Raw genomic sequence first — 144,179 nt, forward strand, 5'->3', positions numbered from 1 at the left:
GGAGATGAGCAGAGATGATCAGCTTTCTTTACAAGACCCCAATTTTCACCAGCAGACCCTGGTTTTAGCTGACAGAGGGGGCACTAGGCATAACTGCAGAAAGTCTCTGACCCACAGCACTGCCAGTAAGGTGCACCAGTCCATGAGAAAAGCAACCTGCCAGCCAGGGTACTCTCTTGGCATCAAGGAAGGCATCCTTTGCAGAAGGGGGTAGCAACATTTCCTGGCATCGTATAGTCCTGGTGCTTCACTCATGACTTCAAGACAGGGCCTCGAACTCTTACTCAGTCCTGGGTATTCCTGGTCCTGAGCTTTCCCCACTCTTTGCAAAGTGCTTCACTCATGACTTCAAGACAGGGCCTCGAACTCTTACTATGGTATTAATAGGACATCAGCTTGCAACAACCTAAAGCACTTTTCTGTAATACCCACTGCATGAATATCTTCCCACACTAACCTTCATTATTCAAAGAAAATAAAGACTCTAAGTAAGACAAAGCCCAATATCGAGACATTCCTAATGAAAATATTTTTCAGAACAAAAAGATGTGAGACTCATCAGCTCCAATACTGCAACAAGTTTGACACTAACACATAATCTGCATTTTCCTTGCAAAAATGCTGCATGTTACACCTTTAACACCAATTCACCACAACTGTGTGAGCTTTTTTTAAGAGGAAACCCATTTGTTACCACCAATGTCATCTGGTTATAGGATACAGCACTGGCATGGTTTATTCCCACAAAGACTGCTACACATCGCATTACACTGGACCATTCTCTCTTGAACTTATGTGGCTCTCCCAGATGTCTGTCCATGCAGGGGTACAATAACCCAATCACAGCTGTGGAGACAGGAAAGAAAAAAGGCCCTGAAGTTAAAGCATTGGCAACATTTAACTAGAATAAAGGCTATCCAGACTTTGACAACTATAGTCACTCTAAAACACATATTTTAAGGACAAACAGCACAAAAACATACATTGTAAAAGAAGAGGAATTTCAAAGAGTTTCATTATTTAAAAAAGCTACATAGAGTTCAGCAGCATCTCCAGCCACTGCAGCAGAAGCAGCAGTACAGAGGCAATTTGTACCAGGGGCAGAGGATGACAGAGCTCTCCCCCACACCAACATCTGCACTGTAGTTCAGAAAGAGCACTAACAGCTTACAGGTTTGGCACTTCCAAAAATCCCACACATCAAACATGTTTAAAATAACTACAAAACCAACACACCACAGTACTGGTGTAGTTTATAACATCAATATTTTGTGTTTTCTTCTGTTCTTGTTACAAGCAGGGTTTGTTTGGATAACATTTTTCTCTTCTTCAATGCTACTCTCAAGCTCACCCAGAAGAGAGAAAGCCAAGAGCCTACAGTAGCTGTTGAATACAGAAAGCAAACAGGAATTCCAGCCCCAGGGAACTGAGATGATCTTTCAATATTTCTTCACAAATGTGTTCTCTACTGCAACTGCAGCTAAAAAGACTTTTACCAACCATACTAAGGAACAATAATGGTGCCTTAACATTAAGACTGTAGTGGTGTGAGCACAGCAGAGCCTGAGCCATCAGCACAGACTGCAGTGCCTTCAGTCCAGCACACTGCTGGGGGTAACACTGCAAATGCTCTTTCCTCTGCCACAGAGGAAACTGATCTCAGGGATTTGGGAAAATAAATCATCAGTAAAGCTGGAGCGGAAAAAAACCTTCCTGAGCAATTTTCTTGCCAAAGGCCTTGGGCCAAACTCATGACTAATAAGGGTGATGGATGAAAGGACTTCTCTGAATGCAGCCTCGATCACCCCTGATTATAAATATGCAAAATACCTTTATTCTGTTCATAATAATAAACCATACTGCAGAGAAATGTTACGTCAATTCCACGAAGGCTGTGCAAGTACAAATGGTAAGAAAATGGGTGAATTATCAGCATTTACCACAGAGGTTCCCTGTATGCATGCCAGCAGAGAAGATAAGGAAAGAAAATGGAGAAGACTAATAATGAAAAAAAAACCCTGAACACTTCAACAGAGTGTCTCCTGCTGGGAAAAGCCAGTTAAGGCTGTAGCATCTTTAAATCAGGTGGCTTGAATATCAAGTACTAAAATCAAACAGCACACTTTACAAACCATATCCAGTCTTTCCATCAAAACTACCAACCCATCAGGCCCAGAAAGGCCTACAAGTTTCTTGTGAGATGATGGCAAGAGGCAGCCTTCCCAAGTTCCCACTGGCAGCTGCAGAGTTCTCAGGTGACCCAGGAAAGCACAAAAACTAATTCCTGGACACATGTATATTTATGTATACAAAAAGATCAGAAGGATACTAATAGCTCAATAAGGACAGCGATGCTGAAAGGGAATTTTTTATCTTCCCCACCTCTCATACAGTTTTTTGCAACTACCTATCTCAGCACACCAGGCACAGACACAGGACTGAACTTACCTGATGCTGTGCCACAGCAAGGTGGTACCCACCAAGCTGAGGAGAAGATGCTTGTGATCACATCAGGGGGGAAGAGAGTAACGTTCCTCTGGATCTGAAGCAAGTTTAATACTAATGCAAGAAATACACCAATAAAAAACAGCACTACACCACGAATTACCAAATTCATGCCACGACTGGTTACAGATGAAATGTATGGGCCACACTTTTTTGGTAAGGTTGGCATTGCATCATTTTCTGCCATGACTTCTTAAGTTATCAGAGGCATCCAAGAGGCTGACTGAGGATTCACTTGCAATCAATATTTTGACTCTCTTCAATTAGGAGACACCCAAACCCTGAAAAGTAATAAAAAAGAATGAAAATTCAGATATAAGAAACATTACATGTATTTCCCTCAACTTCTTTGGACATTGGGTTAAAAAAATGCCTATTCTATTTTTTCTGAATTTTCTGAAGAGGCAATTAGTCCTTTGATAGCAGAATCAACCACAGCTGCAAAAATGCCAACAAAGGGAATAGGTTTCACAACTATTTTTTTCTACTAGGAGACAGAGGAGGAAACATGTGGGATGGGACAAGTAGGAATGTGAAAATACATTCCAGGAGGTGAAGAAATGACACAGATATCAGATGGAAGAAAGGCTTGTTTTGCAGCAAGAATAAATTGGTTTACTCCCTTCCTTTAAGCAACAACTGGAGGTTATATAATTCAGCAGCAAGTAAACACAGCCCTCAATTTCAAGTCAGCCACAGGGGTTCAGAGATCTCTTTTCCTGAAGAGACACTAAAAAAAAACATTTCTCAATTGGAAAGTGAAATCTGTGAAGTAACTTTCAGGCTGGAGTCAGAATTTCAGCAATCCTGCAGCACACATGTTTTGTAATCTTCAGAAAGAGCAGACAGCTCAGCAAACCAGAGCAGTAACTTCAGCACAGAGAAATATTTACAAAGTAACACACACATCTGGTGAAAAGTGCTCTACATCACTACAAACCCCAACTGTAATCAGGGACAGAAGCACCTGAGGGCAGAGGAAAAGCAGCTCCACCTGCCTTTGCCCTAGGAAGCCTCAGACATGAGTAACTGCCGGCACTACAGGAATGGCAGAGCTCCCACCCCAATCCCTTCCTCAAAAAAAACAGAACCTGTCCATCATGGGTCTTGTTATACACGGATTCAGTGCCACATTCATGTACAACAACGATTCTGATCGACAGCTTAGCCACCTGGAACTTCAGAAAAAAAGCCCTGACATTGTTTTTAAATCTGAAACTGCCAGCTGGTAGCAGCTTCTGTTAACTCTTATTTATGGCACATGGGGAGCCAAACCAGAACATCCATCCCCTTTCCTCTCAGCTCCAGCCAACCCCGAGGAAGCTCTCTGCAGACACAGCAGCAGAGCAGAGGACTGAGCATTCATTCACTTCTGCTGACTGAAAGCCAAAAGGGAAGTTAAATACATCCAGGCTAGTTAAGATACTCCAGTCAACTGCACAGATGTGATGCCACACCATGGCATACTCCATCACATGAGGAAAGTTCCAACAAACAGAAAAAAAAAGAGGACAAAAAAGGAAAAATGTTGCCTTCTTACAAAACTTCCCACTGGCAGTTTGGGGAGGCAACAGTGCCTTCCTAAGAACACAGGCTCTCTTGTACAAAGCCAATTTCCAATGTTCCTTGTAATCATGAACACACCTCGGGGGGGAAGAGAACCACCAAGGTGTCAGGCTTCTTAGTCTGCTTCCTGAGTCAGACTGCCAGCCTTGATGTCTGTATCAAGGCTGGCACTGGCACTGCAACACTTCCTTCAAGCAAAAAGGAGGTGCTCCAGATTTTCTTTCCTGCTCTGGATGGCACAGGACTGGAGTTTGGATCACACTTTTAGCCTCCAGCAAAGAAACCATGGAGTCACAAAAACATCACTATTTCTACTGAGAGTCTCCCTGTGTCCCCTGAGGCTTTGCACACCAGGTGATCACTGGAATTCTCAGAATTTACAGGAGTTTTTCCAACACATGGCATGGGGGGCTGTAGCTCCCCATTACAAACTCTCAGGAATACTGTGCCTAACATGAGTTTTCAAACTGTTATGTCCCTTCTCAGATCTGGCTTGCCTAGGGAAATAAGCTAAGCTCTTAACTCTCCACTTACTTCACCATCCCAACAGCTTTTGGCACTTCCTGAAGCCTGCATATCCATTTTTTTAAATGCATGACCCAAGCTGATATATAAGGAAGCTCACACTTCTAGTTCTTTAATGAGCAGCACACAGGATAACAGTTTCTTTTTTCAGCCATAAAGTGGTTTGCTCATGTGCTGTGATCCTTTACTACGTTCAAATCTCTCCTGTTACTGAAGTCTTTGTTCCCTGGCACCAGCTCCAGACCTTGCACGCTGCATTTCAGCCCGTAGGTGTCATTTATTTCTGACACCCAACTTCAACACACTTTTCCTGCAGGATCTCTCAGGCCTCTTTGGCCTTGCAAATGTTGCCAGCTTTGGGTCATCAGCAAGCATCTTACTGCATCCTATTTTGTGCACCAAGGTTATCAACTAAAATAGAATCATAGGATGTTCTGGATTGGAAGATACCTTAGAGATCACCTAGTTCCACCACCCAAATACTGAGAGTCCTTGTCCAAGTCCCTGTCTTTGATGAAATCTAGAACTAATTTCCCTGCATCGATTATTTCCCCATTTTACACACTCTTGTTATCTCCCTCTAACAAGACTCTGCTTCTTGTAACTCTTCGTCCACAGGAATCTTCAGCCTAATTAAGAATCATCAACTATCCCACATGGCAATACTAATGTAAACACTGATCGGCTCTTATTGGTTTTCCTCCTAGAAATCCTGATGATCAAGTAAAAGTCCAATTTTATTCCGGTATAAATCACTTTCAAATCATAAAACCTGCATTTGTATAATTTCCACTTTTTTAATATGCCCTTCAGCAAATACATATTTAACTTTGAAGGCTTACCTAAATGCAACAGGAAGGAAATCACTTACTGCTTCTACACAACCACTGCAGGTGCAAGTTATTCAAGACACCAGAACAGATTTTTATTAGCAGGTAAACAGCCTGACCCCAGCAAGGGCACCTGGGTAGGAACATACTGACAGATGTTTATGCAAGTAATTCAAAGGCTGAAACTAGCATGACGCAGTCGCTTGCACCTGGTGGTTTCTCACCCTACACAACTCCTAGTTGTTTCATCAGTTTCCAGATTTTCCACTGACCTTCTGGCATGCCACAGAGCAACTGGGGAACAGAGCAAAGTGATCAGTGCCCAGGAAACATTCTTCACTGCCCCAGACAGCCGAGGCTCGCAACGCCCTGGCACAGCACAGATATAAACTATCACCAGCTTTCATGGAAATTAAATTACTATCTCTAAAGACTCCAATTCCTTCTGACTAGGAGGCCACTGTTCCCGCAGACAGCAGAGACTCTGTATCCTTTTAAGCCTTATGTTTTACTGCAGGTTTCCTCTCAGATAGCAACAGACCACAACATATTGAACCAACGAGACTTCTGAGCCTTCATTTCCTGGGAATGCACATTCACAGCTGTAACACGGCACTGAAAGCTGCAGGCTTGGCACTGCCAGAGTCTCAGCTGCACCTCCTCGCTCGCTGGCACACGCGGACGCCAGCCCAAGCTTTTCAACACACCGCGCACCGTACGCGACTCGCAAGGCAGCCGCACGGTCTCTGGCGTTGCGCAAAAAGTTAACAAGTAAATTATCACCCTAGACATTTTTAAAACACTTAGTCACTTAACTGTCTCCTAAGGAGAAGATCCCTCCTGCTCACCCTGTGCTCTCCCTGCGCACCGAGAGCGATTCACAACTTCTGACACCACACACACACAGCGGGCACGGCGCGGCGAGGCCGACAACGAGAACATTTATTTGGGCAACACCGCGCAGGAGATGGCAAGAAACCATCCGTCTGCAGCGAGGCAACGCCAAAAGCAAACAAAACCATCGCCTCTCAGCCAGCGGGCGGCGGTTCTGCCCCGGACCCCGGGCCGGGCGAGCCCAGCCCGCCTGGGCACCTCCAGCCCGGCCCGGCCCGGCCGGCGGAGGGGCCACGGGCCCGGGCACCCCGCCGGGCACAGGCTGTCCCGGCTGCCGGGGAACAGCCCCGCCGGCCTCTCCCTCCGTCGCCCCCGGCCCTAACTCAAGCACCGCCCCGGCCCGCGGGCAGTACGGGGCCGAGGGGCGCCGCTCCCTGCCCGGCTCGGCTCGGCCCGTCCCCCCGGCCCGCGGCTCCACAGCCCCGGCCCGGCCCAGCCCCTCCGCAGCGCCGGGACTCACTCGGCCTCCGCCATCTTCCGCAGTCCCCGCCCCGCGCAGCCTCCGCAGCGCCCGCCGGGCCTCGGCCGTGCCGGGCACGGGCAGCGCGGGGGGGCGCGGGGATGCTCCGCTGGAGCCCCCGCTCCGCCTCGGAGAGCGCCGGGCACCGCGGCCCTGCAGCACTGCCACGAAGTTTGTGAGAGGAGCACTTCACTTTGAGTGCTGTGTATGCAGGAGTAATGGGTACAAACTGAAAGGGAATTTAGGTTAGATATTAGGAAGAAATTCTTTACTGTGAGGGTGGTGAGACACTGGAACAGTTGCCCAGGAGGGTTGTGGATGCCCCAAGCCTGGCAGTGCTGAAGGCCAGGTTGGATAAGGCCTTGGTCAGCCCAGTCTAGTGCGAGGTGTCCCTGCCAATGGCAGGGGGTGTTGGGACTGGATGATCCTTGAGGTTCCTTCCAACCCTTAACAGTGTGTGATCCAATAATTGAAAGAAAAGCTGGATGTGTTGGGCTTTTTGCCCCATGAGCACGGTGCCAGCTGGGCTGGGGGCAGTACCACAGCCTGTTCCACCTTCAGGCACACACACGGTGGGAACGAAGTCCTTGTCTCCAGCTGAAGCTGCCCGGCTCGGGCCTCCTGAATGCCTGGTCCCACAAGGACTTTCCCATGCACTTGACTTTATTGATGGAGGACAAAATTGCACAGCTCCGTATTCCAGAAGCCACGTTTTCACCTCCAGTTTAGGCCTTTTGGGGAGAATGTACCACATAAAGCAGAAAACAATTTGGTTTAGGGATGGTAAAGGCATCACAACAAAAACCACCATTTATGTATGCAAGATGGAATATGTGAGAATAATGCTGTTACATTCATTTGTAAATAATATATTCATATTACTGTATTAATGAACTCTTCCCTTTCTCATACTGATATTGAATACTGTTATTAAAAAGATTTGCACATAGCATTCCCCCAAGCTTGGTGTTTCACTAAAAGACTTTGACAGAGCTTTCCATATTATGAGGTCTGCAGAAATTCAGTGCCTATCCCCTTGCAGTTTTCAGAATAATGGCTGGGTAGGATGGAATTTGTAGCTGTTCACTGTAGTGGCATCTTTAGAGATAACTGTGGTTTCTTTGTGCTGGTATGTTGTGATCAGCAGTGTCGCCAAACGTGCAAACTCGGAGGGGAGGATGTGGGTCTATAACAGAAATATTAAGAGTGGAAAAGGGAGACATTTGCAGCAGCAGAAACCCGTTGTGGTTTAGATGAGCAATAAATGAATTTTCAAATCGTTCAACTTTGGCTTTTGTCACACAGAAACAAAGTCTTTTTATTCTCAGTAATTCTGCTGAGCTGCCTGCCGTATCTATGGTTTAGGGGGTTATTTTGCTGTACTTGAACACCAAACTGTGGATCTAGAAAGACAAAAAGGTTTTTTTAATCAAATAAAATATCTTTCCTTAACGTCAAATAAATGCCTTTGCCCAGCCATATGCCTGAAGCAGAACAAAGTGCCTTATTTATTTGTGCCTTAAAGACCAGGACCACCAGAAAGCCTGAAATCAGAAACTTTGGAAACATGAAGTGTGTGCTGTAGGGAGGAATGTATGGCATAAGCAGATGGAGACTGCCAGTGGTTGCTGGATCTTTCCTTCTCCAGACACTTGTAGATATAGCCAGATAATGACTTGTATATCAATAAATTTGGATTAGTTACAGTCAGGTCTGCTGCTGCGTTTGGTACTATAAAATCACAAGATCTTAATTCCTACCAAAAAAAAAAAGTGACCATATGACAATTATTAACCATATTAATAGAGGTGTATTAAACTAATGTGTGAGAAAATAAATAACCAGTGTTTGTTTAAATCACTGCAACTCCAAGGACTTGATGGCATTGTCATCTCACAGCAGAAGTCTCAGTCCCTACACCCATCTGATTATCTCAGAGGGCACAATATCCTATTGCATGAAAACGGGAGAAGTGTGAGGGAAAAGCATACAAAAATGTATCTCAATGGGAAATTGCCAAAATAAATGCATAGTCAAATAGTTTTACAGAGAAAGGAGGCAGAGATACGACCTGCAGAGAAGTGGCACTGGCTCTGAATTGACTGGAATTTCTATGAAACTTCATGGGAGAATCATCTCTTGGAAGGCAGCACAGAGTTGTTTGATTGCACTGTCTGCAGATCAAGATAATACAGAATGTTCTGAATTTAGTTTTGAGACATTGGTGCTGCTCTGGATACAATAAATCTGACAGTGAAAAACTCAGGGGAGTTCGTACAAAGCAGAGGAGCCTAAAGCAGCCACACACCTATGAAAAAGTGGAACTGTTCTCCTGTCCCTAACAGTGGCTTTTTAAAAGCTGCACTTTGTAAAGGCATTCAGAGAGGCTGAGACACTGGTTGAGTGAGCCAAGGCCAGTTGGCTTGGCTGGAGGTGTGTCCACAGCAGGACTATAAAGGAGTAGTAAGAAGACAGTGGATTCATGGATGGGTGGGTGAGAAAGTAAGAAAATAAGAGAGTAGGTAGAAAAAACGTAGCCCGAGTCTTTGTGTGTGATCCATGATAAAATATCAAGTGTTTCTGAACCTGTATCACATGTAACTTAGGAAAAGCCTGTGTGTATGGCAAGAGAAAGCCTTCTGTAGAAGTCTGGAGCTGATTCCTGGTAGGGCTTCCAGAATTTGTATAAATAAAAGACAACATCAGGTCAAAGTTTTTGTTCTTTCCCAAGGCCTTTGCTGTGTCCAACAGTGGGGTAACCACAGTGCACTCTTTGTAAGAAAACCATCAGTGTGGGAGCCTTGTTCCCAGGGATTAGGCCAGGTTTGCATTCTGTCAGGTGCATGAATGAATGTCCATAGAGCTCTTCCAGCACAGTCTGCAGACCCTAAATACCTGTGACAGCCCTTCTGCAGAAGGCTGCTTGTGAGCTGTGCTGAAGCATGGCCAATGACCAGCAGCAGTTTTGCAACAAAGAATGCCTGTCCCTCCCTCATTCCACTTTGCAGACAACTATATCAAGTACTGTGTTATCTGGGGCCTTGAGCTAGGATTGTAAAACAAAAATTAAAAATAAAAAAAAATGCTGTAAGTTCTAAATACTCTTCAGGAATATAAATCAATTCCAAAGCCTTTTTGGAAGTTCTCCATATATACAGAAGCCTTCTGGAGGACCTTCATAAATAAAGAATAATAGAACTGGGCATGTTTTCCAGAAATGCCTTTTATCTCAATGGCTGAGGATGCTGTTTTGTTCTTTATTATCTGCAGCAGGAGGTGCAGTAGCCACCTGGGTTAGCACACCGCTGGGTCACTGAGAGCAGCAGGGCTGACAAGTCCTGCAGCACAGGAGCTTGTTAGGCACAAAGAGCAGCGTGCTGTGAACTACTCCGGGGTCTTGGCAACAGCGCAGTGAGCAGTGGACAAGTTCTATAAAATTGATTTTCCAATAGTGTTGGCATTTTAGAGAGGAAAGGGAAAAGAGACAGCAGCAGTGTGAGGCCATCGGATCACATGCGTTCTCACGTATGAAAAGGGATTGTGCTTATCTCAGGATATGCAGTTTTAGGGCAACTATCAAAGGCATTTTTTTAAAATTTATTTAGCCACTTGCAAAAGACGCTGGGTTGTCAGCTCCAGGGGCTAAAGTCCTTTATTTGTGTGCTGAAAGGTGCTGCATGGACGAATGCAGCCTGGGTTTCCCTGTGTCACTCTGCCAGCGTGGCTCAGCCCTGATCTGGTTTCCACACTCATTTAGTACTTGCTGAAATAGTCACCTAGGGAGTAAACACTGCCAGCCACGGCCGTGGTTTCTGAGATATGGAGTCCAGCCCAGTCAGAAATTTGCTAAGATAACCTCATTGCAACACATGCCAAAGAACCACAAACAGCTGGAGCATTGAAGGACTGACATTTAAACAAGATACTGAAAATACAAGGTAATCATCATCATGTTAGAATGCATCCAAATGTGGAATTTAGAAATTAAAGACTTCCTACTATATTTTTATATAAGCACCAGGCAGCATCTAGGTTCAAGGGACAGACTAAATAGCTGGGACACTGATCTTCAGTGGGGTGTATTTTTTTCAGTGGTAATTTTTTTTGGTGGTGGCTTCTGGTGAGAGGCAAGGACAGTGTGGAGCCTGAAGGTACACAGGGAATGTGCATGATGCATTCTAGTCCTGTGAGTGCATGCATCTGTCATAAGTGTGTCACTTGCTAAGAGTCAAAATAAGGTCAGTGCAGTTGAGTAAGTATATATAAAAAAGGGCAGGGAGGAAATTCATGTCAAATCAAGCTAAAAATAGATGGCTGAGTGGATGAGGAAATTGGCATAAGAAATGCAAACAGAAAAATTGCAGTCTAGAACAAAAACAGCCTTGCACAAGAAGTTTTTTTTTTTTTTTTCTGGGCTTGATTGAAAATATTTTAAATATATGTGTCATTAAAGTTAGAATGAAGATTCTAAGTTTGGAGTTTCACAGTTTCTCTCCTCATGAATCTTTCTCAGATTCTCTCTCTCCCTCCCTCCCTCCTTTTCCCTCTCCTCCTTCATTCCCTTTGTGGCATCTCAGATCCACAAGGAAGGAGAAGATTCTAGGAACTGCACTTGTGATTGCACTTGAACTACAACCACAGTGACAACTGCTTTTGTCAATGCTGTTGACTGAATTGATTTCAATTGGCACTGTATTTGTAGAGATACAGACTTTATACTTAGACCTACAAAAAATATCAACATTTTAAATTATTGTGAGATAGGGCAGTAACCCACCCTGATTTGCCCTTCAGTGTACGAAGGCAGAGAGTGAATCTCTCGGGCACACATCTTGGGGTGCTGCTGTGCAGGCTCAGGAGTTGGACTTGATGATCCTTGTGGGGTCCTTCCAACTCAGGCTATGCTATGAATCCATGAACAATCTCTACTCCTGCAGAGTTTACAGTCCAGAGAGAGCAGCAGATTCCTCTGCAGGTGGTAGAAAGAAATAGCACACACAGAGTGTGATAATTTTGCTCATTTAATGCGTCTATTTTAAGTTTAAAAACTGTGTTCTGGAGAGGCCTGTTTCTTTCCTTCACCTGTTGCAGATGGAAAAGGTGCCAAACTTCATAGACATCTAACTTTTAGGCCTCAGAATGAGGAGATAATGATGTTATCCTGTGTAATTTGCTCAATAGCCCAGGTTATCTGGGTCAGTGTTGAGGAATGTTTGTGTTGCAGGAGTCTCAGGCACTTCTGTCAGACAGCAATCACTGCTGGCATTGACAGTGCTGGGAAGGACACATTACAGAGCAGTTTGAAAAATGTCTATTTCTTTTAGCCAACAGAAATCTGCAAATTTACAGTGACAATTCAAATATCACAAGTTCTCGTTTCCAACAAATATTTCCATTTTGCAGCATTCAGCTTCCTCATAAATTTGACCTTTCCCTCAGAAAGTACAAGATGCAAATGCAAAAGTAAAGGAACCAAGAGCTCACTTGGAAACACAATTTTCCATTAAAAGCAGTTTTAATGGAATATATTCCATCAGCTGGAGTTGCTTTTGACAGTCAGTAAGTGATACAGGTGCCTAAACACAGGATTCATGGTCTGTCTTAGAAATACTTTAAGGCATCCAGGACACCTGCATGGAGCTGGGGATGTGACACCCACCTGCAAGACCCTTACCTTGCTGAGGCTGGGCTGGGGATGGGGAGGGACACTCCAGGGCATCTGGAACAGCATTGCACACCCTGTGGCTGCACAATGAGCCTCAGAATCTCTCCAATTTCAGACAATAAAGCATCCCATCTGATGCCATTACTAGTGGGCTGTCAGAGCCTGATAAAGGAGGGAGGGCAGCAGCACAGTGCCCTTGAATATCACCCTAAATTCATGGCACTCTTTTGGCCCCTCCTGGTTATTTTGCACCAGAGCAGACAGAAATTCCTGCACTGGGGCTCCGTGCTGTGACCTCCAGTGCAGCACACTGGGAGCTGGCTCAGCCAGTGCCTCCATCCAGGCCCAAAGCAGGAGGGAGGGCAGGGCAGGCACACTCAGCAGGAGCTGTCCTGGGAACACATGGAGCACATGGCAGCCACAGCCAGCTCGGCAAGAAAAAAATGAAGTCTGGTGTTGGGCAACTGGATTGTGCAAGGAACACCGGGATGAACGGAGCAGGAGCTAGTAATCAGCCCTGTGAGTCTCCCTGGAGCTATGAAAAGACAAGGAGGATTAATAATTGTCTGAGTCAGCATTATTATATATATATTTTTTTAAGTCTCAAGGTCACAGAGGCAACACTGGAGAGCCATGTGCTAGAGAAGGAAGACAAGAACATGACTGGTCCAGACTGGCTGCAGCTCTGAGCAGCCTGGTCCAGTGGAAGATGTTCCTGCCCATGGCAGGGGGGTTGGAATGGGATGATATTTAAGGTCCTTTCCAACCCAAACCATTTTATGATTCTATGGGAATATAATATAAATGGAATTGGAATTACAGAGTTCTCAGGCCTTTTTCTATTTAATAATTATATTACCACTTTTGCTATAATCGCTGTGAAAAGATAAAGAATTGCCTCTTTACTCTATAATGATCCACTAGCTGGTGTCAGCAAAGAATTGTTAGGCTGCCCTGGATTTCTGAGCAACTGCTTAAACTTGACCTTTTCTGATGAAAGCAGGGGCTTACTGTGTTGTGTAAGATTTGATGTTACTACCAGAACATGGGGTATGAACCTTCTGAACTTGTATTTTAATGTGATGGCAAATGGAACTGTTAACAGCATCAGTTATATTCTCTTCTATATATTTCTAAGGTTTAATGAGGAAGGCTTAGGAAGGTTTAATGAGAAAGATATTTTTTAAATTTTTAACTCTTTTAGTAGAATTATCCCAGACAAGTTGAACTAAAGTACACAGGACTTCAGAGGTAATGAAATATACATTCCAAATTGTGTTGCTGATGTGGAACACTGAACTATGACCAGCTTAAACTGGATCCTGGATTTTGTCTTAGCCCTTTATTCCTACACTACACATTTTGAATGTGAATTTCTGCTGGCATTGTAAATTTACCCCAATGAAGCATTTGGCCTTCATGTTGCAGAGACAAAATCTCAGTATTGTGTTTGTGTTTGGATTGTTCTTAGTGGGTTTTTTGGTAAGTTGTTTTCTTCTTTTTGCTCGAGTGATTCATTTATGAAACAAAATGATGAGATTCAGGTTTCTGATGGTCTTTCCATTACCCAGGAATTGAAGTACTCTGAGCAGGCCAGGACTCGCATAAAGATAAACACACATACTCAAAGCGAACACAAACTCTTTAAATACAGCTTGTGCCCTGTGCTATTTACCCTGCTGATCTTCTGCTGTGGATTTATGGCTGTTGTCACAGTACTTTCTTTTCTGGCCTTTCTCGGAAGAAAGCTTTTTCAAGAACTAAATTAATTAAATTCACAGAGTGGTAAACTAAAAATATTGTCCATACAGATGTGGACATATATACATGCATATACCTACAATTAGAAACCAGTTCTTCTGGAGATTTGATCTAAACCTGGCAGATTAGAATATCTGTTAATTTTAGTTTATTTTGAGTTTAGATTTGCAGGGCAGATGCTGGACTCCAGATAACATAATTACTTTGGGAAAGCACCAGCTTCTCATATGACATCCTTAAAGTCTTATAAAGATCCATCCAAATGAACTCAAAGCCATGTGTCAGTTGCCAAATGTATTATTTTTAAAAGGGGAAATTCATGCACCAATCTTTTTGAGAGTAAGCTGATTATACAATTTCTGGACTCTTAGATCATTTTCCAGCATTTGTGATGCAGCAGAATAAAGATCATGTTTTATTCCAGTTACAAGATTTTAGCTATATATTATTAGAGGCTTTAAAAGTAGTTTTACTTGCTTGTAACCAGAACATGGACCAAAATTAGTAATGTTTTGCCATTTCTACTGCTTCAGAAAAAGTGATCTTAACTTCAGAACCAGCAGTGATGTCACATCTTAAATCTTCAAATGAAACTTGGTCTCTTGTGGCTGTGCTGGAAAACAGATACATTTTCTGTTTGCTCTGTAGGCAGAATTTCAGTCATCTTGGCTTTCTCTTTTTCTGCATAATAAATAAGGAGTGTCATTCAAGGGGTTTTTTTCTTATTCATAAATAGGAAATCTCATCCTCATTTGATGTGCAGCCGCTTCAGATGCTTTACTAACATTTTATTGTCTGCCTCACTAACAAATACCCTGTCTACCCAGAAACACTGTGCCTTCCCTTAGATTGTTCTATTCATTTGATTCAGGTGGACAATAAAACATGCTGAATGACAGAGTGTCACTGATGACTAGAGAGCTTTAAAGGAAAACCATTCTGCCTCCTGCCTTTTCATCAGTTTTCATGTATCTGAATGTACCCTGCAGACTCACACTGTATTTTAATGGCCTTGAGGATACATTTCTGTAAATTTTTAGTGATTAAAAAATTAGCAAAAATAGGTACCCAGATGTTGAAGATTAATAAATAATCTGCTCTGGGCATAGATGAAAGGGATGACTGAGAAATTCCAGTCTGTGACTTGTATCAGGGGTATGAGTTGGTGGAATACCTGGATTGGTAACAAAAGACATTTTTTCCTCTCAAGCTGGAGTTTGCTAAGTTGGAGAGCCTGGTACAAAGCCAGCACCTCTCGTGTTCCCTTTTGGCTCAGGTCTCATGTGCTGCACAGGAATAAGGTGTTATTTACATTTCTTTTTCTTTTTTCACTCTTCCTAGTCAAGCCAAGGTGTAAGTGACTGTAATTCCTCTCTCCATTAACTAGATGTGACACTTCAGCAACTTTTGCCTGACATACATCTGGTTTTCTGGAGCCCCTTATCCTGGGGGATCTACTGGACCTTCAGATGCCCTTCAGGTAACCTGCTATTGAGAAATCTTGGTTACATGTATTTTTGGTAAATTATTCTGCAGTACTTGGAAAACATATATATATATATATATACATTTCTTTTTCTTTTTTCACTCTTCCTAGTCAAGCCAAGGTGTAAGTGACTGTAATTCCTCTCTCCATTAACTAGATGTGACACTTCAGCAACTTTTGCCTGACATACATCTGGTTTTCTGGAGCCCCTTATCCTGGGGGATCTACTGGACCTTCAGATGCCCTTCAGGTATTAGATACCCACTGTGTGATTTTCAAGGTAACCAGGAGATATTTCTTTCTTTCTGAAATGCAGGTAGGGATTTTCCCCTGTTTATCACACATTCAGGCACTATGAGATGGATATGGTATAAAATAGAGATGCATTGGGAAGCAGCAATGATGGCAGCACAGGCGAGGTAATTAAATGAACCGTCTTGGACAGAGCTGATACTGGATGCTCAGAATGTTACAGCTCTCCACCTCTTAAAATCACATACACTCTTCACAAGACCTCTTGGTTCAGTTATTTATTTCTTTAGAATTCATTTCTGTTGCTGCACGTGCAGCTAAATGTTAACTATGACGTCATGCAGTGCTGCTCTGTCTCTGGGTGAAAGTGTGAGTGCAAAGATGTACAGAACTTCCTTCTGTGACATTCCCATCTGCAGATACACATGAGCTGATAGAAATAACCTTTTGTAATACCCACAATTTTCTGTGGTTCTAATTTTTATTGTGCCTGCTGCCTGAAAGATGATAAGACTTATTCATAAATTCACACTCCAGTGGTTTGATAAATATATAACAGTCTGAAAAGGAGTTTCTTGGTGCAGTGCATGTTATTTATCAGGTCTCAGTTTTCCTTGGGTTTGGCCCTAAGGTTTGTTGTTGGTTTTCTGTGTTTCTTTTTTTCTTTTTTTTGACATTTTTGGCTGACTTCTCTGATCCTTTTCCTACTAAGGAAAAATAGCACTTGGGACAACTAAAACTAAAGTCATCGTGACAAAAAAATATGTTTATATACCTTTATTATATTATCTCTTCCTCTCTATCTGATAAATGAGGAGGCGAGAATATTGTAAAGTGATATTCTATAGCAGGCACAACCCTTATCAGTTACTTTCCTTTGACCTTCTGCCTTAGAAAATTAATTCACTTGAGCTGTTCGTGCACTAGAACATTAGGAAAAAAATAATGTTAGCACTGGTGAATATAATCTCTGCAGGAAAGCTGGGCAATTATTCAATGGTCTAATCTTATCTCTTGTTTCATTTTTATATGGCAAGTCTACATTTAAAGTATTAGATATACTGTGCTTCTTCTCAGTGCCATCAAACCCCAGTAAATAAACGCTGCTAAGTGCCACCATGAGTGAAGGAGCTTATAATGAGAAGTGTGAGCAGCCCTGTGCACCATTCATCATTCTGTTCAGGCCCATATTGGGGCTCTTTTTATCAGCACTCTTCGGAGCGGTGTCATCACCTCTGGTATAAATCTTCTGTCAGTGTCTGTCGTCCCCGTGCCCTATTAAACTCATGCTCTCACATAATCACCAAATGTCCTTTGGATGTCTTTCATTAACCTCTGACCTGAACCCCGCTGCCTTCCTGTTGGTAGGTAAATCTATAACATGACATTTGCTTATGACTCAACCTTTATCCATGCTTAATAGTTGTGCCTTTCAATTTTTTTTTTTTCTGGAGCAAAAAGATAGTTACAATCTTAAGGCACAGCTTGGATTTTAAAGGTTGGAACACAATATTCACCTAAGTGTCTCCTAATAGATTTTCTAATGTTTTTCCACAACTGCATATTGAATCTTATCAGTTGTAAACTGATGCAGGATGTTAGCCTCTCAAGTAATAATTTCATTTCTGATAGAAGTTTTCTTTCCCTCAGATATGTTCTTCTTGCTGTGTTTACCAAATCAGAGATTTAAGATTGATTAGTTCAAATTCAGTTGTGCGGCTGTGCCACAGCTTAGCCTAAAATTTCTGATCCTAGCTACTACACAGAAATAATGATAATAAAAATAAGGCAAGATTGTGTTCCCATGAGGACCAAGTGGCTGGAAAGTAGTTCCTGCAGAGCTCTCTCTCCGTGTTGCCGATGTCTTACTGCAAGGCCTTGGTCAAGCTACTTGCTTTTTCTATGACTCATTTACCTCACTTGTAAAATGGGCCATGGTGAAACTGTGCCTGCAGAATAAAACATGAAAAATGGCTTCTATTTACCTCTTGTGTGCTCGGGAACCAGGCTGATGCTCTTATTAACCCTGCTCAGCTAAGTGTGTGTACAGAGTTGAGAGCATACTGAATTATATTTCTCCCCCTTCAGCCCTCCCTCCCCCCTGTGAATGAGCCTCCAGTTACTCTTAACTATAATTAGTACCAATTAACTAAAATTCTTAGCAATTGTAGTGCTGCAAACCCATTGATGAAGGGGATTCCTGGCAGTGAACAGGAAAGGAAGCAACTGGGGTTAGTGCAGGCACTGGAATGAGGGGTTGTGGAAAAGGCAGGAGTGGCTGCTGTCCCCTGGAGAGGTTTGGAGGAATGGGCTCAGCTTCTGATGGGAAATGGGAGACAGGCAATGGGTGTGGCACCAGAGGAGCTCAGGGAACACAAAATTCGGGTATTAAGGGTGAGTGAGACTGTGGGGGGAGAGAGCATGGGGGTAGGTGTGATGGGGTCTGTCTGCAAGGTGCTGTGGTGCTGGTTCAGTCTTCGGAGTGACCACAGAAAAGAGCATGGGGCTTCCTGCAGGCAAATCAGGGTAAAAATATGAGTAAATATACATGGATGGTTTTTTGTAATTCTCTGCTGAAGTGCTGTAAATCATCCTGAAGCAATGGTAAAGTAAGAAGAGATTAGATGGCTTTATATTCTCCTGAATTTTACATGTACTTTTAATAAGAATATTTTAAAAGAATTGTGTTCGTATAAAAATTTCAACTAATTTATGTAATGGTGACAGTGCTTCCTGCTCCATATAATGCACACACACTCATTAAATCTGTCTTGATTTTGCTACGCAGGAAGCTAAAGCAAAATGCCAGCAGTTTGTTCCTGAAATTTTCTTTCACTGTATTCAGGAATGGCAAGTAGGTTATGCTTCTCTTTCCTGTTCTGGTATGAGGCTGTCTCCTCACAGCTGGAAGGCCCGTCTCCTCTCAGCTTGTGATCAAGCACCATCAAAATGGAGACAATTTCAGGGAATTGGGAATGAACACATAAGCCATTTGTCTCTTTTTACCTCACAGTGTTTTGATCTAGCATTTCTCCCTGGTTTTATCAGTGTTGCCCTCATTTCTCCTTTTTCTCTCTCATTTTCTTCTGTGCTTGGGTTTGTGTTTTTTGATATCAAAGGCAAAAAACCCCAGTGTTGATATTTTTCACTTGATAAAATACCTGGAACGGGTTACGGGGGTAGCAAAGGAAGCTGTAACAAAGGCCAGCTGTCAGCAGATACCCATCCCTGGTGTTGGCTGACAGCTGTAAATCCTCTGCCTCTCTGGAGGGTTGTTGGCAAATTAAACCACGAGCTGGTGAGATGGCAGCTCCAAAACAGAGGCACACAGATTTCCTGGCAAGAGGCTGTTGCTAGTTCAATCTGCTCTCACTGGCAAAGGGAAAAAACAGGGCGACACATTGTGTGATACCATCCCTGGGCCATCAGAACCTATTAATGCCCTTGGGACACTGACCCAAAGCCCTGCAGTGAAGAGAGGTAGGGACAGGGAGCAGAGAGCTACAGAACTTGTGGTGGAAATGTCATTTTCCTCAAATGTGCCTAGTGCCAGTCTTCCTTGGGACCAGCATCCCTGGTGGTGCCCATGATGTGACCTGGTACCTGGGCACAGGTTCACTGGACAGGGATCTGTTGTGTCAGGTTTCACTGGAACTGTTATAATTCCAAATAATGGCAACACTAGTGATACAAACAATAAGGTACAACAGTGCTTTGGAGCTCCAGCTCTGGATCAGAATTATATTATGCTAGGCACAGCAAAGCCCTTTCCATCACCACTGGAGAGTGGGATGAATAAAAGCACAAAAGCATGGGAATAGAATTAGAAAATAAAGGACTGTCCCTCTCTACCTTTTTATTTGGATTTACAAATACATTTGGAAATGGTTGTCAGGGTCGAATTTGGCAAAATGCAGTTGAGAACCTCTGGAAAAAAATTTATTTTGAGGAGAAATGTATAAAGTAAGTCTCTTAGATGGCTCAGTCCCACAAACCTGAGTGTGCTTTTGATCTGGCCATGGCAAAGCAGAAGATTTTCAACGGGTGACAACAACTAAGAGGATTTTGGATGACAGCAGCAAAGAAACACAAAGGGGTGGTTAATTGTGTGACCCACAGGGAGCACTGGAAGACATTAATGGGTATAAAGGGGGCATATTTCCATAAGTGACCATTAGTCTTCTGCAAATGTTCCTTGAAATATAAAGGGATGATTTTCTCTCTCCAATTAATCATCCTAGAAATCCTCCTTCGTGTAATCTTGAAAACACGGGAGAGGACTTAGTATCAGTAAATGTTGCCAGATGTACAAAATGGCAGAGTAATGTGTTGTATAAAATGATTTTGGGTGGCAGAAACTGGATAGGAAGCCAAGAATACTGCACCAACATTTGAGCTTTTCTGTGAGAGGCGTTGCCAGCCTCGGAAGGGAGCACTGGATAATTTATAGGTTAACATTTTCTTTTTATGTGAATAGCATTTTTTCTCATTTATAGTTAATTAGGTTAAGCATGCATGGGGAGTGAGGGAGGAAAGACTTTCAGAGAGAATCTAAAAGATTAGTAATTTGAATGAAGTAAGAGAGTCTGCTAAAGGATGTAGCTCTGGAATTAAATATGTTGCTATAACAAGTGTAAGTATCAGATAGGAATTTTAAAGGTTCTTACATTAATTATAGCAGCAGCATAAAAAGAGGTAGAGCATATTTACAGATTTGGCACATGGATTCTTTTCCCAAGTAGCTGGTGTTTCATTTTACTAGAGGAGGAGAAACTATTTGTCCCACCATTTCACAGGTTTATACCTTTTGCACACATTTCTTGTCTCAGGGGTTTTGGTTCACATACAGGATCAGTTAAGGTGAATTACAAAGTAAAATGAACATTTCCTTAACCACTGAGTTTCTTCAAATCTTTTTTCCTGTATAAAATCCTCTTGACACTTTCTGGTTGCATGAATATTTTTTTGGCAGATTCTGTGTGTCCATCTCTACTCAGGGACTGGAACAATTTTATATAGGTCCCTCTAAAAATTTTGCACCATATCTAGTCTGGGACAGACTTTTATGCAGACACTCAGATGGCTCAGGGTATTGAAATCACCTGGGCTGCAGTGCAGTTCTCCTTTGCAGTGTTGCATCACAGGCTCTGTCCCATCCTGATGTCCCATCTCCCTGGAACAACTAGCTGGTTTCAACCCCCAGCCTGGCTTTTCCACTCTCTGCCTCTGTTGAGTGATGCAGAGCATAGATGCTGTGGCCAGAGACAGGATTTTGTGATGACCATTTTCACCTGGAACGCCTCCCACTGTGTAATTTTTGAAAATGCTCAAAACAGCTTTTAACTAATTTTCAGTACTCTTAAATGTTGGGTGGAGTATTTAAATGTAAGCATATAAGTTCAAATTTAAGCACTTTCATCCAAAGGATCTGATGTACAAATTCTCCCAGCTGAAGAGTGTGCAGTACTTCTGATGGCCAGGCAGGACTTTGAGTTAGATACTAAATATAGATTTAATAGTTAATCCCTTGACACCCAAATAATTCAAAAGGTGAATGATTTATGATTTCAAGAAATGAGTGATTATTTATACTGGAAAACACTACCATTTTTATTGCACATGAGCAGTTCCACATGGAGAGTTATTCAAAGTAGTTTAAGATTTGTGCTGTGCCCATAAATGCCAGTTTCTTTTTTCTAGACAAGGATCTTTAAAATATCCTAAAGGAATTGAATGCAGAGCCCAGTGAAAGTCAGGGAGAGATAAGCACTGAATTCCCTAATTTTAAAAGATCCCAGTGTTTATTGACTTATCCTCAGCTGAAACAATAACATTTTAGGGTAAGTTTTGGCTTCTTCTAACATGACAAGTGAGGTGGAATGAGTTTAAATGCCCTGCCCTGGGTGACCCAGGGAAACAGAAGCAGACCCAGTACAAGAGAGGCACCTGACTCAGAGCCCATTCACCTCCTGAACCACAGCCCTTCTCTCAAAGCCAAGGGAATTCTTTCACACGTGCAAGGAGAAATGTCAGACAAAACAAGAGCTCAGCCAAGCTCACAGTGGGTTTGGATAAATAGGTTTTGGCCAGGCAGCCCATGCTGAGGAGCAGAACCCAGATCTTTGAGTTTGCTTCCTGGCTAACTGCACCTGTGCCTCTGGGGGCCCCTGGCAAGTCCTTCATCCTGAAAATCTGGGCAGAAATTACTTATGGGGTGGAGAATTAGCTATCACTGTGCAAGAGCTCTGCCCTCAGTGGGAGACCCTGAGACGTGTGCTGTCTCCAGCCTCCTGCAGGGTAGGATTGAATTGCACGAGGGCTCATCTGTTGCTGCTGAGGTCATGGGGAGGTATTTCATTGCACCCTTTAGCCCCTGCACTTGCCCAGGCAGCCCCATGAGCTGAAGCTGACTGACACTGGTGCAGTTTAGGCCTTTTGAGCACCAACCAATTCCAATCCCCATTTGAGGGCAGGTCAAAGAAAGAGTTGCAGTGTTCACTGCTGCCTGTGGAGCAGCACCAGGTCTGAAGGGCAGCATGAGCTCTGCCATGCCTGATTGCTGCACCACTAAAGCACGTCCACAGCTCTCCATGAAGAGATTCCAGCACAGAATGTTAACAGGACTTGTCCCTCTGCCCACTTGTTGGTTCCCATATATGACAGGAATGGTCACAGCAGAAGGATCCAGGTGAGGAACTACAGGGTTCTTTATTTCCTGACATCCCTTCTGCTTAGAGAGGCCAGTTTACAGGGGGACAGCTTTGGGATTAGAGAGGTGGACTCTGCTGCAGCTGCTTTACTTGTCCCAACAGTATCAAATGTCTCTTCTGTTCATCTCAGAGAAGAAGGAACAGAGGTAGGCATCTTTTATCAGTGGTAAAAATGGCAATATCCAAGGAAAGGGATCAAGGAGGGATAAGGACTGGTGTGGCACCTCTTCAAGACCTGGATCACACCACTGGCAGGTGAAGTGCTTCTTCAACCAGTTGGTTTTCCCATCTTTGCGAATGGCTCCTTCCCTTGCACCTGAGCTTTGTCTCTTCTCCACTTCCATACTTGATCATCAGGGCAGTGGGAGGTGCTGGGTGTACTGACAGTGCCTGCAGAGCTGCATAGTTCTGAATGGCTTTCACTGTTTCCTTGTGGAATCTGTCCTGGAGCCTGTGCCAGTGGATGTTCCAAGGCCTGGCTCATAGTAACATTCCTTTGAGAAATAATGGTTTCACTGGGAGAAGTTGCCAGTACATTAAAAATGTAAGAAGGACAGCATTTTTCACACAAACGCTTGCTGTCAATATAGATAATGAGGTACGTGCTGCTGGTTTCCTTCTTGGGGTGGGAGACAAAGGAGAACTGGACTTGGTGCTGAATGGATGCTTGTGAGAAGCTGGTACTATTCAGTGATTTACGAGCAGCTTGCAGACATCAGGAGTAAAGGTTCGTTACATCTCTAATTTTTTTCTTCCTTTGGGCAGGTGGCCTAACAGCCCAACAGCTGATCCTACGTTTTAAATTTAATTTTAATTGAATGCACTGTTAGAGATGCCTTAAATTGACTCTTTTTGTTTGAATTTCCTAAGGGAGTTTGCCCCAAGACCTCTATCCTAGTGATAACTTATTCTGGCCAATGGAGCCAGTGTGTATTTATTGTACAGCTCTCCGTCCCCTCTCCGGCTCCTGCTCCCATGAACACTGCTGTTGCTGATGACTAGAAAATTGCTCAAGTGTGAACTGTTTCACTGTCTGTCACTTTGCTCATTAGGCTAGTGAGAAAATGTATCTATGGCTCTGTCACACACAGCCCTCATTAGGTTAGCAGCACATTGAGATCATTGCCTTTTTTAAAGATGGCTGCAGGAAAATGGCTGGGTAGTTTGATGCTCCTCAGTAATAAGTGGAAGTAGCAAAACCAGGGCTCGCTGCATTCCTTTCTGAGATAATTGCATTGTTTGCAGAACCTGATCAATGGAATGAAGGGATACTGCTGGGCAAGGCAGCGTAATCCCACTTCTTACTCCGAGTGGAAAGGGCTGAAGGTGCTCAAGATAATGCAGTGTGCAAAAGAGGTTAAGGATGAGGACACTCTGTTTTTTGCATCACCTTCTCCTTGTGCCTGTTAAACTGGGGGAGCCCCACTGAGGGTGGTGTGCTATTGTTTGTGTCGGCATGAGCAGAGCTCAGGTCTATCAGCTACAGCTCTATCTGGCAATGAGGGTACCAGGGGTTTCTAGTTCCTGCCTCCAGCAATTAGCCAAAGTAGCACTAGTCAATATAGAACCATTTTAGCCATTCCTGGAAGGCTGCATTTAGACACTCTCACTAGCAAACGTCTGTGCTGTGCTTCTGCTAGAAAAAGTGTGCTAAATGACCACATGCCTTCTCTCTAATTAGGGCTGTCTTTCTAGTTTACTTTTCCTAAGCAAAGAGTGCCACTGACTTCCACACTGGCATTTCCCCTGAAGTGGATCCATTAACTGTTCTGTGCTCTGGAAAGATGGGTCGCTGTTTACTCCAACCACCAGAGCTGTAGGACTTGCAGCAGGAGCACAGTGTAGGATGGGACCATTGTATGGATGGGAGCTGCTGCTTGCTTTGCTGCAAAGGATGATTCTGAGAGCTGCAGCACAGCCTTTTCTGCCATGGCTTTGGTGTGGACAAAGTCTAGCTCAGCCTCTCACTAGATGCTGTTAGCATTGGTAGGTTATGGTTTGCATGTCACTACAATTGCTCAGAAAAGTAATTTTACATGAGGAATTTCTTCTATGCTTTCATTGTAAAGTATTTCTACTGATGGTTTCCTTCTGGTGATCCCCAAGACCCAAAAAGCAGTTTACACACAAACTTTTGCATCAAGTGAATATTTGTAGAAGTCTGTGGGGCAGTGTCTGGTTGCCCCACTGGACCTGCAGCGCTGATGATCCATCTCTATTCCAGCACAGGAATGTTCATTAGAGGATCTGTGGTGTTCTGTAGCTGATTAGGTTCATAGCAGATATGTATCCCCTAGGGATCAGATGATGAAAAAAACTTAAGGCCTTTTTGCTTATTTAAAGTTGATATCCAACTCCAAGTTAAATTGGATATCAAGTATTTGACTCACTCTGCATATATTCTTTTCAATTCCATATACATAGGATTCTTCTCATTATCTGCATTTACAAATTCAAAGGCAATTAGCCCTGAAATAGCTAGAAATGTAGAGAAAGAAATGTTTGAATTTTTATTTCCCATAAAGTTCACATTTTCTTTTTCATTTAAGTGGAACTTTAATTTCTTTTGAAGCATATAAGACAAGTGTAAAAAAAAAATAAAAAAAAGAAAGGCCCTCATGGGACAGGAGGCTGGAAAGGACCATTATAATGAAATAGAATACTTGCTTCCTGGGCTGGTGATTCAAATACTCTTTGAGAGGCTGAGTCTATATCCACATGTTGGGAGTTCTGGTGCTGGGATGGCTGGGCTCTGGTGTTTTTGTTCTCCTGGCAGCTGAAGCTGGCCTGGGATAAATGCTGGGTGTTTCTAGAGGTTTGTACCAGCCTACAAGGTCACCACAAAGCACAGCCAAACCTGCAGCACCACACCATCTGCTGTGTCCAGCCCGTCCCTGCCGTGGGCTGGCGTTCAGCTGGCTCCACAGGCCCCAGCAGGAGCTCAAGTTGTTATCCAAGCCAAGCTTTGGAGCTACCTGTGCAGGAATACCTGTGTCCAGTCAGAGGCTGAGTGGGTGTTAAGGAACATGGGAGCAGAAGACAGGGCTCAAACTCTCATTTGAGACATAATCCTGCTGTAGCCTATGGGAAATAGCCACTCCAGTTCCAAAGGAATTGCTGTCCCCACAGTAAGGATGAGCAGACAGAGAAAGCTTGGCTCTCATGAACACAGCCCCTGAGCTGTGGAGCCAATAGTACACGACAGGAGCCAATTTCTTGGATTTTGCCTCTGTGTCAGAATGGAAGCAGTCTGGTGAACAGCAAAGCCTGAGCTGTGGCTGCAGTGTTCTGGGGACCTGTTCCCAGCTCTGTGCCAGCACTGCATTCCCTGCAGAGCAGGCCCTCCATCCCTGGGCTTGTTTCTCATTCACCTGGCCACTGGGAATGACAGGTTCATGCCCTGTGTTGATTTTGCAATTGTCTTCAGTTTTACATTAGTATTTAAGTTTCCTTCTCATACATAACTTGTCTCAGACACACCAGCTTTTTATGGATGTAATTAATTTACAGCAATAGTACTTAGTTCATCCAGCTGGCTGGTTGTGCCTTATTAGTGCTCAAGAACAAGACTGGGTTTTTTCTTCATTCTGACAGGGATTCTTGGAGCGTCAATGAGCAATTAGTTTAAAAAAGCTGTCCTGTGGACACAGAATTAGTATTAAAAAGGCTCAAGACTGAACTTGAATATCTTTGAGATGTCTGCAATTTTGTTATTCTTTTTATTTATCAAAGGATACATTATTAACTAAGAATCTTCTCCAAATACATATCACCCATTTAAAAAATTACAGCTTTTTTAAGGTTTACAAGTTAATTGTCATAATTTAAAGTAAAAATACAATATAGTATTCCAAAAGATGAATGAGTGTCTTTCTGAACAGGTGGTGCTTCAAGTGTTTGGGGTTTTTTGAACAATGACATTTTTATAAAGAAACTTCCTAAAGCAGAATTATTGCAGGAGTTGACTCTCAAAGGACAGTTGGTGACATCAGTTTCTTCTTTTTATTTGAGCTGTTGGACCCAAGACTAGACTGTAGACTTTTTAACTTCTATAAACTCTGCAATATCTGCTGCAGTAGGAAAATAAATAACCAACAGCAGTACATGAAGACATTACAGGTAACATGGCCTGAACTAGTACCTCACTAATGTGTACATAACCTGCTTTATAAAACCATATCTTATCCAGGCTAAGGACTTAATTATTATTGATTAGTTCTGCCCACTCTTCCAATATCAGTCATTATTGAAATAATCTCCGTATCCCTCATTAAACATGCATCTGTTTCCATGGGAATGCATTTTTAAATAAGAAGTGCTATTTGAATATTATTGGTTTCACTGGTTGTTCAGGCACTTGGTGCTGTGGTTGCCCAATCTGTCATAGTTAATCAACTCTCATCTCTTAACACTGGCTGCAGTTATCAATGAGTTGAGGATTAATATTCTGGGCGAAGCAGATGATAAATCATTTGTATATAATTAGTGTACAGCAAGGTTACAGCTGACATGAATTTTTATCTTAATTATGAGAGAAATTTGTTCCATTAATTTAATTTAGTTTGCATGAGTGGCTAGACACCTAACAAAGTTAATCTTACACCTGTCATTACAGCAGTAAGGAGAGGCTCATTTTCAAGCTGTAGACACAGAAACTCTGGTATATAAGGATAATGTTGCTCATTCTGATGTGAAAATAGGTGATCGTAGACAGAAGATACAGAACCTACTCTCTTTAAAGGCTTCCCAAAGGATTTATGTGTGAATATTACAAGGACTCAAATCTGGTTGCTTCTGCACCAAGCAGACTAATTTTCCTTCATTCTCCGTCTGTACTTCTTCACAAGAGAAACATGCAGTGCCTACAAACAAAGGCAAAGATTTTCCCTTTATTTTCATTTTAATTACTTGAACTATGTACATATAGTTAACATGTGACAATACCATAACCCTTGTGTGACATAATATCTGCATTAATAGCTGTGGGTGAGGAAATTGTGCTGCCTGCAATCCAGCCTTCATATTTATGTGAAAAAGAATTATTCATAACTTCATCTACTACACAAATGGCAATTATGCAGGCATTTCTGAGGTTTCAGCAGACTGAATAAACCTAAATTCTGTGTTAATTATCCAAGCAATTATCAAGTCTGATAAATCATACATGATTGATAGATAAGGTGGGGCTGTTTGGGTAAGAGGATATGGTGTTAGTTATTTTGCTGATAATTAACCAAGCACTGAAATGAAAGAAGACTATTTGTGGCATCTCTTATAAAAATGTTTATCTTTATAGATTTGTTGATTATAGTTATTTTATTCCTGTAGGATGACATGGAAAAAGAAAAGCCAATACCTGAGTCTTTTTACAGCTAATGAGATGAGACTGAATACGGTGGAGAGAGAAATATAAGTGAAAATTGCATTCTGCACTAGCTCAAGTCCAAATACATATTTGTAATACAAGCCACAGTCTCCTTCACATTTGCAGCATTAAAATAACCCTCAAACAGAAACATTAATTGCACAGTAACTCAGATTAATGTTTTGTAATATTAGTTCACAATTATTACTCTCAGCTAAGGTCAAGAAGTATATAGTTGGATATTCACAAAGAAATGACTGATTTAAAAACAAAGAGCTCTAATGGAATTCAATAGTGCTTTTCAGTCATTCCAGTTGGCATCTCTATTACCTGAAATGATTCACAGTCCATTATGGGAGCTTCCATGCTAATAGAATGTCTATCTTCTGTAATACAGACACATCAGGGCACTAACTGAGAATCTGTCACAATGAATTTCATCTAGATTTCACTTCATCTCTTCATGGACTGTAAAATTTGCTCTTGTACAATGCCTAAATTTACTGTGGGTAATTGAGAGAGATCTATAGATGCAGCACACAGTAAAAAGCAGTTTTCCAAAGATCTATTGTAAATTGTGCAGATTTGGTTCAGTTGGGAAAAGATTATGAAATGCTGGACACCACTGGCTGCTAATTAAATGTTTTTGGTGAGCTCTGAAAATATTTTTAATGGATCACGATGAATAGAAAAGTGAAAACAGCATCCTGGGTAAAATATCTCTCTTGCAGCTAGAAAGGCAATGAAAAAGCTTTTGAAATCTAAGAAACCCAAAAAATGAGATAGGCAAATGAGTAAAAGCAAGCTCCATTACCCCTTGTAAGACTTATGGATCATATCAAGTAGACCTATGATATTTTTTATCTCTCTTGTGTTTACATAGTGCAAAGTGGGATATTATCCACTTAATCTGACTTCTAGTTCTTTAGAAAATCCTTCTTACATAGGCAGGCAACTCCATTTTATTTTTGCACTGAGAATATCCATCCTATCTGAAAATGTTGATGTTAAGTTCTATGCATGGATTCTGGATAAAAAATTAAAATAACGTTTAGTGTGCGGTTCATTTTTTTCCCCAGATGAATACTTGCTCCTCTGCTCATGAAATAGATATTCTGAGCATTTTCAACCATTTCTGTCTATTTTTTAAAAATTTTACTTGTTTCCATTAATAGCTAAACAAAGTATTGGTATCCTTACTGATCACAGACTTTAATATTTGTTAGCCAGTTGCAATTGTGAAATATTCTATAGCTTTTTTCCTAAGCCACAAACAGAATAATAGCATCACGCTTCACTGCAAGTGAAGTGATCTCAGCCTTTACATTAGGAGAAAATCAGAATGGTATGACTGCAGTTCATTACTGAAATAGGTAACTGATGAACTGAAAAGACAAAGGGCATTGTTAAATGAAATGTCATTATTAGAGCTGCTCATGTTTAACAAATGTACTGTAAGTTAATTCAGCGGTGTTTTCTCCAAAGTTCTCTGTAGGACGTTCACCATTCATGCTTATGTCTTCACATGTTCAAAGTATTTTTATTTTCTTTGTGGAAATAAACATTAACTAAATCTTAAGTAAACACCAGTTAAACTGTTGCAAAAAATGCTACATCAATTTTTGTCCAAGGCTTACTTCCAGAACTATGGCTCACCCAGTGAGCTCTGAAAGACAAGCATTTTTGAATGTTTATGTATATTATGTTTAAATAAATGCCTTGTTTTCCTTGAAAGAAAACAGAAGGTAAATGCAGAATTTCACAGGAAAAAGATTTAGTCTTTAGGCTTCCATTCAGCAATTTGTGACTATGCAACAAAGTACTTTGGCACGTGTTTAATGTCAGGACCTGAAGCATCTGGTTTAATATGTTGCTGAACTGGGGCCTTAAAGCACAAGCAGAATCTTGGACCTTGTATTTTAAGAGCTGTGTAAAAGTGGTGTTCTGATATCAAATAAAAAACATATCATACTTTCAGGATCTGTGGGAAACTGTTTGCATTGCCCCAGAGGTGATAAAAATAATTTATGGACTCAGTATTTTTCACAACAAGGAAATGACCTCAGCTTTGGCAATCTGAGGTAGTTAGTGAAGCTTTTCTGCTACATTTATAGATTTACTTGAGCTACATATTCTTTGACCTGTATTTGAGATTTATTGGCAGATACAGAAGTCACAGTGAATAACCTAAAAAGAAATTGATGCTCTGTGCATTTTGTGCATGGATTGACTGACAGATTATGAAGGGCTGCTTCTTCACAAGTGATTGAGGCCTGTGCCCTTGCTTGTTATAAATATGTCTGCTGGGGTGTCATGTGAATTTTTTAACTAGAAGTTTTAATACAACAGGAAGATTAAAAGCATATTGAGACTATTGGATGTGTGAATATGAGCTTGAAAAGAGAATATATGCTATGGGTGCCACAATAAGGCATCAAACCATCAAACTCCTGGGAGCAGCCTTCTCCTCTCTGAGCTGTCCCACTGGCCTGGCACCTCTCCTAAGAACAGGACTGCAGAGTCCAAGTCTTGTGTGGCAGAGCATTAGTGATCCAAAAGGGCAGGACAAGAAAGGTTCCTCTGGTTCCTCTCCTCCCGCTATCCCAGTAGTGACACCCAGGTCAGCCCTGAGAACAGCCAAGGCTTCACCCAGAGCTTGCTTTGTCTTGAAGGGGTTTTGAAATGAAGTTCTGGGCCTTTGAGGTACATATTCAAGGCACTCCTCAGTGCTTTGCGTGATCCTACAGGACTGAGTGGTTACCTTTGTATGGGAGGGAGGGAGGGAGAGTCCTCCTGGGTTTCCTCAGGAGGATTGAGCACTGAGCAGTAAATAAGGGAAGTAGAGGCTCTATTTGATGGTCTACCATCTGACTGGAAATCACAGACCATACAAGCACCTTTTTTTCATGACACTGCCATGGAACTAAGCTATTAATGACATTATGTAGATATCCCTAATATCTTTTCATCCCTCTTTCACTTTACGCAAGGAACTTAGAAGCTGCACTCAAATATCTGCACTGACAGTTCCATCATTTGCCTGATGGAAATTGGAAAACAAACAACAAAGAGTCCTTTCTCCCATCCTGCCACCAGAAATGAGACTAATAGATAAATAAAATATAAGGCAAGACTGTAAACAAAGTTTACTCTCCATCTCTGTTCTTGTGGCCTTAATAATCTTTTCACACAGTTTTTTGGCAGCAAAAAATAATTGGCAATATAAAAGTTTTAAAGCAACCCATGGTACTGTATCTTCATTGTCTCAGAGGAAGCACAAGACATAATAAAGAGTAAAAATTTACTCACTTGAAGCTGAGCTTCATCCTCATATGTTCAGCTATGCATAGATTTTAAATGTATGAAAGAGGGATGTAAGAAAGAAGTTATAACAGATTCTCTCTGTTCTACTGTCACCAAAGGCATCACAAACAAAATAAACATGACTTGGACTACAAACAACTATGGATGAATTAATATTTTCTGCCTCCTGAATGTGCTACAGGAGATCTCTGCATTGGAAATGAACATTGCACTGTGTGAATATGCCAAAAGCTCTCTGAGCTATCTGCAGCAACACCAGGCAAAACATACTTTCTCGATTTATTTCCACTCATTTGTTTAACTTCACTGCCATCTGCTGTTAAGGAAGAGAACCTGGCCCGCAGGCCTGGGAAATGGCTGTGATGTGCCCAGGTAGGGCTTGCCAAAGCACTTCCAACACTTACATAATTTTCCTGTGTTGTAAAGGACAGGAAGGAAATTGTTGTTCATAAGGTTTGTGTCCTGTGCATCCTTACTTCATCCAAGTGAGTGTTTTATCCCTGTCACACCTTGTGAATACTCCAGCAGCACCAAGCTAAGTCATGCCACCATTCTTTGGGCAGTTTCCTTCTGCATCTCCCTCCCACTTTTGCTCATGTTCTTTTTGACATCACTGTTGCCCTATGTACCTTCAAACAGATCCTGGAAAATCTCATCTTTTCCACCCAGCATAAGAGTACATGGAATAAGGGCTTGAAAAAGAATCAGTAATTATGCCAACTCTCATTTTGTGCAATGGAAGCACCATCAGTTTATCAGGCAGAGAGCACTGGAACAGATGGATCATCAGCTCCTGTCATTCCGCAGGTCATGAAGTTCCTTCCAGTCTAGTTACTTCATCCTGGCATTTTCACTGCATTTAACAAATATCACTCACTGTGGATAATGAAAAAAAAAAAACACTATGAACTGAAAAAATAGTTTGCTTATGGAAAAAGATGTCAAAAGTGGAATATATTCTGCTACTGATGGGTGCAGTTAGAGACAGGAAGTCTGTAAAAGCATGACATTTTCTATTGCTTCCTATGTATGTGTTTCCAGCTTTGACTCAATGACTCAATTCTTTGGCCTGATTCAATACAAAACAACAAAACTTTCCTTTGACCACAGCAGGCTTTGGCTGAGACTGCTAGCAAAATTACAGTGGAAGATAAAGTGATATTTGAAAATTAACATAAGTGTTGTGTTCAGATAGTTAACCTAATGGCCTTCAAAGGTAAATGATATTACAGTTATACACATTTAATACAAACAGTATATTTTTACTCTGCAATGTCAAGAATAGGCAGTTTGCTACTCTGGTATTAAATCTTTCCTCATGGCAATGCTTTCAATGTCCTTGCTTTTCTGATTTTTTTTGTAATTACTAAAAGGCCTGATGATCAGTACAGATGTAGAAGAAGCAAGATAGTCTATGTCCTCTTAAGTCCAAACAATACAATTGCATTTCAATCCTGATCTCAGAATATCTGTCACTATCAAAGCTAAGTTATGAACTGAAAAAATATAGCTCAATTTTCAGATACTGTGTTAAGTGCAGACCAGGCAGTTAGAAAATTTTATTCTGCCTTATAAATGGGATGAATTTGATACGGAGTTCAGTGAAGAAGCATCAGAATGGAACACCAACGTGCCAGTTCCTTAGTAGAACAACTTCCCTCAGGGGAACAAGATGCATGTGAAAAAGTCTTGTCCAGCATTTGGTAACTTGTTAGCACAGGGGTGTGTTCTGGTGGGCAGAATGCAGTGACAGTCAAACTCGTGTCCAGATCTCCTGAAAAACCTCAGTATGAGACATGGGACAAATGACTCTGCAAATGAAAGGGTTATATAAAATACTTTGCAGAAAAGTTGGGCTAGAGTTTACCATGGTCTAAGGCCAGAGATGTTGCTCTTTTTTTTTTTTTCTTTATTCTTTATTTGTCCATAAAATATTTTAAATACTTGTTCTGAATCTAACATTTTCCCATGCATTTTTTTATTTCCTCAGTTTCTTCTATGAAACAAATAGATGCTCTGCTGAGAATATCCACTCTTCTGCACAACCACCCAGCACATGTGGAGGCAGAATTCATGAGCTAAATCTCTTCAGAACTGGCTCAACATTTGAAATTCTGTGTTGGCAAGTTCGTGTAAAATGACTGGCACTTGGTAGTTCTGACTTACTGCATGGCACAAGAGCCACTGCTGTCCTTCTCACTTTGGAGCTCCCAGTTCACTTTGTCTTCCTGAAAGCAGGCTTGGCTGTTCTGTCACAGACCAGCTTTCGCTGAGCCACTGTGAGACATGCTGCTTCCCTTCATCACACTTCCAGAAATAAAGGCAGGAGAATCCTGATGTGATGTTCTGATAGAGCATATGCACTCAGTTCATCCTACTTTCTAAATCAAAAAATTGCAGGATTTTTTTTTGGCTATACAAAGGGAAAAGTATAGTCAATGGATTGACTAGATGACAGCCAGTTAGGGAAGCAAAGACTGACAAAAAAGAAAATGCACTGTCAGATTTTCCTTTAAATCTGCAGTAAAAAGGGAACTGGGAGATAGTTTCAGCAGAAGAGATGAAGACAGAGAAATGGCTTTAAGCTCAGTATAACAGTAGGTAAGGTAAAAGGTTAATTATTCCTTTGGTGGAAGTGATAGTTCCTGAATTAATGGGAACAACTTCATCTCCTCCCAAGAAGCAGTTCCTGGATTCAGTAATTTCTGCTCCCCATGGCTCCAGTTATGGCACTGCTCTGTGCTCACTGCTCAGCTTCCCACCCACCCCAGGCTTCCCAAAGCGGAAGGAAGTAATTTCTGCTGAGTCCATCTGTAGGAAATGAAGAGTTTGGCATGGCTTTTTAGTTTACAAAAGTCTGAGTAAGAGAAGCAACACATCTCTACAACTGCAGGACATCACAGCCTGGAGTATGGTAAGTTGTCAGAGCAAAGCCAAGAGATGAGAAGCTGGAAGAGGTTATAGTCCCACAGAAAGAAATTTAGGAATCAGGATGTAGCTGCATGTCTATTTCTTATAGTGAGTAAAACTAACATGAATCCCAAGAAAGCAGGCAGCAGCAGTGGGCAGCAGAGCTTGCAGGAGTTTGTAACACTTGTCTTGTTAAAGCTGTGTCTTTTACAACCATTCCAAACAAACTGTGCTGGGCAGCACATGGTGCTGTATCCAGGTGTGCCCCAGGTGTGTGTATACCTGTAGGAACTTTCCTCCTAATTTCAAAAGTCATGGAAATTACAAGGCATCTTTTCCACCTTGTTTCTAGAAGGCATAGTTCCTGATAAGAGGACATGCCTTGGAGATAAGCAGTGTAACTCCAAATGTATTACTTCCAGCCTTTCAAAATCATGAGGATATGAACAACTGGAGACAGTGGAGGAATTGCTAGGAGAATTCTACAACAAAAGACTTCATTAGCCTTGAACTGTAAAAAAATCCAACACAGTCACTGGAGTCAGCCATGCTGCTGTTTTTGAGGTGACTGATAAGAAAAATGCTGACAATCTTAGAGGTAAATCTTTCTCCTGAGTGGCCCTGCATAAAGGATGTGAAGGTGCATAATAAGGCATTGACAATTCTTATTTTTATTATGAGCCTTGCAATATTTGATGCTTGTTTATAGCCCAGCTCCCAGAATCAAGAGATTAGGTGAAAGTCTCTGTTTTAATTAAGAAACAAAGATTTTCTTCAATTTTTCCACCCACAGTTGTGAGATGCTGGGAGGAAGCACAACATATAATTTTTCTTTCATGGTAGTCATGAGATGCTCTGTGCTGACTTATTCAGACATGCTATCCAGTTTTATGCTAGGTGACATTCTGAGGAATATCTTTACACTTTGGAGATGTAACACTGTATTATCTTACTAAATAAAATATTAAATCAATATTATGGGGACCAGATTCATATGATAAATTAAAAAATAATTTGGTAATTACATTACCATTTTTTTCATTAATTACATTCTGAATTACAATTAAGAACTTCAATGGCTTCAACATTTTTTTCCTTTACCTTGGTTTTGGCAAGGTTCCCTGATGTTTAGGGGCTTTGCACTGCTTTTGAAGTCTGAGAGAATCAGTCTGCACAAACTCCAGCCGTAGAAAATCAGTTCTTTGCAGAATAAAATTCCAGAAAGTGTTTCCTAAAGTTATTATAAACACTAACTGCTTTTATTAACTCCTGATGAAGCTCACATTAGCTTGCCCTTGAATTTTAATGAAATAGGCGCCATCAGCATTGAGTTGAAGAATCCATCCAGAAAAATCATGTATTTTATTTGTTAGCATATTTAGCTTCTATTTGTGCTGAAATGAGCTATGATTTGCAAATAATAGTTAAGTTAAGATCCATCCTTTTTGCTTACTTCTGAATAGCTAGAACAGCAAAAGGTAATTAATTTTTCTTAATAATTGCTTCTGTGGAAAAAGAAAATCTTTGAAAAGACAGCTCAGCCAAGTTTCTTGAACACTGTAAGAAAACACTTGGATCACACTCTCAAAAGCCTTGAACTGTCCAGTGCAATAAAACTTGGGACTGCATTTCATGGTGCCCATAAAACCTGCTCCAAAGCCTCCTAAAAAAATGTCTCAGAACAATTCAGAAAAAGTTTGATTCAAATTACAAGAACTGGGTGATTTAAGAGACAGAAGTAAGGTCACTGTCACCCCTGATTTATTTTCAGGACGCTCACTCTTGTACTCCTTATGTATAACCGAATAATGAACTAAAACCCACTAAATAAACCACATCCAGGCGGCTTTCCAGAGCACCGTACTGCGGATGCGTTTCCTGCTGGCAGCAGAGCACAGCGGTGTGCCTGCTGTCACCAGAGGGTGCTCTCCCACCATTTGTCAAAGTGTCTGCCCGAGTGAAAGCAAGATCTGATTCTTAAAAAGACGAGTGGTTCTACTGGCAGTTTTGGGTTACGCCAGAATCCCCTTCTTAGAAGCAGTCTGAAGATGGAGGGAGTGGTAGTGAATGGCAGCAAAGTTTGCTTTTCATTTAGGGTTAAGTTGCAGTCAGGGTAAAATTCCTAAACAACATTGCTTGGTGGGACTGTTTCATTTCAAAATGCACACATGTATAAATTACTGATGTTAAACTGGATGTCTATCCAGATGGTACACAGCCGTTTATTTTCCTGCAGGCTATTTTCCTTTTTTCTTAGCTCTGTCCAAGGTTACACTTCCAAAGCTCACCTCAAATCTCTACAGTTCTGTCTCTTTTATCTCTACATTGCTGATATTTTATCTTGCTTCTCTTACCACTTGTCTGTCTTTTCAATTCTCTTTCAAAAAATCAACATGGAAGAAGAAAAGCTAAAAAACCCCCTCCATGTTAGATATCATTCTCTTGGGAGTGAAGTGTACCTGTGAGAAGTCTGTTACTGTTTCAGACTCTCTCACTCCATTGGGAAATTAACTGTTCATTCTTACAACTATTTTAAGTGAAGGATGTGTCATAGTATTATCGCGTGTAGAAGGTAAAGTCTAAATCCATATATTTTGCCTAAGAATGTCACAGTGAAAATACACACCTCTCTGCCCCTTTGTAAGGATTTGTAAATTGGTAATCCAACAACCTGAAGTCTCTTATTCTTTGAATTTCAAATGAATCTTACTAGTGATTCTGTTTGGAGAAGTTTTACCTTTCATAAATATAGCATAAGTTCCTGGGCATTTTGTTTTCCAACAATTCCATATCAGATTTGCTCAGTCGCAATATAAAAATGAAGGAAAACATTTCTTCACAGAGCTGTGATCTGAAATTTAATATCCTGGCCCAAACCAAGGAGTCTGTGATGCACTTACAGTGCATAGGTTCTCATTTTGTTTGTTCGTTCTCAGGTCAAGGCTCAGTGAATCAGATTTAATTAGTTGTTCCATGGATGATATGTGAATTAGAAAGACCCACTTCATTCTCCTGGATATTAATTTATTTTGAGCACAACAGCTACAGATGACCTGAGACTTTCAGGAAAGATGTGCAAAGGTACTGTCCCAAACAAACCTCTCTGTGGGTGACTACTCTGTGTCAAGGGGTGCTGTGCCTGTCCTTGCCTGGACTTTGCAGTGTGCACCCACACAGAAACTGAGAAACTCCTCGGCAGCCTGGTTTTCAAAGAGAGCACAGTAGCTCTGAAAATCCAGCCTCTCAAAAATTGAAATACCCAAAATTATTGGCTACTTGCATATTGTGACTACATAACTTTGAGTCATGAGATCAAAATCATGACACTGCAGAAAGAGAAGTCTGGCAAAAACTTTATATTCATCACATTCTTCATCATAATATTCTCATTTTTCTCCAGGCAGACTTCTAGATCTGGCACAGATGAAATTGTAGAGAGGACCACCAATTCTATCAAGTTCTGTCATATAGACCATGAGGGAGGTGTGATTTTATTTCTTACTAGAATCTCAATATTTCCACTATCAGATTATCTTCTCCTCTACATATTCCACAGGCCACAAAGCCTTTCCTCTTCCAAGTAAGTGAGCTAAAAATGTTTGTGTTCATATTGCCCATCTTACAAAACAATATTAAAAATGACACCAACATAATTTTCAAGAAAAATATGTCTTCTTGTCTGCCTGTGTTATAAACTATTAAGTGCTGAAAACAGGAATTGTTCAGAGGAGGGACTAAAGAGGACCTTGGCTGGACTGGACCTTCTAAATGTCACCTATGGGTACAACATGAGCATGTTTAAAACAGCACTATTTCCTGTTATGTGTGAGTGCTGAAAGGGCACAATACCTTGCAAAGAATATCAGTTGGTCTGATGGGATGCAATGGCCTGCTGCAGCCCCTAACACAGTGGCCACTGTAACAGGTCTGTGACTTTTTCATTTCACAGTGCACAGTCTCACTTTCACTGACGATAATTGGGAATTTGCAATTGCCCATTGAATGGTTCTCTATGCCTACTACATCCCAGGAGAAGGATGAAGGGGAGCTGAGTAACTGTGAGGAGATGGGATACAACCAGGACAAATTAAAAGAGTAAATGCATGCAGAGGAAGATACTTGTGCTGTAGCCAACAGTTCTGCTGATTCCAGAAGCCTGGATGAAAACCCTTATCACAGGAATCATATTATTAAGGATCAGGATAGAAGTGATGTCTGTGCTGGGGCAACCAAATGGGTTGAAAAAAGAGCCCACTCAAGATATGAGCCACAGAAAACAATGCAAAATCTGATACTGAGTTTGGAGGGCTTGAGCTTAGTTCCCTACAAGAGACTTCAGCTTCTCCTGTAAGTAGGAATCCAACTGGGAAGATGCAGTCATGGCAGTACTGAGGTCGCCTGATGCAACCACTGAGATCCTTTCCATTTACTCTGAGATCTGTCTGTGACACTTTGTTTTATGGTATCCTTAAAAAAAGTTGCACCCTAACAAGAAGATGCTGTACAAAGGACCATTGCACAGGAAGTTATATATACTTTATTTTATCTATCATGCAAAATGGAAATAAATCTCTTTTAGGCCTTCTCAGAATAGAGAACATTGGAAAGTTACTTACGTTACTTTGTTTATCTAACTGTGTCTGCTCTACAAACAGTGGAGCCCTTGCTGTTGCTGTTAGGACTCCATCTCATGCTTTTATTTTTATTACAAGGAGAAACAAATACGTGCTAAAAGATACAGTGAGATCTACTGCTACATTTTCAGTGGTGACTGAGTTTAATGTTGTCACAAGTCCAGGCTGAGCAGCAAAATGAATCGCATGGCTATATAAAAAAATGAGGAAGCTTTTTAGCCCAGCTTTGTGGGATCAAGATTAATGAAATAGGAAAATCAAGACAGGATTGCTGAAAGCAGCTGCACCAAGAACCAGAACTCACTTACCTCCACAGACCAAAATAAAGTAGGAAAAACTAAGCCTACATTGAAACTGCTCAAGATTTGGAAGCACAAAATCAAAAAAATCTGAAGAAAAGGAGGTTTTTCTTTTTTTCAATAGTACCCCCCTTGGGACTCCTTTTAAAACTAATTGGTATTTAGAAGATTGATTATAATTGAAACTGCTCGAGATTTGCAAGCACAAAATCAAAAAATCTGAAGAAAAGGAGGTTATTCTTTTTTTCAATAGTACCCCTCTTGGGACTCCTTTTAAAACTAATTGGTATTTAGAAGATTGATTATCCAAATGTCATAGGGGACGGCAGCTCTGTCTGGGTAACTGAGTGAATCTGCATCGCAATTACATGTTGGGAAGCAATGCTTTTGCAAAGTATTTTATTGAGGTTCAAGTGATCCAAGATGACTTGTAATGACCATAGATTTTTGTATTTTCATGCCTTACTCTTTTCTTTCCTAGATGCATACCAGATGAAGCCTATAAAGGAGGAAAATTCCAGCTTATAAAGGCAAAAAACATTTCCAGCTCTTGTGGTCTCGTACACATACATACAGCAAATTCAAAGAACCTATTACATTTCTGTAACTACATCACTTCAAGCCAGCTTTGTGATTTTGGAGGCCAGCTGCATGAGTTTTAAAGTTCATAGGAGTTAATTAGCCCTGTCTCCCTCCTTTGCCTTACTGTGCTTTAAAAAGCCAGAGAAACAGTTCCATTTCCCAGGGTTAGTTCCCTCCCTTGTCCGATAGTCATTTACTACTTATGTCCCTAGTTCATACTATCTTTGGCTTTTTATTTATCATTTTTGTGATTTCTGAACTTGCTGCTGTGTCTGAAGGTCATCTACATCCCTTCCTAACACTCTCCTGTTCAGCTCTTTTCTTTGTCCCTGCTCTTTGAGGGCTTCAGTCTTCCTCTCCAGTCAAATTAGAGCCATACAGTTCTCTGTGAGGAGAAGGCAGACAAAACACAGAAAGCCCATATTGCTGTGGTGACCACAGTAACCTCTGGGGCTGTGGAACAGTGTTCCGCAGCTCTAATTAAGATGTGGCCTGTGGTTACACCAGTACATGGCCTGAGCTGGTCTGGCCTAGTATTTCTGCTGCTATGATTATTATTATTATTATTATGATCACTTTGTCAGGGCAGCAGTCAGAATGGACTGGCTCATGTATGCTCTGCTGCCCTCCAAAGGATGGGAACGCTACACTCCTGTTCCTTCACCTTATTGAGGCGCTTCCAGACACAGCTGACTGCAAGGTTATTTTTTTGTTTAATATTCTGTGTGTGATGAAGAGTCTGGAAACAGAACACCTGTGACAGACTTGAAAAGACACCCCTGCCAGGTATTTCCTAAGCCATCGCCAACAAGAATGCTACCCATGAAATGCTGCCATGGTTTTCTATCCAGCTGTCCAGCTCACCAAATCCCTGTGCATCGGTGTGATTTTATTCACAAATCCAACCTGTGCTGGCAACCAGCCTGGGCACAGCACCCAGACCCCAGCACACCCATCCCCCTGCAGGCTCTGCCTGATCTATAATAGGAGAATGGTGTTTTGGTGCTGCCAAAGCTGGGGTGGGAGGCCAGGCTCCAGCACATCCACCTTCCCACCAGGGGATGCTCAGACATGGCCCCATGACGTGGCATGAGCCAGAGCCAGCACAGATTTCTTGCTGCTATTATTGTTATTATTAATAATAATAATAATGGGGGTTTCTTGTTGTGGAACTGTAGCACAAACCTGATGAGCAGCAGCTGAGGGACTGGGGGTGTTTGGCCTGGGGGAGGCTCAGGGGTGACCTTGTCACTCCACAGCTCCCTGGCAGGAGTGCAGCCAGGGGGGCCGGGCTCTTCTCCCAGACAACCAGCAACAGGATGGGAGGATGTAATCTTAGGCTGTGCCAGGGAGGGTATTAGCAAAAATTAGGTTGGGTATTAGCAAAAATTTCTTCACAGAAAGCGTGATTAGATATTGTAATGAACTGCTTAACGAAGTGCTGGAGCCACCGTCCCTGGAAGTGTTCAAGGAAAGTCTGGAAATGGCCCTTGATGCCAAGGTCCAGTTGACATGGTGGTGCTTGATGTTGGACCTGCTAATCTCAGAGATCTTTTCCAATTCTGTGACCTGTGTGCAAGGGAGGAAAAACAAAATTAAACCCCACTTCAGCTCTTAGGTCACCAAAGGAACCACGGCTGGCAAGGAGAAGTGTCAGCGCCCAGTGGGGCATGAGTGGCCATGAGGCGCCTCGCAGTCAGAGCGCTCAGTAACTTATCCTCCATGCTGGCGAGAGGCCTCAGGACCCCTTGCAAAAGGAGAAAAAAAGGAGAAAAGAGCGGCGGGCGCAGGGCAGCGCCGCGCAGGGGAAGCGCCCGGGCCCGCGGGGCGGAGCCGCGCTCTGAGGGGCCGCGGGCACGGGGGCACCCGGGGGCGCCCCCAAGGGCGCAGCCCGCGGGCGGGGCCGCGGCCGTTGCGCTCCGCGCAGCCAGTCAGTCACATGAGCCGCCGCCCTCCTTCCCCGGCACCCCTCGGCCGCGAATGGCACGGCCCGGATGCGCTTGTACGCAAGGAGGGTGCGGGCGAACCATTGAGCGGGGGCGGGGGAACCCGGCAGCCGCCGGCCGGGAACACCCCTTCGCCGGGGCGCTGCGGCGGCGGGGAGCGGACGTGACAGCGGCGCGGCCGGCGGCGGAGGGCGATGGGGGTCCCGCGGGGACAGGAGCGCCAGGCCCCGCAGGAGGTACCGGAGCCGCGTCTCTCCCAGCCCCCCGTCCCCCGGGCGCTTGCCGAGGCGCGGCCGCTGTTCCTCCGGCCCCGCTGCACCGGCGTCCCCGGGATCCCCGCCTGCTCCTTCCCCTGGCTGCCGGCCCTCGCGGGCGGCGCGGGGGTCGGTGCCGCGCAGCGGGCCGGGCGCGGGGGACGCGGGCAGGCCTGTGGGGCTGCCGGCAGCGCTGTGCGGGTCACCTTCGGTGCACCATCGCCTGCCCGTGCCCCCGCTGCAAGCCCGGCTCGCCGCGTTCCCGTGGGAGGGAGCGGAGAGCGGGTGGGTGCCCAGAGGGTTGGAGATGGGGAGGGTGTGCAGGTGGGTCCCTGGAGCCTTGTTACCGGCCCTCCGGCCTAGGGCCGAGGTGCTGGGGAGCTCTGTGCCTCTAGGAAATCACGCGTATCCCCGGAGCTGGGGGGTTTCATCCTGTAAGGTGCGGACAAAAGCCCCGGGTCGGGCTGGCTGTGCTGGTCAGGCTTCGGAGCGCTGGGGCTGCCCGTCACAGTTCACTTTTGTTACTGCCGTGCTTTGCAATTACATTGCCCAAAAAGTGGAATTCCGTGTGGGTGTCTCCTCCTGTTTTTGTAGAAGGATTAGAGAAGCGTGTCCTGGTTTTGGCTGAGATAGAGGTTAAATTGAGGTGTGTGAGTTTATGAACCCTGAAATTGAAAGAAATGTGTGAAATGGAGAATAGATTAACTGGCTTGTGGCAATAGGACAATCTTAGTAGCTAGAGACGAGCAGTAGACCAGGAGTTTGAGCAGCAAAAGCAGATTAAAGTATTTAACTGGGTGAAAATATGTGATGTTAAGTCCATGTACAAGTGTGTTGCCTGTTTTTTTAATGTCTTTCAAATTAACAACCAAGTTGCTAATGGAAGGCAGGTTTCCCCTGATATGTGGTCTGTGCCAAGGCTCGGAAAATGCTCATTCTTCAAATGAATGAGAAAAACTGAATTAGTGTTTTGTTGTTTGTTTGTCAGGTTGAAACAAGAGAAGATGAGGAACAAAACATCAAGTTGACTGAAATCTTGGAGCTGTTGGTGGCTGCTGGGTATTTTCGAGCAAGAATCAAGGGGTTATCACCCTTTGACAAGGTGAGGCCATTACAATATTTTAAACCCCTCTTTTAAGCATGAGAGACTTATGTTTTGCTGCTTTGCTTAGCAGTTCTGGGTGACTTTATAAAAGACAGTTGCAACCTATGAGGCTTCCCTGTGTGAATAATTCTGCAAATGACCTAGTTTCAGGCAAACAGGACCTCCTCAGTCTTGAAAGACAATTTTGTGCAGCAAGGCCTGTTTTAGAGGACACAATTAGATGCAAACTAACTGCTGCATGTTTTTTTGGGGTGCTGTGGCCCGTGCTAGAGTTGTGTACAGGGAATTTTCCTCTCTCTCCCAACAGCAGTTAGAATAGCCAGTCTTTGGATACTTGGAGATAACATGGTAATTTTTAAAACAACATTGATGAGAAATGAGGAAGTGTCTTTGTAAGAATGGAGCAGTTAGCCTGGTGAGATTATTTTGGGGCTGTTTTTACATATCTTTAGAATGTCATATTTGTTAACCTTTCATTGTCCTAGACAGGAAGAGTGTGATGCTAACAGTGAGCAAAGTTCAGCTTGAAGAGAGATTTCGGAATTGTTTTAATGCTGACTCTGTGAGAAATTCCTGAACCAAGGTTTGAAAACACAGAACTACAGCAGCCTTGAAATGGATTATTCTGTTTCCTGCTGTCTCTTTGATCATAGCACAGCCTCACTTTGCAATGCAATTTTATTTTATTCAAACTCCTTGGTGTTGCTGACACTTGCTGCTCAGGAGTATGTGCTCACAGAGTAGTTTCAAGGAGACTGCCTTAGGTTGTAACATTGTTGCACTTATGTGTAGAAATCACTTATAGTTACTTAAATACAATTGCAAAGTTACCATTTCATGACAGGGCCCAGCCTCACCGAAATGAACCTTGCTACTGAAAATGATCACGTGCTAATGCAAAAGGGAGATGTGGGTTATCACAGAGGGGAGTGTGAGAGGGGGAGTATGTCAGAAACCTTGTTAGAACCAAAGTTCCTAATTTGCTGCATGATTTTGACAAGTTACTCCACATTTTAATCCCCTTTTCGCTTCTTTCCCTTTGCATACATTTAGGTTATCTTGCACATGTTTATGCGAGGTTGTCTTTAAATATTTATGTAAAGTTGATGAAATGGCTCAGGAGTTTAAATATGCCCATGTCAGAATAGGGCTTAAATAGAGATTTCTGCAGAGCTGGGGATTTCCACTGGTGTACTGATACTGTGTCTAGCACTTTGTGTTGCACGTGTCAGCAATACTACATAATAGTAGCAAAGATGTATATAAAAAGGTAAATATAAGACTGCAATGTCAGCAAGCAGGACATAATAGTAGCAAAGATGTATATAAAAAGGTAAATATAAGACTGCAGTAATTATGATCCTTGATGAAACTTTGATGTGGTCACTTTTTAGAGGTCATGGCATTTAACATACTGTTGTGTTTTATCCATTTGTTTGTTGGTTTAGTTTTCTTTTTTCAATCTGAGAGCTGTTTCAAAACTAATATATAAAGCTAAGAGAGGTATTTAGGTTGTCAATAACTGCTGGGTTGGTTTCTGTCTTCTTGTACACATGTATTGTGTATAATGCTGTATGTAGTTGGTATGGTTATGTTATCTGAGTCTGTCTTAGAGCAGAGAGGATACTGAGGATGGTGAGATTACTGAGCTGTAGTTTCTAAAATAAATAAAGCCTGGAAGATGTATTTGGGTTTACCTCTTCAGTTTAAAATGGCCCTGACCATGGTGTTGCTCCTTTGCCAGGTGGTGGGAGGCATGACGTGGTGTATCACTACCTGCAGCTTTGATATCGACGTGGATTTATTATTTCAGGAAAACTCTACTATTGGTCAAAAAATGTAAGTTGATTAAATGGCAAGTGGGGGATTTTTCTTCTTAGAAAATAAGAAGTGGGTGGGGAGGGGGAAGTTACCTGCTATGTTTCTAAGAAATAGTTTTGGTTCAAATTTCCTGCTTTTGAGGACTGTTTACAAAACATTACACAGGTTTCTCAGACTGTAGTTCCACAAATTCTAAATCCAGAAAGAATTAGTTCAAAAAAGGTAGGGCTCTTCCCTTTGGGCTGCCATGTTCTTATATCCCTACTAAGCTTATGTGGCTCCACACTGAACTGAATTAGGAACTGATCCAAATTAAAACCTACCAAAAAAAAACCCCCAAAAAACCAAAACCCATAAGAAAAAAAAGTAGAATACTTTTAACATGAATGAATTCCTGGATCCAGTTCTCTGTGCAGCTGTACAGATGCTTGTGCTGGCACAAGGGGATATTGCAGAGGCCAAAGCAAAGGGCAGAGGGAGACCACGCTGCTGGAAGCTGGAGTGCAACATTAGAAGACCTTCTCTGAGTTCCCTGTGTCTGCAGTTCTGCTGTGTAAATAACCTCTGACTCCCTTTTGTGGCTCTGGGTTAGAATTGTAGGCATCAGCAAACAGACTTTAAAGCATGTTGCCAAAATAGTTACCTGCCCCATACTGAGGAGGAGGATTTCCTTCCTCAGGGTGACCCAATGAGAACATTGTGTTTTGGTTCATTTCTTATTCATGGAATTTGCTCATAAGCCAGCTAATTCCTGTGCCAGGGAGGTTATAGACATTGTTTATGCTGGGAAAGGCAATACATTCTAAACTCCATTATTTCTTTATGTGTGTCTGTGATAAAAGAGTTGTAATTAAAATTTTTGGGAAATAAGTTTAGCCTGACAAGTTACAATGGCATGAAGAGACTTATTTACTTGGTGCAGTTAAAAAGAACATCTTTCTGTGTTTTCTTGAAAGTCATAGAGCTTTGGCAAGGCTTTTCAAAATAAATATTTGTGGGTATTGCAATTGCATTTGGAGACACTCAAATCATCATAGATAAATAACTACATAAAGCATTGCTGAGTGCAAAGAATTGAGTAGAGACTAGGAATTAAAATGGTAATGGTAGTTTTTAATCTTTTTTATATCTCTAAGAACAACAGGGTAGGAAATGGTTAAGTTGTTCTCAAAATGTTCTGTTATTTTTCCAGCTGATTGAATGCAAAACTGGCAAAACAAAAACCAGGCTCCTCTCCCAAAACAGCAACAATGATTTATTTGTAAATCTAAAGTGTTCAGAACATAGGAGCATAGGCTGTTTTGATGTCCATGTAATGTTTGTGTTGGTAGAGGCTCAGGGCTTCTGTGGTGTTTTCAAGATAAAGAAAAGTTAAGCTGTGTTTTCTCAGTATTATTCCAAAGTGATGGTGTTACACCATTGTGATGGTGTCCTGTTATTTAACTGTTGGGCTGAAATAAGCATGGAAGCATACATTAGTAGAGGATCTTGTATCTATTGGATAAATAATTTTTTTTAATTGCATTTGCTTTGATTGTGCTTCACTTCTCTTTAGGAAGTAAAGTGTTTCAAGTTCTTTTCCCAGATTTTGGTCACTGTCTCATACCTCTTGATCCCCTTTTGTTCTTCCGGGATCTTAGTTGTCCATTTGGACAGTACTAAATATCAGTAGGTCAGTACTGGATCAGTTCATTTTTTTCTTTCGTGGGGAAATAGCTTTGGTTTTCCAAGTAAGGTTCTCATCCTCAGTGGTTACACCTGTTTTAAAAAGTACTTGCCAACATTGGCAGCAAAAAAAAAAAAAAAAAAAAAAAATCTTGCCCTAAAATTAGGTATTCAGTTGAAACAGGATGAATTTCTTGCAGATGGATCTCTTGTGGCAGGGTAATCCTTTCACTTAACCAGCTCTTACTGAGCTCTAGAATGAGATTGCTGCCAGCAAATTCAATTTTAGTCACTTGAAAAGTATGTGAAGTGCACTGTGTATTTAGCTTTTAAGTGCACTATGTATTTAAATTAAAAAAGTTTCAGGAGTAACATCAATATTTATTTTGAGAGTTCTGCTAAATAAGTTTTAAGTCCTTACATTTGCTTCTGGACTTCCTTGGGGAGCACATTTCTTACTTAATGTAACTGATCTTAAAGCTACTGTCTCTTCATGTTGAGTGTACCCTATAAGATGCAAAGGTGTTTGTAGGTGTATTTTATATAGATATTTTATCTGTCCAGACATGCAGATCTTGAAATTTTCTGTAGTAGTTAAATGAATTTCCAAGGTAGGAGCCTGTAAATGGGGCTTAATCACCTCTTCACAGACTGATTATATAAATAGTGCCTGTAAAAGCTGTTTTGTAAGTGAGTTGGATTGCTTTTCATTATATATAGTGGAAGTTACTGGAGGGAACCTTTGAACTACTGTGTTTTGAAAAATAATCCGTAATTAGAAAAGAAAATTGTAGCATATATACATCTGTCTTTTTGTTGTTTTTATAATAGTGCCTTAACTGAAAAAATCGTGTCAGTATTGCCAAAAATGAAGTGTCCACATCGTTTGGAACCACATCAGATCCAGGGACTGGATTTCATTCATATATTTCCTGTTATACAGGTAATAATTTCATGGTATATTGATACATTGCTGAAAAAGGCCATAAAACTTGCATAAAAAATAGAACAAAGCTTTGAATTAATGTTTGGCTCTTTATTTAACTGCGGAATAAATAAGCACAGAGAAGTAGTTTGAATTAATGTTTTTAAAGAATGAAGGGATATTATGGATGATAGAATTCTTGAGTATTGTTTGATCCACATTTAGAAAGTAAACAAAACAAACTCTCTGAATTCTTTGCAGTGGAGTCAGATTGTGCCTGTTGTGGAATGCCTCCTTAAAGAAACCTAAGTTTAATCTTGTTGTGGAATCTGATAGTCTGCTTTGGCAGACTAGGAAGTAGAACAAATACCTTCCAGTCTGTGTTTAAGCTTATGGAGTAAGTTATGCAGATAGACCTTGAATCAGAAGGATATGACTAAGGCAAAAGTCGTTGGGGTCATTTCTTTAAGCATAATTCATCCTTATTTCCTATCACTTAAAAACTGTGTTCTGACGAGTGATCCTCTTACTGTGTATTTGTTGAGCACCACTAACTCAACATGTGCCTCCTTCTCAAGTTTATTAAGATTTAAGCTAACACTTGATGTGTTCCAGTTACATGTGGTATTTTGAGAATCCTTGGCATTTTTTGATTTTCCTTTCATCTGCTCACAGAAAGGTATCTTTGACAGATAGCGAAAATGAAGACTGTTAAGCAAGCTTCTTTTCCATTAAATATCTCCTTACCTCATGCCTGTGAAGGAATTTAGCAAGTAAGAAGAATCTAAATTTTAGTCTGTAAGAAGTGGGGAAAACTTCCTGGTGCTCTTTCCTCTTATTTTCTAGTTGGAAGCTGCCAAGGAAAACCACACTAAACAGCACTCCACACAAAACATTCTGTGGTGTGTGCTACTCTTACACAGCTTTCAGGCTGTGGTGATGCTGCTTAAAGTGGAAAGTTTGTATCTTGATAATGTTTTTGCTTCTGAACCCTTATTTCCTACACAGAAATAAAAAAAAAAATCAAGCCAGTTGAGTTTCTTGTCCTGGTCGCTTGATGGCAATGAATGGTTACATTTATCAGACACTAGGCTTCTTTCATAGGAAATCTATTCCTCCTCCTGTAAAAACAGTAGCACTAGGTGTTCTTTTCTCTCACCTGCTTTATCCCAAATCCTGGTTTGGGATATTACTTCTGGAAAGGAGAAATATGAATTGTAAAGAGGGAGGAAATCTGCTTCTGGGTTTCTCCAAAAGCAGTGACTCAGTATTTGTAGCTGGCCAGTAGGTGGTAGAGCTGACCCATACAAGTCTTTTTTGATGGGCTTAGTTTTTGGCATAGAGAGGATCTTGGTTGAAAAATTGTGGCTTTCTGCCAGGTCCCTGTGAAGTTCTGCTTGCTCCACATACTGCAAGTTCCTGATTTCATCCCAGCCAAGACAGACTTTCAAGAAAACTTGTTGGTGTCACCAGAATACTGTGTTCTGAAAAAGACCATGCAAAATATAAAATGCTGACTACACCGTGTAGGAATTATGTATTTGATAATGGCACTTTATTCAGTGCCCTGTTAAAATCAAGATTCCACTTGCTATCTGTAAATCTCAAATCAATTTTCAAATACTACAAATGCTTGCTCTTAAGTCTGACATTGTGTCCCATTATCTCTTGCACTGTGCAAGAATTTAGATGGATCCTTCCCTACAGGAAGAAGTTAGGCTAAGCTGGCTCACTGCCATAGACTGTAGCAGAAATTAAAAAAAAAAAAATTTAAAAAAACTAACAAATATTCCATTGGGCAGAAATGTCGCTGTTCTTCCTAATAAATTCTGCATATGATCACAGGCAAAAGTATATACACAGTGTTGTGTTGAGATGTTCTTGGTAATTAATATTCTTCATTTTCATCTCTTCTTGTCATCATGTTCCCCTCACTTTCCAGGGGTTCATGGTTATAGCACAGGAAACAGTTGTTGGTTCAAACTTGGATCCCACAACTGATCTCATCTCTTCTGTGACCTCCTGCACAGGCTGTCAACAGCCTGCAAGATTTATCTTCTCCAACATTGTTTAAAATGTACTTCAGTATTTTGTGGCTTTTTGTGTGGTCTTATAAATGTCAGAAGAAGCCTTTTTTCTTGCACAGGCATGTGGTTCTTCATGAGCACTTCATAGGCTTGAAAATCTGTCTGTTCCTGGTGGAGCTGTAGTCTTTTAAACCAGTGAGTGATCTACAGTAGGAGAATTTCATACAAGAAACATATGCACAAAAGAAAAAAAATGTTTATAAAGTAGCTTTTTTAGGGTTAGGCCAAAGAGTTGCCACATTTACAAATAAATCACATGCTCTTGTTTCCATGCTTAAAAATGTGCTTTTAGCTTTTATCATGTATTAAATAATTAGGCAGAGTTTGGTGCTTGCTGCTGTTATTCTTTTGTTTTCAGCTAATACAATTTTTTTTTTCAGTGGCTGGTGAAACGTGCAATAGAAACAAGGGAAGAAATGGGAGATTATGTCCGTTCTTACTCTATATCACAGTTTCAAAAAACTCACAGGCTGCCAGAGGTGAGATCAAGGCATTTCTTGTTTCTGTTATATGTCAGATCTTCAGTTGCAGTACCAGCCTCACAGCTCTGACATCTGCCCACTTTACCAGAGTAAAGTGCCATTGTTTTGTGAGTGAGCGTTAAAGGAATCTCTTACAAATTTATCTGGAAAAAAATTGAAGCGTTATTGTGACAGAAATTTTGTAGATTCTGGTTAACTTTTGCCCAATGATTGCCTTAGTTTTTCTGCAGTATTTGGTAATTTTGTGTCATTCTAACTGTTCAGAAACACCCAGCATGCTGTGGAGAGGATAATGTAGCTAAGTAAGAACTAATATGCTGTTAATACTCTGTAATTTGGGGTTTCTTTCACAGTGCTGAAAGGCAGCTCTTGTCTTTCTGTATCCAAACCCCAAAATTCGTTCTTGAAAACTAGATTTGTAAAAAACTTCATGCAATAACTGAACTGCTCTTCAGCAATGAGATGAAGTTTCCTTGGTAGAGGAGGAGAGATTTAATGAGCTTGGATATGTGCCTGTAGTGCAAAGCCATCAGTTCTGTTCTTACATATCACAAGACAATTCCATTTTTAATATCTACTACCCAAGTGTTGTCCCTTAGTAACAGGATTAAAGGCAGATGGCCCTAGTATTGGGATAGACAGATTTTATTAACTTGGGGTGGTTTTGATTTTGATTTTTTTTAATTACTATCTTTAATGCTTAGAAACTAAACAGTAGAGGAAACTTCCCGTTTCCACATCAAGTCTATCCCAGCTTCATTTCTTAATAGTGTATTAAAGATTGGAGATCCCAGGAGTGGGCTGGGACTGCTTTTGTATCAGGTACTGTGTGAGGAGAAAGCAGCCAGGCTGCTGATCTGAACAGAGTCTTGCTGACCCCTCTCCCATCTGACGACAGAAGCAAGTGCTTGTCTTGTTACAGCAAAAAATGACTAACATTTCACCAAATCACTGGGCAACTCAGAAACTGTTTGACAGCTTTGTTTCACAGAATCATTAGAATGTTTGAAATTTAGTCTCCACTCCTGGCATTTTTAATTACCTCCACTGATGTCTTTCAGGATGATGAATTCATGCAAAGAAAAGAGAAGGCACTCAAAACGGTTACTGATATCTGTGTAAGTATGTTAGATTTCCTTTTTTTATGGCCAAGTGAGTGGTTTTAGTAATGAAATGGAGGTGGTTAATTCTGGGTTAATTGGGTCTTCTCATGAGAAGATCCCAATTAAGTTACATGTTGATCTTCATACTTGAGACAGGTCTCAAATGCCAATATATACCACACTGATAGGTGTGCACTGCTGGGTTTTCTCATGAGAAGATCCCAATTAAGTTGGTCTTAATACTTGAGACAGGTCTCAAATGCCAATATATACCACACTGATAGGTGTGCACTGTATGAGGAGATAAACCATATCCACTGCCTGCACGGGCTGTATGGAATCCCACACTATCAAACAAAAGTCACAGGGTAGCTTACAGACTATTAAACCCTCAGCAGACTTAAATGTGTGTTTGAAGCTATCAGCAGTTGTGCTATTTGTCTTGAAATTAGTTAATGTGGTGATGATCTCAATTATCTGCATTTCAGAACTTGACTTTTTCACTTCTTGTGTTAACAATGAAAGTCAACACCCTACTTCAGGAATGTTTTCTTCAAGTAGCAGATGTTGGTTAGGAAAGGTGGTCTCACTTGTGTTCTTCCTGTTCATGTGCAAATCTTCTAACTCTTGGATAAGCTGTATCTATTTCTTGAAAGCTTGTTCATGAATGCTACAGAGAGGTAAAACAGTAAAATACCTAGGCTCTCTCACTGTCATACCTGAATTCAGCTGTCTGGCTGGCAGCTGGAGTTTCTGTCCTTGCTTTCTAATTTCCCTCTTTGCTTGGGACCATCAATTCACCATTTCTGACTCACAGCAGTTTGCTACTGCTTTGGGGGGTTTTGGACCATCTTGATAAATTCCAGGGCAGCATTTGACAAGAGAGGAGAAATCTGGGTTTGCTTTGAATGGGACATTTTCAAGGCTCTTCAATAGAAAGTGAAACCCTGCTCTCCTGAGAAAATCGCTTCTTTTTCAGACAGCTGTAGCCAGGCACCCTGAGTTCTTCATGCATAGATGGGGTGCTCAGTGCTGGTGTAAGGAGCCACATGAGAGGCTGTGTGATGGGCCAGACAAGTCACCTTACTCTCTTGTCAGGTTTTGGAGGGAGGTAGCTGTTTTTCTGTGCAAATGACCTGAGTGCTGCTAAGCCTGCTACATGTGGTTGAATTACAGCATGTATTTGTAGAATAACATTGCAATGAAAGTCTCCAGGTGATGACCAATGTAACTCCTTTGTTAATTTATTTGAATAATTGTCCTTGCTTTGGAAATTTCAATTACAGTTTCTAAAGTGTTGTTCCCCGTGTTTTGATTGGGTTTTTTAATTACAATGAGTCATTTACTCCAACTAGAAACAGTTGCCTTTCCAGTGAGACATGTATTCTGTTTTACATGTTAGCTCACCCTCTATCAATTTGTACCTGTTTGAAATCTCCACTTTGGGGTTACATCTTTGAAAAAGATTGTCTCACTGTTTTGAGTACTTTGTTTTAACAGTAACATGGACTGTAGTGTAATAGCTCAGGATTAGCTTTCAAATGGGAAGAGGGCATTGCTTTTTCCTCTTATGAGGTCTATGTGACAGTATTTTATGGAAAGTCAAGATTTGCAAATCTTGATGGGAGGAATATGGAATATTCAGATGATAGATCTGAAACCATTCTGTAAATATGCTCCAGTACCTGCTTATTTGGTTTACTTGAAACATTTCAAAACTAATTTGATCCTGGCTGTTGGTGCATATCTTATTTTGAAAATTGATAAAAACTTAATGTATTTGTGGAAGTCATAAATAACAGTATTTTTCCTTCATGTTACTATTATTCTTTTAGGAGATATGGATTTAGCAGACAAGCAGGAAAAACAGAACAGGTAAAAAATATACTAATTTAAAATGCTCAAATTGTGGGAAGAACTGCATTGTTGAAGAGTTGGTTACTGTTGAATCCTAAAAGAATACAGCAGAATAGACAACTATAACTTCTACTATTAACAGATTTTAAAAATGGCTAACTGCAATTAAAAAATCTGCATGCCATGAAAGGTATATATATTGTCTGTTTAGTATCTTATAACTGAGTGTTCCATAATGTGATCATTAAAAGGTTTTTCTTTTTAAAGAACCATTTGACTTGCTAAGAAATATTGTAGACATTTATTGCAAAACACTTTGTTTAATGTGATTGATAAACCTATAAATAAATAAAAGTATAAATAAATTATTGTCCTTCTTGAAAATTAGCATCCTTGCTGTGCTTTTGATCATTCTGGCATCTTAAAATGTCCATAAAATGCAGGGTACTTGCAGTTTTGTTATTTTAGTACAGATATTAATTTAGCTTCAAGTTTTTATTACAGAGATAATGAAGGTAATGCATTAAACACATCATGAACCCAACAATACATTGCATAGATTAAAGTTGCTCTTCTTCATTATCTCAATATTCCACATACAAATGTCACATTTGAGTTTTTATAAATGGAGATATTTCCCAATCTAGGCATGCCTGTTTTCCCCTCAGAGTAACCACTAGTCATGTTTGTAGAGTCCATTTTGTTTCTTCAGAAATTCTGTTACTTTTGGCATATTGTATATTAGATGTTCATCATGATTGTTGTGGAACCTGAGCTTCCAGTGAGGCCCAAGTGGACAGTGAAATTTGTTTGTGGTGTGGTAGGCTGACCTAGAAATTGAGTCTGGCTGTCCCCAGTTCTCTTTACTTCAGTGGTACAAATTCTTCTAACTGAACCAGACATGTTTGCAATTTTTATGTTGCATGTTTGTTACACCAATATTCAGTTGTAAAAACTATTTATTTTTTAAAAAAATTCAGTCTTGTCCTGTGTAGTAGGCATCATATTCTGGGTTGTCTCCTGAGGTTGGTAGCTCTCAGAAGGCTGTGGAATAAGGAATCTTCAGACCACATAAGTCCATAGGAAGCCAGAGACACAGCTGGAAGACTTGTGAGAAATCAGGAAGGCTTACATTTCAGTTGGCATGATTTGTAGGGTGAGGATGTTCCAGTAGCTGAAACATATTCATATAAACAGAACAGCGACATTCCAGTTTCCTCCTTGATGTCTTTCTTAACACTTTATAATATTGGAACTAGTTATAATAATGTCTCAATTTTTCTTCAGAAGGCTGAAGATAAAAAAGCAGTGCTACCTCCAGGGCTTGCAGCAGCAGGGAAAGCTGAGCCTTGTGATGAAGATGACCTTCAGGCTGCTGAAGAGGTGAGCCCCAGGCACAGTAGGGATGGGAGTTACTAACCTGGGGGAGAGCAGCAATTTTTGCTGCCCAGTTGTTCTCCAAAAGAAGGAAAATTTCCATGGTCAGTTGAAGTGAGAGTGCTTCCCACAGGAGAATACAGAGCCTGAAATTGATGCACAAAAGTAATTCTTGTTGGTGTTTAACACCCAAAACCTCTTTGTTATTTATTGAATCTGATCATTTTTTTAAAAGGTTGATTTTTGGTTGACAGTGGGAGCTGAATAGTCTGAGTGAAAGTTTACTGTTACAAGAAATTTTCCTTACATTTGGTAACTTTAGCCACCTCTTCTTTTCATAGACTTAGGGCCCCAATACATGTTTAAAATACACATTATATGATACTAATTATATGTATGTGTCCTTGGCAGAAACATAACAAAATGATAGAAGTTAAATTGTTTGCTATAATTCTTCGTGTTTTGCTGTAGCTTCGCATTAAAACTCTGATGACTGGAATGGCTGCAATGGCAACAGAAGAGGTCAGTAGCATTTAAAACTGATACAGCTTTCTTTAAATTATGGTTAATTGTGGTAATGATTCTTAAAATCAGGCTGCTGATTCAGGTCTGAAGTCATGGAATGACTGTGTTTAAATTTTCATAAGAAGAGTGCATAAAAATGGTTGAATTAGGAAGACAGTAAATTTTACAGGGCTAATTAGTTCATCATTTGCCTTGAAATGATAATAACAATATAAATAAATGCCTATTTTAAGTGGTTTCTACAAGAATTTCAGGGGAAAGACATTGCTCTGTAGCTACCCAAGATGCACTGTCTTACTTTATTCATCTTGTGAAATTATTCAGAGGATTGCTGGGGAGAGTGCTGGAAAACTGTGCCTTTCAAGGTTCTTTTCAAAGCACTTATAAATACAACAACATTAGTCTAAGAGACAGAAAATACTGGATATGTATCTTCTTTTCTTAATTTGTTGTGGTTAATGATCTAATGGAACTTGTAGTCTGTTCTTTGATTTCTGGGTGAAAGGACTGGAAATAATCTCAGTTGTTAAACATTGTTTCTGTTTATGCTGGAGTCATTAAAGGAAAGGTAATAATTAGTCTAGTCTTAGAGTTAGCTGACATGCTTTCTACTGAAATCCATTGTAGAATTCAGTTCTGTTTGAAAACTGGTTTTATACATGCATGCAGTTTAAAGGTGAATTCTTGCACATGTCTGGATGCTTAGAGGTTTATTAAGCAAATGCAAAATTCAGTATAAAGAATAAAAATTTCGTTTCTGAAATATGAATAAAAAGTTGCTAAAAGGATTTAAGTGAGGCATTTCTATCAGCAAAATTAGGTTTGGGGGGTAGAATGTTTCCCGGACTTTTCTTATGATTAGGGATTTTTACTTATTGTGCAAATTTCTGTTTAGCATTAGAACTTACTGGAAATTATCATGTAAAAGTGCAGACAGTTCCAAAGCTCCAAGAATTTTCTTGCTACAATTGCAGGGCAAGCTGACAGCAAGCACAGTTGGCCAGATTGTTGGGCTCCAGTCAGATGAGATCAAGCAAATTGTGTCTGAATATGCTGAGAAGGTAAGTATGTTACCTGAGTGGGTTTAACAACATGGTGTTTGATAGCTTTTTAATTTAGGCTTGAAGCTGCCAACTTCATTGCCATGATTCTCTTGAAACACACTATTTAATACATGCTGTGGGCAGCAGCACAGGCAGAGTTCAGAGTTAAACATACCCAGGCTTTTGGTGTGATAATACATATCCCTAAATTGCATTTGTGACTAATTTGGGTTTAATCACCTGCCTAAATGCTTTCATGGATGAAGAGGGGCCCGAGTATAGTTGTATCTATTCAAACTAGAGGCCTAAATTCTTGATGTGCTTTAAGCACCTGCCTGAATGCTTTCATGGATGAAGAGGGGCCTGAGTTGTATCTATTCAAACTAGAGGCCTAAATTCTTGATGTGCTTTAAAATGTTCAGTGTTAAGCACAGAAATACAGCTCTGTGGGCCTGCTCAGAGAAAAGTCTATGCCTCCTCCACTCAGATTTCCAGATGTTTGCACTGGACTCCAGTTGTCAGCCATGCCCTGGATCTCAAGTTTTGAATCTCATCTCATCAAACCCAAACCTTTGTTGCTTTGAGAAGTCAAAGCAATTAAATGTGTGTGTTTGCTCCAGTTACTGTGTTCAGCTGTGATTATTTTTTGCAGTAATGTGAAAAGAAAATCTGGCTCTTCAAGCAATTAATGCATCCAATACATCACTGCCAGATATGAGTTATAGGTCGCTCTTACTTGTCCAATAGTCTTCTCATATTTCTTCCTTTTTGTTGACACATTTGAGGTATGGAGCTTTCCCATTTTGGAGATAAACCCTATAGCTCAACAGCAAATTCTTGGCCTTTCTTTATTATAAAAGATTGGAAGAACAGAAGCCCAAGGGTCATATTTCAATGTTACAATTCTTCTGTTCTGAGAGAAGGGAGCAGGACCTTGACTATTATAGTAGAGCTATGATTAATACTCTGAAAAGTAAGAACTGATTCAAGTCAAACCAAAAATAGATCACTTTTCAAATCTGTGGGATGTGATAAAAAAATAGAACTTCTGTGCACGTATGCATGCACCAGGAAGAGAATTAAGGATGTTATCAAAGGGTTTATTGAAGCATCAGCAATGTTTGGATATAATTCTAATAGTCTTAGCCCCTGGTAACTGTACATAACCTGAGAAACACAGCAGTGCTTATTTGTTTACCAGAGTTTCATCTTACCACAGCCCAGTAGAGATACCTGACAAGCCAAATTCGAGGTCTGATGTTGCCATGGTCCAGGACCTTTCTTACAAAGGCATTTTTGCATAAGATCTGTGCTTAGAATTTTCTGCATTTGCCCCTCCATTCTTTTGCCATGTTAACCTGCTGGGTGAACTGAAGGAAGGATTGTAGTGTTGTTCCTCACCTTCTGAAAATACTGGCAGAAAATTATGAATGAGTAGCAAATTGATCATCTTTCAACAGTCAGAGACATTAGTGATTGTTCTTTCCCATTTTCCAAAAGCAAGATATAAAGTTCACTTCTTGAAATATGAGCCACTTTTTTTTTTTTTTTTTTTAATGCCAAAGCTGTACTACATGGATTTTTACTATTTCTGCAAACATTAGTCTCAGACTGGTTTACCTCATGTTTCTTTCTCTTGCATTTCCATTTTTCTCCATTTGTATCTTATGCATGTAAGAGGCTAAATCTGTGGTGAGAAGGGTAAGGTTTTGGAATGCATAACATGATGAAGGAATGTGATTTGACTAAATGGTGAGAGGAATAAGTAAGACTGAGTGTATATTTGTTGAGTAGTTCAGGGTCACAGGTGTTGCTTAGAGTAATTTCTTCCCTTCCTAAAAACAAAAGCAGAGAAAGCTTCTGAATTGTTGGGTTGAGCCATCAGAACTGATCTTTTCTTGTTGTGGATGTAAAAAGAGAACAGATCATTAAGCTGCTCTTCAATACGAATTACATAGAAAATGTAGAGCAGGAATACAGGCTTTGCCTCTTATTTTCATTTAAAATTAAGCTGCTTACCCATCTGCCTGGAGTGGAACCAGGAGCAAATAGGAGTGAAGAGTATATCACACTTCTTGTAGCATTTTAGCTGATTATGCATTGTAGCAGTTGTCAGCATTTGGTAATTATTCAAAAAGCACTTAGTATTGAAGTCTTTGACAGACTATAAATTAGCACTTGAGGTACTTGAAAATTAACTGATTTTGTAGTGAAATATTGGAAAATGGATTAAGTGAAAAAAAGAAATCTGAGTGCATGAAGCAAATTACAAAAACAGATGGATGTTAGTATCAAAGTGAAGACTTTCAAAAGGTACAATTAATTTTTAGGCAAATAATCCCTTAGAGATCAAGATATCACTGGTTTTTAATGATTCTTTTGTCTACTGCAAATATACAATTTCTATTCTAAATGTTATTTTTTGTAAAGAATGTTTCTGTCAGCTTTGCTTTCACAATTCAGAGAGAAGAGGAGTCTAGATCCATATTGCTGTCTCTGTTACACATTTATGAGATGCTCCTGGCAATGCATGCTGGACTGAGTAGTTCTCAGAGGCTGGTGTCAGCAATACATGTGCTCACACATAAAAAACCCCAGAGTTTTTTACATACACTGAGTATGCCATTGTCATTCAGCATGGAGATGCATCCAAGCCTCTATTTCAGAATACACTATTGTTCAAGGCTTCTGAAAATTCTGGAGCTACTTGCTGGGGTGTGGAACATCTCTGATTCAACAAGTTACCGCAGCTTAAGGTGGTTTTTAGTATGCTTGTATTTTTTCCATTGAAGAACTCTACCAGGTTTAACCATAATGCTGATGCAAAAAAATTGTCTATCTTCTAGTGCACTGCGGTATTTTCCACCTGTCCCAGGGCAACTGACTTTTTTAGCTTACTTTACTTGTAAATTTTGGAATATAATTTAGTTGTTCAGCGGCTTCATTATTTTGATATGAGGTAAATCATTCTGATGTGAGTCATTCTTTTGGATAGTGGGACACAGTTCTTGATGAGGAATATCACAGGTGTGTCCCACTTTGGTATTTCCTGAGCTTCTGGAGAAGCAGAAAACAATGCTGTGAGGTCCAAATGTTATTGGTTTTTCAGCAATCTGAGCTTTCTGCTGAGGAGCGACCAGAAAGGCTTGGAGCTGCCCAGCAGCACAGAAGGAAGGTGGCATCTCTCAACAAGCAGATTTTGCAGAAAACCAAACTCCTCGAAGAGGTAAATATAGTGTGTGTAGTAAAGAAGAAAACATTGATAAAAGTGGTTGATCACAAAGTTTTTGCCATCCAGAAAATACCTGCAAGCCATCTTCTGCACCAGCAACTTGTCATGCTGACCACCGATTTCTCTGAATGTCTTGCTTGCATTGCCCTTGGATTGTGAGAACAGGTTGTGTTCTTTGTGTTCGTGGGGCAGTTAGCTCAGCCTTAATTTTGGGAAGGACCATGATTTTGCCATTTTAACAGTTGAGGGCCCTTTAATTCTGTGCAGCTTGTTTTCAGTGCATAACAATCTCAGTGCTGTTTTTATATGGGGAAAAAATGTACTGACAGCTGTAAGCCAAATATAATCCTTTTATCACTTTACTAAAGTAAGAATTTCCTGGCTGAATTTCATTTACCACTTGCCAAAAGCAGCTTTTGAAATCAGTGACAGTCAAGAACCCGGTCTTTTGAAAAATATTTATGGAGTTCTGGCTTCAATACTGCAATAAGTTTTGGCAAGATTTCTCAAAACTAGCAATTCATCTCAGTTTTCATGAGATGTAGACTGCAGACTTAAATTTTTTTCAGTTACTTAGAATAAAATCTATCGGTGAATTATTGGTGAAAAATTATGAAAAACAAAAACAAATCTTTGTTTTTATAAATTTGGCTTTGGAAAGGGAAGAGTGGAGCATTAAGTCACAGCTCTGTGATGTGAATAGCAAACTAAAAGCAACATGAAAGGGGGTGGAACTGAGCTACATGTGCATTTCCTGTTTGCTCACTTTTGCTCCACTTTTGTAAACCATGTCCTATTTTTGTTGTTACTCTTTGCAATCTTAAATCATGAGAAATTTAAAGAAGGATGTTCTTCTAAAATTAGCTTCTGTAAATTAATTGGCAAGTGAAATATCTAATATTTGTTTATGATACATATTTTGCTCACTGCCTTGTTAGACTTTTCATAGTTACGTAGAAGAAAACCATAAAGCAGCTTGGTTATTTGGTGTGGAAGTGTCTGTGCTTTGGTGCCATGGTGCTTCTGTGCAAGTCTTGAATTGCCCTGACTTATCTGGAGAAGTGTAAAATGGGACTCATTCTTAGCTTGGTGTGAAAGTAGGCCAGTACAACCAGGCTAGAAAAGTTTGAGCAGTTTAGCAGAGATTCTGTCCAATAAGTCACCATTCTGTTGGCCTCTATTTTGGAAAAGCTGTTGTTTATTCTGGGACTTTATACACCTAAAGGATCAGGCGGTAAATGTTTGCTATTAGTAATTAAATATTCAGTCAGAATTCTTGCCATCAGATGCAGGAGTAGCTGACAGGAAAAGACAGTGTTTGTTATGCTTGGCCTGCTGTTTGACAGACAACCATTATGAGCAGCTCAAATATTCTCTGTTCTCCATTACAGGTGTAATTAGTGTGAATATAGATCCAACAGATCCAACTCTTTTTTTTTTTTTTGTCTTTTGTAACAGTTGCAAGCTAAATGTGCTGATCTGCAGGCAAAATGTACCAAAGCAAAAAAGACATTAGCAGAGGTAATCTTTGTTTTTTTCTGTGTTGTTTGTAGCTGAAACTTTTTTGAGAAATTTTGTTTGTGAAGGGATATATTAAACACTGAAGGTGTTCGCCAGCTTAACTCACTGATCTCATGGTGTGGGAAAGTCAATTTATTATCAATCAATTTAGTATTAATTTATTATTAATTGTAACCCTTAGGTTAAGAGTTACAGTGAAAAGCTGGACAAGGAATTGGCAGCCTTAGAAACAATAGAATCCCAAGCAGATTCTAGGTAAGTTTCTTCCTTTGTTATCTTTGAAATTCTGAAAAATGATGGTTTTAAAATTAATCATTCAATGTTTCTTGGTTTGTCAGCCTTAACAAATAACTAAAGTTTAAAAATTAAATTATTCTCCAGCTTGCTTTCCAGAGACAGGGAAATACTGCAGTAGGATTCAGTCAGAATGAAAAGTGTCAGTCTGTAGTTCAAAATAATTGTAGGTGTTTAAAGCAGAAGAACCCTAGACACATCTGACAAGTAGATGATGCATTCTGGATTTATTTTGTTCATATTTGAAGCCTTCATCTCACATAAATTAAATAGAAGGCTCTCAAAACTTTCACAATAATGAGGTTAAAACATAACAAAGCCATCAGAAAATTCAGTGTAACACTCCATCTTTATTTTGACCTTGGTATATCAGTGCTGATATTTGGTTTTAATTTACCCAGGTTTTATTGTAAATTTATTTAGAACTAAGCTTGTTTTAATATATGTTAATTTTCAATCTGTTTAAATTAGAAACTAAAAATCTAACATAGTTTACTGGATCTTCAAATTTAGCATATTACAGAGTCTGCGAGCACTGGTGGCCATGAATGAAAACCTAAAAAGCCAGGAGCGAGAGTTCAAAGCACATTGTAGGGTAAGTTCCAGCGTCTCCTAGAAGGATTCATTTAAAACTTGGTAAATAAGCTCTTTCCTGGTGTGTTGCTGTGCTGTGTGTGCCTGTCTGTCGTCTGTCCCACACCCCCAGGTACTGCTAACTCCAGGTTTGTGGTGAATATTAGCACCCCTGGATCAGGGAGGAGTGAGGAAGGATCCGAGCTGGTGTGGCCTTCCTTAATACCCTTAAGCAGGGAATGCTGTTCAATCTTCCAAATTTAAATATTATGTGTGTGGTCAGCTCTGAAATTTTGTTAGAAGTTGTGTTGTCAAGATTCTTCCCTCCCCTCTTAAGAGAAGAGGTCTCAGTTAAAAAAAAAATCAAAAATAAATCAACTTTTTCTTGTTTTAAAGGAAGAAATGGAGAGACTACAACAAAATATTGAGACTCTGAAAGCTGAAGCAGCGGAAGATGGGGAGGAACAGGTAATAGCAAAAGTCCAAGTTCCAATTTTCAGATTGCATTTGGGAATGTTTGTTTAAGTCTTTCTGACTTCTGGAACGTTCTGGTAAGCCTTAAAGTATCTGCTGGGAAATTTAAAAAGCTCTGTAAAGCCATAGTTCAAGCTAATAGTCCTAGAAATACAGGAGTCTGCAAACAGCAACAGCATTCTCTGTTCTTTTTGCAGAATCCATGGGACTCTGCTTGTAGATGCTTTTGTGCCTTTTTCTTCTTTCTTTGTAGTACCAGAGAAGAATCTCTGGGTGTTGTGCTAAAAGCTGTGCTTATCTCTGACAGAAACATGTCTTCCTCACAAAGAATGTCTGGTTTGGTTGTTTTTTTCTTAGAAGTGGGGTTATCTGAAGGATGGAAGCATGAGCTTTCAGTGGCTCAGTGCACTGCATGCAGTGAGCAGCTGTCAGAAGTTAGACTTTAACACAAGTGCATCCAGACTGATGGCAATGAATAATGAATGAACAGAGAAGGAAAAGCTTCAATGACTTTATTTTCAGTGGGTAAACATTTGATGCATTCGTACCTCTGGAACAAGGCAGATTACAACTTCTATGATGCTGCTGTCCTCCTCAACACAGCATGAAAAAAAATTAAAGTGCAAATTGAATTCTTAATTTTTTTATCAAGAAAAAGTTAGCTTGAAGTTCACACTGCAGGAAGTTTAGACCACACGTCGGAGGGTTTATGTTCTGTTTAGGTGTCTTGTTTATTCTTAACCCCACCACTGAATCAAAGTATAAGCACTCAGACAAGGGGTACTGACAATCTTTGGATTTCTATTTTCATTTAAAATGTGACTGGTGTAAAGCAGTGCAAAAGCTATTGATAACTCTTAAAAATAGCAGAAGTTAAAAACCATCTAAATGCCCTTGTTTAGAGTAAATAATGTCAGGCTTTTAAAACAGGTAATGAATTATTATTTTAAAAAACCCCAAACAAATGGTGGTGATATTGTGGGAGCCACAGGCAGGCAAAACCACAAAACAAACCAAATCTGCATTTTTGCACTGCAGCTCTTGTATGCTACTGTAATACACAATTGTTTTGGGTTCTCAACTTTCAGGAGCCAAATAAGATTATAGAACAGCAGTACAAAGCTGAGAAAGAGAAACTTCAGAAGATCCGCCTGCTACTGGTGAGTTACTCTTTGTGTCCTTACTTGTACAAAATTGCTGATGTTTGTCTTATCTTGTAGCTTCTACTTCTTTGTCTTGTTGTTCTAATTTTAACAAGTGTTTCTGTTACAAATCAATTGCAAAAAAAAAAAATTGGATCCTTAGCCAAAGCTTTTTGTTTTTAAAATCAATTATTTAATAACAAAGTATTGCTGGGGGGGCTTCATCCATTTTAAGAAGAGAACAAGAAGAGGCTTTGTTTTCTCCCCTCCTAACTTTCTATTCAGGCACGAAGAAACAGAGAAATAGCCATTTTACAGCGCAAGATTGATGAAGTACCCAGCCGAGCTGAGCTCACACAGTATCAGAAGAGATTTATTGAACTTTACAGTCAGGGTATGTATATCAAGCAGGACCATCCTGCTGAAGGCTAAAGCCCTGGAAGGAGGGCAGTTGCATTTTAAACTTATGGCACGTAACAACAGCACCTACTCATTTGCTGGTATTTTAAAGGTTTTTGGTATTCATGTTACACATCATATTTTTGAGGTTTTGTAAGCTGGGCTTTAAGAATCTTCCTGAGGGTTAAACTCAGTGCACAAGATCTCTGGACGAAATTTTGTCCGCAGCAGGTTCTATCATTTAGGTTAATGGCCAGTATGTTCTGAAAGTCCTTAATTCACCATTTACAAATGAGAATTGCTGTAAGTTTGAATCATGTTTAATTAATTTGCCTTACCATTAGATTGTTTTTATTGTTTCCACTGGCATGATGTAACTGATTCTGAACCAAACTATGTCAAGAAGTACAAACATTCTCTTGAGGGGATTGGTTTCTTTCATTCTTAATTAACATTGCATTGCATTGCACAGGCTAAGCTTCTAGAGAAATGAGGTGGAAATCTGTAGCAACTTTTTCTGTGAATTATTGTATTTTTAGAGGTACTTAGAGGCTTCTCATTTAGCCAGATTCAGGTTATCTTCAGTTGCCAAAACATGGTTTTTTTGAACTTTGCTTCAAGGGATTGGACAGGACACGCTTCAGCACTAACCTCAAACATTAGTGATTTTGTGATTTTTGTACCAGAATCCTTTTCAGTTACAATATTCAGTGTTTTGGTTTTGACCTAACTGAGTCTCTTCCTTTGAAAATGTTTAAGAGAATCAATGAGCCAATTGGTTCCTTCTTCCTCTTGTCCCTTTGTTTTACCCTGCATGGGTTCTGGTGTGTTCCATAAGCTGGCACAACTTTCCAACACAGGTGAAATGTTGAGAGGTTTTCTGAGTTGTTTTGTGGAATCCACTCTTGAAAGACTTGTGACTACCAGAGCTGCTGGAAGAGCAGAAGGGGATGCATGAAGGAAATGGTTTGGGAAAGGCCTCTTTCATTTGGCAGCAGTTCTGCAAATCCCAGACTAATGAGCAAGATTTCACCAAGGTTTATCATTTTTAACCCATACATTTTTTCCAGCTTGTGGTTTCTAGCCAGAATTACTTTTGCTGCCTGTTGAACTGTTTCCTTGGGAGTCAGAAATATATTGGATTTCCTTAGGCATTGAAGAACTAAAGGCTAGAGGAACACTCAGCAGATTTGAGTATCATCTTGTAGGCCCAGTGGGAAGGCATGTCTGAGCCTTGCCTTCCCAGCTGAGCTCTGACCAACATCTGCTGTAACCACCTAAACCAGAAAGTATTAATTCTATCACCACACATAGATGATAAAGAAGATAAAAATACTTCAAAACAGCAAAAGCTCTGTTGGGCATCTTGCACATGTGTAGCTTGACATTTATAGTCTAATGCACTTTTTTCCCCGCACAGTGCTACCAAAATTATCTGCTCTTCCCTGTCCCTGCTGAGGCTGTGCCCCTCCAACAACCCAGGCAAGGCCACTGTGAGCAGCACAGCTGCCTGGGTAGTGGCAGGGTACAGCTTGGGAAGGAAGCACAAACAGGCAGCTGATGGTGCCAGCATGGGTTGGCAGAAAGGGCTGTCAGCAGTTGGGGCTTAATTTAGACACTGAGCTGTGTTGTTCTTATAAGAGATGATAGCTGGAACCCTGCTGAGAGAAACTCTGGAAGGATGTTCCCTCTGCATGTACATTAGTGACTCTGTTCCATTATTGATAGTGGAGAATGTTATAGAAAGTCTACAGAGTATTTTTACAGATTCCATTTTACCTCATATTCTTTTATTATTCTACCCCTCTTTTTTTTGTTTTGTTTGTAGTCTCAGCAACTCACAAAGAAACGAAGCAGTTTTTTACTCTTTATAATACACTGGATGATAAGAAAGTATATTTGGAGAAGGAGGTAAGAAAATGTTATTACTATTTTCCAAGTATTCAGTCTTTGGGGAAGGAAATAAAAAGTTTTCGCTTGGCTTTCTCCATATTCAGTCCTGTCAGAGCAGAGTTACTGGTCTTTGTAAACAAAAATGGAACAACAGATTCATAAGAATATTTGTTGAAGGGCAATGGTCTGTATTGTAAAAGAATTGCTGTTAGTACAGCATGTTTGAACACTCACTGTGCTCTTGAAACCTGAGTAACATTTGATCAGCAAATATCTCTAATCATAGCACTAAATTACCCTTTTTTCTCTTTTTAGTCGATAACTTTTATTAGGTACTCAGACCACAGCAAATTCCAGCTGCTGTCAGCAACATCACAGTTAGTTCTCAGGGCCTGAGCTGCCTACCCTTAATTTGCTGGTGATTTTACTGGGTCAGAAGAGTGGTTTTCATACAAGAATGGTTTATTTCCCCCTCCTCTTTCCCATCTTATGTGGAGTTCCCTTCTTTTTTGGGCCTGAGTGATTTCAGTCTTCTTTTTTTGCAAGTCTCTGATTTCAGTAAAGGTGGAGAAATAGGAGGAAACAAGAGGAAATAAAAATTATGACTTTACTTTTAAAATACAAAATGTTTTGATACCTCAGGTTTCCCTGTTTATTCTAATAAAATAAGAGCAGATTAGTGAGTTTTGCATTATTTAGATATATTTCTTTAGTTTGTGAGACAAGCAGTGGTCAAATTTCTCGCTATGTAAAGACACCTTTTCAGTGTCCTTTCACATCCTGTTTTGGAGATCATGTGTGACCATTTCCTTCCCTTAAGCAGCTGATTCTAATCCACATTAGGGAGTTTTCATTTTTTCCATTCAGAAAAGTCATATACCATATTTTAAAAAAATGCATGAAGTACAAGCTATATTACTTTACATTACTTTAACTTCTCCCCTACATTAGCATTTAATACAGATTTATTTGTTGGAGGTTTTGTTTTATTTTTGGTTTGGTTTTTTTTGAGGGCAAACCTGAAAATTTAAACATTATAGAGAGACTGGTTTTGAAATGGGGCATAAAAAGCAGATTATAGAGAATATAGAAACAGAATGTAGAACAGATTTACTTCACTGTTGTATAAACTGGGAGTACTCTTGCCAAAATAATTCAGTGCTTTTGGGGGGTTCACAGGGGGAATTCTGAATGTCTTCTGATGCCATCTTAACTTAGTTAAGTGTGTAATATCATTGAGATTCCTTGAGATGCATTTAATATTAGAACCAAGGTTTCAGCAAGTAAATATTGTCCAATAGTGTATAAAACATATCTTTGGCATCTGTGCTTCACAAAGATTTCTGGAATATACTTGCACCTTGTCTTGTTCCTGGGTTTTGGGGAGACTTTTTTCCCCTTTTTCCTCCCCAAACCAGCCCTTTTGTAAAACACACTGAGCATCATTGCTTTAAAACAACAATAGTAAGAATTGTTGTTCAGTTGAATTTTGGCTATGAGGATTTTAGTTCTGTCATGAAAGTCTCTGTGATCATGGCTCATATTTAACCCTATTTTGAGAAAGATGCATTTTTTTTAAATGGTTTAAAAGTAATTTTTTTCATGATGTCTTTCAATTTTGGGGTGTATATGCTGATTTCACTGTAGTGTAACACATCCACACTCTTCCTATGCTGTAACCCTGCTGGGCAGGGTTACTTTTCCTGGCTTGAATGTATATGTGTGTATATATATATATGTCTGTATAAACTGTAATCATGTTCTCAAGCACAGGCTTAGTGGAAATATCTTGAGGCAGGGATGTGAACGTGGCAAATATTGATGACTAATGCAATATTTTCACTGCTGTGAATTACAGGAATTTTTGAGCACCTTGGCTCCTTGGGAGTCTGTTCAGAATTTTTTTGAGTTGTCCAAGGGAAGGTCAGGAGCACCTGCAGATTCTGCCATGCCTGCTTATTGCAGTCTCATTCAGGTGGAGGATTTTAGATTTAGGAGAGATAAGTTCAGCTTTCTGTGGCAGTGGGGCAGGTGATTCTGTTTGCAGCCCTTGGGTTTGCAGAACTCTTCAAAAGGAGAAACTGCTTGGAAGGCAGGAGACTTGCAAGATGTATTCAAAACTGAGAGAAAGGATCACATTTAATTTCCAGTTGTTGAATTTTAATGCTCTCAGCAATATGTAAAAAACAGGGAAAAAATCAAAGGCAGTTACATAGGATGTATTCCATATAGTTTTATTAGTTGGGGGAATTTATACAAGTAGCAAAATATTCCTGCAAAATAAATGTTAGAAATGTCTATTTTGGTTTTCATTCAGTGCAATGTTACTGTCTTGTAAGAGAAGCCACATCTCTGAAATGCCATTCTGTACTTTTTATGAGTTCACCTTTTAGCAACCAGTAAAATACACATAAGCAAAGTGAGAAATGATGCATGGCTGATAGGGAATCTGTAAGCCTCATCTGCACAATGAAAGCAGTGCAGGAATTCACCTGCTGCTCCTGCACTGCTTGGAGAGTCTTCAGAGCCCTTGTGTGGAAACAGTTCTTCAAAATGTGTTGAGTGGTTCCCATCTCAAAGGCAAAAGTGTTCTTTCCTGTTTATTTGTGATGTGCTTGTGCACATGTCAACAGTAACTGTTGAACACTGGACCAGCAGCTGCTTTTATGTCAAATTCCAACACATGTTGAACACATGTACAGGCCATTTTACTTTATTGCTTTAGTTTGGGAAGGCATCGTGCTGGAAAACTCTCAGTGGTATAATTGAGTGCCAGTAAAATTAAAAATATCAGTTGTGGTCCAACACTTCTGCTTCAACCTGTGGGATAGATTTTACTAAATCAAAAGGATTGTGGTTTGTCTTCTGAAAGAAAACTCATGGTAATTTTTGTACATCTGTCTGCTTTTGAGGGCATTATCTATATAGGAATTTTTTTTTAAATAAAATTCATCTTATTGTCTGTGAAAACTCATACCAGAAAAGACAAATGTGTATTTTCCTCATTTTTTTTCCAACTCACAGGTTAACTTACTGAATTCTATCCATGACAACTTCCACCAGTAAGTGATGGTTCTTTATCTCATAATAGTTGCAAAGAGTGGTAGAGTTGGTTGGAGAAGTGGGGAGGGCATCAGTTATAGAGACTAAAAATTTCTTAGAAGATTGTATAGTCAATAAACTATTCTATAAATTAGTTTATAACTCTATTTAAGCCACTTTTAAGGGGAATCATGGACTTGGAATTACGTAACTTTTATAGCCAACATATGTTTTAAATATCTGACTCTTTAGATGTGGAAATTCAGTCATAATTTTCCTGGAGTTAATTTAAGTATTTTCCTCCTTTTTGTGGAGTTGTGGTTATTACATTATGTACAAAACATTAGACTGGGATGTATTTCAGACATATTTATTATAAACTACCTCTGTATTTGGAAATTGATACATTGTGGAGTCTGTGTAAAATTGTGGTTGCCTTGGAAGTTCATGGTCAAAGATCAGTCTGTGAATCAGCCAGTGTTTATTTTTCTCTAATGATTCGAGGTCTAAAATGACTTGTAGGCTTTCCCTATTACAGTGAGAAATTGTACAAAATTTACTGTTCTTCTAGACCTCAAGTCACCTTCTTACTACTCACAACAGAGGCCTTTCTTAAAAAATTATGTTTTTATTTAGTTATTAGCAGTTATTTCTGTACAGCACATGAGAGCAAGGAACAGCCTTGAGCTGACAGGGAGCAGCCCTGTGACGGGCTCTGAGCTCTCTGTGCCCATCTCCTTGGTAGCTGAAGAGCTGCACTGTCAGTGGTACCAGTGACTAAAAGGATGAATTTTTACACAGAACACTAAGCAGTGAGAGCTTTGGACATGGGTAGATGTGCAAGACAACAGCAGCTGACTGGACACACAGTGTCCCACAACCCTGTCAGGTGTTCCATTTCCTTCTTTCCAGAGCCATGGCATCGTCCGGATCTCGGGAGCAGTTTTTGCGGCAGATGGAGCAGATTGTAGAAGGCATCAAACAGAATCGAATGAAGGTCTGACTCCTCTCACTCTCTTTGCTGAAACCTGGGAATTATCTCAACAAAGCCTCTTGGATCTTTCTACGCACAATTATTGTCCATTACATGAGGTGCAAATTAGGCAAACAACTAAAAAGTATTATTTCTTTTCACATTTGTCTGAAACTTCTCACCACTAAATGTCAGTGAATAGAGTATGACAGAGGTGTTACAACACCTCTGTCCTGCCAGGAATCTTATACCTCTCTACTTCATTACTGGTGGTGCAGTGATTGAAATGCCTGAGACAACTGAATGCCACTGAAATCAGTGAGAACTCTTCCATCTGAACTGTGTGGTGCAGTCAGACCTGCACCTCAAGCACAGTTTCTCAGACTGGGAGCTGACTGAAGCTGCTTTCTGCTGCTCAGGAGGGTCAGCAGCACCTCAGGAAGAGGGTCAGCATGTGCCCTTGTCCCAGTTGCACCTACAGTGCCACTGGTACTGAGACTTCAGCACTGGGCTTTTAATTTTTAAGAGCTGACCTAAATCTTCATTGCATTTCAAGTACGAGCCAGGGGTATCATTTATGAAGTATCTGTTTTCCCTTGTGTGTTATAGATAGCTGTTCCTTATGCAGTATGTCCATATGTATCCCATACATACTATCTCTTACCCTTCCTGCATACCAACAGATGGAAAAGAAGAAGCAAGAAAACAAAATGAGAAGAGACCAGTTGAATGATGAATACTTAGAGCTTCTAGAGAAACAGAGGCTTTACTTCAAAACAGTGAAAGAATTTAAAGAGGTAAGAACACTTTTGCTATGTTCAACTGTTCTGTTCAGTGACCCATTTTGATGCGACTTGTGTATTAACATGTGCAAAAGATTTCCTGATATGATGCTTATCACACCATGTTCATGAGGTATCTTGGTCATTTTCTAACCATGTGAATCTTGGACTCTGAATTTGATTCTGGGAGTCCTTTCACTACTGGATTGGCACCTCTCCGTGTTACAGGGAGAGGTTATCATCAAGTCAGTGGTTTTCAAGTGGAATCTCTTGAAGGTCTCTGAGCAGTTAGTTATTGGAGCAAAGAGGGGTGTGGAAATGTGTGTGAATAAGGAGGAAATGCAGGATCTCGGTCATTAATCTTCAGGAACCAGCCTTGTTGCCTAATGACTGTGAAAACACTGTATAACACTTCATTGATTTAGCCTTTCCCAAGCTTTTAATCATCTTGGGCTTCTGTTAACTTGCTGTCTCCATGAGAATGAATGAGTGAAAAAGAATGCTGCAGGCAAAATTGTCATTTGGCTTCATATGTTCGAGGAAAAACATCTTTGTGTAATTATTCCTGCTTTGTTCTGAGACAGTTCCTTCCTGTTTCAGACAGCATACTCTGGCAGAATGACAGGGGCTGTTCAGCTACTTGTCTGACATGCAGAATTTTACATCCTACTTGCAGAATTTAGGTAGATTTATTGTTAAGTTTTTTTCCTATTTTTCTTCCATTGCCATGTGAGGGAATTTCTGCTCAACTCTGCTACCCTTAAAAATAAAAACGTCATGGTTGTGGTACTGAACACAGGTGTACTTGTGTAAATATATTTCCTGACTGAGAGTTGTTCTCTGAGCAGTGACTCTTTTGCAAACTGTCCTGTGTAGTTCCAGATCACCTACAAGTAATCTCCATTTCAGATTATTCTACTTGTAAGTAAAAAGCTGAATTTGCTTTAGCTACATGTAAAAACTTCAGAGTGGTCAAGCAGTGTTCCTTCTGGCTTGCATGTATGAAGTTTAATGAGTATTGCCATTGGAATAACAATTATCTTCAACTTATCACTCACTCCAGGCTCCTTTGGATTGTGGAGATGTTTCAAAATGAAAGAAAGGGTTTGGTTCTGTTGGTGTGAGGATACAGGTAGCAGAGTTAAGAGCAATTCCTCCTAGCATGTTTGCTCTCTGTTAACAGGAATGCCGTAAGAATGAAATGCTGCTGTCCAAGCTGAAAGCCAGTTCTTCCTGAAGAACTCCAGCTGGGGAAATTTATAGAAGATTGTTCAGTCCATTGAATCTCTTTTGTGAGGTGACAGTTATAACTGCAATGTAGATGTATATATATAGATATATATAAAAAATATATATACACACAGCTGTAAAAGTCTGGTTTTTCCAGTATGTGTTCAGTTTACATTCCCTCATCACATGGCTGTATTATTCATTATTGCCTCCACTACACAGTAAAGAGTTAACACAGTACAGCAAAATAGAAATACTGTCTAACTTTATTTATTTGGGTTTGGGTTTCTTTTTCTACAGTAAGGACAGTGGGAATGTTTTTTTATTTGGGTTTTAACACTGAATTAGGTGAAAATTCTGGAATAAGTTTACATGTACTGTGTAGCATGTCTACTAGCCCACAGGATGTGCACTGCAGAATGCAGTAGTTTATTAATTTTGGCCCCAAAAAAACCCACAGAATGAGATTCTTCAAACTTGCTTTTCCAGTTAATAACTTCACATTATTTTAGTTTATACTCTAGCCATATATAGGATTCCAAAGGATAACAATTAATTTCTAACGACTAAGAAAATGAAAACTTACCTTGGATAATTCCTGGTGTAAAATTATAGATCTATATTTTTATAAAGTCTAGCTGTTGTATAAATTTTTTGAAATTTCATTTTTATATATAGAGAGTTTGCTTGTTAAATTAATAGCTCCAGGAAAAAAAAACACCTTAATACTAGGATCACCACATTATCCCTGGCTGGGATGAAAATCAGAGTCTGTCACCTGTAATATAGGAAGATAAAGATTGAGACATTCTGCTCTAATGAACTGATGCTCACCTTTGAAGACAACAACCTACTTACCCTGCTGAAGATTTGCTCTTGAAAGTTCAGAAACTTTGTGGGACACTTTCTGAGACATTTTTATATCTGTATATACAGTATTTTATAATTCAAACAATTGCTTTTTGTACTTAACACCAGGATTTTGGACTGACTTCTTAATGTACATGACATCTTCAGGAAAAGAAGACCCGTGTTCCTTTTTCCCACTGGCACTGATGACAGCGCTGTTCGATTACTGTCTGTGGCAGCAGATATAAAATAAAGAATGTTTGGAATCCACTGACATTCTGATATCGTGTTTTTAAGGTGGAACTTGCCTTAGAAGCTTTTCCAGACTCCTGAATTACAAGTGCATTAAAAGATGAATCGTGTCCATAGCCAATGAGTCACTGTGTTTGTGATGTCCTGTTCCTGCAGCACAAACAGAAAGGAAACCTTCCCACGGAGCCAGCTGGACCTTGCTCCCTCACACTGGTTACTGAGGGAATAGATCTGGGCTGCTCCTCTTGAATATGTTCAAAAAGTCAGTCTGCCCAGGGCTAACAAAATAATGAAGGCAAAATCAGATTCCAAGTCCCTTCAAAGAAGGAAAAATTTACATTCAGCATTCCTTCAAAGAAGGAAACCTGCATTGAGTGCTACTTATAGAAATCTGAGGTTTGTGGAATGAAGTTGTTGCTCACAAAGGATAAATCATAACTCACTGTCTGCTGTAGATGGAGCCCAGGGCAGATGGCCAGTACCTTTGGTGTGAGGCCCATGTGAAAATGAGGAGCTGGTGAGGGTGTGAAAACAGTTCCATCAGCTGTTCCTTGCTTCCTGGCACAGGCTCTGTTTGTTGGGTGCCGTTTCTCCTCATACCTGGGGAGAAACCAACAGCAAGGAGAATCTGCCTTAATTCTCCATCTCAGCTGGTTGCAAGCAAGGAATTCTCAGAATTTTTCTTCAGTATTGCTGGATTTCCTTGTTGAAAGAGAAAGGTCTTGCCCTGAACTCATTTGGTGTTACCTTCTAAGACTTGTAACATTTACAGGACTTGCCGCAAAACCTAATTTCTTTATTAGGGTTATTAGCATTGTCTGCTCACATTCATCTTCCAAAGCCCTTTCATTTCTGCACATTCTGGGCTCCCACACTGCAGCTGCTGCAGGATTCTCAGAGCCTTGCTGCAGGATGCAACTCTGCCCTTCTGCTGAGCAATAGGCTCAAATAAATTTTTCTAGGAGCAAATTCAATGTCAGGAAATGAAGTTTAAAACTAGTAGTCCACTGCTTAAAAGCAGAGATGATTGCTGTACTCCAAAGTGGCAGCTTCTATTGGGGAAATAAATACATAACATCTAAGCTGTGCCAAATGATGTCGCTTTAGAATATTTGATTTTTTTTTCTGTTTGAATAGTCAAGATACTGTGTCGTTAATCTTAGTTCATATGGGAGCATCCAGCAAGTTAGGCAGCAACCACTGATACATATTTTCTTTTCCCCACAGCAAGCTGTGATTAACACCCAGAATTTTAAATCCCAATTCTGTGCCGTCACTCTTCCAAATGCAGTCTGGATTTAGAGCCAGTGTGGGAAGCTGGTTTTGTTGAGAGCTTTCTAAAGCCACTGCAGTGAAATGAAAGCTCTGCTTGCCTCTTGTAGCCTCTGGGTGTGCAGGGAGGCTGGCTGTGTGAGCCTGTCACTGTAACACTCGCTGCTGGCACAGATGCTTGGGTGGGCAGAACACTAGCTGCTTCCCTTCAGAACTCCAGAGGCCCAGCCTCATCTCCTAAGGGAGCTAAATTCATCTTTGAGGAGGAGGAGAGCTGTGTCAGTGCCCTGCTGCTGCTCTCCTGCTTGTGCTGCAGGTCCGTGTCTGCAGCAGCGCCCTGCACGTGTGCGGCTGCAGGAACTGCACAGGGGCCTTGCAGCTCTGTGCTGTCCTCCCATGTTCCAGAGGCCAAGCCATGGTACAAGGTGCCTGCACAGCCTGTGTTGCTTCTGGAACTGGAGCTGGGTGCTGCTCCAGTCAGTTGGAATGTGCAGCTGGAGATCACTGCAGCTCCTGCAGCCAGACGGGGATGGGCCAGGGCACCAGTGTTGGCAGTGGATTTGTGTGACAGTAATGGCTTGGCTTACCAGGCTGAGGAAGTACAGGCACTAAAATTTGTCCAAAACATGTTTATTAGAAACTTCAGGAGTGCCACATGCAGAAGATTTGTATGCTTTTCAACACCAGCTGAGGATGACTTCTGCATTTCCTCCATCCATGTAATCTGTTTGGATTTTAAAGGTTTTAGAGCAGTGACTCTCTTACATGAAAAAAATCAATTGACTTGAAAAATTTGGCAGTGGTTCTGAATGAGGCTGCAGGTTTTAGTAACATTCAGTCTCTTACATATGTGCCTTCCTTCTGGTTTAATTAATCATCCAAAGACTGGTTTGAATGGTAGCTATTCCATATGCAGGCAAGTTGAGAGTCACAAGGGAAAGTTATTTAAATAAGCATTTAAGTCTGAGTCACTGTCTAACAACTCTTTTGAAATTCTAGGTAATTAAAACTTCTGAATTCCCACTGAAATTGAGACACAAAAATCCTGTGTCTGCAGGAATGCAAGACACACAGGTGGCTGTGGGCACAGCAGGTCACCCTGGACTGTCACAGCACTGCAGGTGTGAGGTGCAGCACTGCCTGACCTCACCATACACTGTGCTCCTGAGATGCAGCCAAGCTCCCTTAAGCTTCCTGGGACTCTGTGTCAGTAAAAAGCTGCCATGCTAGAAATACTCAGAGATGCTGTCAGCCCTCCCACTCAGAGCAGGGGAGGAAATAAAACCCACCAGAGAAACAAATATGGAGCAAGATGGACTTGGCAGTATGCAAGGAAATAGGTTATTTATGTATATATTGTTGGGTCAGGGATGTTTGTCAGATCTTGGGAAAATTATTTAAGGCTTAGGTTTGAGTCTCTTTGGGTTTTGGGGAATCTCTTAAACCTGATGGCACCAACACCTTTGTTACAGTAGGAGGAAGTTGATGCCAGCTGACAAATTGTGGACTTCACCCAGGTTGGGTGATGAGCACATTTATGGTGCAAGGGCCCCAGACACGGTGCAGGCACTCACCTACCACTGCCAAGCAGCCACATGTTGCTGCCAGCACACTTGGTGTGACTGAGCATCCTGTGTGGAGTTTGTAACACAGATGCCTGCTCAGTTTTATGGTAGCATGAAATAACCATGCACACAGTCCCCATTCACTTGGAGGTGTTGGTGTCTATCTTGAGCTCACCTGGGTTTCATAAAACAGGGAGAGTCTGAGCCTGGCAGAGTGAGAGAGGACACGCAAGTGAAAAATGCTCACTAGATCCTCCTGTGAAAGCAGTGAGAACACATTCTCAGGGGCTCTGAATAATTCTATGCTTGTCCCTTAAGTTTCACTTAACCCCAGGGGACACAGCTGGCCCCTGTTTGACCAAGCCTGCCCATCCAGCCCTGCTGCTTGCAGAGCACACAGACCCTCAGTCCTGGCAGGGTGTGTTTCTGAGCTGCTTGGTCATCCACTTTAATTTCACATCAACTCAAGGACTGATTGACTGCAGCATGTTTATACCCTTCCAAATAAATCTCAAACCCGAAGCCAGCATCCTGCCCATATCACAAACACGTCAGGATCGCTCATTAGCATCTCCCACCGGTGCCTTTGCTAATGAGGAGAGCTCCAGCACGGCCCGGGGCTGCTGGGGCGGGATCAGCCGTGTTGGGTGTGACAGCCGCGGCACCCGACACACACAGCGCTCCGCTGGCAGACCTCAGCCTGTGAGGACTGAAGAGCAGACGGGAGCCATTCCCTGCTTCCACCTTCTTTGCCAAACACTGGCGTAGCACATCTGTATTTCTAAGGGGGAGCTGAAAACTCTCAGTAGGTTTATATCCAGACGTCTTCCATCTTCTTTTTCACCGCTCCTAAATCCCCTCAAGTAGCTCTTGTGCATGAAAACTGTACATAGCACAGGCATGTTTCCTATACGCAATAATAATTTTCTCCTCTGTGTCCCCTTTTATCTTTGCTTTACAAAAAGGTTCTTGAAGGCATTGTTGTAATTTTTGTTAAATGCTGTATAAATGAGAGGATTAAAGAAAGAATTTGAGTAGCCAAGCCAAAGAAAGATGCTTTTCCAGACGGGAGGGATGTTACAGGAACAGAGGGGACTTATTAATTCTGTGATGAAGAAAGGGATCCAGCACAGTACAAAAACTCCAATTAAGATGCCAACCATCAGAGCTGCCTTTTTCTCTTTCTGTTCCCTCCATGTTTCTCCATCTGTCTGGAAAGTGATAGCTGCACGACGAGCTGTAAACACCATCTGTGGTTCCTTCGAAGCTTCCTTCACCTCAAACAAAAGCAAACACAGTTTCTTACCGAGACAGTTTGTTTGAGTGAAGTATTACTTTTAAATGACAGCACAACATCTGTGCGCCTACCACAAAAGGCCTGAACTTCATTCCTTCCATGCTAAAAGAAAGAAAATACCCCAGAGTGCCAAACTCATTACACTGGAAAAGCTGCCAAGTGTAACTGACAAACAGAGCTAAATACAGAGTACCTGGTACCATGTGTGTTGTGGGACTCTTTCAGTTCATTGTACTGGATGCCTTCATACCCAGGGGGAAATGAGGTTGTCAAGGCAGGATAACAAAAGCCTGTGTCTGCTGCCTATCCCTGCACCAGACTCAAGCTGCTACATGGCCTTCAGACCCGCTCTAGGTGAACTGCCTCAGCACGGCTTGGACTAGATCATCTCCAGAGGTCCCTTCCAAGTCCCACCATTCTGTGATTCTGTACTTTCTCAAAAAGTACACCATTGCCAGAAAAACACCATTTCATTTGACCTTCAGTTCAAACTCTGGCTTCAGTAGAGGTTATACAAGAGAGGAAAAAATTTCAGCTACTCCAGGCTGTTGACAGTGCTTCTTGTCTCCTCTCACTGAGGGCAAGTGTCTGCAATGTCTGCAGTGAGTACAGCACAGTGCTCTGCGGCAAACAGCTCCTGGGCAGAAGCTGTGTGCTTTGAGTCAGAACAGATGAAGACAATCCCTAGAGATTTTAATCTGAAGATTGAAGTGTCTGTGATATTAAAGTTCTTCTAGGCACTACACTTATGAAAAGAGTAACAGCTTAAGGCTGTAAAATTTGCCTGAGTGATAATTCACAGGCACTCCAAATATGGGCCATTGTTAGATTAGCTACATATTGCACATTCATGTGCTACCTTTGCAATAGAAGGAGGGCCTGTACTCAGTATGAGCACAGCAATTCAGACAGTGAAGCAGTGGCTGAACAATCACTCTTGAGGATGGATATCCCTGTCTGCACCCTCAGACACGAGACGGGGCTGCAGAACATTACAGCAGCAGATTATGGGCACAGGCAAATAATGGAGGAAAATGAAAATCACATCTGTTCTGACAATTAAAATGGGACACCCCTCATGTAGCAAGGATCACACCATTTGTCTGCAGGACTTGCTCTGCACATCCTTAATCACACTCTGCAAAAAGGGATGAATGTATGACACGAGGACAAATCTGTGACAAGCAACCCTGAAAGATTGTCTTAGCCCTGAGGAACAGTTACATAAGTGCCTCCTGGGAACAGCCATAAGACTCGTGTCTGCAGTGAGTACAGCACAGTGCTCTGCGGCAAACAGCTCCTGGGCAGAAGCTGTGTGCTTTGAGTCAGAACAGATGAAGACAATCCCTAGAGATTTCAATCTGAAGATTGAAGTGTCTGTGATATTAAAGTTCTTCTAGGCACTACACTTATGAAAAGAGTAACAGCTTAAGGCTGTAAAATTTGCCTGAGTGATAATTCACAGGCACTCCAAATATGGGCCATTGTTAGATTAGCTACATATTGCACATTCATGTGCTACCTTTGCAATAGAAGGAGGGCCTGTACTCAGTATGAGCACAGCAATTCAGACAGTGAAGCAGTGGCTGAACAATCACTCTTGAGGATGGATATCCCTGTCTGTACCCTCAGACATGAGACGGGGCTGCAGAACATTACAGCAGCAGATTATGGGCACAGGCAAATAATGGAGGAAAATGAAAATCACATCTGTTCTGACAATTAAAATGGGACACCCCTCATGTAGCAAGGATCACACCATTTGTCTGAAGGACTTGCTCTGCACGTCCTTAATCACACTCTGCAAAAAGGGATGAATGTATGACACGAGGACAAATCTGTGACAAGCAACCCTGAAAGATTGTCTTAGCCCTGAGGAACAGTTACATAAGTGCCTCCTGGGAACAGCCATACAAAGGACTTCCTCAGGAGCACCAGGCACAGTTTGATACTGTATTTAACCTTCAACTCCTGCTCAGAAGATGAAGCTTGCTGTGTGCCATTATCAAATCACAAATCAAATCAGAGCCTTCTCACTGCTTCTGACTGCAGAATTTCCTAGCAGTGACCCTTTTATCACTTAATTACATAATCAAATCAGAGCCTTCTCACTTCTCATTATGACTGCAGAATTTCCTAGCAGTGACCCTTTTATCACTTAATTATATATTGTAAGAAAAGATTATTTAATATCCTTTGCTAGAAGATACCTCAATCCTCAGGTGTTTTCCACAATGAAGCCTGCATGTACAGCCTGGTCAAGCTCCTACTGAAGTAAGAGGAGTTTTTACAAACTTCCCTGGTTGTTAGGTCAAGCCTCTGTAAACAAAAGAGCAAGTGAAACTAGATCATGGTATGTTTTGTAAATTACTTGCTAGAACTAATGCAGCTCTAACTGCATCAAATCTCCAGTTCCCAGTGCCAGCCCCAGAGGCTTCTCATGACTCCAGTTTCCAATGCAAGTCACAACAGCTGACCTTTACCCCCAAACCACACAGAACAAAGGACAAGTATGGAACCTTTGCCTCCATTTTGGGCTTACTGATGAGCACCAGCAAGCAGGCTGTGACAGCAGAAGAGGTGGTCACAGACTGTAAATTAGAGCAGTCCATGGAGATGCCTTGGGTTATGCTGGAGCCATCTCTGCAGTGCTGCACACTGTTCTCACTCGGTGTCTAGCAGCACTCTCTGCCTCGGGCACAGATTTCCTTCCATCTGCCCAGGCACTGCTCCAGGAGCTGCGAGTCAGGAGCACTGGGGAAAGAGCTGGCATGAAAGGACTGCTCCTCTGAGGCCAGAATTTGGTTCTGAACTCATGAAATCAGCTATTTCCAGGACAGTGGGCTGTGAGAACTGCAGAGATAACCGCTGTTCTGTGAGACTAATAAAAAGTAAATGAAGGGAATGAGCTCAAGTACAAATCCTTCTACAGTCACAAAGGAGTTTGGTTTTAGTTCCAGAATTTATTCTTCTGTACACTGATCAGCAATTACAGTTCAATGCCTCTTCTCTTGTTTGTTTGTCCCCAGTAAATTATTACTCCTAAATGGATACATGTTCCTAGAGCTGTGTGTTCCCAATTCCTGTATTCCTAGAATGTCATAGAAAACATGCCACCGAGGACCTTCTGACAAAATCCTTTGATTTAAAATGTTCCTTATAGCTTTAATGATTGTTATTACTGGTCCTTCATGGCAGGTGCTCGGCGTGTGTCTGTCCTGCACCTGCAGGGCTGCAATAACAAAACAACAGTAATGATACACATCAATCAAATCTGGCTTAGCACCACAAATGTAGAGCTTTGCCTGTCACAGTGTGGCTCAGCAAAGGTCATACTGCCTCAGTGCAGCCCTGGCACACTACTTGCTCTTTGAACAAGAGCACAAGAAGCTAAATGCACAACAAAGGATCAAAACATAGAAATGTCTACACTGTCTTGGATATTCCACCAACATGACAAACAGCTCATCTGACAGGGAGAAGAATACCTGCTTTCTCTCACAGGATTTTCTACTGCTGTAAGCAGGACTAACTGTATTTCTCCCAGGAAATAACTCCCCACTCCACTTTGCTTCCTTCCTCACTCTTTTCTGGACATTTTTTGCACCTCTTCTGGACAGCTGAACTTTGTTTCCTGGCCCACCTCTTCTACTTGTACAGAGGCACAAATAAGAAATAAAATGCCTGTGACCCCTTCAGAAAAGGAGAATCTGTTTTTTTTTTTTTCTCTCACATTGTCCTGACTGGTTAAGTGGGTTGGAGAAGCTGAATGGGCCAAGGTGCAGAACAACACAGCACCTCTGGAGCTCTGGGGCCTGATGTTATCCAAAGTGGGAAGGACTCTCACAAAACTCCAAGGTTTGGACCATGCCTAATGTTTTTATATACATATGGGTAAGTACTTTGAGAGGGGAGAAATAAATAAAAAACAAAGAAAACAACAACAAAAAACCACCCACCAACAAGACCTCCACCAATCACCAACCGAACTCAATTTTTAACTCCTCACATGAAAATTTAAACCTGATTTTGCAACTGCTACTTGTAAATAATGCAGAAATTCAGATCCCATCCTTCTCAGTTTTGCTAGGCTATCCCTATGCTACAAGTGATTTCATTGATTTAAAAGGGCACTCAGTATCTGCTGGTTTTCAAGCAGTCTCATTTATTTCAATTGGACTGTTTAGAGAGAGAATTATTGCCTGCTGTCAACCAGGTGTGACAGAGCATAGCCCTCTGTCAGTGATGATATGTCACTAGGTTTTTAATGAGGGTCACCCACATCAGTGTTGCCTGCAGAATTCACTTTTCAGGGAGTTTCATAATTGGCAAACAAAAACTTATAAAAGTGCCAGCTTAATTTAGAATCCCAATTTGGCAATTATTTTACTTCAAAGGAAAGCAAAAACCAAGCTCTCATTAAAACCAGAAGCATCTCAGATGTTTCACGTCCATCTCCCTCACCTGAATTTTTTCAAAAACACAAGTAAAATTTTAACCAAAGAATGACTCAGAATAGTTATTTTGTACCTATTCTATTCTGCCACTGCTTTTGAAAAGTAAACAAGTAAAAACTTTTACACAAGTAAAATTACAATCAAAGAATGACTCAGAATAGTTATTTTGTACCTATTCTATTCTGCCACTCTGTAAGAACATAAGGTATGTATGCCAACTCCCAGTTTGAAAGTAATGCCCTTTCTCTGTGAAAAAACCCCAAACCATTATATACATATATATATATAGGCACCTGCAAAGCACTTTGGTGCCTGACTCTGTTGGCTGACAAACATTAAGGTATCATCCTCACTGCTCCACTTGGTGCATTGGTTTTTCCAAGATACCCTTACTGGCATTTGAATGCTATGGACTCACACTTTTTCTGTCCTTAGCCTTGCCAGAATTAACCAGCTGGTTTTACCTCAGGCCACCAACTGCAGCCCTGCTGTGCAGTTCCAGTCCAGCACGACCTGACAGCTCATTCCTGAGTGCAGCACAGACATCTCTCCCAGCAGGGATCACTGGTGTTATTGCTCACCTCCAGACTGGGAAGCACTGCCAGCCTTTGGCATCGTCTGCCAAAAAAACCCTGCTAATATTCTTCAGATCAGCTGGTGCAGGGCACCTGGAGTGAGAGCTGACATAGATGCAGAGGGGAATTCACATCCAGAGTCACAGTGACAGAAGGCAAACGTTGCCAGGGTGAGCATGACAGGTGAGCATTCTCTGAGAACAGAGATGGAAGAAAGTAGAGGGAGGAGAGAATCAAGGGAGAAATAATGGGAAAAACAGAATGAGCTGATGGACAAACCATGAGAAGCAGAACAGAATTTGCCCCATCAGAGAGGACAGAGCTGATGCTGACAGCCTGATCACCCCTGCATGCAGAGAAGCAAAGATTGGCAATGTTACCTTTGTGTTTGCATGTTAAAAAAACAACAGGGTTTTGCCAAAGAACAGTAATGATGCGTGTGAAGATTCCCCTCCAAAATTCACTGGGGAACTGCTACTCTTCCTGTGAAAGTGATGGATCCCACTATGACATTCTTAAAAAAGATCAGGATAACACTCAGTAAGTAAATCTCAGTATCTCAATTTAGAAAGAAAACAAAGAAATGCATCCTGAATGCCAGCTTGCTTGATCCACGAGTTCATTTAATGTACATGTGTGCAGCATCCGCTCCTCCTTCAGGTGAGGAGCAAAGTTTGCATCTGAATCACAGAAGTCTTTTATTTGAAGCCAGCAAACAGAGCTGCTGGGACAATAGGGGAAGCTGACACTACACATCAATTGCAGACTCAAGAATCCCTGTTAGGAGAAGTTAATATGTCAATCACACCAATAAGAAAAAAGATCTACTAGCTTGAGCATCTGCTAGCATCACAATAACCCCTCCAAAAACGCGTGTGTAGCTCACTCTGACAGAGCCCTTGTGTCAGTGCAGCCTAAACCAGCCCCCGATGCTGCATCACAAAAAGCACCACCTGGCAGCCAGGCTGGGCCCACGCAGGGCCTCCCGCAGACAGAACTGTGACAATTTGCAGCCAGACTCAGTCTTGCTAAAACTGTCATGTGAGGTGTCTTGCCACTGGCTCGAGCAGCAATGCCTCAGTTCATTTCACTTCCCAGACTTTTAGATTCCAAACAACTAGTCCTGTGTGGGTAGGTGTGTGTGTAACAGATAGAGCATGCAAAACCACTACAAATAATCAGCTGGCTTTTGTGCTTGAAGAGATTATACATTAACTCCAAGAAATATTTTCATTGTACTTAAAACAATTTGGAAGAAATCTGGTGCAAACTAGGGGCTGAAAATCGTAGGGAAAAAAAATGCCACTAGAGGAGACATTCTCTACTTTTCTAACAAATTTTTTGCTTTTTCATAGAAGATACCTTCATAAATCAATATCTATTAGAATTAGCTTGAAGACATTATGATCCAAATCTGCGAGTCTAATCACACATAATTGCCAGTGCAATTATGCAATTATTCCAGAGCAATAATACAATTATACTAGTGCATCTCTTGCAAGCATCTGGGGACACAACCTACAGCCTCTTACTTGTGACCATCATAATGAACTTCCCTGCCTCCAAATCAAAGACAGGATTTTGCAGGGGAATGAGGCTCTGCAGGATTAACCCCAAATGGAACAGGAACATTCTCTGTAGGTATCTCTAACGTCCAGAAAGATCATCTTGGGCTACTGGGAAGGGACTGGACTTAGGAAGTGCAACATAACAAAAACATAAAGACTGACAGGAGTGAGAGTAAGAGTATGAGATAGCAGACAGGGAAAGTTTACAGAGAGCACAGCCAAGCACGGTGGAGGCATGGAATGGGTGACAGCAGCACCATGCAGAGAGCCTGGCTTAGGGAGCACAAGGAGCTAACCCCAACCCTTCTGAAGGGACACAGCTTTCCTGTCCCAAAATGAACAAAACCTCCCAAATGGCTAGGGCACTGCATGATTACAGACAATCTTTGGGATAAGGAGAACATGGTCTTGAAGCCAGCAGGTAATTTTAAACCAGAAATGATTGCTCATTGCTTCAACACTAGGCAGTGAGCAGCATTCAAGGAAAAATAGCCCAAGCTATATATAGATATAAGTTTATATTGTGAATAGTGCTTAATTTGCTTACCAGAATGTATTCAGACACACAAAGTCTGTGCTGGTAGACAAATGCACATTTATCTTGGTACAGGACCTGGGGATCTGTTTATGTCTTTTCTTACCCCACCAACACTAGAAGCAATATAGAGGGAAAAAAAAAAAACCCCCAAAAAAAAAACCAAAAAAAACCAAACCTCCAAGGAATGGCAAATTCAGAACAAGGAGACAATTTTCAAATGTCTCTCCTGACTGGCAGAGAATACACCTGTCCCTTACTCTTGTAACCCACAAGGAAAAAACGAGAATAAAGCTTTTCTCCAGGAGCTGCACTTTTTGACTGGCTAATTGTGCTCACGTCCAGACTGTGACAAAGTCAAACACACGGGAGCCTCCGAGGCACCTGGCATCCTTCTCGCTGTGCCGAACACACCATCGCAGGGGTGAGGGCCGGAGCTGAGGAGGAGCAGGATGGCAGTGCCGGGGGGAGCAGCGGGGAATCCCCCCCTTGGCCAGCCTTACCTGGGCAGCCTCGGGCAGGGGCCCCACGGCGTTCCTCCTGCGGGCCCCCATGTGGAACTTGGACGCCTTGTAGATCTTCCAGTAGACGAAGAGCACCACGCAGAGGGGCAGGTAGAACGCCCCGCCCGTGGACACGATGGTGTAGGACGGGTCCTGGCTGAGCTGGCAGCGCTCCTGCTCGGGGCTGTAGGTCTCCCCCCAGCCCAGGAGCGGGGCGAGGGAGATGGCGGCGGACAGCAGCCAGGTGAGAGCGATCATCACGTTGGAGATGCGGCGGCGGGCGAGCAGCGTGTACTGCAGCTGCCGGGTGATGGACCAGTAGCGGTCCAGGGCGATGGCCGTCACGTTCCAGATGCTGGCCGTGCAGCACAGCATGTCGAAGCACACCCACACGAGGCACAGCTCCCGGCCCAGCCGCCACCGCCGCCCGGCCGACAGCTCCTTCACCAGGCTCAGCGGCATCACCAGGGCCGCCACCAGCACGTCCGACACCGCCGTGGAGGCCACCAGGTTGTGGGGCACCCGGTGGAAGGCCTTCACTCGCAGGATGGTCGCCAGCACCAGCAGGTTCCAGAGGAAGGTGGCCACGGTCAGCAGCACCAGCAGGGTGAGGATGAGGACGGTGAAGATGGAGAAGGGCTCCCGGCCCCTCCACGCGCTGCCGCCCACCACCGAGGAGGAGGCGTTGGTGTCCACGTTGGCGGACGAGGTATTGGCGCCCATGCTGGGCTGGCACTGACCCCGTGGGGAGCAGGGGCTCAGGGTCTCCGCCATGCCCGGGATCAGGGCTCGACCCCTCACCGCTGCCCCTTCCCAGGCCGCCGGCACTGTCCCCAGCCCCGCTGCCGGCGAGCGGGAGCCCCACAGCGGGACGCGCCTCCGCTCAGCGGCCGCCCCACAGGCGCCGCCGCCCCAGCGCTGCCCGCGGCTCGCACCCGCCGCTCCGCACGCCCATCCCGGGCGGCTGGAGAAGGGAGGCAGGCTGGAGAAGGGAGGGAAACGCGGCTGCACCGCGCGAGGCTCTGGCACGGGCAGCGCGGACGGGCGGGCCAGCGGGGCGGCCCCGCCGCTGCCGCCCCGCCCCAGCGGCCGCCTCGGGGGCGGCGGCGCGGCCCGGCCGTGTGGGGCGGCGGGAGGCGCCGCCTCCCCGGCTGCCGCTCGCGGCCTCCTGAGGGGCGAGGCGCCCGCTGCTCGCGGATCTCTGAGCTGCCGGGGCTGGAAGGGATCTCTGGAGATCGTCTCGACCCACCGCCCTGCCCAGGCAGGGTCACCTCGGGCAGATGTCTCAGGAACACGTCCAGGGGGGTTTGGAATGTCTCTGGAGAGTGAGGCTCCACGAGCTCCCTGGGCAGCCTTTAGTGCGCTGCTGCCTCAGTGTAAAGCTCTTCCTCATGTTCAGGTTAAACTTCTTGTGTCTTAGTTTTTTCAGTGGTGTCGCTGGGCACCACTGGAAAGATTCTGGCACCATCCTCTCGGCACCTGCCTTTGAGATCTTAATGTGCATCAGTGGGATCCCCTCTCTGTCCTGTCTTCTCCAGACTAAACAGGCCCAGCTCTTGCAGTCTCTCCTCATAAGAGAAATTGCTCCAGACCCCTCATGACCTTTGTGGCCTCTGCTGGACCCTCTCCAGTAGCTCCTTGCCTTTCTTGTACGGAGGAGCCCTGATTTGGACATGGTGCTCAGATGTGGCCTCAGCAGGGCTGAGTGGACAGCAATAGTCTGTGTCCCCACGGACCCAGGTGGTGACGAGACACCCCCTTCTCTCCACGGACCCCATGAGGCTAAGGGACACCCTCTTCTCTTCTCTTCACAGCCCTTTCCTGCCATGTTCCCTCAGTGCTCCCACCAACCATTTCATTTCTCTTAAAATAAGTAATCAAATATGTGACCAAGGGCTTGGAGACGGACAATAGAATCAGCAGTGAATACAAGAGATGTATTCTTGTATGTAATCTTTCCATCTGGATGTTTGGTGCTTTGTGGTGCTTTTGAGAAGCAAAACACAAAAGGGTGGAAAATAGCAATTTTGTAAGTCTAAATACTTCACATCTTCCTTTCCATCTGTTATCACTTTTCCCTGTTGACCTGAGAATTGATGAGAAAAGGACTTGTGACAGAGGGGAGGAATTGCAAAACATATTTCCTAGTCCTCATCACTACCAAACGTTACTTCAGGACCCTCTTTAACTGAATCTTTTCAGACTCAGTCTTGTCATAATATTTCTTTCTGTCAGTCTGAAAGTTCTTGGCTTCACTCTCCCTGCATCCTTGTAATTCATGTCCAAGCTTCCCCTTTGCTCAGCACTGCTGAGGAGGTGTCTGTCCTCCCCAGGGAGCAGCTGCTCAGGCCAGCATTGTCACAGCACCACTTCCAAGCACTTCCAAGAACAGCACACAGCTCAGTAACAGCTCTGGAGGGTGATGATTCATCCAGATATAACAGAATTCCAGCCCATTTTGTGAAGTGATGCTATTTTTTATAGCAAATATATAAAGTGTAATGCTACATTTTCCAGAAGTTTTTTTTTTTATCCATTAGAGGCTGATTATTTTTAGACCCTTATTATAAAGGGACTACATTGAACTTGACTCTACATATTTTCCATTTTTTTGTTTTAGATTCAAGTGCTAAAAAATCTTCTAGCAGATGCAGTTTTATTCCATCCTCTTTAATAGAAAATAAGCCTCTTTCCTAAAGCATTTTTAAGAAAAGCCAGTTATATAAATCCTGCAATTAATTTGAGAAATATACAGAAAATGTCAGCCCAAGACAAAAAAAAAAAAACCAAAAAAACCACCAACAAACAAACAAACAAAAAAAAAACCAACAAAAACCCTTCCAAAGTCCTTTAACAGTTGGTTCCATACTTTTATGATTGAAAATATGATGGAGAATCTAGATGTCACATAGATGCCAGGTAATATTGATTTTATTAATAGTTAAAACATTCACAGGTGATTGCAACCACTCATAGAGGAGCCCAGAAAGCTCTGGGTGTATCAACATCTTTAGCTGACAGTCAGAATAGAGAGGAGAGTTTGGAAGTTTTGTAACTGTTACACAAGATTTTGCAGAGCCTACAATTTTCATTTTTTTTTCCTTTAAATTCTGACCAACTGGGAAAAAATAGTAGATGGTTATGTTTTTCAGTGTTGCAGCTTACAAAAGTGTCTGGGAAGATGGACTGCTATTGAGGAGTATGCTAAGGTTTTGGGGTTTTTTTTGAAAAGTGAATGCAGTTCTTAAGCTGGATGACACCCATATAGCAAAGTGAATGTGTTTCTAGACAGGACCCTGACTTTCCATTTGTCTTCCCTTCTTCTAATGGCATCTTTCCTCTATCTCTCCTCACAACTCCATATCAAAAGTTTATCGTGGTGGCTAAGAGGAAAAAACAAAAGTAATATCTTCCCCACGTGGCTGTGCAATAAAGAGATTTGACAGAGGCAACATCAAGGAATTTATGACTTTGGTGCAAGGCAGCAGATTTTTTAGCAGCCAAGAGCATTCCAGCTCAAGAGACTGGATTCTTATTGTCAGGGCTCAACACCTTCTATAAATCTATAAGCTTTGGATAAACAAAAGCCTCACTAAGCGTGGCATGAATTCTACTGTCAGCTAAAATCCTGAAAAAATCAAGCTAATAGAGCAAAAGCCAGCTGCAGTGATAGATTTTATTCTGTATGCTTAGCCCCTTGACTATAGGCTTCTTTCAGCATTACTTTAATTTGAAAAAAATTTAAAAACCCAAACCCAACAACTGACCCACCTATCAAGGGCTAATAACTGGCTCTTTTCTGGCTATTTTCAGGGCTCTATAAAATCCCTCCTAAGTTTTGGGCCCTGGAAGTGCCTGGGCAATGATCTCCTAAGCAGGGCAGTGGTAGAATAAAACCAAACATCAGAGACCTGTGCTGTATCCTGTCAGCACCATGTCTTCCTCCACTAAATACTATTTTTTAAAATCACATAGCCCTTTTCACCCTTCCTGTAAGTTGCTTTCCCTGAGCCTCAAGTCACAGGCTTGACAGCAAATAATCAGTTTTGGTAGCTTACTTAAATTGAGTTGTCAAGCCATATGTCAAACAGAAAGGCTGATTTCTGCCAAAATATAAACATACTTCTTATTTACAACAGACCTCAGTAGATATCTTACTCCATTCTCAACTACTCTTGCTCTGCAATGTCAGTAAGGGTGCCTTCTACCTGTGACATTCACCCTGAAAAATTTGATGGTAACACTTTCTGACCAGCGTTGTGCTTGTCTGTAACTCAGCAGCTTTATGGCACAGGAAACTCGGATCATGACAAGATTTTTCACAATTATGAGCAGCAACTCGGTGGCAGAGTGCTCCTTTATGGGCCTGTTCCAAGAACTGTCAAAACCATCTTCCAGTTCAAGCAGGACAGTTTTGATCACCCCCTTAAGTGGTTTAAAGAGTCCAATTTCTTTGTGAAGGTTCTCGGAGGAAGAAAGCAATTTCTCAAGGCACACAATATTAGTCCCCGAGCGATTGGTCACTGTTATGAGACAAGCCTTGAGAGCCTGATGGCTGAGGTCTGTTAACTGCTCACAAGACTGATAACAGGGGAAGCTGCAAAGGAAAGCTCAGAATTCCAGTCTGACAATCTTTTGCACTTCTTGCAATATCACCTTGGAATGCCGCCCAATACACAGATATTTTGTCAGAAGCTATTTGTCATTTACGACTTCATAAACAAAGCAAAAGGTAATTGTATCTGCACTAGATAGGGAGCTTTTAAGTCCCACTTAGTCTCAGCTCATTAATTTCTCTTCTGCTTAATCAGGAAATTAGAGCTGACTTTGCAGCTACTACAGGCAGGGTGGAGCCATTACACCTCTATGTTTAACAGCGTTAACTTTTCCTTCAGTGTAAGCTACTATTACTCTAGAGCAATACCATCCAGTCCTTCCATCTCCTACAGAGGTTTGTTTCAAAGATTTCTTTGTATTAGAAAATTAGGAAAAGACAACCCAAGTATCACAGGGAGGAGCTGTGCAGGCTCTTTATCAGTTTTGCATGGATCAGACTTTAGAAGTGGCAGAATTTTGAGGCCCTTTTAAGGCCAACCAGTTCTGGCCATGAGCACGTGGTCAGACAGGTGGTCACTGACTCCATATCCCAAGTTTTTCCTTCTCCAAACCAATATTCCACAGTACTGCAGCCACTGCTTGCACCCACATAACCACACCCTGATCTTCACAGTCGTTTACTGCAGCTTTGCTTACATCTCTTTCCCAGTAATTAATTTTGCAGTTCATCTAATGAGTCCCTCAGCGTTTCTTTTGCTTTAATGAAAGTTAATTCCCATACAGTAACTGCACAGCTGGCAGGTATAAACAGAAGCCTTAAACTGTATGATGATGCAGATCTCAGAGAGAACTCCTAATATGTGCTATTGATAAAGACATGAAAATTACTTTGACATCTATTATAAATTTTTAAGAAAACCCAGAATCAAAGATTAGAACTCAATGAGACAGGCATCATAATTAGCACTGCTTACACTTCAGAGAAGATTTTGCTATTTCATTGCAAGCTTAGAAGCACAAGACATTCAAATTCTAGTAACAAAATTATTTTGACATTGAAAATCTTAAAAGCCCATTAGGGTCTAAGGTCAGCTATTTCATAAGAGGGAAAACCAGACAATGCTCAAATCTGAATGGTGGAAGCACTAGAAACAGAATGGTCCTATTATTTCTCCCATCTTCTTTCCCCAAGGATGAAAAGAAAGTCCACAGATTTTTTTATAAATACTTCAATGCATGTATCAAGTTTTAAATCTACCATGCTACCTGCCAAGACCTTATAAATAACAGTCCAATTCATACTGGAATTACTTATGCTTTTGTATTTCTAACTGCTCCTGGGTTACATTTGAAATGTAAATTAAAACCTGTTTTACTGTAATCACAGATGCTCCACATTTCTAGATTTTGTGACATTTTAGTCTTTCCTTGACACATGAACAATTTTTAAACACTTCTCACCACCGCTGCAGCCTTGTAAGAGCTGTTACCTACTGCTACAATGGCAGAGATGGAAAGAATATGTGTAACACAATTACTCTTTTACCCAACTTGTGTATTCTTCTTCTGCTGAAGCCTCCACATTTTTTCCTGTCCGCAGTGTGTATTCCACCCTCTTCCATTTCAGTCTTTTATATTCCTCCTCCAAAATACCTTTCTAGTATATTTATACCCCATTTCCCTTTTGCACTTATTGAGTCTCTCCACCCCCCCAATCCTGTGTCAGGATCTTTGACTTTGCTCATTGCATATACCAAGACTTGAAAGCAATGCACTTTTTAAATTTAAAAGATACAACTGCAGAACTTCTCACTGCATCAAGGTTACAAAGCATCTTTAATAAATACCTGGGTTGAGTGCTTTAATTTATGTAATCTGCTTTCCTTAATTCTTTGCAGAGTACACTAGACATCCCCAATTAATAAATTCAGATTTAAACGGGACATGAAGGAAAACAAAGTATTTCAGTATAGTGTTACCATTGTATCACACTAAACCAGTATTAATCATGTACCAGAAGTGATATAAGAGACTTGTTTTATTTTGGACACTGTACTTGTTATACAGATACTATGTTGGAAATTATTCACAAGCTCATACAACCTTAATTATTCATCCATGGTTCAGTTCTTAAGGAATCTTCTTATATTCTTCAGTATATTTGATGGCCAAAGCAGAGTTCTGTAGCATTAAAATCCCTTGCAGTGATTCATGTGAGCATGAATCTTTTTATCTCACAATGTCCTGATGTTGTCCACTCAAACAATTTTCAGAGGTATGCACAGAAAGAAGGGTAAATGTAAAGCAAATTCTTCTATAAAACCTAAAGGTATTCTCCCTTTCTTTAATAAAAATCTCTGTAGCATTGACTTCAGGTAATTTTAATGATCTTATTCCTTACAACCAGTGTGGCAAAATTCCCTGGCAATATTCTCCTTTAGCCACAGTTCAGAAGAGTCTTCCTGAAGTGAAAAATAAAAGATGTTTCTAGAAAAGAAAAAATCCTTAAAGAGACCTAAAAATGGGAAAGGAGCTGTTTAAACTGGAAGGAACTGCCAGATGGTTTTGATCAAGGTAGGCTACTCCAAAGCATTTTAATGACCAGAATTAACGAGAAAACTGTCGGTTGTCAGATTTCTTGCTGATGTGTTTGAAGATTTTTGCTTTGTGGACGTTCTTTGATTTCTGGTAGCCAAATCCCCCACCTCCACCTCTTTTCTGTAGTCTTCTGCCATGGTTGCTGTTCACATCTAAAATTTCATTGGTTAAAGAATTTGAAATATTGCATTTTGGGTTTACTAAGGGTTATTGATGTGAGAAAAAAGAAAAGGCTAAGCTACCTAATTACAGAGAAAGCCAGAACTTTGTGCCTGTGCTTCTAAATGCTCCTCCAGCTGTCCAGTTAAACTGTCCAATGCACTACTGCTTCAAATTCCATCCACTGTCAGGTTTGACAGGAATTTAGATACAGTCTCCCAGTTCCTGCTCTTGCCCCTCTATGCCAGTATTCCATGACTAAGAAACTTAAGCAAATACATTTCAATTAAAATAATTTTGCATGGAGGAGAACAATACTTTGGAGCATGGATGCATTCCAGAATCTGCCCAACAGGAACTGAAGCCTGTAAAACATGGACATATGCTAAAAGAGATGTTTGTAGGCATTTTTGCAATTAATATTTACATTTTCTTTGACAAAGTACTGTTGGAGTATGATGCATTTTTATGGTTATTAGCAGAAAAACTCCAACCCCAACAACAAAACAGGAGAACTTGAGGTACCACAGGAATTCAGCAAGTTGCACTGAACATTTGTAACACAGGAATTCAGCTTTGAAACACTGCAGTGAAAGGATACTGAGGTCAACAAATGGAGGAACTTTAAAACCAAACGAAAGGCTGACTTTGGGAAGATCCAAATTATTGACATCATAGATCTGCTTCAGAGAATGGGAGTCATAAGCTCTGATGTAAGCTTTGTAAGCCTCCTGGGCTGACTTGTGAAGGAAGTAGTTCTTCTCTATCAGTTTTTCCAGCTGGTGAGGGGAAAATAAAACCATAAGAGACATAAACAATTATAGCTATTAAAAGTCTATACATTATATTCAGACATTTTTACTGTACAAGTCACAATGACATTCACTCCTCACTTCAGCAAAACTGCTCTGTGACATCAAAGTGCACAAACAGGTGTAAAATGCTGTTATAAACAAGTAGAGGGACAAAAAATCGTGAAGCTGACTTAGAGTACAAACAAAGCCTCAGCAATATGAAAATTTACAGAAATTTACGCTGGGTTGTCCCAAACAAGTTAATCAAGGACAATACACCTCAGCCACACCATGAAACCATGTGCAAGAGAACTGCCAGCCTGACATCTGAACTGTGTGATTCCATGCAATTCCACGCACAGTCTGATCTATCATGGTGCCAATGCACTGTGAAATCAGCAGTATTAATTCTACACCAAAAATGGATACACCAGGGTAGATGAAGACATTTTATTTGATGTGGGTCAAGTTGCCAATACTCATTAGATCCCAGTGTTTCGTTTGATGATTAACGTACATTAATTCAGTGTTCTAAAAGTAAGCTGCATCAGGCACCACTTCTTCCTGATTATGCTTAATTAGGAACCTCTCTCTGTAAGGACTGTCTTCACTGCTTCCTGTACTTGCTATTTTAAATTCAAATTACTGCAAAGAAACTTTACAGAACTCTTATCAAAAGAATGATTCACAGAAGTAATCAATAATAGAAACTCACATCTTCAGAATTATCTATGCTGTTCCACGCACCTCTGTGTTCCTTGGCTATTTTTGTAGCACAGGAGCACAAATGAATTTTAGCTAATGTTGGGCTTTATTAACACCAGCTAATTAAAAATGCACATGGGTTTATATCCTAACACTCCTAAAGAAGCACACACATTTTTGAGTTGCAGTCATTATAGACTGTGACATTCTACAGGCAAATTATAACAAAGATATTCAAAGTAGTTGAAACGTAAAAACATGTCATACCTGAGACTGGATGTCTGAGATTTTTGACCAAGAAAATTCAAATTCACTTAGTGGTACCTTAAAAACAAAAGAAATGAAATATCAACATTATTTACACTGTGTAAAAGCTGTGTAAGTGAATGTGTTTAAGACCAAGGGCAAACAGAAAACTATCTGGTAGATAACAGTTTTTTTTAATACCACAGCTGTACCTGTAAAGTGCCTTTACATCAATATGACAGTATTATCACTTCCTTTAAGCCAGAGTAATAGAGACACTCAGTATGACACCATTTTTTACCACTTTTGCTTTAGAAGTTAAATCACTTTAATTAAAGTCACAAAACAAGTCCATAAGGAGAGCAACCAAGCTGCTCTGTGCAGTTCTGTTAAAATGATTACCTTTAAAAGAAGACTGTTCTTTTGGAATTGAACAAAATTAAATTGATTGTTGGAAAACCAAACCAAACCAACCCAACCCAATAAGTTTTGCCTTTAAAAGCTGGACAGAAGTTTACCCTGGCTTGTTTCAGGTACCGAAGGAAGCCCAGTTCTTCTGGTCGTAGGATGAGCAGAGCATGTCCCCTACCATTTATTCCTCTGGCAGTCCTACCAACACGGTGGATATATTCCTTTGGGAAAGAATAACAGACAACAAGGTCAGGCAGCCTTAATCATCAACAGAAAATACACCAAAGTTAACCTCAATATAATGTAATGCATCATTCACTATTTGGTTGAAGACTTTTTCTTGGCACTGACACGTGAATAAGGAAAAACAACAGCTGAAGGTGCAAAGCAACATCAGGCTGAGACAGAGCCCCTAAAGCATTTTATCTTTCACTGAAGAAGAAAAATCTTAGTCCACAGTAACTGAAAATTAAACCTTGATTTTAGGGATTTTTGCATTTCCCTTGTTAACAGTAAACTTTCATTCAAGTAGGAATATTATCTTTAAACAAAAAGCAAAGTTCAACTGGGAAAGCTCAGGGATGCATACGTAAACTCACCCTCCTCTTGAAAAGTGTTTGGCTGTTTAGCTGATTAGATTTGAACTTCACAGCACAAACAATATTTTAAAATGCAATTCTTAAGAAGGCAACCAAGGTCTTAGCTCGGAGCAGCATTTCCTAGGAGCTGGTGAAGGGCAGGGAAAGAAACCAGCAGCTGGATATGACCATGGCTGAATCCAGCCCTCTGTCAAGCAGCAGTTTCAGCTCTTCTCTGCAACTAAGTTTGTAGTCAGAATTTGATTTCTTGCTGTGACACTTGTTTATTTCCTTAACTTACCTTTGGATCATCTGGAGGGTCATACTGGACAATCCAGTCAACCTCAGGAATGTCCAATCCTCTGGCAGCCACATCAGTGCACAGCAGTATTCCAGACTCTGCATTACAGAACTGGAAAAATGTTGTAGTACGTTTGGTCTGTTTCTGCTTGCCCTGAAAGGAAACAAACACACTGGGGATGAAATATCAACCAAAAAAATAATTTGAGACATCTTTCCAAATCGTGGTTTTGTACAGACCAAGCAGGAACAGTTTGCAGTGAAGAAAAAAAGAAACCACAGAGGGTTACAAGAAGTGGCACCCCTCAGAGGTTACAATGTATCTCCCAAACCATTTAAAAATTGCATAGACATTCTTCTCATGAGCACAGCACGCATGTTTCAGGTTCAGAAAAAGGACATTTGCAACCCTAGCAATATGTTAGACAGATTACAGGCTATAAAAGCAAACAACCAAACAAAACCAATACTTGTCACAGTTCTATCAAAGAATAGCAAGACATTTCCCCCCCAAAACAAAACAAAAAAGAACATTGGTGATTAGTTGCAACTGTTTCATAAACTTTCAGTCAATTATTTCTTCTAAACTGTGCATTTTGTGGTTTTGACAAAAAATTTACAATGCTCATCCAAATGCTAAGAATTGGCATAGTAAATCCAAACATCACCCTGGCCTTAGGAAAAGCATCAAACACTTCAGGCATCAGATTCTGGATTTCTCTGACAAGTTCACTCCATAAAATATTGAATTTTAGTGCTTGTGAAAGGTAACTTCTTGGAAGAAAACAGAAATGTTGCTACACAGAGAGCATAAATTAGTATCAGTGTTTAGCACTGGTTCAAAAAATAGCAAGCCTGAAGTGTTATTATATAATTTTTGCTTTATCTCCTTCCTCTACAGACTAATCAAGACCATCATCAGTTTTATGAGCAGGCTGTCTGTTCAGTAGAAACTGGACTGAAACAAACCAGGCAAATGTAAAGCCAGTAAGAGCTTACAGCTGTTATCAGAATAATTCAAAATAGATCAATGAATAAGATACTTACATGAATGGCCAAAACAGGCAGATCAATGTAGTTGAGTAATTCATAGTGGTACTTCACTGACATACATGAAGAAAAAAATACCATCAGTTTCTTCTTCCGGTTCTTCTTGAGGAATGTGAAGAGCAAAAGGAATCTTTTCTCAGATGGACAGACCACATAACCCTGCAACAATTTTAAACATTGTTAAATAGAAGTAGTAAGGAGCAAACTTGTGTTTTAGGAGCACAATTACATCAGGGAAGGGCTACTTTGTGAGAAAAACCTCACCAAACAGTTACACATCTGAAGCATCCCAGGTAAAAAAGCACAGGGCTCGGTGTGTTCGGAGATCTCAGCCCTCCTGCTAACGTTTGTCTTACCTGTTCCAGACCATCCACCGTTGCTGTCTCCTTGTTATCATCAACCCCAACATACAGTGGCTCTTTCTTCAGAGAGATCTTGGCCAGATCTTCGACCTTTCTGGTCTGTGTGGCAGAGAAAAGCATCGTCTGTCTGCGCTCTGGAAAATATTTGAAAGACAGCCTCGCTTTTCAAAGAATTCAAATAGCGATTCCGTAAAATCTAACGGCAAACTTCCCTGGGAAATCTTCCAACTCTCAAACATACTGCTACTGACAAACAAAGAGGTGTAGTTGTATTATGGGGTGTACACCATGTTTATTTCAGCTGTCCCCCCCCAAATCCTAGCTGCTATCAAAACACAGTGTTCTTCCTCTGTAAAAATGTTAATAATAATTTGCAATCCAATTTAGACACAAAACAAAACCAAGATCAATCTTCTAATTCTAAATAAATTTTCAGGAATACTACAATATCTTGAAAAAACAATTCAAATTGTGTTTAATACATCAATTACAAGGAATAGTTACATGAAAAAATAGGAAAAGAAAAATTTAAGGCAAATACTTAAACTTCTTCAAGATACTGGTCTTGGAGGTATCAAAAAAGATTGAGCTGCAAGTCAGAAGCCCTTTTTCCTTGAATTTAAACCTTATTAGGAAATAATGAATTGCAGGAAATAAACATGCAGAGGAAGATGAATGAGAAAATGGTAATATTAAACTAAAAGGATTTTATATGAACAGAATTATATCTCTGAAGAGCATTTGAAAACTCTGTTCTTCAGATAAATGGTGTTGAAAACTCTGTTCTTCAGATAAATGGTGTTGAATAAGTAATATATACTGGCTAGCAGAAAAAAAGGAGAGAGTAAGAAAATCGCTATGAAGTTCATTTACAGAACTATAAAAATTAATAACTTTTCCTATAATAATAGAGTCAGAGACATAATGTTAGTCAAGTGATTTCCAGGAAAGAGAGATTTTTTTTTCTTACTTGGTAAAAGTTTTATGATCTGTTTCATTTCTTCTTCAAATCCAACCTCCAAGATTCGATCTGCCTCATCAATTACCAAACATTGCAAGTTCTTGTACATGAAACCTGGAGTGTTCTAGAAGATTAACAAACTCACAGTCAGACAGGGAAAGGAGTTTTTATTATGTTTTAACAAACAGATTAGACATCAATATTGTATCTACCTGCATGTGATCCAGCAGTCTTCCTGGTGTGGCTACAATGATGTTGATTCCATTTCCAAGCTTCTGTGCTTCTGCTGATCTGTTACTGCCCCCCATTATCAGACCATAGGTATGAACGTGATGATTCATAAGTTCTTTAAGAACTCCGTAGGTTTGCATAGCCAGCTCTCGAGTAGGAGAAAGAATAATAACACCCGTTCCTAAAAAATACATCAACCAGAGAGTCAGTTACAATTCATCCAACCCCTCACATGGCTGCTTTGCAGTAAAATTCGGCTGTGAAATGAAGAGCCTTACCATTCCTAGGCATGAATTTCAGCTTGTAGATGAGCTCTACTGCAGGAATGAGAAACGCAAGTGTTTTTCCACTGCCTGTTTTTGCAGCTGCTAAAATATCCCTGTAAGCAGCATTAGAAAAAGAAGTATTTAGTTGACCATACCAAGAGAAGAGCAATCTTACTCTGATCCATGCTGACAATGTGAAAAACTAACATGGCTTAAAGAAGACCAGTGGAGTTGGTACTAGGAGCTTGCTGGCAGAGCCAGGTCACAGCAATTAGCCAGTGAAGGCTGGCCTCAATGATCATGGAGGTCTCCTTCAACCTTAATGATACCATGATTTGACTTTATGATTCATGTATGTAGCTTGCCAGCAAAATTTACAAAACATCTGGGGTCATTAGAGTGACTAAAAAGCTCTATTTCTTACCTGCCTTCCAGAAGAGGCTTGATACTTTTATGCTGAATTTCCGTCATGTGTGTAAACCCCATGTCGTTTATGCCTTTCAACGTATTCTCACTGACACAACCAGCCAGGGAAGAAAAGGAATTGTCTTCAAAAGCACCTGAAGTGAGGGGCAAAATGAAAAATATTTAAACTTATTTCTTCTATTTCCTATGCCATCTGAGATTAACCAGTTCAAATCGACCTATATGGAAAAAAATGAAAGGACTTCCTCTTATCGCATTCTACCACAAAATCCAAAGACTGGCAAAATAATCTGTATTAATGAGTTCATAAGAAAACTACACAGAGTTAATAAAAATGAATTCACTGCTTCTTCTGTCAGATTTACACCTCCAGCTAATTCTACTACTCCAGCTTGCTCTTCATGGACTTCTTCCTGTACAGATAAGCATATGTGTATATAGGTTTAAAAAACACTTTCAGTAGTAATTGTAGGACCAAGAGGTGTGTATATAATGCAAACTTCCAAGAACAGCAGGTGGGTGAGAGCTGTGCAGCTGCCAGTGTCACATCTTGTATCCAAACACCTGACTCACAAAGCTCACTCTGGAAGGAAGGTGTTAGACCTTGGGATTTTGCCTGTGCATGAAAAAGAGAACACAAGATACCTGTTACACCTAGTGGCAAACTGGGCACCTCATCCTCCTCCTCTTCCACTTCCTTCTCTCCAGAGTCCTGCTTATCTCCATCTTCTACCTCTGCAGATTCGTCTTCTTCAGTTTTTGCTTTTTTGGTTTCTGTATCTGGAGTGTTATTTTTACAGAAGATAAGTCAGTTAGAAACACAAAGGTCATGGTTATCATGAAAAGCTGTTCCACAGACTGAGTTTCCTTTAGTCTGTAAACCATGTACAAAAATAATGATTTTCCATGGGGTGGAAGGGGGCTGGAGGAGAGACAAGGTGTCTATGGAATTTTCTGATGCACAGAGCAAAAATTCCTCAAGTTCCTGCTACACAGCCCACTTTGCATAGCGAAACAATGTAGCTTGATGTATATCACATAACATCTTGTGTGGAAGCAAGATAAATTGTCCTTAAACCAGTAACAAAATTCTTTCCTGGGGGCAATGCCAACACCAAATTTCCCACACCGTTTGTGCTCAGGATATGTGAGAAGTTGCATTTTAGGCACCTGAATCTTCAGAGATGAAAGCACCTCTTCACTGCCATAACCATAATGCATGTCCCAAAAATCAAATACATTTTGAAAGCTTCTATTCCTCATGTATGTCTAGATATGTATCTACAAATCTATGCTTATAGAAACATATGCAAACCTAGCAATTTTTGTGTGGTGGTTTGTTTTTTTTTTTGGTAGTTTTCCAGTATTTTTCAGTTTCATAATAGATAAATGTTGCTAAAGGCTGGACATATTGCTAAAAAGTATTTGCTGCACAGCCAAGTACAGAGAGCATCTATCTACCCGTGCACTGAAACACAGGGCACGTATTTGAATAATAAACGATCAAAACATCCAGTCAACAAAGCACAATCCTATGGAAGAAGTAAACTGGCTACTAGTATGAATTAAGAATTCAAATATCGCAGCTGGAATGAAACGGGTAAATTTTTAGCCCTCATGGACTTTAAAGCGCACACCTGACCGGCACATGGCATTTCAAACTTTCCCCGGAACCCTAAGGAGGCGCTTGTGGAGGTCTCCCAGACTAAATGAGCCCTGGGAGACACGCTGTCTTTGCTAATAACACGCACCATCTCCTCCATTGGCCACCGCTTTTCTCTTTTTCTTCTTCTTTTTCTTCTTTTCCCCGCTGCGGGGTCCGGCTCCGTCCGCAGGCTCGGCGCCCTCCTCGGCCGCTGCAGCCTCCTCTGGCACCGCCGCCTCCTCCGCCTCCTCCTCCGGGGGTCCCTGAGAAGCCGCCTCGCCCGGCGAGGGCACTGCACGGCGGAGACAGAGACAGAAGGAGGAGAGACAGGGGGGAGAACACAAAGTTAATCACGGCTCCGCCGGCGCTCAGCCGGGGAGAGGCTCCGCGGCGCCGCCCGCCCGTACCTGCCCCCTGGGCCGCCTGCAGCTTCAGGTTGCGCTGCCGCAGCTTCAGGTTGCGCTTGTGGATCTTCCTGCGGAGCAGCCGCATGGGCAGGTTGCTGGCAGCAGCCGGCACCGACATCGCGGCCGCGGCAGCGGGAACCCCGCGCTCCCGGCACACGTGGGGAGGCCGCGACCGGAACCGCCGCGCGCGGGGCCTCACGGGCACCCGGCAGCGCCCTCTGGGGGCCCGGCGGAGGCAGCGCCGCGCGGGGCCCGGCCCCGATCCCTGCCCTGCTCACGGCCTCGGTTCCCGCCCCATTCCCGGCCCCCATCCCTGCTCCGCTCCCGGCCCCGCTCCCAGTCCCGCTCTCAGCCCGGGACACATCCCGGGTTTCTTTGAGGACTAGACTCACCATGTCCCACACAGATCTCCCAGCCTCACAACAGCCGTCTGCCCGGTGGTGCTGCCTCCAGCCATGGTCACAGATGTCCTACGGGAGAAAGAGACAGAATTAAAGAATCAGGTTGGAAAAGAACTCTGAGATCATCGAGTCCAACCTGCGAGCAAAATCACCATGTACCCCGTGGCAGTGAGCACCATGTCCAGGCTTTTCTTAAACACCTCCAGGGATGGTGACTCCACCACCTCCCCGGGCAGTTCATTCCAATGTTTAATCACAATTTGTGAAGAAATTTCTTCTAATATCCAACCTAAGCCTCCCTTGGTACGGCTTGAAGCCATGTGCTCTTGTTCCCTGGGAGCAGAGCCTCCGGCTGTCCCCTCCTGTCAGGGATTGTGGAGGGCAGAGGGGCTCCCGAAGCTCCTTTTTCCCAGGCTAAGCACCCCCAGCGCCCTCAGCGCTGCTCATCAGACCCGTGCTCCTTACTCTGCACTCACTGCAGCCCCTCTGGAACTGAGGGCACAGCACTCGAGGCGCCCCCAGCGCTGCTCATCAGACTCGTGCTCCTTACTCTGCACTCACTGCAGCCCCTCTGGAACTGAGGGCACAGCACTCGAGGTGTTTATTTACAGAGGCAGGGTCACTTCCCTGCTCCTCCAAAGAGTGATTCCCCAGGGCTGACCCGCAGCCCCACCGCTGCTTCCCGACAGCAGAGGGCACAGACAGCACAGGGATGTGCTTTGCCACCAGAAACCAGAAACCAGCGCCTTCTGAGCCCCGAGACGACAAACTGAGTGAGGTTCAGACTTGATACCTTGCTGTAACACAGAATAAACTGCGGAACTAATTCTGCATTAAGATACAAAAGTAATTTCCACCATCCGTAATTATTGTTTTCCATAGGTCGTTTGGATCACCAGGATGAGAATTAAATTTGTCTTACCATGTGAACCATGCCATCCTGTCCGGACTTTCACAGACTGGATGCCGCTGCTTTAATAAATTGAATGGATTATTGCTATTTTCATCAGCTGCATTTGAAACTACATTGACCCATCCTCAGCAAGAAAGGCTTTTGGTACAGACTCTGGAGGAAGTTTTACCTGCTTAATTTTAGTCAGGTGAAAGTTCCTTACTACAGCTCAGTGTAATTTAGGTTTTGTGTCCATTGTCTCCCTGGATACCTTATATTGCATTTGCAGAATGTATTTTTAAATAGGTATGGGTTTGCTCTTCCTAGTCTGTACTGATTTATATGGATGTGTTTAGATTTACTATTTGGATCCAGATTTAACCCAGGCAGTGCTTCTTTCTGGAATATGGTCATTGTGCAGATAAAATGTATAAAGATCTGGATAGCAGGGAGCTGACACTAATACACTGAGGAAGGACAAAATTATGTCCTTTGAGTATGGCATGGTCCTCATGTTCCCATTTTAACCAGTAGTGCCAGGATCATCGCTGTTTTTGCTTTCACATCTGTCATCACACCCCCAGCCTTGCCAAAAATTATGACCTGGTAAAGGTAATCCTGGTAAAGGATTCTGGTCAGGTAAAAGCCTTTATATAAAGAACTCACCTCAGTGTCCATGCTGGGTTCTGGCTGATTTGGCAAGTCTCTGTGAAATTGCATTAGTGTGGCACAAGGCCCACATTGATAAACTGTCCTGAGCAGTTATGTCAGATCCCACTGACCTGCTCTGTTGGCTACAGTCAGCATGGCACACAAGGAAAATTTTATAGACAAAAGATGCTCTTGCATCTGTGTACACAGATGTCAGGGCATTCTGTATAAGAATTCAGAAATTACAGATTTTTTTTTTTTTAGGTTGCAAATTATCATGAGCTCCAAAATTGCTTTCTCTCAATATATTGTAAAACACGTTACTTAGAATTAACAAACAGATGTTCTTCTTTCTGGAAATTTCAAAATGTGTTTTTTAGCTTCCTTCTTTTAGCATAATTTGATTTTCTTCCAGCTGTTATTGTGGAAAGTCACAAAAAAAAAAGAAGAAAAAAGAGAAGACTCAGAAGATAATAATGATAATATTATTGTGACAGGTCTGGACAGTAATTTAAACCACTAGCTCATGTTAATAGTTTTTCTCTGAATTTTGGCATTTCTTAGATAGCATATGAATCCCCTCTAGTACAAGTGTCATTTTTGTCCAATACATTCATTCCTAATTGCTTGAGTTATCAGGGAATCATTACTAACAAAGGATTTTCTCAAATGGTTATTGAATTGTTGTCAAAATGTCCCAAATTTTCTACCCATGATCTTGCAGGTAGATTTGTAGGGAAACATGTTTTGTGTGAATAAAACCTTTATAGAGCTGAATAAGTCCTTATGAGATAAAGGTGAATATTTTTAATGGGCTGCCAATGTCAGTATTTTATCTCCCAGAGTTAATTCATCCTTATAGCCAAATTCAGAATATTTGTGCCTACTTACCATAAACTAACTTGTGTTGATTAAAATGTAACACAGAAGTAGTCATTTATTTCATTTGTATCATTTCAAACAGAAGGTATAATTTATACAAAAGGTGCCAAAACCCCATCTAGAAATGGTCATGAAATGAAAGTGTGTAGCCATTTTTTAGTGCAGGATTTTGGGTACAGAACTGAATTAAAGAAGAGAAGGATTTTTTTTCAGAAATCAGAACTTTTTAAGAACTGTTTTTTTGATGTATACAGGATTTTGGGTACAGAGCTGAATTAAAGAAGAGAAGGTTTTTTTTCAGAAATCAGAACTTTTTAAGAACTGTTTTTTTGATGTCTTATGTTGAACATGAAGAAAATCAACACTGATATAGTTTATGAACATCTGCACCATTCAGTTAAAAGTTCTGAACTAGAAAACTAAAGCCTTTATTGCTTGCAGCCACAAACTGGAAAACTGTTGAGAGCTGTCTTTTAATTTTTAGCAGATTATTATTTTCCATGTTAGAGCAAATTTATCTGTCAGACAGTAATACAAAGGGACTTGGTTTAAAAACAGATTTTTTTTTTCAGATATGTCTACCTTACCAGTGTGTGTACATATGCAAATGGTGGATACAAAGTGTCTGCAGAAATAATCAATTTTCTAATTTAGTGGAGATTTATAATTCTGAAATGTGGACTTGGACAGAGAAAAGTAACCCAAATCTGAACCGATATAAATGGCATAGTTACAGATATATTCAGATACATCACATGGAGAATAGATGACTTGATTTATAGAACGTGTCAATGTTAGTGTGAGTTAGAAATTGATGGGACAAATCATGTCTTTGTAGGCTATCACTGAATATCTCTGAACCTCTGAGGGAATTCAAAGTATGGCTTACAAGGAGAGTAAGGTATCCATGTTTGGAAAAAGCAAGGTAGGCTATCACAACCGCATATTTTTAGGGTTTGGTTTAATGCTGCTTCCAGCTACTTCTCCCTTGTGCCATGTGGCAGTCTGGTCTCAATTATAAGTGACAGCAGCAGCACTTGGTGGACATGGCAGTTGAGCTGAGTTCAAATCACATCAGTGAATTTTTTATTTCTCATTCAGCCCATATTTTACAGCTGTAACTGAAACCATTGCAGGTATTCTAATGCACGATCTCCTCTTGGACACACAGAGGGCCAAAATCCTGGAAATGCCACCTTGTAGGAAATGTTGGAGTTCTTCCTTGCAGTAAGAGATTATTTTATGGTTATCACTGACACACTGCAAACAAAAGGTCTTCAGGAAAACAAGGTGCTATACACATTTTTATCCTCACAGAGGCAATGAGAGAACAAAAAATACATAATGCAAGAGCAGTGCACAGTTTGTAATGTACCACTGGCAGGCAGGAGGGTACCATGAGGATAACTGAAGTGCAAAACTATGCATGGCATGCAGCTGAAGAGTTTAGATTTTATTTTATTTTATTTTATTTTATTTTATTTTATTTTTAAGTTTGTTTCTGATATTTACAATTTAAACTTACAAAATATTTTTGGGGTCCTCAGAAGCTGCTTTTCTGAATCAGATGAAATAATAATCAGATATTTTCTGTTCTGTTTTAGGAGGCTGTTTACAGGTTTGCTTCCCCTGTTCCACAAACCCTAGCATGTGTTGATAAATAGCTTGCTTTTGCACATGCAAGTAAGCTACAGCCACTTTTATTAAGACAGCATGTAAATTCACAGTATTCTTTTTTTACTTACAACAATCCAATCTTTAACATTTTCCTGTTTTTAAAAAACTTAGTGAAGGTTTCTCAAAATGCTGCAAAGGCTACAAGTAGGATCATGTGATTTGTTAGCAGATTAATCAAACTGCAGGTGTAGCAACTAGTTTATAACTTACAGACTGACAGGTTCATAACCCTTAAAATAATAATTTTCTCAGGCATAAAAGGCATTCCTTTTACAGTGCCCTCATTAATTTAAAGAATCCTAGTGAATATATTACTGTCTCCTATTCAGAAGGAGTGTGTCTTTTATATTGCTTTATCATTTACAGATCTTCATTTAAAATAGCTCTGTTCAAACGATATAAAGTCACGATTAAACTCAAAGAGAGTATGAAATATAATACAGTAAGGGAAATGTATAGGTTAGCTAAAACTCTTGGCAGGTCTTTTGAAGATAAAATTTGAAGGAGAGGGATATTCTGGGTGCATAGCAGCTGGATGGAGGCTGATTAGAGGCAGTTTGTGGCTGGAATGAACACAAGGTGTCACCCTCGCTGTGAGAGAGCTCCAACACACAAACGCCATTAGCTGAAGAGGAAAGGGAAGGAAGGATTGAAGTTATTTATTTATTTTTTTTAAGTTGTCCATCATGTGTGTTCCTTCATTTACCTATCCTGGAACACTGTTTCACTGCAAAATCTTCTCTACCTAGCTGAGTATTTATAAGAAAATTCTCTCATGCTATTTATCATTTTAAAGTGTTTTTTTAAAAGTAGGTTCTGAAATTCAGAATCAGGTTTTACTTCCTTGAGTAGTAACTCTATGTTTCTTATACTGTTAGTGACAAAGTTGATGGAGAACAAAGTGCCATATATTTCTGAGTTTTCTGCAGTAACATTAATTTTCATACATTTACCTGAATGCCTTAAAGCTTATAGAAGGATGGAATGGTAATTATTGTGAAAAACTTTCAGATAATATAATGAGCTGAGTTGTCACATTTCTTCCTAAAATGTGTAAACCTTTTTGTGCTGAAGAGTAATATTTTCACTATGTAACAGTTTGAAATTCCCTTTACCTTTATTCTAAACAATACAAATTTCTTTCTTTGATGAAGATGGGGTTTAAAATCTTGAATTAAACAAAACACTGATTAAACAATGTTATTAGCATTCTTTAATTATAATTCAACTCCTTGAGCTAAGGCCTCTGAATCCAGTAATGCAGACAGCATGCCTATGTTCAAGCATTTATGCTTTAAATGCTTGTTTCCTTGAAGACATCCCAAGTGTGGAACTTGTGAGGACACACCTCAATGTCTTGTTGAGTTGTAGGTGCTCCTGTTACCTTAAGTGGTTGTTCTCATTTCATTTGTGTCATCCACACAGTGGAATATCTTCATCAGTGAGGTGAGGATAGCCATACTTCTTCACTCCCACTGCCTGTTTCTGTTTAGTTTGCAAGGCTTTGAAGAAAGAACTATTTTAAAACAGGTATTTGCATGGGACCTAAAGAGACAGTCTGTGTTGGACAGAGAAAGTCCATGTTTCTCAGGGAGCTCTGGGCACTATTGTAATATTGATTAAACAAAAGTGTGTTATTCTTAACCACCAAAATTTAAATATAGAAGTGATAGTAAAATACTATATTACTGCAAAGTATACATCTAGTGTGAACATATTCTTATCAACCTGGAGAGAGGAGACAACTAAATTGGGAACACAGACCATGTCAAATAATCTGTGATACTTCTAGCTGGCTGTCATATTAGCCCATTCTTGAACAACTTCAAGAAAATATCAAAAGGGTTCATTCTTACATTTTCCTTGGAATGGCTCACCCCTCCCTTGCCCAATATCATTATTATGCTTGTACATCCCTAGTTTTACTGTAGTCTTCTGCTCTGCATAATTCTGCATGTCCTTAAACACGGTGTAAGTCACTTTTACTTGTAAGGCCCTTTCAGATTGGCATTTAAAGGAGATTTAATATCCCTAAGAATGAGAATGATTGGTTCCTGTCAACCATTATGATCTTGTTTTTTTCTGATTGAAAGTCAGCAGAAGATTGGAGAGTCAGCACTCCAAAAGAGAATGTTTAAGTAGCTTGTATTACTGGGCTCTGAGCTTTTACGGTTCAGGCCTTTATAAACTGTGTCAAGCTGTGATAGTTATAATTATTGCACACGTTGGCTTAACCTATATCGTGCAGTCATAATGCATTAGCCTTTCCAGCTTTCACTTGCCTGTCCTTTATTAACTGTGACATTTTCCCTTAAAGGTTCAGAGCAAGCATGACTTTATGATCAACCATAAGCTTTAACTAAACTGACTCTTTTTTCCCCAGGAAGGCTGTTGTGGAAGAAACCAGGAGATGGCAGTCTTTCTTAATGGATCACGGTTTAATCTGTTGGTGACTACAATTTCTGTTCTTGTGCCCCAGGATAGGCAAAAAATTTAAAATGAGGTGAAGGAAGAGCTACATTTCTTGTCTTGTTGGCACAGGAAACCATTTCATGCCCTGGTATCTTCCAGAGGCTTTTCTTTCAGTTGCCAGATCTTGAACTGTCTTATAAATCCAGGGGGAACTGTGGTTCACATTGGCCTTAGTGCAGTTTTCTCACCTGGCTGTTTCAACATAGCTGAAGTACAGTTCTCTGCTCCCTGGTAACACAGAGGAGAAGCCAGTGAGTAGCCAGCCTTGCTGAGACTGTGCCCTTGGTCTGAAGGCAGGCCATTTCACAGAAAACCAGCTGAGAAACAAAGCTCCATTCATTCATCTCTGTTTAATCAGCAAAAGCATAGTAACCCAGAGACTGTATGACCTACTCTTTCTCACTGTCAACTTGTCCCTCAATTTATGTGTCACCATTCTTGGACAACTCAGTGCCTCCTCAGGGGATCAAGATGTTTTTAAGTGGCTGTGGTGCTTTTGATCTCTGTTATGTAATGTGACAAAAGGCAGTGTCACATCTGTTTATAGCCCAGTGGGATAACACTGTCCTGGTGTGTGATTGTCTGTTCTTACTGGAGAAATAATTATTTCATGGCAGTATTAGATACCAGGTTATTTTGAGCTGTTGGCTGCAAGCATGAAATGAAACTTCTTGCCTTTCTATATATTTTTCTGCAGAGTAAGCACCAGAAAGTGGCACAGAAGACCACAAACATGGCTTAAATTAAGTCTTTGTCTTTATTGACACAGCACAACTTAAACAGAGCTTAGGAAAACCATGATCTGCCTTGAATTATTTATTAGAACCTGTGATAGATTTAATTCTAACAAACTAAAAATCTTGTGTCTCCCCAGTCATTATGGCATTTGGACTCCCAAAGCTGCCTCTCAGCATTACCACTGCTTCCTTTAAACGGCAGTAAGAAGCATGGGAATTGCAAGTGTGGAAAGACCAAGAGCAGTAATTATTCATTATAACATCAGGCTCATACATTGTTTGGGCCAACACTTTGTCTTTCACTGGGGAAAATTCTTGCTTTACTTTGTCTTTAAAAATAGTTCAGATTCTCTTAAACAATACATAATTGACTAATAGAAATATTATAATAATAAAAAGAATACATTCTTTTAGACAGTGTTAAATAAGGGGAGCAGATATAGAACTTAGCTAATGTTTATTAAGTATTCTAATTGCTACATTAACTTGTTACATAACCAAACAGAGGGAAAACAATACATTGCTCCAAATGTCCAGCTGTATTCTTACTCATCATATCTGTCAGTAGTGTAAAGGAAAGGTTTTGGTTTTTCAAGCTAGTGATAACAGACCTCCAAGTCATGTTTTTGTAGAAAGGTCCTTAACCTTTCTCTTGCAGCTCACCTTGTTCAGTCTGGGCACGTTACTCAATGTCTTGGCTCTGTTTTCCTGAGCATCCATGCCTGTAGACATTGTGCAGATGACTGGTTCTCCCAGCAGAGCCCTGTTTTTAACTTGGCATGCAGGAAGATGATCGGTTCCCATCTAGAATGCAAATGTCTGGAGTTGCCAGGATTCTGCAGGTGAGAATTGTGTACATGGTGAAGAGTATCTGGATACAGGTTTGGAATACTGAAAGTTTGGGTACACTGAAAGTGTAAAACTCTTTGGTAAGGCAAAACTCCTTTGCACATGAGTGACACTGAGTGTATTTACCAAAGTTTGTTATTTTATCTGTGTCACAAAATATCAGAAAGAGTATATGACATTTCAGTTGCTAGGCAGCATCATGCTACAGGCCTTTAAAAGCCGTGTCAAACATTTAGCTTAATCATTAGCCAGAAGTGTTTAAAAGCATAATGTCTCATTAATAATTATTAAATCACTGAGTCATTCAAAGAGAGATGTTCCATCTCTACTTTTATAGTGGTAAAACACAGGTCATTTACTGGGTATGAAAGAGCACACCAGGTATTAGAATTACAGAGCCTTATTGGAGGATATGCATGAATCAAAGAAGAAAGCCAAGGTATACAGACTAGATTCTCTACTACCCCATTCTCTGAGAGCTCAAAACATTCCCATGTAAATTGACAGGTGTAAAGAAACAACATTAATGATAGAACCAAATTTCCATGTTGGCTGTAGGACTGGAACTCAGAAAATACATGTGGAACTTTTACCTTTACCGCAGACATCCTGCATGATCGGAACAAATCGTTCATGGTCTCATTCCTGCCAAGTAACCATGGACAGTATCAGAGAGCCTGTGTTAAAGCCCTCACTCCAAGCAGTTCCAGATCTCCACAGTGGGGCCAGTCTCTCTTCAGCGGCTGTTGGGAGTACAGAGTGAACAGGCTCTGAGCAATCCTTCCGAGCAGTTTGGGACATCATGCTGGGTGCTCCTCTGGGTTTGTAGGTTCTGAGTTTCACCTGGTTGAGTTGAAATGCTGTACTGCCCTAGAAGTGTCACTCATACAATTTGGATAGAGTTCAGTAACCATTATGCTTGCTTATCCATGGAATGATCAATCCTTGACCGGAGTCTAGGGCATGTAGGGAATCCTGGACACTGTGGGACACGGTCTGGAGGGCTTTCCTGTGTCCTTCTGCTAAGCTCTTGGCCTCCCAGGGGTATGTTTTGGCAGTTCAGACTTAGGGCACGCACCTTAGCAGGGCATGTAGGGAATCCTGGACACCATTAGGGACACGATCTGGAGGGCTTTCCTGTGTCCTTCTGCTAAGCCCTTGGCCTCCCAGGGGTATGTTTTGGCAGTTCAGACTTAGGGCACACACCTTAGCCTCCTCAGAATAGACACCCCCTTTGAAAGCACCATTTTCAGTTGTATGCTATGTACATGATTTTGCAGTACTCTGACTCTGGCTGATGTTGTACAGCTATTTGTTGGTCACTATGAGGCTTTCTCCAGAGTCTGATTACTTGGGATAGGAATTTATCTGCTAAAGTAAAGACATTTTGTTTGTGCCACAGAAATGTTCTTACATTATTGGTCTGACAGAAGATAAGGCATTGAGTAAGTCTGGCACGGGAGGTGATGCTGAGAGACACTGGGAGATAGATCAAATTGAATTCCTTGGCCAGCCTGACTTTAGTGCAGAATATTTACTTCCTCCAGGGAAGTTAAACCTCACCTCCACTGTGAACTTCTACACATTTACACCTTCTGCAACTTTACATCTTCTAGATAGTTAACTTTCTTTAAGAAGAATGAGCAAACTACTTTTAAACAATTTTTAATTACATAATTTCCAACATCATATTATCTTTCCTTTAAACAGCACAGCTTTAGCAGAAATACAGACCTGTGACCCAGGAGGTGTGGATCTGTTAATCTTTCCATCATTATTATTGTGGTTTTTCATTGATTTTAAGACAGATTCTGTGAGTTTCATACTCAAATCATCTAATAGATTAACACACACAATTTTAAGTGTGATTTGGAAGCTCCCAGTATCTTCATCTGACTTCTCTGATTTTGCCTTTCTATGTAACAGTGAAAGTGCAGAATGAAGAACTGATCCTGCTTCAAAATTCTGCTTCCCTCTTGTTATATTGCATTTAATGGGAAAATGTTTATAATTTCAGCATGTAATTTTCTGCTATTCTCAGCTTTAGTGATATAAGCAGTACTCAGGGTGTGTTTGAGAGATACACTTTCATCAGTAAAGAACAGTCTAGTGAACTAATGTAGAAAGAACAAGAACTGTAGAAAGATTAAGATTTTCCTATGCTATTGGAATGGAAGTAGACCCTTGAGTAAAATATTTCAGGAAACAAATCCAGTAGGGTCCAATTTAAAGAAAAAGTCCACTTACATGGATAAGTACGGGTTTCTGACTTTTCCTCTCTTTCAGAATTTTCCCCTAAGTTATGAAATAAGAATAATTACTTCAAGCAAATTTTTCTGATCATTTATTCTACTAGGATTTTCTGGAGTACATTTTCAGATCATGGATTATAGGTGCATTTCTCATTATCACTAATGAGAATTTCAATGCATGAAATAATTTTACAGTGCTATTTTGTCTGACTTGTATTACACCTGTCAGTCTGCTTTCTCCTGCTATTTCATTAATATTTAAATATTAATATTTAAAGGTCAAACTTAGCCTTAAGTGATATTAAAATATATTATTCTGTTTCATCTGACTTTAGGAGAACATTTCTGGGACAGTTCTCAGTAGACAGGGAAAAAGGTAAATCACCACACACTTTGCTGCCTTTTTAATCCAGTTTTTTTGTTCTCTTTCCAGCAGAGATGGAACAGTTTCCATCTCAGAGGGGGAGGAGAGAGGTTTGTAAAGGAATGAAGTGTAATTCACAGTGCAGTCAGTGGGATGAGGTACCACTCTTTGTGCCTGGAGAGCCTTGCAATAAAGCAGCTGCAGAACTGAAAGGCTTCACGGGATGTTTGTCCAGTAGAGTTTCTCAGAGCACATCTCAACAACATGGTATCCTGCAATAAAAGGAAATGCTATGTTTTTACTGCATTGGTGCAATAAAGGCAGTGCTCCAAATTGAGCAGTGCTTTTCACACAGATGTATAGACAGCTGAACTGTGTTTCAAATGTGGGATTGTGCATCTTGAGCAAAACTCAATTATCCCAGAAACGATTTATATGTGTAAATATTTATGACATCAGAACTGAAGGTTATAAGGCCAGGTTTGCAAAGAATTATGAGTACGGGGTGTAAAATCTATATAAGAATGTTCTTTGACTCAAGACCATGCTAATGCTAATATTTTCATGTGACTCAATCCCCTTGAAAACATCAAAGATATTACAAGGCCTTTACTTACTTGCTGTGTTCCAGATGTTAGTCTGGTGCTGCTGAGAAGGTGGAAGAGGTCCTGCAAAGCATGGGATGAATGTGCATTGGTAATCTTCACTGCATCAAAGCTGCTTCTCCTGTGAATTTCAGGGATTCTGCCATGAGAGGAAGGTAAATATTGAGCTGCACATATGGTGTGTGTGTAGATTGTTGCCTATAGACTGCACTTGCAGGAGTCCTTGCAATATTTGTTCCTGTGCCCACAAAAGGGTCTCAGAAAAGACCTTGTAGATGAGAAGTCTTCTAGAGCTCAGCCACTGCTCCAAGAGCAAGTGGGATATGTGGCAGCAGGCAGCTTAAATGTAGCATATCTGTGCTATCAACACTGGATATTGATGCACTTGTGCTAAGGGACACCTGGGATCCAGCTTTTCCCACTGTCCCTTTCGGTACCCATCAAGGGATTATGCAGATTTAAACCCAAATTGTGTCCACAAAATATGGACACAGTAGTGGTTTGGACTGAGACAAGTCTGAGCAGATGTTGGTTATAAATAGACACACCTCTGGTGCTGGGAAGCTGTGCAGCTTGATGCATTTTATTGTAAAAGACTGTCAAACAACAGGGAAACTATTTAGTTAAAGTGTCAAATCTCTACCATGGTCGTGAAGAGAAACATAATTGTTCACTTCAGGGGAAATGAAATCCATCTCCAAGTGCCTAACAGTGAATACTCCTGAGCTGCTATCCTAAACCTGCCCTTGTGGTACTTCACCACTGCTGATTGCCAGGCTGTATTTCTTTTTTACCATGGATCTACATTTGTGCCATGTGAGAATATATTGGCCTTTTAATGTAAAGAGATCACAGTCTTTGAGCCTTTGAAATTGCCTAGTGATGCCTGGCTGTAAGGTGGAAAATTAAAGTGGACTCTATTTCTTTTGTCTGCAACATTTTTACCTAATCTGAACATGTTAGAATGTAACTTTCCTTATCTGCAACATAGGATGGTGATTATAGCTCTTGCTATCAGACCCAAAAGTAGAAATTGTAAATGCATATAACTTTAATTGGAGAAATTATCTTCAGCTATATAGCTGAGTATCCAAACCCTAATGTCATTCTTATCAGCATAGAGCTGCCTGCTTCTGAAGGTCTGATGTAAATTATAATTAATGTTGTGACTCTCCTCAGCTTAGTATCATTATTCAGTGTGGTTTTCTGACCTAGGCTAGTGCTGGATAATCAAATGCCCTTGATATATTTCCAAACACCTCATTTGAAACACAGAACAACAATAAGAAAGTACAGTTGTAGACACATTGAAGGAAATTATAAAAGTGACATATGATAGCTGATATTTTATCACTTTTTGCATATTATCAAAGAATAAAATATTTTTAATAAGCTAAATAATTCTTCCTAAATTCAATAGTTGAATAACTCCTCTGGGACAGTGTGTATGGGAAAAAAAACCAACCCCTTCCTTTCTGCTGCCATAGAAACCAATCTTAACCAGAGTGTTGTAAATAAAAACAGCTCCCTCTGGCTTCATATTTATGGTGAATATGCATTGCTTTTTAAATAATAAAAAAGACAATTTTTCAAGCAGGTCGTCTGTTGATCCCCCCTTAGATTTGTCTGTATTTGCAGAAACAAGCTTAAGAAGTGATTTTTGACTTAGACCCTAAAGAGTTAGCAGAGGCAGCCTGAGCACCCCTACAGATTTTTCCTGTACACTCAGAAAGCACAGGGCACAGCAGAGTGCATCTCTCCCCTTGCTGTGCCTTCATCCTTCACCTGCCTGTCATGGACAGTGGGTTCTCATCATTTCAAGTATTTTTTGTAATAAATCAAACATTTTCTTAGTGTGGGACAGCTGACACAGCCGCTTTCCTGTAGCTCAGTTCTGATATAAAAAGGAGTGACTCAAGCTTTCCACAGAAAGGAGCTAGTTGGTTCTTTGATTGATGAGTGTCCATCTGACAGCAGTATTTGCATTGTAAAGGACTATGTTTCATTGAAGTGCCACAAACTAAAATCCCCACAATGAAGGCACTGAAATGGCAAATGAAATCCTCCCTCTATTGGCATAAATTTTGGCACATATCAATTGCTTCTTGTCTAAAACAAACAAACAAACAAACAAAAAACTAGTACACTTTTGCAAAAATCATGTAAAAAGTTGGAAAGATTTTCAGTTCATTTTAGTGTTCAATCTACTTTTTTAAATCCCAAACTTTTTTTTTTTTTTAATGTCTAAATTTTTTTTTTTTTTTTTCTCAGTGTGATTCTGTTCTACCCCTACAATTCTAGAGACAACTTCAAAATATGCCAGGTTTTTGGAGGCAAAAATCTGCAAACTACTAATGCAGCTATGAAATGAATTAGGAGCTGGTAGGATCTTTCCACACATTGTGTGTGTTGTCTGTATATCTGCTTTTGGTGCAGTGCAAAATTGCACATTACAGACAGAAACTCCAGTGCTGTTTGTCCTTGACACTGGGGAGATGAGACTGGGCTGGACTGGGAGCACAACTGTGGGGAATGAAGGCCCATCTGTTCTGCTCAGTGCAGCTGTACTTTTCCAGCCATTTATTTGGTTTCTGCATTTTATTCCAGAAAGAATATATATAATGCCAGCAGAGGTTAAAAAAGGCTTTATGCCAGTCACTCCTGCTGCTTCAGGAGGGACATCTGTCTGATTGCTGCAACTCTCCAGAATAAGCTGAAATGCTTGTTTTAACATCTAAGAGTGAATCCAAGAGACAAGGCTGGGTACAGCCCATTCTGGAGAGTTGGGGAACATTCATATATACATTTTTGGTGGGCTATATGTAGTCCAGCTGCACCATTGTAATGAGGAGACCTGGCAAAAAGCACACTTAGGAAAGATTCTACACTGTTTTTTGTCTGCTGTCAATCATACAGCACTTCCACAAGGATAAAAACAAGTAGGTGAAAGCAGGCAGATCACAGCCTAGTTAGATCTACATATTTTGCATATATAATGGAAGGCAGTCAGCCTCCCACAGGCTGGGTAATGACAGTGGCTGATTGTCAGTAGGTACAAAATACTGTGTCTGTTGCAAGAAATGTATAAATATATCCTGCAGTCACAGCAGGACGAAACTAGGAACATTCTGTATGGAAATCTGCTGTTCATTTCTGTAGGGTCTGGGTCAGCCACCGAGGCTTTGTGAAGGACGTGTGCTGAAGCTGGTAGCTCATGCTGCAAAAGAAAGTATTTCATGATAGTCTTGTCTTTTTTGCCATTGCTGGTTTCATTCCAGATGAAGCAGCATTTCTTCTCTGACTGGTCTTTCTGTTCTCACTTTCAAATACATACTTCTACCTTAAAGTACAGTGTAGATCAAAAAGTAACTATGTAATGATTGCCTCTTCCTTCTCAACCAGGCGGCACTCGGAGAGTATATATATAATACTCACTAGCTAGCATGACAAGAGACACCTCAGAATGATTTTTCACTGTTAGCACAGTGCCTGTGAGGTTTGCTCAGCCAATACCACAAAGAAAAACACTCCTTTCCTTGTCTCTCTCTAACATCAGGCCCATTTGCTAAGTCACAGCTGTGCAAACACACTGACAGCCAGGGTGTTACACCGGGGAAACCAGGCACCTCCTGCCACCTCCACAGCCTCCCCCTCCTTGAGAGGGTGGGACAAGAAAGAGCAAGGCAGTGTAGGCTTTAGATCCCTCTGCTTTTCTACCTAGCATGGCTGTTCTTTCACAGAAAGGCATGGTTCAGTTCAAGAAAGAATCAAATGCAGTCTCTGGGACTTTTCCAGGTGCTAATGGCTGGGGTGTACCATAGCCAGCATTGGTGTTTCTCAGGGAGAAGCAAAGTCAGGGACGACTCATAGGCAGAATGTGTGGCAGGTAAAGAAGTGTTATATCCATTTCATCTCTTTGGTAAATTCTTGTTTGACCCATGGGTTGGGAGTCTTTCAGGGCTCAGTGATACCTTCTACATTCAGAAGTAACTTCAGGCAAACACAGGCAGACCCCCACGCATGGGGCTGTGGGGTTGGCAGCTGTGTCCACAGAATGACTGACAAATGACTTTGGGGATGTAAGCTTGGCACAGGTAAAAATTAAATATAAGTTATGTTATTTAAATTTATTCCCATTTAAAAATTATGCTTGTCTGTATTAACAGTCTACTTTTATTTGGAGCAATGAAGTCCATTAAGACAGTTGCTTAGGCTGCAAAATCAAGTATTTGAGGCTGAAAATTGCCAGATTTATGGTTGTCCATGGAACATAAACTATATATTCAGTGTCTTCAATTATGACATCCTATTTTATTTGTCTACAGGGCACCTGCCTTATTCAGTGTTCAAAAAGTGAAAGGAATCAGGGCAACTGAACTGGCCTTTACTAATTGCCTTGTGCCTAACTTTGTTCCTAATATTTCCCATTTCACTTGTTCTATATTCAATTTATCAGCCACCTATTGTTAGTCTGGTGACACCAGACTGCCCTTCCACCTGAAGACTTCAGGACCTTTATAAATTATAATCTTTGCAAGCCTTCTACAAATTAAATTCTTCATTTTACAAAGGCATGGTACAAAAAAAAAATGAAATTATATACTTGGACCCAAAGGCACCTAGACTCAACCCAGAAACATAACCTAGGTTAGTGGGTTCCTGACCTTCCATTTGAATAACAAATCTCTTGTCTTATGCCTAGTTACTGATTTTCAATACAAATGGGAATCAGAAATCTATGGTCCCTTTTAATTGGTCTGCAGTAAACTGCTGACATTACATTTTATATAATTTCAGGTAGGGTGTTTGAAACAGGTAGAAGTAATCAATTAGAACCAGCTCCAGATGTATCTATAAATTACTAAGTGACAAAATCTGAAAGTGAAATCCTTTGATATATGCAGCAATATTAGTGAGAGAGGAGGCTTGGAATAATGGAAATGATTTTTCTTTTCACAGTAACACCTTGTAAAACTACAAGTTGGAACTTTAAACCCCTGTCTTCATCACAGTTCCATCTCTCTCCTTTCTTCTGCAGTGGATGCACTTTCCATAAATCCTTAAGAAGAAATTGTGCCGTTAATCCCAACCACCAAATTTTGTGTGAATCTGTGGAGGTGGAACTAGGATTGTGACTGTGTTCTACCCCAGCAGCCAGCACAGCTGGTTAGGGTGGGACTGGGAAGGCTCTAGATAATAGGACTGCCAGCAGAGCAGAAAGAAATAGGTTGACAGCTCTGTATGGGATTTTTCATGGTGACAGGCCAGGCTCCATGCTAAACCAGGTGGATTTTCGCTCAAAAAGTTTAGTGTTTCATTAAAGGCATAAACTACCAAGTTTTTGTCCCAGTTGAAAAAACTTTAAGGGGGAAAACAAATACATATAATCCTCAAAAAACCCATAATACAATTATTAATGAAAAATCTGATAGCACCAAAAAGAAAGGTCTGGCTTTGGGAAGACCTTGGATTTTGTTCTTCACTCAAGAAAAGCTGGTGTTGTCTGAGGAGCAGAGAGAAAAGAGAGCAATAGTAGAAGTTGTTCTGGCTCTAATGGAGGCTTTTTATAGAGTGAAGGATATGTTTACATGTCTGTGTGGAATAAGGCTGCCAAAATTCCTTCCAAAGCATAACTACCAAAAATAATCCTGTTTGTGTCTTTGGTATTTTCTAAGCCAATTTCTTTACTTAGCATGAAGTCTGCAAGAGGATATCCATTAACATGAAAACCTACTGTGTAATTTAAGAAATAATATTTGTCCTAATCCTTTTTTCCTTCTGTCTCCTCTCCCTCGCCCTTCCTGTCTCATCCCTGCTGCAGAATGCTGTAGTTCTACTGAATGCTGATGAGACCTCACCAAGCCCAAGTCCAGCCACTCGCTATTGGCCAGCTAAGTTGGCACCATATCAGCATTTAATACTTCTGACAGGGAGGAGATCGATGGAGAAGGCTAGTCATGATATTGAATTTTCTAGAGAAAATGGAACTTCGTTTCCTTTTAGTTTGTTTTTTAATATATTTATTCAAGTCCTACCTGATTATATTCCCTCCTCACCATAGCAAAATCTTCCTGTGTTCAATCATCGCAATCTGTTTTCTGGAGGTGCACTTGCAGAGAGAAGCCAAGACCTTCTTTCAGCATGCAGTGAGAGATTTGTTGTTCATATTTCCTACTATTTCTGTCCACCTGCGTGCTTTAGTTGAAATGCTTCTTGATCCAAAAAAGTTTATAGATGAGACTAGGGGATTCAGAAAGGAAACCAAGGCAGAGAAATACCATAATGGTAGGTGGCATTTTGTAATTCAATATTTGTGCTATTTGAGACATATATACACTACATTTAAGTAAGATCAATCAGTACGGAATTGCTGTTGAGATCATACTAAAACTAAGAGGAAAAACAGAGAGACAGTGGTTGCTGTTAAGCAGAAACTGAATACAAGTGTTTGCCTGTGGGTGAAGCAGCTCTTCAATGAAAAATATGGATGTATTAGAGGGAAAAAAGGAGATCCTTGGCTCTGAGAAACGAGTCCCAGAACTTAGAAGCTGTAAGTATAATCAATAGCATGTAAGTGCTGGTATCTTTGAATTATGGAAGCTTTAAAATATATAAAATATGGGTTACAGTTTCTTTGTGCATTAACAAGAGGCTGAACTCAATTTCTTAGACACATTACTTTGGAAAGAGCAATGGCATCCATTTTTTCAGGTACTTCTGTCTAATAACAGTCCCTAGACAGTAGGACAGTCACACTAATGCACTGCAATATAAAGTATACTTCAAAACCATTTCCCTGACTGCAGCTGTCAAACACAGCATCAAATGTCTCCTGCCTAGTGGCATACACACATTTCTTAAATTAAATTATAGACATCACACAATTTTGTTGAACTACCTCACTAAAAGCTATGTAGACAATTAACCAAAATGGTAAATTCCATAATCCCAGAATGGTTGATGGTGGAAGGCAACTCAAGAAATAATCCAGTCTAGCTGCCCTTTTGAAAGCAGAGGCAGCTAAAGCAGATTGATCAGGATCCTGTCCAGTCAGGTTTGGAATAGCTGCAAGGATGGACACTTTACAGCCTCTCTGGGAAGCCTGTTCCAGAGTATGAGAACCCTCTGAAATAAGAGAATAAGCTTTCTCTTATTTGTAGATATATTTGTATTTCAGATTGAGGCCATTGCCTCTTGTCTGATCACTGGGCACTGCTGAGAAGAATCTGAGTCCATTTTCCTTACTCTCCCATAAGGTATTATTATGCTTTGCTGAGACCACCCTAAGCATTCCTTTCTCCAGCCTGAACAGCCTCAGCTCTCTCAGCTTCTGCTTCTACCTAAAAGCTGTTTTTAGTCCTTGTTGATTGGCTGGATCACCAGATCACAGATTCAGAGCATCACATGTGCGTGTCTGGAGAATCCAGAGCTGGACACAGGACTCCAGAGGTGTCTCATCAGGGCGGAGTAGAAGGGAACCATCACTATAAGTCACAAATATGCTACGCCCAAAATATGAAGTGTTGCAATCCAGCCTGTCAAGACAACCCCAAAAACAATCCCCTGGTCTGGAAGTGCAAGAGTGAGGCTTGTATCACTCCATGCTTTTCATTACTGGTGACTGTGGTGTGTGTTTCTCTGCAGCTGTAAGCATCTCTGAGCTTAGTAGCACATTTCATTATCAGAAATGTAGTTTTAGAATGAAATCCAAATAATTTATTACAGAAAGTTCACATTAGAGCAGATCTATGTGTGCTGCCTAGTGGTGGTGTGCTGCACTGGTCTGTTCAAGGCAGTTGAATTATGCTGAATCAATTCTTATCAGAATGAAATGAGAGTATCCACTCTAGTCCTAAGTTTTATGATAATTTGTGTAGAGTTCCACTAAATTAGAGAACAGATAGTTGCTTAAGCAACCTGAATTTCTACCTGAGAGGCAAACACTATAAACCAGATCATCTCTATCTATTTTCCTGTTTCCCTGGGTTTTTCTGGGTTTTCCCTTTTCATGGAAAGTTTAAATGGTGTGCATGACACCGTGGTGCAAAATGCTTCAGTTACTGCTGAATCAAAGCTACATTTAGCTCTGGCTGAGGCTTATGAAAAACAGTGTTTACCTTGATCTTTATGCACTACTCACTCGCTGTGGCTGTGGCTGTTTTGCTTCCTGACAGATTTCTTGCTAGTTGTGTAAGAAATCTGTGGCAAATGATTTGCAGGGCTTTCCTTCTAGGTCAGCAGTTTGCAAACACTCTTTCAAAAGTCAATTAAAATGTTCCATTTTCTCATTGGCATGAGGATAGTAAATGGAAGAATTTCAAGGCTTAATATGTCTCTCTCTCAGAAACACGTTAGCTTGCACAGCTGTGAGCAAAGGCACTTTATCTGAGATTAGTTTGTTCAGATTTCCTCCTGAAAATTGTTAACAGGATTTGATTACTGTTGTGGGGAAGGAAGCTAGAAAATAAAGGCAATTGCTGGCTATTTGCTGAAGGAATCAGTTAAAGTAATAGTATCAGTTAAGGGGAGTTGGTGCAGTTTTGGAGGTCCCTATTTGCTTAATTGCAGTCTTTTCCAGTGTAGGATCAGGTAAAAATAGAATTCCAATATGTCCTGCACTTCAAGTTGCTTGTGTGTTGTACAATGTCTTATCTGTAGTGTCTTCAGGGGAGAGCCAAAATGAAAGAGGAGGGAGAGGGGTGTCTGTGCCTCTCTTCTGGCAGACAAATATTGCTCTGCTGGACAGTTCCTCACCTTGGAGGGGAAATGCTCCCTCTCTCCTCCCTGTCCCACAGTGGCTGTGGGACACGTTTCAGCTCACAGCCACCCTGTGTCCCTGGCAGCCTCTACAGCTGGACTGCACATGTTTTCATCCCCTCACAGCATTGCTGTCAGAGCCATGGCCTCACCCAGCAGTAGTTATTGCTCTGTGCAGCTAGTTCAGGCTCAGTTAGTCATGCTGCTTTCCACACACACACTGTGCTGTTGCTGAAGAAAAGTTTTTATTGAATAGAAAAAAAGAAGCAACTTCCTGCTTTTGTCTGCCCCTCACTGCAAAGTATGGGACTGCCTCCTGCTTACCCCAGCTCTTTTCACTCAGATATCAGTGATTTTCATACAGCCTTCCTCAGTCTTTATGTGTTTCACCTCAGGTTGATTATGTTCAGCCTTCCATGGGTATCCCCTGGATTGTTTTCTTCATCAGAGGAATTGTCAAGCTCATCACTTCTTGCTGCTCTGTCTGAACTTTATAATTAGCTCTGCCCCAAGGGCTTGTGAGCCTGAGGAGCTCTACATTGACCAAAGTGCATTTGCTCTATAGGCTAAGTGCAAATTTTCTGAGCCTTTCCTGGTACCTACCCAGCCTAGCTTATCTTTGCGTTGAGCTCCCTCATCTATAATTAATACATGTCAGAGATGGATCTCTGCTATGAAAATTTCTTATGAGGATAAGTTCCTCCATGAAAATATTTATCAAGTTCTGCTCACCTTGACCATAGCAGTGAATTCCTTTGTTCAATAATTCAAAGTCCTATGAAGGACTCAGAAGTTCAAATAGCATTTTAATCACAGATTGGGTGGGATATGCCATGGGCTTTGTACTTTGAATCTGTCTGCAGAAGAATTAAAGCATTTTTTTCATGGATGTGTTTTGATTTTAATTAAAGAAGGTAAGTCAATACTACCTCAGAATTACTTCTAAATATGTGAAATTTTAGTGCAGAGATATTAATAGCCTGACTTTTCCCACTGTGCTTAGTCTCTGCATCTTTCATTAACTGCAGAGAAACTTGCAGCCACCTGTACTTCCAACCATAATTTTTCAAGCTTTCTTGACTCATCAGTGACAGAGATGGGAGAATGAGTCATATTTTTTCATTAATGACTGGTGATTTTGAATATATCAAGGCTTTAATTTCCAGAAATCTCACAAGAACCCTTTTCTTTTGCCTGTCTTCCTCCTAGCCTCCCACCTAAATAACATGGTCAAAGATCTTGTTTTGAAAAGTCAGGCTTCTTTATTTCCAGGTTTCAGATTAAAACTGAAAATGCAAAGTTCTGAAAAGCACCTGTCACTCACTCACTGGCAATGACCCCCTTTCATTTAATTTCATCTCCAGCATTCCTCAGAATTCACTCTGCCAGTTCTGTGAAGCTGACTCTAGTGTTTTCATCCCATTCTGCTAAATTGAGAAGAATATTTCTATTGATTCTGAAAGCAGGAGGATTAAGCTCTAGTGCATGCTTTGCTCCATTGTGCCAGGGAGTGCCTTATAACCAATTTATAGCATATGCAGCTGTGGTTTTCTGAGTGAAGTTCCAATATCTTACTGTTTACATCAAGGGTGACTTTCTGACACAGAGGGTTATTTTATTTTTTTTATAAGTGATGCAGTCTTTATGGAAATTAAAATTAATATTTTTTAATATCTGCTGCAGCTGCCTTAGTAAAAACCAATCAGTTTAAGAGCATTTCTCTGACTCACCTGAGCTGGGTACAGCTGACAGACACCTGCTTGTGGCACAGAGATAGAGCCATAAGGTCATCTGGGTGATCCTCTCCTTCAGTAGCCTCTGCTTGGAGAGCTTGTGCTTACAGTTTTCAATATTCTTCCCATTGAAATAGTGTGATATTTGAAGAGTTACTCTCAAAAGAATAGGATTAGGAACAGTGCTTGCTGTTGTATATTTTCTATTAGACTGAGACTTCTCACTATGCTGTTTCTCAATTCTGAGTTTCTACAGGCCAAATGATTGAATAGGCAAGAAATTGGTCACTCTAATGGTTACTTTTAGAAGGCTGTTATAAAGGACCTTTGTTTGATTATACTTAGTGGTATATATTTAATCCAAGCAAGAATTCAGCTACAATAATTCCTTGAAGTGAAGGTGAAATCAGGCTAAATCCGCTTAGACACATGAAATACAAACATAAAGAGTAACAGAAAAATATGTTACTCTGTTTCAAATATTTAGGAAAAAGAGATCTGCAAGTGTAAGTCAGCAGCTATTTTTCTCTGTCTTGGGCATGGATTGTCCATCCCTGGTAGAGAGGACTTGGAAGCTGCTGTTTCAGCCTTGTTCCTTATCTTGTGTGCTCTCCCTAGCCCCATAGGTGTAAAATCCTGGGGAGCTGATAGTCCAGGCCATGGCAGTGGGGTTTGGTGGACAGAGAACTGGGCTGGAGGCCTGGGCCTGCCAGGGAGCACTGGGCACGATATCCTTGTAGCCAACAGGAACCTTCCTCTGCTTCTTGGGAAAATGAGGCTATGTAAGGCATGCAGCCTTAAAAATGTAAATGTATGAGTCCCTCAGCTCAGCCCTTGTTGGAATATTATGTGTCCAAGCAAGGGCTGCCAATTTTCCTTGGCTGGGCAGGGGGCTGCTGCATCACTCTTTTCCTCCTTCCTCCCAGGTACATTCCTGTGCACATAATCCATGGAAACACAGAGATCCCAGGGCTCCTCCTTGCTCCTGGGTGTGGCTCAGGCTGCCAGCCTGGCAGTCAGACTGGTAAATATCAGTGGAAATGAGAAGGCTGTGAGCTCTGCTGGCTTTACAGCGTGCCACGTGCCAGGGTGTGCTGGTGCTGATGATGCAAAGACCTGGAGTGGGCTGCACCTGCAGGCTCACTGCACCTGCACCGTGAGAAGATGATACCCTTTATTGAAAGATGTGCTTGAGAAACAGCTGATTAACACCTAAAGACATGGGATAAAATGGCAGAGTTTGGTGCTTTGCTGTGCTGTAAGCACTCCTTGGTAAAGACAGATTTATCTCTGTTTTGAAATGTTTAGTTCTTTGTTTCTCTTTTTTACATTACATGAGGAGGAGAAAATGGGAAAATGATAATAAAAGTTGCCTGAATACATTTTAATAATAATTTTAACATAAAAAGGGAAAAGTCATAATTTTGTTCAAGTAGTTCATCTCCATTCAGACAATTCAGAGGTTATTGCAGAGCTCATGGCTTTGATTTCTTGCTTTACTTTGGTTTGTGTACCAACCAATTCTTGTTAAATATTTATGGACAAGATTAAAGACTTTATAAAACTTAGCAGCTGGCAGCTGTCCTCGCCTAAAGGATAATGCAGAGTTTTCATTTTAATTGGATAACTGTGTGACTGAAATATGCAAACCCCAAGGGAAACATGAGAATTGAGATATGTAAAATATATTTTTAAAGAAAATGCTCTTTTACATTCTGTACTTTCTTTTTCTCTTAGTAGCTTTTATCTGAAGGTGAAATTGCAATTTCTTTTCTGTTTCTTCCTTTTTAAACTTTTATTTAAAATTGGTTGGTTTTGGGTTGTTTTTCCCACTGAAGTTTAACATTTTGATGGGGTTCCTCCTGTTTGTCACAGGCTGGGCATGGATTAATATGCCTTGTATTCTTCCTTTTGAATTTTTTCTTCTTTCCCTACATGATTTCCTTTTTTTTTTCTGTTCTTAATTAACTGTTCCTATTATGTTAGTGGGAACTTTTGCATTCCACCCCTTGAAGATTATCTATCAACACAATCTTACAAGCCAAGGTCTTCCACATTAGGTGCCTATGCACACACACTCTCGTTGTGTCTGTCAATATTTCACATACACCTTGTGGCCCAGCTAAAAGAAAGGGCAGCTGTAGTTGAGCAAAAACTGAGGATTGTATTTCAACCCTTTTTCCCTCTGGACCCATTGCTTTTGCCTTCCTAAAACTGTTTTCTTCAGTGTCTTAAGCTGTCCTGTGGCTACTGAAGTCAATAAGGCTGTTTGTCTCTGCATGAATGTCTGCATGGAGTGTGGCAATAAAACAGCAACAGTTTCTTTCTTCACCCCTTCATTACTTCTCAAAGATTATGGAGAATGGCCTCATGACACCAGCAATCACTCTCTTAACACCCGCAGTGGATGTTGTCAGGGTCCACCAGTTTCTAGAGGTCACATTCCTGTAGTAGTTCAGTTTCCAGCTCTTCCTTCTCATATGATGGGGCTGTGTTTGCATCAAACTGGAATTTTGTTCCTAAAGCCTGGGTCCCAGCAGTGCTGGCCCAACAGTTCAGCTTAGCTTTGCCACTGAGTTGTACTGACTTTAAAATTACTGCTCATCACTTGATCCAGGACATAGTGACCTAAGCTAAAGCAGACATCTACTGTCCCCCACAAAGGTGTGTGGGAAGCCAAACACCTCCTTGCAGAGCTCAGCAAGTGGAAAAGAGAGCACACAGGACAGGGAAAGAAAGGTAAAGAGTCTGTGTAGCGTCACCTGCATGATTTTACTCAGGACTGTAACATGATTTTAGGCAGGACTGTGGAACCAAAGCCTTTCTTCAGATGTGTCTTAAAATGACTCAGCAAAGGCCATGGTTGAAGTCCTTATCAGAGAATAAACCCCCAGATTTGCTTTGTAAGTCATAAATTGCCATGTCCCTATAAGCCCTGTTTTTTTACTTCCAGTATTACTTCTCTTTCCCTCTTGGGACTTCAAAGCATTGACAGTTTAGATGTGGGACATAAATGTGTTGTTAACATGACCTGCAAAAAGCAGGAGTCTTTGGGCCTGCACCAGAGCAGCTGTACCTTTGTGCATTTTTTATGTGTTTTCTCACCTTCCAGGAACAGGAAAGGTTAAGGAGGTTTTGAATTTTATTTAAGGATGTAATTATTTCCCAGGCTTGTTTCCTAAAATGACATGGTTGCCTTGCATTTGTTAAGAAATGAGTACTGATAGGAATATTGTAATGAAGAAACACCTAATTAAAATACCTTTTTTATTTGTTCCTTCATCTCATTGTAACAGATAACAAGAATCAACAGATGATATTCTACTAATTATGTTGTATTTTAATAAATTATATAAAATTGTATAGTAACTCCTCTAGTTTGATTTGTATTTTTCTTATTTGAAGGTGCAACAAGTTTAGCTGATTTCTTTTTGAAATAGAAAAAACCCTTTTAAATATTCCTATCCAGTGCTGTATTATTAGTATATCTTTTTCCTCTTAAATGTTGGGCTGGCATCTGTAATGCCAAAATTCTTAGCTGGATATGAGGCTCTTCAAAAGCTGTAAAGATGGCTCAGCCAGGGTTTGCATAGAACAGCTCACAGTGCTCAGAGTGCACCAAGGAGCATTTATCTTCCTTTTGTGCTTCTGGGAGGAACACTGACCTCAGGGTTTAGAGGCACACTGGGATTATGTCTTTTCCTTCTACAGCACAACTTCTAAATTTTTAAGAGTGGTACTTAAGTCCCCTCTCTGTCATCTTGGCTGGTGTGTGGGCCAGTAATTTCCACTTTCACCCCTCTTTGTTTTAACTGTGATTAAATTCCACTCTGTGTGAAGATTCAGGCACAGAAACTTCTGGGTTAACTCTTGTAAGGATTTAATATCAGCCATTTCAAATAGGGACTCTAGCATATCCATTAAATGGACATTATCCATACAGATTAGATGCATTAATTGGCTTCACTATGTCTTGTCCACTTTATATAAACTCTGTGATGGCATCTCTAACATCTCATTTTTTAAAAAAGGCCTGTCATGTTATCATTTTCCTACTCTGCCACCCAAGCGTTGCTAGATGCATCCTCACCCCAGTTTTCTTCTTTTCTAATGGAATTTCTGTAACTGAACAAACATATTGAAAGAAAAAGAAGGTAGGTTATACCCCCAATTTCTTGTTCTCATAATCACATTAGTGCTACAAGTAATGTCACTCAGCAAGAATCCCATTTGTACTCTGCTAATACCCTTTCTGTGACAGGTCTATGAGCAAGATAAGGGAGTTATGTCTACTGAAGTGAGTTTTCTATTAACTCTTGTTGGTGTTTTGGATACATGATATTTGGCAGTTTTACTGCTATCTCTTTTCATATGATAAAAAAAATGTTTGTTGTATGTAGCTTCTGCAATCTCTTACATGCTGGACATCTAATCTAGATGTGACAAAATGATGAGAAAAAGATATCAGAAGTAATATCTTGAAGCTCTTATGATGTTCCATTCTGGTTTTATTCTGTTTGTCAGAGTTTCTGGGTTGTCCCTCTGTGTGAGAATGCAGGAATAGAAGCAGAAATCCTTTCTGTTGCATTTTGGGAGATTCCTTCACTGGGGTGCATGGACTAGAGAAGTATGCATCTCAAGAATATCTAAGCCACTAGGTTTTGGATCATATTTGCGACATCACCGCCCCAAACCCCCTCTTTTTTTAACTGTTTTCTTTTGGAAGTTTTAAATAGAAAAAAAAATAAATAAGGAAAATGTTGAAAAACATTGCTAAAAAATTTAAAACATTGGTGATTTTTTTTACCCTCAGTTGTGTCTAGTTTATTCTTCACAATTCACATAAATAGGAAGAACTCTGCAAGACCAAGAGAAGCAGAATATTTGGTTTCTTGGCAATGCTATAGAAACCCATCTGCTCTGCATAGCCTTACATGAATTAAAAAGGAGATTACATGATTAAAAAGGAGATTTTGTTGCTGCAAGCAAAATCTCTGTATTACTTTGACTCAGATGAGTTACACAAAGGACTGTAATACACTGGTGAGCTGAAAATTGTAGTTAAGGGCTCTGTGGAGGAATCTGCTTTGCTTGAGGGTGCTTGAGAAAGGTGTATTGTACAGGCCTCTGAGGTGCACTCAAAATGAAAGGGATTTATGGGTGCTTTGCAGCAAGAAGAGGTGATACTGATACTGATTAACTGCAATTGCTCTTGACCCAGCCTCTCTCCAAGGCCTCTGGTTCACTCCCTGAAGGACATCAGTTTTATGTGGAGGGACATCTTCATTCCAGTCCTGTTCTCATGACTCATTAACTCAGCAGCTTGTAGGACTTGGTGCCAGCTTGTCAAGATCTAACAATAGATCATCTTCTGCCCTGCCACCGCCTTCCAGCTGCCATCTGTATCTGCACTTCCCATCTTAGCTGCACCCCACCTTTGCAAACTGGCCTGTAGTTTCAGAGCCACTGAACAGTATTCAAACCAGGAAAGAATCCCTGATGCACAGCTTTTCCCCCTGCTTTCACCAGTTCTTCAAGGTGAGTACAAAAAGCTTTTCAGAGATGAGCTGTGTGCATGTGAACTGTTGTCTGAGGACAGCTCTTTGCAGTTCAGCAGGACTTGAGAATTCTGTGAGAAAACCAGATCCAGGGCTGTTGCAAATAAGCTCTGATTTTGAGCTGTGCAGTGGAATGTACTTTGAGAAGAGAAATGCCAGCATTGCCTGGATGGGTTACATGCAACATGGAATAACAGCATTCCCTCACCACAGGGAATTGAGGAAGGGAGATGTGACCAAAGGAGAAGTAATGAAATATTAGGGAGATTTCTCATAAAAGAAAAGAGAAAGGAAAGAAAAGTGATAGTGGGAAACAAAAAAAAAAAACAAAAACAAAAACAAAAAAACCCAAAAAAACAAAACCAAAACAAAACAAAACAAAACAAAAAAAAAATCAACAACAACAACAAAAAAACCCCAAAACAAAAAAAAAAAAACCCAACCAAAAAAACCAAAAAACAACCCAAAGTGGAGGGTTAAGAATTCCAGAATTGGCAGAAATATAACAAGGCCTCATAAGGAAATGCAGAATAGGGAGACAAAAGTGGTCAATGATATTGAAAATCCCCCACATCTTGGGGAGCCTTTTTATCTGCCATACAGCCTTCAGCCTACAAGAAAGCTCCCTCCTGCTTAAAGGAGAGGCATTGGAGCTTACATGACCCTCAGCAAGATTTCATTGAAATTGATATTAAGTGGGTCAAAGGAAAGAAAAGAAGGTGGATTTTCTTTTCTCATTAAAATCTTTACAAATGTACTTTAGTTTTCTCTCGACTCCCAGCTTTTGCTTTTTTTCATTTTTACATTTAGGATTTAATTGTCAGGCAAATTTAGCATATTTCTTTTTTTCTGATGACTTGGATGGAAAAGTAGGACCTACTTTTTGACTTTCAAGCCTTCACATTCGCTGAATCTTCCTCAGGGCTCAAGGAAACTTGAAAAAGTGATTACTTTTCTGTTCTGACTCTTCTTCCCCTACCCTGAAATTTCAGTAGGCTTTTGTCACTGTACATCCAGACTGAAAATGAAAAAAGCAATTAGAAGAAATACAGCATATTCCCTTGGGTACCCACAAACTTATTTATCTGCAGCCTTTGGCCTTAATAGCAGAAGCCCAATATCTGCTTTCTGACACAGCTTCCAAGGATGTTTATGTATAATAGCATTGGCATGGGGAAACTTCTGAAATGAGGAGGGAACTATGACTAAACACCCTCCTAAGGCATTGCCTTGAAAAGCAAGCTCAAGATGAAGTATCTAGTTGCTCACAGTTGGAATAGCAACACTTAAACTGTATAGCATGAATTTAATCAAACTTCTTTTTTTTTTTTTTTTTGGTCAGAATACATGGCTGTAGGACAGCTCAATTTTTGTTGCTCCCAAGTAATGTTTTATGAGTATCTCATATTTCTTAAGTGGGCAGTAGAAAGTGTTCCAAGTGCTTTGAAGATTGAAAGAAAGATACAGTGTTAGTATCAAAGGCAATATCAGCAAAAATAAACACAAGCAAACAGAAGAAAACATCCATTTTGGACTTTGCTCTACTGGACAGTTGTTTTACATCAGGGAATTTTTTCTCCTGAAAGCTGAAATAAAACAAAACAGTGAGTAGCAGACTGATGATCAGGCATTACTTCTATGGACAGTAAAAGGCAGAAGCCAAAAACCAGAACATGGAGTTAGATGTGTCTTTATCATCCTCCAAAGGATCTGTGGGGAAGAACGTGGGATTTAGAGAACACTGTTTTTATCTGTTATCTCTCACTTGCTGGGAGCAATATGCCCAGTTCATGAATATTTCCAATTGTATTTCTCAGGTGTGCAATCCAGTGGGAGTGCAGAGACTGAGAATGTGCTTCACTTTTCCTCACTATCCTTGTCTGATAGGATTAAGCAGAGGCTGGTGAGATTTGCTTTTCCCTCTTTTATGTCTTCTGGAGAAGGCAAGGTCTGAGGAAAGCCACATGCCACAGTTTAGCAGAGCTGTGGGAGCCTTATTCCCTATTTTACCCTTTTGCATCCCCCTAGGGTTAGAAAATATCTGGTATAACCAAAGCAAGGCTCTGGCAGTCCAGATAGAAGCTGGCTTCTACTTGAATATAAACTCTCCAAATACTCCACTGGCCATTAGGTAGCTTCTGCAAAGAAAGCAGCTTTCTGTAGAAGTATCTTTGCCAGGTTCTTGTCTCCTAGTAAGATTCATCCCTCTTCTTAGTACTTGTTGATGGCAGACTGAAAATGCTTGCTATAGATTAAACAATTCACTGATAACTTTGAAGTCCAGAAGTTAAAATTCATCTTTCTTCATCATCCCTTCCAGATGAGGAAATTAGATTTTCTTCATAATGATTCCTTGCTTTCTAATTTCTCTCTCTGGCAGTCCAGACTCCCAATCAAGACAGACCTATGTGGATGTGGAAGAGCTCCCTGTCCCAGAAACAGGAACAAAATAATTGCAAGGTGGAGAAAACACCTTAAAATCTTAATCTGTGGATTGGAATGCTAAAAGAGTTCTGAAAAGATCTATCATGATTTGTTTTTAAGAGAGCCTGGGTGAATTTCTATTTTGTGGCAGCTTGTCTGTTCACTCTCACCAGGTGATTTTTCTTGCACGATCTGACTGTCTTCCTAACCAGGGGTCCAAGGTGGTCTGGTACAGCCATGAAGGTTTTGCTGCTGGATAGATTTGCTCTTGGCAGCTGCACTGACTGTATTAAAGTTATTTGGGTAGGTCTGTGCATGATGTGTGCTAAAGTGCTGAGGTACTTTGCAAATCTCCAGGGGGAGCACTGTTTGTGTGATTTTATGGGATTTCTCAGCAGACCATGTGTATAACCCTGGCAGCGCTGTGGTTTGGGCACATGCCCTCGCTGCTCCTCTTCCTCCCCAGCTGGACTACCAGCCTGCAGGGCTCGGTCCCAGCCTGAAAGAGTTAGCAGGGTTGTTGAACTGACATTTATCCTCCCCCCAGGCAGTCAGGGAAGAGGCAGGGATGTGGTTATGGATTTTGTTTGCTGCTAGAGCACTGGCAGCTTGGCAGGAGCTGAGGTCGGTATCAGGATCAGAGAGCTGTAAAGCACCTGTCAGGAGGAAGAGGTAGGAGAGGGATTATGACTGTGATGAAGTGAGGATTATAACGCTACCTGTTATTTGTGACTGTGCCTAATGACAGGATGCAGCTCTGTGAAGGCCAAAAAGAAAATATATAGCCAGGAATGTGCGCTGGGGTGTAGATCCTCACATTCTCTCTTCAAAATCATTGGCATGGGGGTGTCAGAAGACGTCATTTTAACCCAGCAGAGAGGCAAAGTTGCAGCTGGGTGATTCCCTTCCTCCTTGAGCATCATATTTTTCGTTTTGCTGCAACAAATAAACCAGCAGGCTGGAGCTAATGAGAGGCTACTGGAAAGCAGCATGTGAATAATGTAAATGCCTTACTATGATAAGATGATGTATTTTCATTAGGTTGGAGCAGCATTGACAGGGCAGCTGAAGGGCCCTTTGGCAATATGAAGGCTAATTACTTGCCATGAAGAAACGAAAACTTGTCAAGTGGGAGCTCTGTCATTGCTCAGTTCAATAAATCAAGGCAATAAATCATGCTCAACAGAGTCCTTGTGCCATTTTAGGCTATGTGAAATGTGTGTGGGAGTGGAGAAACCAAATACTGAAACAAAGTGTCATCTCAAAAAGGAGCTGATTTTATACAGTTTATGAAAAATTATGACCACGCTTGGATTTTATTGGGACTTTTTGAGTGATGCATATGCACTGATTGAGGTGGAAAATGGTGAAGAGCGTGCATGTGTAGATTAATGTAAAGGGAAAATGGACATAGAGTGAAAGAGGTTTGTGTTTTTTTTAGGTGCTCAGGATAAGAATTTTAATGTGCTACTGGATTCTGGTTCCTCACTGATTAGCTGGTCAGGAGTGCTTCCAGAGGTACAAATAGCACCTCTGGACAAACTGGTGGTCAGGGGGCAGTGGTGCCCCTGTTTCTCGATTGCCTTCTGGACCAGGGGATCATGGAATATCACTGAGGTGAGCACTGCCATTCCAGCTCTGCTGCTGACCCTCACCTGGGGTAACACTGCTGCTCTTGGTAAAATGCTGCAGCCTTTGGTAAAATAAAGGAAATAATACCTTTCTAAACTTCCTAAACTTACCTGAAAACTAAATATTAAGGCACTTCATAAAAATTAGTAGCTAAATCTTCTTTATTGTTGTTTTTATTGTAAACGAGGTTATTAAACCAGGATACTTAAATTAGCTTCACTAGTGTCACAAAGCTGGATTAGATTCAGACTGGAAGAGGTTTCTGTTACTGCTCTGGGCTTGTTCCATGGCCTGATTTGCAATTGCAAATGTCCTCTGAGGAGAGCTGAAGAAGTCCTTTTTGATCTCTCTGAGGGGGTCAGCTTCTGCTGTGTCTGCCTGTTAGTTTCTAATTGAAACAACAATTTAGGAGTTCAAAGAGAAATGTTACTCTTACTTGTTTTTGGCTTTTATTTTTATATTTGTTCTGAACAAATACCGCATTGGGTATTGTATTCCCTGTCAGTGATCACAACAACTTAATTTCCTCACAAATTATGAGTGTAATTAGTATGTGGCACTCTTCTACTTCTGTGGTAATTTATTTGCTTAAAAAATTTGTTACAGCTGGAGATGAGAGGATCTGAAATTAAAAGTATGTAAAAGCTGTAACTGTCAAAAATAACTTAGATTCAAGAAAAGTTTCTTTCTCCTTTACCATTGATTTTAAAATATTATAAATATAATTTCTTTCCCTGCTGCAAATGAAGTGACTGTGGAGATTCCCATTCTATTTTTTAAGGAGAGGTGTGATAGCTGACAAGTAAGATCTTTGTGTTATTGTATTGGGAAATGCCCACAGCTGTCCAATCCCACAAAATCCCATCCTCCTTCCTGGGTACAGGGGGTGCAGAGAATAAGCACACCCTGGAGAAGAGGAATGCTGGTGACAACAACTGATATACAACTGGAAAGCAGGATCCTATGGAAAGGGGAGCTGCATGGTGCAGAATAAACATCTAGAGGAGTTCATACCTAAGAAAATACCCAACATAAAGATAATGACCTGAAGTATTAGCTGAAATTTCTGAGATAAGACTGTTGATCCTTTTTCAGGGACAAAAGGCAGAAGTGTTGTAACTAAATGCAATGTTAGAAAAAAGAAATTCTGCACTGAGGTTATTTTGCCAAGACTAGCAGAACATGGCCTGGAAGATGCATCCAGTTGGTCAACTTTCAGTGTTTGGAATAAAAAGGTTTCTGCTGCTGAGAAAAAAGCATAAAGGTGTTTTTGTAACTAGCAGTACAGAACTGCAACAAGAAGTATTAGGTCTGATTTAGCCTTTCTGTAAAACCAGGAAGAATGACAGATGCTTTCGTGGAGATGCGTTTAGTCTGTTGTGATACAACTGTAGTTGTGGAACAGGAAAAAAAAATCCTTGTGAAATTCCCTTATCTTTACTGGGCAGCTCATTAAAATCTCATTAATGGAATAGTTCAAGTTTTGTCAAGTTCCTTGAGGCAATTCTTTTTATGGAGATAGCAATTTTTTTTGCTAGCAACTGAAAGGTGAATTACCCTTGGGTAAAGCATGGAAATACCCTAAGATCTTTTCACAGTGAAAAGATTGTATTAGTGGTGAAGTTTCATTCTTCTCTGCTCCTTTTCTTAAAATTAAATTGTAGGTAAGGAATTTTAAAAGCACTGGCATATATCTTATTACAGAGAGTCCATCAGCAGTTCTATGATAAACTTCCATTTTTAGGTTGGGTTGTATAAAATCTCATTTTAGGCTGATAGCAGTAAAATAAGTTGGAAACCATGCTGCAGAAGAGCTGTGGCATATTTATGTCGTATTTCAAAATCACTTCTCAGAAACTGAAGTCCTGTATTTAGGTCATCAGTAAGGTCTGAGTGTAAGCCTTTTGTAACCAAAAATGATAGTTCCTAGCACACGGAATAAAAGCCTGATGGGCTGAGGCTAGAAAAAGAGAGCTTGCAGGATCCCATTTTCAGAGGTATTTAAGCTTCTGACTCAGCTGTAAACATTGGGAGGCGTCCATGTAAGTACCTGTAGAGTACTGAGTTGCAGGTATGGCAAAGCTTGTGCTTGTATGGATATCCTTGTACATATCCCAGTGCCTGCAGGAGGTTCAGGAATGCTGAGTTAAACACAGTAAAAGGGGACCATAAGGCAAGCTGCTTCAAGTGCTGCCTGACCTCGATGGACACAGAATTTGGGTGTCTTCCAGTCTTGGACTTGTATTGCAGGGAACCTCGTGGCAGGGAGGAATGATGAATCTGACTCTGTGTTCTCAGAAGGCTAATTTATTACTTTATTATACTCTATTATATTAAAGAACACTGTACTAAACTATACTAAGGAATACAGAAAGGATACTTACTGAATGCTAAAAAGATAATAATGAAAACTCGTGACTCTCTCCAGAGTCTCCACAGAGCTTGACACTGACTGGCCAATGAATCAAACAACTCACACCAGAATCCAATGAAACAATCACCTGTGGGTAAACAATCTCTAAATACATTCCACATGTGACCACAACACAGGAGAAGCAAATGACATAAGAATTGTTTTATTTTCTCTGAGGCTTCTCAGCTTCACAGGAGAAAAATCCTGGGCAAAGGGATTTTTTCAGAGAACATGAATGCCACAGACTCAGACCTAAAGAAAGGATTTGGGGAAGGGTTTAATAAGGCTGCTAAGCCAATGTCTTAGTTCAAAATGTATCTTCTGAGCAGCATTCATGCTGAGGGAGGTGCACTGACTTTCTATGGGATAAAGCCAGTGTCAGAACAGGCTGTGTGAGAGACACACAGCTAAAATACAGGAGGAGATGGTGGAGCTGGATTTCGAGGCTGAGACAGGAATTCTACAGTCCAGATTTATTCATGGGAGCCAGCACAGCTACAGTGCTGCACTGTGTTTTGTACCACCCAGTGCCTGGGGCCTCCTCTTACTGTGTGACCTGACTTTCCAGTCAAGGAAGAAGAGAGGGCAGGAGCCCCCATGACCTCATGCATAAGCTGTACCCACCAGGAAATGTGGCTCAGCAGATCTCCCTTTGCAAGCAGAGGAATGTTTAATGTCTTCTCCTCTTGCCAGAAGAACTCTGTAACCACTGGATTTCAGAGGAACCCTCCCTCTTAGCCTCCCCTGCTGGAGCCATGCTGGTGCTCAGTGGAGAATCTGGCAGTGCTGAGGTGGTGATGAAGAGCCCTCTCCAGCAGTGGTGAGCTCTCTAACCCTGAGGTGGGTAGGCGAAGAAAGGTGTTCTCTGAGTCTGACACAATGCCCTGATCCAGCCTTTGAAAATCTCAGCCTGGGCTGCTTTTGCTCACTCAGGCTTTCACCTTTCATATGGGACCACAAATACTGCTTGAGATGGAAGACCTCGACATGTGGGCAAAGCTGTTCACTAGGAAACTTCAGGACCTCCAATTTGTTTCACAGGGGCCATCATGCTGATATAAAACAGTAATAAAGTGAAACCTGGATCGATTATCTAAAGAAGAAAGATCTATTATCTCTGAGATGTTATTAATCCCAGCTCATCCAGTCTAAATATATTTCAAACTGATTAATATTCTGAGCTGTAGCTGTAGGGGCATTCTGTACCCCTCTCAACCTTTCCATTTATAAGCAGGGTAAATTTGCATCCACAGAGTGCAGCTTGAAGGCAGGTGATTTTCCAGTGCTAACAACAATTTTGTACCTGGTTTGCATGCACAACACTGTACACAGCCCAGCCAATCAATGCTGATTACTGAGAGGCAGGAAAAGAGAAATGCACTGATAACATTTGAAACCACTTTCAGAAAAGAATCCTCAGGACTTCTTAACAAAATTTGCATGAAAGACATTATTTTCTCCTATATAGGCTATGTATTACCTACATTTTTTATGTTGTGTTTTTGGTAGTGTCTGATGTACAGGCATCCATCCACACACACACACTATTCCCTCTAGCACACATCCTGGGAAGTTCAGATCAGCAGTGCCCCCCTGTCTCTGATCACTCTCAGTGGATGTAAGTGCAGATGTAGCAAGGACAATGAGATATGAGCTGCTTTTTCCATTGGAGGCTTTATTGATCCATCTGTAGTGAGAAGGTTTTAGAAGTCAATAAGTTGGTTTTTTTTTGGTTTTTTTTTGGAGCAAATGGGTCTGATCAAACAGTTGAGGACGTAAAGTAGAGCAAGCTTTAGAAAATGTCTAGAAGGGAGCTTAGGATATGGGCCTTTCATTCTTCTGAGCAAGGTAGAGGAATACAAATCTATCTTTATCAATAATTTCCATAACATGTAATTTGCTGCTTGGAGTGGGGGTTGGTAAAAGGCGATTTTCTCTTTGTGGTAAAAAATAAATAAAAAGGCACAAATCCTTATCTTCTGCTTTTTAAAATCAGATTACACACATGTCTTGTGACCCCTCTAACTCTGCTCTGCCATATTAATGATTATTTTTATGCATTCTAGTCAGAGGTCCCAAGGAACTCTAGAGAAATGTAAAGAAACAGTGGTTCTTGGGGATCTCACTGTCTGAACCTGGCTGTGAGTCTTAACTTCCCACTTTTAAAAATATTTTCTTTATGTCTAGTCCAGAGTTGCAATCCAGAAAAAATGAGAAAAAATGCTTATAAATTACACATGACAAATTTCATTTTGTGAAATGAAATGTGTTCCCTGTGATCTCCAAGAGATTGGAATGAAAAGCCATGTAATTTGTCTCATTTTAGGTGAAACCTCACTCTCTAAAAAAGCACCTGGGCTGCTGAATAATTGGATCTTACTACACACTTCCAAACACGGGTTTTAGTAACCCTGAGATTTTGGAATTTTATTTAATATCATCATCTTGGAACAGAAGGCTTGTAATTTTAAAGATCAAAATTTTCTGACAGAGAAACTACATCTGTGGAATGCCAAGCGCTGCCTTGACCCTAAATTCTTCGATTCACAGTGGGATTAATAATGCTTCTGGTTCCTTGGGAGCAATATTTTAAATATTTCCAAGATTAATGTACTCCAAAGTTACAAAGTCTGACCCAGGTTTCCAGTAGAAAAGCTTTATAAAATTTGCAAATCTGAGCCTTCACCTTGAAACATAATTTTTTTAGAACTAATTGTCCTTTTTCAACAGAAGTCTGTGTCATCATAAGGCTTTGACTGCTTGTAGTCATAACACTGTGAAAGGTGACAGAGAGTAGTGTAGGAAATTACTTCTTTTAGAAAGAAATAGCATTTAAACTGAGCAGAAACCATTCCAGCTGCATGAAAAGTGCTCAGAATCTCTGAAAAGAAAGGCATTTGGGTTTAGGTCCTTCATTATCTTCCTGGCTGCAGCATTAGAAGAATGACCACTGATTTCTAAAACACTAAGATTTTTATTCTGTTGTGGTCAATTATATTTCTTATTATTTCTTTTTTTCTTTCCTTCTTTAATATTCAGAGTCATTTATCTCTGACTCATGTCCAAATCCCTCATTATTGCATTGCCTGGCTTACTTCCAGAACAGCACGGACTCACAAAACTTTGTGCTTCATGATGATACAGGGTAACTATTAAATTCTAGTGCCTGGTAAAATAGAAGCTCAGTGACAAAACTGAAACGTATTAAGTTGCTTTTTGGTTTTATTCTTATACAATGGCTCCCATGCTTGGAATACAATATAAATATTTTTAATATAAATAATGGTACTACTTTTTAAAATGCATCACAATTTTTAACATACAGAGAAAGGTCTGAAATCCTCATTGTCTGTCTCTTCTTTATAGTCCTTACTCCAAATAAAGATAAATGACTCCTGGGATCCTGTCACTTGATCATGGAAATATTCAGTTGTCTTAGTTATAATCAGGTGCTGCCTTCTGAAAATTCCTTTGCAAATTATGCAGAGTGCTGGATGGGGGGAATGGAACTGTAAAAAAAAACCCCAAAACTGTTCTAGGCAATACTGAAGTGCCATAAAAGAGTTTAGGGAAGTTACTGTCCCTTGGAAAGCCTTGGGTCCTTATCCTAATTAAGCTGCATTCCCTCCAGAAGGTGGTAGCAAGGTGTTTAATGAGCCCTTAAAGCTCCTGTGCTGAGCAGCCTCTGCTGTGCTGCCACACGACCTTGAAATCCAGATAACCCTCTGAAAAGCTAAAGGGAATTATAAGTAAGGAAGGTAATGCATTACAGACACGAGAAATTACAGTTCTGTTCCTCTTCAGGTTGTCTCAAATAAATGTGAGACCTTGCCATTGTTACCCCGCAGTACCAGAGGCAATGCTGTAGCACTGCCTGCTCTGGATTCTGCCACTGGTGAAGCACAGGGATCAGTAATTATACTAATTGAGAGGGGAGCAAGGTGCTCACCAACTCTGCACCTGAGAGAGCCAAGTTTAATGCACCTAGCAGAAGGGTGACCTTTTTAGTCTGCTTCAAGACGCACTAAGCAAAGACATTTAAATTTGTGGTCTTGGAAGACCAAAATAAACAGGAATTTCAGAAACTAGTTACTGATGGGAGAGGATGGAAAATATAATAGTAGACTGAAATAATTTATTCCCTGATGCATATATGCAGACTAACAGGCACCCCGGCATTGCAATTAGTAATGCTGAGGAAGTCTCTGACTTTTTCCAGTGGTGTTCTTCCTTTCATAATTGTCAGCTCAGGTGGGGCACTGATACATAGTGATGATGCTGACATTAACTTATTCTTGAAAGAAATTGAAAATGGCACTGCTAATAATGGCTGAGCTGCTGCAGCATCTCTGCAAATTACAAGAATGGTTCAGCAGCATTGGAAGAAGATGTAAATTGAATGAGTTCCCATATATCTTAATATCAAAGACATGTGATGTTTGTCTATTTTACTGATTGCTAAATGTTAAAACCTTGGAGTTTGAAGAAAAATTGCCCCTTGGAGAGGGCTATAACAAAACACAACTTAATCACTGAATCTGGTCCTGTAAACAGAGGGAAATTTCCCTGAATTCCTACAAAAGCATCATAGGCCGATGAAAAATTATCAGTGCTAAACAGAGCAGTACTCTGGTTATGGATGCAGAAGAATTGGAAAATATTGGTTTATAGACAAGGCAATCAGTAAATTTAATAAGTTGCTCCTGTAGTTAGTCAAAGTAATTAACACAAGGGCATATAGGGCAACTTGAGCCAGCAGACTCTGGCACTGGAATAACTGACTGTAACAGAGCCATTAGCTCATGATTAAGTAGTTTATCACCAGAAGTCAGCTTATGTAGTCATAAGTAGTTATTTATAACTATTTCTGACTGGTACTGGGCTTACATAGGGCACTGCATTGCCTGGGGAAATGGGATACACTCTGTTTCGTATGGGAACCTTCTCTGCTTTGCTTGTTTCAAGGCAACATGAAGTTTTCACATTCCTGATGAAATGGGATGTGTTGCTAGCAAAAGGAAAGATTGTCCTCTGGTGATCGGGGTAGGAGGGCAGCAAACTTCACAGGCAGCATTTTCATTTGTAGGTTTGTGTTTTTAGAGCTGAGGTCAAGAGGACAAGACAGAAGGCAGGAATGTGGTTCCAGGCTGGAAAAGGCTCTGCATATTCTGAGAAAGAAACATTGCTTGGATGAGCATGTTTTACTATTAGAGATACAGCTGGTATATGACTGGGATATAGCAAGGATGGTGTCTCCAGAGATGATGACATCAAAACCCTTTAAAATGGGTTAGAGAAGTCTGAATGCAGTCTTTGAATGTAGGGAGCCTGTACTGAACTTCTGGAGTGTCACTGAACTGAACTGAAGTTGAGTAAGATCATACAGTATTTTGCCAGATAAGTTTATGAAGAAAAGAACGCAACTACGGTATATCAGCAGAATCCCTCTTTGTTAAACTTCAGTCTAACCTGTCATCTATGCTGCAAAGATGAAAAAAACATTCTCTGATAAAACGAAGTTCAAAGTTCCAACTTACTCCTGAAAGGTGGAAAATTTGTGAGAAAAAGAAGATGTTGCTAATTATTAATAATGCTTCCTTGTCCCAATTTCCTTTCATGTCTTCTGAAAATGCCCACCTGTAACTTGAAAGGCTATAAATTCCACTGCAAGAGCAATCTTTGCATAGTCTTTCCTTGAGTTTTAAATGAAAATGAACTGTATTACTCAGAATTTCTTAGGTTGCTGGGATTATTGTTGCACTACTTTATACTGTTTTGGGGAAGGAAAGAGATTCCCAAGAGCAGAGCTCATCCACAGAAGCACACCTGTGAATTTGTCCCACTTCTTGTTCCTTTCCGGTATAATATCTGTGAATTGTAGTTCCTCTGAATTTTAGTGCTCAGATATCCCTGCTCAACCAATATGAGTCACATCAAGATGCAGTGACTCAGCTGTACACTACAGCTGGATGTCGATCATGGGAAGATTTGTGTGGACCTACTTAGAAATGGCCAGTCAGTTAGAAAGAGCAGAAAGAGAATGAGAAATGGGAAGGAGTGAAGACAGTAGGTAGATCAAGAGGAAGTTGTGGAAGAAGTGGATGGAGAAAGCTAAAAATAAGAATAGAAGGCAGCAAAGAAAAATCTTGACTTTACTAAGTATTGGCATTGGCAGTTTTAATAAAAGAAAACTATATAAGAGACCACATGGGGGCAGGGCTAAATCAAAGATAATAGCTTTGTGAATATTCCTAGAATTTATGCTAAAATGGACTTTTCATGTGGATGGACCTCACTGCTACTGACTCTTGGTGCAAATACGGGGTAAGGAAAATCTTAAGTAAACACAGAAGGATCACTGATGACATCTAAAATATCTGGCCTCTAATAATGAGCTTTGTTTGATTAGAGTTCCTCTCTGAAAGTCCTACAGGGTTTTTTTCAATGTTCCATGTGCTCTTTTGACCAGCCTCTGTCCAGTGTAGGAAACACAGCTGGTATTTGTTGCCTAGTTTGGCTAGTCATGAAAATGGCTGATTGATATAATTGAATTATCTTTCCATAGCCCAGTGGAAGTTCAGGCATGCATGTCACCAAAAACTTTACTTTGATATGGTGTGAGAGTAGTAAGGAAATATCTAAATTGATAGCACATACATTAGGAATCACAGATTTGTGAAGTCCTAGAAATTGAATCCTCAGTATTGAAATAAGGGATATTTTCTCTTGGGAATTTTACTGTCTGTGGTGTTTAAAGAGAAGTTACAGTCATTCAAGCTTGTAGGAAGTAAAGATTAATTCCCCAGATTTATTGTTGGAAGCAGAGTGTATGTTATCCCTTAATGAAAAGAATTCACAACATGAAACAGATAATACTGCAGGTTTTCCATAACACAACAAGCACACCAGATCCAGCCTCCTGAGGCTGCTGGGATTTTAAGGTATTTAAAATTTTGGCTAAGCAGTGATTTTTTGTGTTATGAGTCCTTTCTTGAGTTGTGGCGTCTATAGTTTTGGGGTTTTTTTTGGGCTTAATGTGCATCAACCTGTAATAAATAGGGATCCATGTATTATAAGTCTGTGACAATTTAAAAAAGTCCCTGCTGAAAACTCATGGTTTAATTCATCAGTGTGTGGCTAATTCCTGATTGTGTCACTCCTCCTGAGGAGTTGCAAGTGATAACTCACATTTGTAGATTGAGCCCATGCACAACAAGAAGTGCTGCTGCCTCAGCCAGCTCCATGAATTGTATTGTTTAATTGAGAATGCTAATCACAGAACTATTAAACTTTAATAATCAGGAATCAGTGGGTCATTAGTTTGAGATGGCTATAATCACAGGATGCACAAGTATAGACTTTCACTGGTGAGGTTGAACAATTAATTTAATTTGCTAAAGACAAATGTACATATGACTACTTATGGAGTCATAAGTAGGTATTGAACAAATAGTAATTAAGTGGAAAAGTGTTTCTTTGCTTTCAGTCATATTTATTTACTTTTCAGACAAACATATTTCTCACAGTTCCTTAGGTGTGTCATGCTATCTGAGGACTTTTTTGTTTTTAAATAATCTTTTGAATTTCAGAAAATTTCTGTGGTTATTTCATCCCAGTGTAGTTTTCTCTGGAGCTGTCCCAGCTCTAGCAAGAAAAAAGGGAAGCAAAATAATCAGCACTTCTTTGAAAATAGAACAAGACTGTCTGCTAGACCCAGTCACTCAGTTTTGCATTGCCAAAAGCACCTAGGTTACAGAAACTCAGCCCTTGTCCTTTTCTTATACAGGGATTAAATATTCCTTTTGGATGCAAAAAAACCTGTCCATCACTAGAGCTGCATCCAAGTCTCTATGGATATCTAATACTTGTCCTTACAAGTATAATGCTCTCTTCTCTGCAGGGATTTAGCACACAGCAGCTACTTCATACCTGGCTCTCTGTGCTGCATCCCTTGGGAGCGCAAGCAGGGATTTGGAGATACTTTGCTTTATTTCTGAAACTTTTTGTAATTTCAATCTCTTGCTTGGGTACTTGCAGCAGATCCTTATTTCAGGGGGCAAGCAAAGCTTGGCCTTACCATGCCCTGACTGTGTGTGTGAGGGAACTGCAGGATCACTGGTTTTACGGGCTGGCTTTGCAATGCTCCAGGATTAGGTTTCAGAGCAGCCACCTCTGACACACACCTCAGCTTCCCACTCCCTCCTTCTAATTAGTTTCTCCAAAGTGAGCTTGTGCCCTTTGCTATGAGAACCAAAGAAGGGAGATACTACAGGAGTTTGGTGTGGGAGTGTTCAGAGCTCTCAGTGGCTGGAGGTCTCTGATGGGTATGAATGTTTTGTCTCTCCCTAGGAAGATATTGCAATGTTCAGGAGGCCTTGTGGACTGGGGATGTCACAATTTATGGAAGCAGACTGAAGCACACAAAGTGGCTAGAATCAAACCCATCTGCAATAGATATTTAATTCCTTAGCCTCCTGTGGAAAATCCACTATATGGCTGGATAGACAGGTATGTCTGTACCTCTTAATCCTTAGGTATTGCTTTAATGTTCCTGTGGTTTGTTTTCAAAGAAATAACACACTTCTGTAAGCCAGTTAAACATCTACATGGATGTGTCCATTATTATTGCATCTCACTGCAATTCCTACTTCTAATTTAACCAGAAAAACAGAATAAAAACATGCACAAGTGAAGTCACTCTCATTTCTTGTTCAGCCTCAGTCCTCAGTGCAGGAAACTTTCCATGCAGCTTGTGACAAATTAGGCATAGTGGCAGCTGTGAAGATCTAATTCTCCCTGCAGGATGCTGGCAATGTACTCCAAAGTAATGGTTTTCACTAATTGCATACTGCACTGACCATGGAACCTTTCACTATCCCATGGCAGAACAGTAGGATTCCTATGGCTTTTCCATTTAATTGAAAGTGAATAGAAGGGACTGTTACCATTGTCTTCTGAGACACAGTGAGGCTTCCATAAATTGCAGAATTTTAGACAAATGATTAACACTTTGTTTTACTCTTAACTATCCCTCACATTCATTTGGAAAAAAAATGAACCCTTGACATAAAATCCAAGAATTTTCAGTAGGCAGGATTCTCTGGAGGTGTGTCATGCTGCCACTGCTAAATGAAATAGAAAATGGAGGTGCTTTGCTGTGGCTCAAAATTAAAGCTCAGGAACAAAAGAAAACCCAACTCATCAAATAAAACAATGAGTAACTTCCTGGAAGTTATATGGCTTTTTTTTCCAGCTTTTTAATTCAAATTTTTGAATGATACTTTTGCAATCATCCACAAGTGGTTGTCTTAATGGACATAGTGCATCATTTAGGTTCTAGGTACGTTTTCACCTTCATCAGTTAGTGCTTAATCTTCATGCTACTGAATTAGCTTGGAGAAAAATAGGATTAAACTCTAATATGTAAAAGTAGTCTTGATTAGACAAGAGAAATCAAGTCTTCTGTGTAACATTATACTGCATAGCTGTGTATTATATTGCACTGCGTAACGCTGCAAATGTGTCTTTGAGCAGTATAAGGACAGAACAGACTGGAACAGACGGAGCAGAGCAGGTTCTTTATAGGGAAGGAGCTTTATCTGTCCCTCTGTCTTTAGACTTTTGTGCAGTGGAGGCACTGAAACTCGAGCTGCACCTCTTTATGGCAGTGCATGCCTCCTGAGGTGACATTCCTTGAGTACAGAGAAAGTAAAACAAGGTACATGGAGATTGCTCCAATTTACAAGCTTGTGGAGCTGAAGATGATGTTTATTTTCCATCTGTACTGGACCAAAAAGA

General features: G+C 40.8%; 4 protein-coding genes across 6 annotated transcripts in view; 1 reads left to right on the forward strand and 3 right to left on the reverse strand.

Annotated features, from left to right (window-relative positions):
• The window catches only part of INSIG2 (insulin induced gene 2), a 12,294-nt gene extending 5,382 nt beyond the window's left edge, over nt 1-6,912 (reverse strand). Inside the window, exons 1-3 of one of the 3 annotated variants that reach the window (XM_041407024.1) lie at nt 6,781-6,912; nt 2,449-2,786; nt 722-846 (exon numbers count right to left, since the gene is read on the reverse strand). In XM_041407024.1, the coding sequence (XP_041262958.1) occupies nt 722-846; nt 2,449-2,692 (369 nt within the window). In that variant the 5' untranslated portion in view covers nt 2,693-2,786; nt 6,781-6,912. The other 2 variants (XM_041407033.1, XM_041407041.1) reach the window with 2 other exon arrangements.
• Nucleotides 6,913-41,702: 34,790 nt separating this feature from the next.
• On the forward strand, nt 41,703-72,632 carry CCDC93 (coiled-coil domain containing 93). Its single transcript, XM_041405312.1, has 22 exons — nt 41,703-41,950; nt 42,957-43,070; nt 44,818-44,912; nt 47,391-47,502; nt 49,952-50,050; nt 51,115-51,179; nt 52,992-53,031; nt 54,301-54,396; nt 54,862-54,912; nt 55,890-55,976; nt 59,068-59,184; nt 60,649-60,711; nt 60,893-60,966; nt 61,519-61,600; nt 61,975-62,046; nt 63,141-63,212; nt 63,480-63,588; nt 65,422-65,504; nt 68,511-68,548; nt 69,441-69,525; nt 70,185-70,298; nt 71,467-72,632. Exons 1-22 carry the CDS (start codon nt 41,909-41,911, stop codon nt 71,518-71,520), a joined length of 1,764 nt encoding a protein of 587 aa, XP_041261246.1. The 5' UTR covers nt 41,703-41,908; the 3' UTR covers nt 71,521-72,632.
• A 3,763-nt stretch (nt 72,633-76,395) lies between these two features.
• Nucleotides 76,396-85,229, reverse strand: LOC121338088 (5-hydroxytryptamine receptor 5A-like). The gene is made up of 2 exons (XM_041408683.1): nt 84,387-85,229; nt 76,396-76,728 (listed from the first exon to the last, which is right to left on the reverse strand). The coding sequence occupies exons 1-2, from the start codon at nt 85,158-85,160 to the stop codon at nt 76,396-76,398; spliced, it is 1,107 nt and encodes a 368-aa protein (XP_041264617.1). The 5' UTR covers nt 85,161-85,229.
• A 5,531-nt stretch (nt 85,230-90,760) lies between these two features.
• Nucleotides 90,761-100,261, reverse strand: DDX18 (DEAD-box helicase 18). The gene is made up of 14 exons (XM_041409198.1): nt 100,083-100,261; nt 99,782-99,967; nt 98,676-98,810; nt 98,029-98,164; nt 97,617-97,717; nt 97,320-97,519; nt 97,117-97,231; nt 96,141-96,280; nt 95,782-95,943; nt 94,736-94,888; nt 93,964-94,077; nt 93,467-93,523; nt 92,302-92,479; nt 90,761-91,693 (listed from the first exon to the last, which is right to left on the reverse strand). Exons 1-14 carry the CDS (start codon nt 100,198-100,200, stop codon nt 91,551-91,553), a joined length of 1,938 nt encoding a protein of 645 aa, XP_041265132.1. The 5' UTR covers nt 100,201-100,261; the 3' UTR covers nt 90,761-91,550.
• Between the last annotated feature and the right edge of the window lie 43,918 nt (nt 100,262-144,179).

Source organism: Onychostruthus taczanowskii, unplaced genomic scaffold (genome assembly GCF_017590055.1).
Source record: "Onychostruthus taczanowskii isolate IOZ18803 unplaced genomic scaffold, ASM1759005v1 scaffold10, whole genome shotgun sequence".
Classification (NCBI taxonomy): domain Eukaryota; kingdom Metazoa; phylum Chordata; class Aves; order Passeriformes; family Passeridae; genus Onychostruthus; species Onychostruthus taczanowskii.

Excerpts from the sequence above, each read along its gene's own strand:
- CCDC93 (XM_041405312.1), top strand. The coding sequence starts at position 41,909 with ATGGGGGTCCCGCGGGGACAGGAGCGCCAGGCCCCGCAGGAG. Across the intron at positions 51,180-52,991 it reads ACTGATATCTGTGTAAGTAT|GAGATATGGATTTAGCAGAC; the intron begins GTTAGATTTCCT and ends TTATTCTTTTAG. Across the intron at positions 63,589-65,421 it reads TATTGAACTTTACAGTCAGG|TCTCAGCAACTCACAAAGAA; the intron begins GTATGTATATCA and ends TTTTGTTTGTAG.
- LOC121338088 (XM_041408683.1), bottom strand. The coding sequence starts at position 85,160 with ATGGCGGAGACCCTGAGCCCCTGCTCCCCACGGGGTCAGTGCCAGCCC. Across the intron at positions 76,729-84,386 it reads CCCTGCCCGAGGCTGCCCAG|GTGAAGGAAGCTTCGAAGGA; the intron begins GTAAGGCTGGCC and ends CTTTTGTTTGAG.
- DDX18 (XM_041409198.1), bottom strand. The coding sequence starts at position 100,200 with ATGTCGGTGCCGGCTGCTGCCAGCAACCTGCCCATGCGGCTGCTCCGC. Across the intron at positions 97,718-98,028 it reads AAGCCTCTTCTGGAAGGCAG|GGATATTTTAGCAGCTGCAA; the intron begins GTAAGAAATAGA and ends TGCTGCTTACAG. Across the intron at positions 91,694-92,301 it reads TCCTCCATTTGTTGACCTCA|ATGTGAACAGCAACCATGGC; the intron begins GTATCCTTTCAC and ends ATGAAATTTTAG.